This window comes from Mirounga angustirostris, unplaced genomic scaffold (genome assembly GCF_029215605.1).
Source record: "Mirounga angustirostris isolate CCGP_5_RB_7025 unplaced genomic scaffold, mMirAng1.0.hap1 SCAF_7, whole genome shotgun sequence".
NCBI lineage: Eukaryota > Metazoa > Chordata > Mammalia > Carnivora > Phocidae > Mirounga > Mirounga angustirostris.
The window spans coordinates 76,888,369-77,015,156 of record NW_026991715.1 but is presented as its reverse complement, the minus strand read 5'-3'; the positions used below and the strand labels follow the sequence as shown (position 1 = coordinate 77,015,156).

The following is a 126,788-nucleotide window of genomic DNA, read 5'->3' as shown; positions in this document are numbered from 1 at the left end:
GCAATGCACACTTTAAAAAATTATCCATCAGAGAGAACTCTTGAGTATACTTTCATTGGGGAAAAAAAGATTCTTTAAACAGTAGTGGTGGAAAAATATTTTGAGATTATCTAATTTGGTTGCTTTGATTTGTATTAGTCACCCCCCCTCCACAGTCCCATTCATACATGCTAAAAACTGTTAAGTTTCTAATGGGGCTTTGGATGTTCCATTAGTAAAAGGACATAGCTTATTTTTTCTCCCCAAATTCTTTATCTTGCTCAATGCTCTACTACTTTTTTTCTCTTATCTCACTTTAATCTTTCTTTTTTTCCCTCATACCAACCAATATAAACCAAAGATGGGAATAGAAAAGGGACAAGAAAGCACTTTTCAGTAAAATCGACTTAGCATTTGTCTGTTGACTTAAGAAACCTGATGATGCAATGTGTACTTGCACCATCTTCTGAATTTCCACTTAAATGTGATAGAACTTCAGCTTTTAAAATATTCAGCTAATATATACATCCAACTCTCCAGTTGTTAAGATCATACATAGTTTGCTTACTTTTGATGTTTCTAAATTTTTCCTTTTGCAATTTGGGGGAGTCATCTCAATTATCTAGTAACATATGAATCTGTTTTCTAGTATTTCTTGTTTTGGTTTTCCTGTGTATTTTGTTGAAATTCTTCTCTAGTTTCAGACTGACTCTCAATTTGACAATTCCTTTATGCACTTATAATGTTTGAGGATTATTATTATTGCTAATAAATTATACCTATTTTAAATATTAATAGTACTTATAATAAGATTGGTAAGAAATAGAATATTTATAAAATAATGCTAGGAGAAATGCTACTTTCTACATGTGATTAATAAAAATAGTTTATTTAGTTAAATATTATTGAAGTTCATGAAGACCTGTTTTGTTTGAGAGAATCATTGTTTAAATTGGGTAACAACATAAAAGGATCCAAGACCTAGTTCTATTTTTAAAAGGATGAGAATTTGCTGTGCTTTTTCCCTCTATACAAAGATGTAAGACCGCTGTCTTGAACCATCAACTCATATGACAGTTAAGGTAAAGAATTCTGGTAAATTGCAGATTTTAAAAATGAAACCTCTGGACACAGAGCTATTGAACAAAGAAAACAAACAAAAGAATATCAGAACATGAAAACTATTTCATTCTGTCAACTATGTGAGTCTAATTTTCTAGAGAAATCCTACAGTACTAAAGTATCCCTACATATGTATAAAATAAAGTAGGTAAATGAATGCATATTAAATTCATTTTATTTAATAAAAATTAAATAAAGTCAATATTCATGAACAAATACGATAAAAAATGGACCATAATCTCCTTGAAGTGCCAGGACAAAAGCCATTATTTTTTTGTCTGCTTGCTATTAGAAAATCTTTTGTCATGAACCTTTTAGCCACTCAGTACAGGGTAAAAGAGTAGAACATGAAACTGCAGGGACTGGCCTTTTCCCTATTGTATTTGTTGATTATTTCAATTGCAGTCATTATACACACACACAGACTATCTTTTCTAGATTTTATAAGTTTTACGAGGCAAAGTATATATCCACTCTTACATTACATTTGCTCTATAAAAAATAAACTTCCTGAAGTTGGAAAATTATCTTTTTAGAGAGGTAAATAACTGCAAAGTTATTCTTTTGTGAACCAGTTTAGACCTACTGTGGTAATTTATAGTTTCTTTTAGAGGCAAAATCTCTATCCAGACACTAACTTGTATACACAGTGGCAAGAACGGTATAAGAACATTACGGAATAAAAGAAAAAAAAAAAAGAAGAAAAAAAAAAAGGTAAAAAAAAACAAAGTAAAAAAAAAGAATATTATGGAATGGAATATACTACAATCCTTGAAATTCCATGAAATCTAAGATATATAGGAAATTGGCTACCCTCTATTCTAATAGTCAACATAACAATTAAGAATTTTAATTGCTGTGTTCTAATATAATAGATGATTATGTTTATACTTTATCAATGTTAAGAGAGAATTCCAAAAATATACATTTTAACTCAATTTAATAAATTGGAACAATAATGGGACCAAAAGAATCTGTTCAAATAATCACAAGTACAAAAATAGTAAGTCTTCTCTTCCTTCTCTTCTCATATTTTATCATCCCATCATTTCAAATTGTCCAAGCCATATAAAGAGGCTCAGGTAGTGTTTGTGCCAGAAGCAAAGCTAGACTCAAGCCCGAGAATGAATCCAGGGATGAAAACTGTATGTTTATCAGAAGCTTGAGTGAAATAAATCTGGCTGAATTCAGGAGTGGGGGTTGTTTCAAAAGAAGAGGATAGTTTAGGAGTAGGAAAGAATCCTCAGAGGTCAGGGTCTTGCTGTTGAGTAGTTAATGTGCTCTTCAGCTGTCCCAGTTGGGACTGTCCATCAACAAAGAATGTGAGGAATGGATGAGTGATGCAGGAATCTATGTGAACTAGATGAAGCTTCCCTTTCCCCTGCACTCTGGGGGTGGAGTCCGTGGGGGAGAGGAGATGCATGCCCCAGGACCCCCCCCCCTCCCCTGGTTAGCAATCAGCATCCGAGATACTTGCTCCTCCTTAAAGAAAGGATCTGATACTGACTAGATACAAATTCTTCTTTTTAATTCTTTTATTAAGCAACTGATTTTTGAGCATTCACTAATGAGCCTACCAATCTTCTAAGTCCTGGGGATACTGCTGTAAACAATTCAGACAAGGCCCTTAAGAATGTGCATTCTGGTGGTGGTGGAGAATAAAGAGATAAACAAGTTAACAAACAAAATAGCTTTAATAATGCTATAGAGTTTAAGGAATAGGGTGCTATGATAGAGAGTAAGAAGGCCGAGAAGAAGCCATCATTAATGGAAGGGACTTTCTGAGATACCACCCCTGTAATGAAGGCCTGTAATGAAAAGGGACAAAGGGTTCCAGGCAGAGATCAAAGTCTCAAGGTATGACCAATCTGGGAGTGTTCAAGGAACAGAAAAACCTATGACAGAAAGTACCTAAACCTGGGAGAATGTTTAGCAATTTAAGCAGAGTTCTTTAATTCCCAGTTGGCATTTGAATGAGGGAGACTTCTTCGTTGGTCCCAAACCTCAGGAAGATAAAAAATGAAGGCAGCATATATTTAATTGCGAGTAGGAGCAACACCTGGTATCTGACTCCCTGGAGATCTATCTGCACCCTTACAACCTCTCTGAAGCACAGATTATTGTTCTCAGTTTCTAGATGAGGGAATTTAAGTTAAAAGATTTAAAAACATGCCCAAATATACATAATAAGTGGTTGGTACAGGGTTTGAACTGAGTCTTTCTGATTCTAAGCTCCAGTTGTTTCCTTCAGACTTAATTGTTCTAGATTACTTACTGGACAGTCTTGTTAGAATGCACACAGATTCATCCTCAAGTTTTTGAGCCACTGACAAATAAAATCAGTGTAATTAATAGGTGAATTGAAAATGAACTGGTTGGAAAAAAACCCTTAAGACTTATTTTTAGAGGGGCACCTGGGTGGCTCAGTTGGTTAAGCATCTGACTCTTGGTTTGGGCTCAGGTCATGATTTCCCGATCGTGGGAGTGAGCCCCACATCCCGCTCTGAGCTCAGCATGTAGTCTGTTTCAGATTCTCTCTCCCTCTCCCTTCCTCCTGCTCACTCACTCTCTCTCTCAAATAAATAAATAAAAGCTTTCTTTTTAAATAATTATTTTTAGAAATTTTAAATAAAACCTGTGGTCCTCTTCTAGCCCACTCAAGAATCTCTCCTCAATGGTGCAGAGAGCTGAAGAGTCTCTAATTTCCCCAACTCACATTCTGCTACTCTTTACAGATCTTATCAAGACCTGAATGAACATTCTTGACTTGATTGAATGCCCGGTAGCCTAGGGCTTGATCTTGGCAGTACAGGTTTTGATACACACTCCTTCAACAGGTGGCCTGTAAGTTTCTAATGAATTCACAAACAGAATTATCTTATGGACATACTCTTACTGTTTCACAACTTAGCTTATGCCATTTCCTTATTATTTAGGGCTGTGTGACTATGATAATGCATAAGAAGTGTCCGTGGTGCCAGATACACAGTAATACTAGTGTTTCCTACCACATTCAGAGCCTGGAAAGAGAACTAGGGGTAATGATGTGGAAAAAGTCCAACAGAATCATAATGGAAAATAATCCAGGTCATCAGTGCATAGCTTCATTATTGTACTCGTTATTACTACAGAGAGATAGCTAGTATTGCAATTCCACTTACTCATTCAATCAGTCGAGTTAGTTATCTGGCCAATCAGTCTTTCAACAAATATTTATTGAACTACCTACTATGTACCAAAACTCCTCTGGGTACTACGGATATATCAATGAAAGAGAAGAGAGTTAGGAACTAAGAGATATATCAATGAATAAAACATAAAAATGCTTCTCCCTCCTAGAGAGAGAGAGACAATAAACACAAACATGAAGACATTCTAGAGTGTATTTAGAGGAGTAAAGTTCTCTGGAAACGTAGAACATGATAGTGGGGTGTGGAATCCTGGTTCGTATGCCCAATTTTTTAAAGGGTGGTTAAGGTGGGCTTCGCTGAGAAAGTGACACTTGAACAAATACTTGGAGGAGTTGACTGAATGACTTACGTATCTTATCTGAAGGAAGGGAGCTCAAGGCAGAGGCAATGGCCAGGGCAAAGATTCTGAGGCAGGAGCGTGCTTGGCATATTCAAGAAAGAGAAAAGAGGCCAGTTTTGTTTGCCAGAATGGAGTGAGCAGGGGAGAGTAGTAGGTTATGATGTCAGAGATATTATGGGGGCCTGGATTGCAGAGAACTTCTAGGCCACTGTAAGAATTCTGACTGAATTTAGGAACCTGTGGAAAACCTTTGAACATGACATGATCTAAATTTCACAAGTTTGCTCATGTTGTTTTGTTGAGAATATCCAATAGCCAGGCAAGGGTGGAAGCTGAGAGTCCAGTCGGATGGTTATTTCAATAATCTATGTAAGAGATGATAGTGGCTCAGATCAATGGTAGTGAAGAAGTTGTTCAGCAGTGGCTAGATTCTGGATATGGTTTGATGTTCAAATCAAAAGGATTTCTTGATAGATGAGATGGGGATGTTTGAGGGAAAGAGAGGAACCAGAGATGACCCTAAGGCTTGTGGCCTGAGCCACTATCAAGATGGACTACCATCAATTGAGCTAAGAGTTGGAACAGGTTTCTGGTGTGTGAAAAACAAAATGCACCAGACATTTAAGGAGATGATTTTATTCAGTCTGTTGCAATAGGGAGAAAGATCATTAATAACAAGGACCATCTCAAGAAGAAAGAAAGGAGCTTTGAGGGAGAGGCAGGTAGGCAAGGGAGTCATCAGGTTGTCTAATGGAAGTTATGAGAAGGATGGAGAGGGCTCTTACCTGAGTCCTTGAGGAAGGGTGGAGATTCCAAATATCTTGGAATATTTGAGTGCAGGGTGGTGCTTTGGGTTATCCATTTCTTTGAATGCAAAAGGGTGGGAGCAGAGGGCTCAGGTAAAGTTAAATTTTGTCTAGGGGGAAAAGCAAGAATTCAGTTTGGGATTTTCCTAGTGAAAATCTCTTCAATATTTTCTTGTCTGACATCAAGATATTTGCTGTATCTAGCCCTAAATTCTCACATTGCCTGTAAAAATATGTGATTGAATAATCAATTTTATTTCAGAAATCAGAGGAAGTCTCTGAATTATCTTTTTTCTTATGTAAGCATTTTCATCTTTAACAGCATTCATATTACTAAATGATCTATTTTAATGAAATTGGAGCCAAGTTTTCCTTCATCTGACACTTCAGATATTCCGGGTCTCAGTGACAGGATCCATGAATGACGAAGGACTGCTGGGAGCTCGTCAGGATTGATTTCATATTCACACCTCTCACATGTGTCATATGTTCTCTCCCCTGTGGGCACTTAGGAGTCCAGTGAATTAGAAAAAACCATACCTTTCTTTAGTAAGGTCTCCTAAAGATACATGAAAATCTTTTTGATGACTATACACAATAAAATACACAAAATGAAAAAAAAAATGAAAAAAAAAAGAAAAAAAAATACACAAAATGGCGCATTTGGTTATAGTGTTAGAGCTTACTTTCACCAAATATCTTAACCTCATGGAGTGCCTCACATTTTATATGAAATTCCGGGCAGCCAATATTTGATCAAAGTAGTTAGAGAAGTAACAAGAAACGTAGGCCTTTTGAGAAAGACACTAGAAATCGTAGACTTCAAATTATATGTATGAGGAATGAGAAGAGAGTGAGGATATAAAGGTTTTAGGTAGGAAAGAACACATTATGTTTAGAAATCTTAAAAGTTAAAAAGGATAAAAAGAGCAAGAGCAAACTATAGCCCAAACTTGTAGAATGTAGTAAAATATTTTAAATAAGCTTTGTTTGCAAGTTTGGGAATCTGATTTAGACCATTCCCTTTATTTTGGGTAAAAGACAACTTGGTTTTAAAATAATCCATAGTTGGGAGGTAGACTAGTATTTCCTGTTTTTCACTTTAGAAAAGCATTATTGTAACTAAATTCAATCTTTTTTAAAAAGAGATTTATGTATTTATTTATTTTAGAGAGAGAGAAAGAGGGAGCACAAGCAGGAGGGTCAGGGAGAGGGAGAGACAATCTCAAGCAGATTCTGCACTGTGCGTAGGGCCGGTTGTGGGGGTCGATCTCACAACCCTGAGATCATGACCTGAGCTGAAACCAAGAGTGGGATGCTTAAAGAACTGCACCACTTAGGTGCCCCCATAACTAAATTTTCTTAATTAACAAAGGCAATGAGACTCAGAAACCTGTGCAAGCTCTTACTAATCTATTTTCTCACTTATTCTCACAACAGACCTATAGACCTAGGTAGTATTATTTTCTGCATTCTACAGATCAAGAAATTGAGAAGGTGAGGTAACTTACCAAGTCATGCTCTTTTCTGTGAACAGTAGGAAGTTGAAGAGGTAGGATTCAAGCCCACGTCTCTCTCTCTCTGTCTATAAAGTCTCAACCATCACACCAAGTACTACTTTCCATGTATATATTATTCAAGAGTTCTATCATTTTCACTTTGCCTTTTTTTTTCTGGACTAACGAATTCCTGTAACCTTCATATTGAAGGTATTTCTTTCCTAACCTTCTACTAATTCTTCTCTTCTCTTCAAAATGTTACAGTCAGTGTCTCTTTTATTATATAATTCTCCTAGAATGAACTTCACTTGGTACTAAACAGAGCAATGCAAATAAAATTCACTCAATTGTGTTAAATACTATACTTAATGTAGGATAAATGTATTATAGAATTTTTGTGTTGGTAACACATTATTAGCATCTTTCATTTTTCTTATGCTCTTTTGTGTTCTGTTCTCATTAGCATTTTGTAGTACCCACTGTTTTCTGTGCGAACCACGTCACTGTTTTCCTTTATCGAATGAATCATTTTTCTTGTTTTTAACCTGTTTCTCCAACTTCTCAGGCTCATATTCCACTTTAATTCTAATTTGTAAAAACTGTGTAATTCTTCTAATCATTTATAAGCTTGATTACTATTAATATCTTCACTCCGAGCTCTTAATGAAAGTTTTAATTAATACTAGCTTCTAAAGGACTTTGCGAAACTCCAGGTAGTGTTTTCTCTCAATCAGGGTATTTTACATTTATAATTACTTTCTGGGCTTGTTTTTTTTCTGAAATGGCTTTTCTTTTTCTTTTTTAAGCAACGTTGTCTCCAGTAGTTCAATTTCAGTTTCTCCCATCTCTTGTCACAGAAGAAATTATACACCCTACATATTGGCTTGAATAGTAATTCATAGGTAGAGCTATTTTGGCTGCAGGGGCTTTTGGTCATTTTGCCTTAGCTGCCAAAATGCTAATAACCTCCAAGGTTTTCCTGGAAGGGCTAACTTTAGAAACATATCGGACTGTGTGCACCAGCAATACTCAGAACCTGCTGACTTCAACGATGCAGTTCTAGCCTGAATCCTGGAGCTGGTCAACACTGTGTAATCCATAAAATGAGTCAATAATGAAATCAGAAGCTGGTTGCACACTATAGCTCAAATTTATGAGAAGGAGATAATTCAAAATTTAGCATGTCATTGAATTCATCCCCCCAAATTTACCTTTTTAGCATTTATTACAAAGAATCTGAGCCTTGGTATATCCTTTGGTTCTTCTATACTTCTTTGCAAGGCACTCCATGTTAACTTACTGATTTTCTTAAACTGTTAAGACTGATGGCAAGCAAAATGTCAATCAAATGCCACTTTCTAATGTAAAACTTCTAGTTCATGTTTGGGTTTCTGCCAGAATAGATTTACTATGAGTAAGTCCTCAAGTCAATCTTTCTCTTCTCTTTTCTTAAAAATAATAAAATGCAATTTGAAGAGAACATTCCTTCCTTCCTTCCTTCATTCCTTCCTTCCTTCCTCCTTCCTTCCTTCCTTCTTTTGTGATTCTTCAGAGACTATTTCTTATCAGAAGCCTTAAAAAACAATTTGACATTTTATTTCTTTCTTTATTTTTAAAAAAGATTATATTTATTTATTTGAGAGAGAGAGAAAGCGCACAAGCAGGGGGAGAAGCAGACTCCTCACTAAGCAGGGGACTCCAGAATCATGACCTGAGCTGAAGGCAGACACTTAACCAACTGAGCCACCCAGGCGCCCCTGCTTTGACATTTTAAATAAAGTAGGAAAAGGACCTCTGTTAGGTACCTTTTATTACTGTCCTTTGTTCAGAAAATATCAGGTAGTTGATAGAACACTTAGAGATTTCCAATCATCTACCTTTCATGTCTGGTTTGACAATATGCAGTTTGCATCTTCATACTATAATTTAGAGCTGTAAGAATCCATGCTATTTTGAGATGAATTGTTCCATAATTGTTTTAGGGTTTTTTTATTTTTTATTTTTATTTTTTTAAATTTTATTTATTTATTAGAGAGAGAGAGAAAGAGAGAGAGTATGAGCAGGGGGAGGGGCAGAGGGAGAGGGAGAGGGAGAAACAGACTTCCGGCTGAGCAAGGAGCCTGATGTGGGACTCGATTCCAGGACGCTGAGATCATGATCTGAGCCGAAGGCAGATGCTTAACCAACTGAGCCATCCAGGTCCCCCTTTTTAGCGTTTTTTAATAAAAGACCTTGATTATATCATAACACTGAATTTTTAACTGATTCATAGAAGAGTGCTAAGCTTGGTAGTTTTTTTAAACATTATAGACAGTTAATCATCTATTATTTTGTAGTTCCTGGACATCACCAATGACTTTATTTATTGAGTAAATAAGTGTTAATATAGGGAAAAACAAACTTCCTGGTTTATTAAACATATTTTACAAATAAAACTATTTAAATAATCATTTTTAGGATGATAAACAGCAAAAGGAAATGAATGATGTCACATCAGAAATATATATATAACAGATGAAGTGTAATATATCTGTCAACTTTTTGGTATGCAGATGAGCCTGAAGGAAATATATTATTCAGAAAAATGCTTACTGAGAAACACTTGGTGCTGGAAGAGCAATTCACTTTACTTTCTATTTATGGTACTCAACTCTCTACTTTTTCTTTTTTTTTTTTTTAAAGATTTTATTTATTTATTTGAGACAGAGAGAATGAGAGAGACAGAGAGCACATGAGAGGGGATAGGGTCAGAGGACGAAGCAGACTCCCTGCCGAGCAGGGAGCCCGATGCGGGACTCGATCCAGGGACTCCAGGATCATGACCTGAGCCGAAGGCAGTCGCTTAAACCAACTGAGCCACCCAGGCGCCCAACTCTCTACTTTTTAGTAGCATATATTTTTATTAGCCTGTATTATGAAGCATGTTCACAAGCAAGAGACGCAAAGATGCACTGAAACCAAGCAGACAAGAAAGTGGATAGGCAGATATACAGTGAAAACAAAAGAATTCAGAATATTCGAGATCTTACTAGGTAGAGAGACTGGTTACATGCTGTAGCTAAAATCTATGAGAAGGAGATAATTCAAAATTTAACATAAACTTTTCTTAATGAAACTTATCGGGGCTGGCTTCAATGTTCCAGATTAATTTCCCTCTCATCAAAGCACATTTTCTGGCTTGTCATTGTCATATTTTTCCTTCCTGGAATAAGCTGCCTTTTAGCTAGCATTTTCCTGTTGAGACCATACGTAACCATGTGCCTAGATGGAATTCAGGGGAGAATGAAAAGAGATGAGAATTTTTCTGCATAAGGCAAGTCAAAACTAGAAAGTCTGTGCTCTCAAGAGCAGAACCCACAGTTCATGTGTTTCCTCCTTGCTAGATAGCAGAAATGGATCCAAAGTGTCATCCCTGAACAAGCAGCATCAGCATCGACAGGGAACTTGTTAAAAATGTAAATTCTCAGGTCTTACCATGGACTTACTGAATCAGAATCTCTGAGCATGGGGTCCAGCAACCCCTGTATTTTAACAAACCCTCCCAGGGATTCTGGTGCATGCTATGAGAACTTTTGGGCTACCTCTTGCTACTCACAGTGTGGTTCTTAACCCAGCAGCAAAGGTATACCTGGAAGCTATTAAGAAATACAGACCTCAGACCCACGAAATCAGAGTATACATTTTAACTAGATCTTCAGATGATTCCTCTGCTCATTAAAGTTTGGGAAGCCCAGGGCTAGCCATTCCGCTCCAGCGTTCAGCCTTGGGTACACAGTGAAACCACCTGGGGATGTTTAAGACTACCTTCAGAGATCCTGATTTAATTGGTCTGGGATGTTGTCTGGATACCAGGGATTTTCTTCAAAGCTGCCCAGGTAATTCTAATGGTCAGGCAAGGTTGAGAACTACTGCTTTGAGCCCTCAAACAGAGTTTATTTACTAATAAGCTTCTTAATATGATTTCCAACATTGTAGGAGATCTTAATCTTTAGCTAAATTAATAGAAGAAGATCCCCGGTAAGAGAGGTGATTATTTCAACTTATTCTGAATGATCAGATCACACTCAAAGCACTGCCTTCAGCTGTGGGCTCCCTTCTGGAGAAGAATGTAGAAAAACTAGAACATGTTTAGAGGGGTGGGACCAAGAGAAGCAGTGCAGATCATTCCTGTGAGAAATGGTTACAGGAATTTGTAAAGTTTAGGCAGTGAGAAGGTTCTTTTAATTATAAATCAGATGTTATTACACTCATGCCTGTCGCTTGCCATTGCATTTGGAAAGAAGTCTAAGCCTTTTACCAAGTCCCTACATGATCTGGTACATCCTACCTCTCCACCTTATCTCATAACCCCTGCTCCTCCCATTTCTCACTCTCTCCAGCCACAGTTGCTTCCTTTATATTCCTTGATCATTTTGAGAGTTTTCTTACTTAAGAGTGAATTCACATGCTGTTCCTTCCACTTACAGTGCTTTCTCCTTAGGTTTCCCCGTGGGTGGAGCTTCAACTTTCATTTCTACTCAGATATGGTGCCTTCCCTATGGACTCAGTCTCTTCCAGTACCTTCCTGTAACAGAAGCTTACTTCAGTTCTTCCTGATACCTATTGTGCTCTGTAATTATCTTGTTTACTTATTTATTTTCTTGTTTATTATCTTCCTCACTAAAATGTGAGTTTGATGAGGACAGAGACCTTCTTAATCTTATTTATTACTATATTACCAGTGTCTAGAGCAGTGCCCAGCACAAAGTAGGGGGTAAATAATGATTCATTGATTGAATGAAAAAATGAAGGAACAGAGAAGATTTTGGGTACTATGATAGTTATTTTTAAGTATTTTGAGAATTATAACTGGAAAGGTGTTTAGCTTTGTATGGCTTCAAGGGCTATCCCTAAAACCAAAATGTCAACATTGTAGGGGAACTAATAGAAAGAGATTTGCAAAACTGAAAGGAGCGATAAGCAGCCAGAGGGAGAAGTTGTCATAAGTGTGTAGGTACAAGTTTCAGCTGAATGGCATTTGATAGAGTTGTCATTGAGGTGACTTGAGCACCCGGAAGGTCATGGGTTTCAAGGATCCCTGACATCTTATTCAAGCTCATGATTCTAGGAGAATGAGAATGGAGGAGGGCTGCTATGGACAGAGGTACTGTCCATATTGAGAAGACAGAGCACATGCTGTACTGCAGTGGAGAAAGGCAGAAACATTTTAAAACTCAGGCACAAGACCTGAAAAGGACTAAAAGGCAGCCCGATTTTTGTGTGTGTGTGTTAGAGCAAACAGCTCTATGCTCATCACCACTGTGTCATTGTACAATATCACAATTAATATTTTCTTGGTAACATATTTTCCTTTTTAAAAAGTGTGACATGTTCCTTGTCATTTTTCACCTTGTAAAAATATTGTAAATGTTGTGTATTTTATTCACCATTTATCTGTACTATTTTGATGGGTTTTGACTATACATCTTATAAATAATTATTTATGAAACAAACCTTATATGAATATCCTTGTAGTAAAATTTAGGACTATGCCATAAAGACAAATTCCTAGTAATGCAAATGTTAACTTAAAGGGTATTCAAATATTCAAGACTTTAATAATTGTTATTTATCATGATAAACTTGAGTCAATATTCTTTGTATAAGGAGTCAGGCAAATAAGTGATTTATTTTGAAAAGAATTCCACCCAAGATAGTTAAAATAAAAGAGTTTGGGTATATAAAATTATGAAGTCAACTTTCACAAAAAACGTCAGCCATCTGGAAATTTCTATTCACCAAGGGTCCCAAACCCAAGATGCTACACTCTATGTCTAAATTTGTGTACCTGAATTTATATTATTATTTGAATATATTTATATTATTTGAATAGAAATGGTTAATGCTAGAGATGATCTACATAAAGTCTCATTGGCTTTATTGGCACTGTCCACCCTGTCAGTAGAAATGCATTGTCATAATTACACTTTGCTTTTTTCTAGTAATGAAAAAAAGATTAGTGGGCTAAGATATTTCACTCACTGATCTGTACAGTATGTATGTATCGAATACATGTTTTGATGTCTGCTTCATTCTGATATTTAGATTTTTTTCCCTGATACTTAGGTTTATTCCTGATATTTCCAGTCAGCAAATCTCATCAGAAAGGTTCAGTGGAAATTCCATAGGAAGGCCTGGGACCTTAAGTAATTAGTGAGACAATGATACCAACTAATTATTAAGGTAATTTCTAGAAGGTAGTTCTACCCTACATTGGATATTCAGTGTTTCTTTTTTGTTGGTACCATATGCTTTGTTATCATTAAGTTGTTTATCAATGAGCTCAATGCTTGCAACTAATTTGGGCAATTAATTACTGGAATAGCTGATGGTAGCCCTAACTGAGAATTAGAGTCTGGCTAATCAACGTGTTCACAGCAGTTAAATTATAGTTTACCATTGCTACTGCCAGTTACATTGTTAGAACTTTGGAGGAGGATTTCTTAACCAGCTGATAACATGCTCTTTGCTTTTTTTCTGCACCCTAATGAAATCATCGGTGGTCTCTCTGAGTCCCCCTATCTTCTAGGTTACATTTAATTATCTGTGTTCTTCACTCTATGTAGTCCTTTGCCAAAATATGTTTGTTTCTACTTTCTCTTCTAAATTTGGTCTTCTTTTTTTCCTGTAACTATAGTTCTCCATCATATTCTCTTTACCACTTGCTTGAATTATCAACTTATACAAAACTTATTGGGAATGAAATTGAAAAACTAATAATTATTGAGAATTTTCTGTAAGCTAAGCATCATAGGAACATGTTTCAAACATTTGCTTTTCAGCACAGTCATGAAAGTTGTACTATTATTCCTATTTTACATATGGGGAACCTGAGATGCCAAGATATTTTATACTGTGGTTAAGTAGCTAGTTGGAACCTAGTTGGACTTGCTTTACAGCTCTCTCCATAGCACCATACTCACTCTCTCTACAATTACTTTGAGTACCTACTATGTTCCAGAAATTAAACTGTGTGGGCTCTATGAATATGAAATGGATAAGACATAATCCCTTGCCTGGGAGAGCTCATATTTCAGAAGGGAAACGGGCCTGCACACAAATAAGACAATTCTGGGACATAAGTTCAAGTATTTGGAAAAAAGTAGAATGAGCAGACTCATAGAAAATAAGGAGGATGGTTGTGAGGACCAGGAATCATTCATAGATGAGGGAACCAAAGAGGAAGGGGTGTATCAGTAAGAACTGACAAGAGCAGAGAAAATTAAAGATTGTGTGTAATATGGGGGAAAAATCCTATGGTTCCCCTTCCTTTGCTGAAAGCTGTGTGTCAAAATAACACTGTGGGGCAGACACATAGTCCATCTGGATTCAGGGGTTCAACCAATGCCAGCCAGAGCTGGGGTTTCTCTTTCTCTCATGTCTGGATTGTTTTGGTTGACTTTGATCCTAAGAGGGCCTTCCCCTTGTGATCAGCAGCAGCTGTTAATCTTTTGTGGTCTGGTCTTCAAATCCCATATGCAAAAGAGTGAGTACCTCTAACCCCTGATTCTTAAAATTATTTTTGTCTCTAATTGGGTCAGGTGCCCATCACTGAACTAATTGTTATTGCCCAGGGTGATGTGCCATGCCAACCGGCTTCAGTCCCTGTTGCACACTATCCCTAAGCTATCTGTGGAGGCTCATCTGGAACCCATGTGCTGAGAGGGAGGGGAACTACATCAGGGCACTTACCAGGAGAAACATGAGTAGGCGCTGGAGGGTAAAAACAGCCCTTTACCAAAGACATTGTTCTCCATACATGTTGGCTTTTCTCATGTTCCCTTTTCATTTCAGATCCAGTTAAAGGCACCAATGCCTTCTTAATTCAATTCCATTTAACAATCAATCACTGAGTACCTGTTTTATGCCTGGCCTTGTGTTAGTCCCTGGAAAAACAGCTGAAAAAGACATGGATCCTACTTTCAAGCAGTTCAGAAGCAAGAAAACAATCTCTCTTATCTCTAAATAACTAATTTATATTTTCTTTATTTTGTTGACATAATTTAATCTTCTGGCCTCATCAGTATTGTCTGCCTTGGATAGCAGGGTTATGGAAGACAGGAACCTACTCTTTTTAGCTTGTTTTGTACTAGTTCTTGGCTTTCCAGACAACTGCTTTTCATTGAAGAGTATTTCAGTGGACATTACTTTCCCAAGGGCAAAGAGGACGTTGGGAATTCATGAAGTTTATCTCTTTAGCTTCAAGCAATGTCACACACATTGGTGACAGGTCAAAGTAATGGGAAGGAACTCAACAACCTTCATCATGAACTGCATTACTATTTTAACTACTTTGTTCCTAAAAGTATCTAAAAAAAATCTGTCATACAAATTTTCAGATTTTACATATTTTTGTGATGCAGATTATTTTGTCTTAAAAAAATTTTTAAAAAGCATAGATGCAGAAAAAGCATTTGACAAAGTACAGCATCCTTTTTTGATTAAAACTTTTTACAGTGTAGGGATCGAGGGAACATACCTCAATATCATAACAGCCACATATGAAAAGCCCATGGCGAATATTATTCTCAATGGGGAAATTCATGCAAACCAATGAAAATGAAAAACATATCGGTTCAGAATGTATGGGATACTGCAAAGGCGGTCCTTAAAGGGAAGTACATAGCCATTCAAGCCTCTCTCAAAAAATTAGAAAAATCTCAAATGCACAAGCTAACCTTACACCTAAAGGATCTGGAGAAAAAACAGCAAATAAAGCCTAAACCAAGCAGGAGAAGATAAATAATAAAGAGTAGAGCAGAAATCAATGAAATAGAAACTAGAAGAACAGTAGAACAGATCAACGAAACTAGAAGCTGTCTCTGAAAGAATTAATAAAATCAATAAACCTTTGGCCAGACTTATCCAAAAGAAAAGAGAAAGGACCCAAATTAATAAAATCATGAATGAAAGTGGAGAAATCATGACCAATACCAAGGAAATAGAGACAATTATTAGAACTTATTACCAGCAGCTATATGCCAACAAACTAGGCAATCTGGAAGAAAGAAACTATGCATTCCTGGACAGTTATAAACTACCAAGACTGAAACAGAAAGAAATAGACAATTTGAATAGACCAATAACCAGCAAGGAAATGGAAACAGTAATCAAAAACCTCCCAAAAAGTAAGAGTCCAGGGCTAGTTGGCTTCCCAGGGGAACTCTACCAAACATTTAAAGAAGAAATTATACCTATTCTACTGAAGCTGTTCCAAAAAAGTAGAAATGGAAGAGAAACTTCCAAACTTGTTCTATGAGTCCTGATCCCAAAACCAGACAAAGACCCCATCAAAAAGGAGAATTACAGACCAATATCCCTGATGAACATGGATGCCAAAATACTCAACAAGATACTAGCCAATAGGATCAAACAGTACATTAAAAGGATTATTCACCATGACCAGGTGGAGTTTATTCCTGGGATTCAAGGATGGTTCAACATTCACAAATCAATCAACATGATAGATCACATTAACAAAAGAAAAGACAAGAACCATATGATCCTCCCAATTGATGCAGAAAAAGCATTTGACAAAATACAGCATCCTTTCCTGATTAACACTCTTCAAAATATAGGGATAGAGGGAACATACCTCAATATCATAAAAGCCATCTATGAAAAGTCCATAGTGAATATCATTCTCAATGGGGAAAAACTAAGAGCTTTTCCCTTAAGGTCAGGAACACGACAGGGATGCCTACTCTCACCACTTTTGTTCAACATAGTACTAGAAGTCCTAGCCTCAGCAATCAGTCAACAAAAAGAAATAAAGGCATTCAAATTGGCAAAGAAATCAAGCTCTCTCTCTTCGCAGATGACATGATACTTTATGTGGAAAACCCAAAAGACTCCACCCCCAAATTACTAGAATTCATACAGCAATTCAGCAATGTGGCAGGATACAAAATCAATGCACAGAAGTCAGCTGCATTTCTATACACTAACAATGTGACTGAAGAAAGAGAAATTAAAGAATCGATTCCATTTACAATAGCATCAAAAACCATAAGATACCTAGGAATAAACCTAACCAAAGAGGTAAAGGATCTATACTCTAGAAACTACAGAACACTTATGAAAGAGATTGAGGAAGACACAAAAAGATGGAGAAACATTCCATGCTCATGGATTGGAAGAATAAACATTGTGAAAATGTCTATGTTGCCCAGAGCAATCTACACTTTCAATGTAATCCCTATCAAAATACCATTGACATTTTTCACAGAGCTGGAGCAAACAATCCTAAAATTTGTATGGAACCAGAAAAGACCCTGAATTGCCAGGGGAATGTTGAAAAAGAAAACCAAAGCTGGGGACATCACAATGCCTAACTTCAAGCTATATCACAAAGCTGTGATCATCAAGATAGCATGGTACTGGCACAAAAACAGACACAGATCAATGGAACAGAATAGAGACCTCAGAAATGGACCCTCAACTCTATGCTCAACTAATCTCTGACAAAGCAGGAAAGAATATCCAATGGAAAAAAGACAGTCTCTTTAACCAGTGGTGGGATAACTGGACAGCCACATGCAGAAGAATGAAACTGGACCATTATCTTACACAATACCAAATATAGACTCAAAATGGATGAAGGACCTCAATATAAGACAGGAATCCATCTAACTCCTAGAGGGGAATACAGGTAGTAACCTCTGTGACCTCAGCCACAGCAACTTCTTGCTAGACATGTCTAAAGGCAAGGGAAACAAAGGCAAAAATGAACTATTGAGACTTTATCAAGATAAAAAGCTTTTGCACAGCAAAGGAAACTGTCAATAAAACCAAAAGACAACTGACAGAATGGGAGAAATATTTGCAAATGACATATCAGATAAAGGGCTAATATCCAAAATCTATAAAGAACTTCTCAAACTCAAAACCCAAAGAACAAATAATCCAATCAAGAAATGGATGGAAGACATGAACAGAAATTTCTGCAAAGAAGACATCTAAATGGCCAACAGACATATGAAAAAAATGCTCCACATCACTCGGCATCAGGGAAACACAAATCCAAACCAAAATGAGATACCACCTCACACCAGTCAGAATGGCTAAAATTAACAAGTCAGGAAATGACAGATGTTGGCAAGGATGAGGAGAAAGGGGAACCCTCCTACACTGTCGGTGGGAATTCAAGCTGGTGCAGCCACTCTGGAAAACAGTATGGAGGTTCCTCAAAAAGTTGAAAATAGAGCTACCCTATGTCCCAACAATTGCACTACTAGTTATTAACCCTGAAGGTACAAATGTAGTGATCCAAAGGAGCATGAGCACCCCAATGTTTATAGCAGCAATGTCCACAACAGCCAAACTAAAGAAACAGTGCAGATGTCCATCAACAGATGAATGGATAAAGAAGATGTGGTATATATACAATGGAATATTACACATCCATCAAAAAATGAAATCTTGCCATTTGCAATGATGTGGATGGAACTAGAGGGTATTGTGCTAAGTGAAATAAGTCAATCAGAGAAAGACAATTATCATATGATCTCTCTCATATGTGGAATTATGAAACAAAACAGAGTATCATAGTGGAAGGGAAGGAAAAATAAAACAAGACAAAATCAGAGAGGGAGACAAACCATAAGAGACTCTTAATCATAGGAAATAAACTGAGGGTTGCTGGAGGGGAGAGGGATAGGGGGATGGGGTAACTGGGTGATGGACATTTAGGAGGGTTCATGATGTAATAAGCACTGGGTATTATAGAAACCTGATGAATTAAGAACTCTATCTCTGAAACTAATAAAACACTATATGTTAATTAATTGAATTTAAATAAAAAAAGCTGGAAAAACTAAAAACTAAAAAAAAAATACAAAAACAAAACCAACTAAAAAAAGCTTCCATCAAAGCAAATACCTTGTGACATGACCTCCTGATGAAATGCAATCATATATATATATATATTTGTTTTTTTTTTTTTTAAAGAGACTTCAGGAGACACTTTAGAGCCAATGACTTTGCTTTAATGTTGATAACCTGTTCACTTATGAAATAGTTAAGAATGTGACTTATTTACTATATGACTTAAATAATGCAAGTTCTCAAAGGAAATGTATTTTTTGTTTATCTTAATTATTATTTGTAGTTCCCTGGATCCAGATCTTTGAAATTAGTTCCTTCTTTCCTTCTCTCTCATGTTCATCATGACTTTTATAGTTCCTTATCTCCCCCCTCATTTATCCCCTGATTGATCCATTCCTTTTGTGTAGGCCTCTGTGCCTGATGATAACTGATTTTTTGTGGGGCATGTTTTGTTTCTCCTTTTTTCTTCTCATTTTGTGTCTGTTATTATCTATATGTATAAATATAAATACACACATGCATACTTACATATATGTATGTTAGTATATATTTGTCTATTAAGTTTTATCTAGTTAAAACAAAAGCATTGAGTTTAATAAGACAAGCATGAATACCACCATTTCACCAAGAGGGAACAGATTTTAACTGATTGATCTGTAGTCTCTTAATTAGTTCCCTGGGAAGCAGTAGAAAAAAGTTCTTGATGTATGTTCCTCTGGAAAACAGTATGGAGGTTCCTCAAAAAGTTGAAAATAGAGCTACTATATGATCCAGCAATTGCACTACTGGGTATTTACCCCAAAGATACAAAAGTAGGGATCCGAAAGGGTACGTGCACCCCGATGTTTATAGCAGCAATGTCCACAATAGCCAAACTGTGGAAAGAGCCAAGATGTCCATCAACAGATGAATGGATAAAGAAGATGTGGTATATATATACAATGGAATATTATGCAGCCATCAAAAGGAATGAGATCTTGCCATTTGCAACAACGTGGATGGAACTGGAGGGTATTATGCTGAGCGAAATAAGTCAGACAGAGAAAGACATGTATCATATGACCTCACTGATATGAGGAATTCTTGATCTCAGGAAACAAACTGAGGGTTGCTGGAGTGGGGGTGGGGGGGAGGGATGGGGTGACTGGGTGATGGACACTGGGGAGGGTATGTGCTCTGGTAAGCGCTGTGAATTGGCAAGACTGTTGAATCTCAGATCTGTACCTCTGAAACAAATAATGCAATATATGTTAAGAAAGAAAAAAAAAAAAGAAGAATGTAGCAGGAGGGGAAGAATGAAGGGGGGGAAATCAGAGGGGGAGACAAACCATGAGAGATGATGGACTCTGAAAAACAAACTGAGGGTTCTAGAGGGGAGGGAGGTGGGAGAATGGGTTGGCCTGGTGATGGGTATTAAAGAGGGCACGTTCTGCATGGAGCACTGGGTGTTATGCACAAACAATGAATCATGGAACACTACATCTAAAACTAATGATGTAATGTATGGGGATTAACATAACAATAAAAAATTAAAAAAAAATTTTTTTAATTAAAAAAAAAAAGTTTTTGTTGGGATCCCTGGGTGGCTCAGTTGGTTAAGCTGCTGCCTTTGGCTTAGGGCATGATCTCAGGTCCTGGGATCAAGTCCCTTATCTGGCTTCCTGCTCAGCAGGGAACCTGCTTCTCCCTCTCCCTCTGCCTGCCGCGACCCCTGCTTGTGCTCTCTCTCTCTCTCCCTCTCTCTCTGACAAATAAATGAATAAAATCTTAAAAAAAAATGTTTTTGCTTTTTATGTTTATACCTATGCTATTAGGTACATACAATTCATGAATATTATTTCTTCTTGGTGGATTATTTCTTCTATTATTGTATAGATTTCTTCCTCTTGGCTAACGACCTTTGACCTTATTTTGACTGATGATATTGTTACTCAAGCTTTTTACAAGACTAGTATTTTTTTTCAAAATTTTATTTAAATTCAAATTAGTTCACATGTAATGTAGTATTAGTTTCTGGGTAGAATTTAATGATTCATCAGGTGCATGTAACACCCAATTCTCATTACATCAAGCACCCTCCTTAATGCCCATCACCCAATTACCCATCACTCACCTACCTCCCCTCCAACAATCCTCAGTTTGTTCTTTATTTTAGTTTGGTTTTTTGAAAGCAGATTATAACTTGGAATTAAAAAACAATCAATTGATAATTGCTATAATTAGAAATATTGCAGTTTTTTTGGTGGCAATTCATGTATTGGGCTTATTTCTACTATCTTAACTTTGTGTTTTGTGGTTATTGTTCTTTTTCTTTTTACCTTCCTTGCTTTCTTTTAAATTGATGAAATTTTCTTTTTTTAATCATTCAAAAGCTATAACTTCTGTTTTTATTGTTTTAGTGTTACTCTTAAAATATAAAGATACATTTTTAATTATAACTTCTCCTAAACAGGGCTTTCATTATTCAGTATTTCTATTCTTTTCCTAAACATGAAAAGGTATTAATATGCTCTAAGTATGCATTGGGAATCCTTCTGCAATCTTATTACTATTTAGATTTTTATTTTTACCATTTTAATCCTACAGATTTTGTGTTTTTATTTTAATATTAAAATAGCTGACATTTTAGCAACTTCTGTGGTTTGTTTCTTTTGCTTATGTATATCCTTTAATAGTTCTTTTAGTGCAGGTGCATGGATGGTAAGCTTTCAGAGTCTTGAATGTCCAAAAAGTTTTTTTGTTACTTTCACTACTAAACGTTGGTTTAAACTATGTAAAAAATTCTAAATTGGTATTTTATTTTTTCTGTCCAGTTGGTATACCAACTTGCTATAGCAAGACTAAGAGGGGTATTAAAATTTCCAACTAAGATGGTGCAATTCTCTATTTCTCCTTTCCATTCTGTCAATTTTTGCTCTATATATTTTGAAGGACTGTTATTGTGTCTTTCTAATGAATTAAGCCCTTTATCATCACAAAATTTCCTTTCCTCTTTAGCTATTGTAATAGTCTTTTTCTTGTTTTCTCTTTTATCTGATACTATAGACACTTTAGCCTTCTTAGGCATACTGTTTGCATGGTACATCTTTTTCCATTCATTTACTTTCATTTTCCACTTTTACATCTTACTTTTTATCTTTATTTTTTAGTATAATGTGCATCCTTTTAGAGTGCCTATGATTTTTTAATCCATTCTGAAAATCCCTGCCGTTTTTTAGTACCTTAACAATTAATGAAATTACTGTTATGGTAGATTTAGGTTTGCCATTTTGTTACTTGTTTTTTGTTGGTTCCTTCTGCTTTTTTTGTTTGTTTCTCTGTTTCTCTGTCCCTCCTTTTCTGCCTTAAATGGGATCTTTTGAATATTTTTAGAATTCCATCTTAATTTATCTATTTTTCACATTTGTAATTTTGCATTGTTTCTTTTAATGGGTGCTCTATAATTACATCCTTAATTTTTCACAATCTCCTCAGAGTTAATATTATACCACTTCACATGAAATGAAGAAAGCTTTCAATACTATAGGTTTATTTACCCCTGTTGTTTATGCTATAGTTGTCATGTATATTTCATTATACTTTTGAAACCAACAAGACATTGCTGTAATTTTTGTTTTAAATAATCCTGAGTTTTAAAGATTTTAAAAGGAAATACTACTCTTACATTTACCCAGATATTTACCATTTCTTATATTCTTCATTCCTATCTGAAGATTTAAGTTTCTATCTGCTATCATTTCTCTTCTACCTGAAAAACTTCTTTTACTATTTATTGTAGTACAGGCCTGCTGGTAATATCTTTTTTGTTTTCTTTTCTTTTATGTAAAAATGTCCTTATTTTGCCTTCATATTTGGGGACATTTTCACTAGATATGGTATACTGAGTTGACAGTTATGTTTTCCCCTGCAGCTTTTAAAGATGTTGTTTCACCATCTTCTGGCTGTCAGAAGCTTTAGTAAGTTAATGACAGTTCTAATTTTTCTTGCCCTACATGTAATGTGTCAATTTCCTCTGGCTACTTTCAAGATTTACTTGTCATCTTTGGTTTTCAGCAGTTTGAGTATCATGTACTCATATATAGTTTTCTTCATAATAGCCCTGCTTGGGGATCTTTGAGACTTCTGAACCTATAATTTAAAATTTTTACCAAACTTGGTAAATTTTCAGTAATTTTTATTCAAATATTTTTTTTTTCTGTTTTATTTTCTTGTCTGTTGCTGTGACTGCACTTCTGTATATATGTGTGAGGCCTTTTCATATTGTCTGACAGGTCCCTGAAGTTCTATTTTTTTTTCAGTGTTGTGTTTTTGTTTATATTTTTTCAATTTTGTGTCTTTTGTTCTTCATATTGAATTATTTCTGTTGACCTAACTTCAAGTTCTTTGACTTGCTTCTGTCATCTTCATTCTGCTATTAAATCCATCCAAATGTATTTTTAAAAATTTTAGATATAGTATTTTTCAGTTCTAGAATTTCCTTTTAATATATTTCTCTGCTGAAATTTAATTATTATGTACATATTTTCTTTTATGTACTTGAGCATAGTTATAGTAGCTGCTTTAAAATCCTTGTCTGCTACTTCCAGTTTATGATCATCAAGGACGGGTCACTGTTTATTATACTTTTCTCTTGATAATGGATCATATTTTCCTGGTTGAGTAATTTTGGATTTTATCCTAGATATTGTGAAATGTTATGTTGTGGAAACTCTGTTATATTCCTCCAAAGAGTGTTGACTTTTGTATTTTAGCACACATTAATTTGATTGGATTCAAAATGCAAACTGACTACTGGGAAGCAGCTAAACTCTTATTTGGGTTCTTTAATCTTTAGTGGAGTCTGTGCAATGCATGCATGGTTCAGGAATTACACAGAGATTTGTGCAGAGTATATACAAAATTTGGGGATTTCCGGGGGGCAGAGCAAGATGGCGGAGGAGTAGGAGACCTGGATTGTGTCTCCTCTCAGGAATTCAGCTGGATAGGGATCAAACCATTCTGAACACCTACAAACTCAACAGGAGATCGAAGAAAAGAAGAGCAACAACTCTGAACAGAAAAGCGACCACTTTCTGGAATGTAGGACGTGCGGAGAAGTGAATCTGAGGCGATATTCAGGAGGATAGACGGCGGGGGAGGGGCCTCCATCCGCCGCTTCTGGCAAGTGATAGAGCCGCGGAGCACAAAATCGGAACTTTTAAAAGTCTGCTCGGCCGAAGGACGTCACTCTGGTGGCTAAGCAGGGGGTGGAACCCTCCAGGACAGTGTGGTCTCAGGACCCTCGGGGTCACAGAAAGACCGGGGGTGCCTGAGTGAGGCAGAGCTCCCAGGTAACAGAGCAGGGAAGCCGGCTGCAGAGGCGGAGCCCAGGCGCGGGCTCTCAGCTCGGGGTGGCCATAAACCGTGATCCGTGGCACAGTCGGGCCACTGCTCCTCCAGCAGGGACCCAACAAGCGGCAGATCCGGGGAGACTCACCTTCCACCCCTGGGAGGAGCCACACGGGAGTGCACCGCAGGGATCTGCTGGGTTTGGAGACTCCACCTGGGTCGGGTGCCAGAGATAGAAATGCGCGGTCACAGGCCAGGTGAGCACGGAGTGCGGCCGGAGACTGGGGAGACGGGAGTGACTGACGGCTTTTCTCTGGGGGCTCACTGAGGAGCGGGGCCCCGAGTTCTCGGCTCCTCCGGGGCGGAGATTGGGAGGCTGCCATTTTCACTCTCCGCCTCCAAAGCTGTACGGAAAGCTCTCAGGGAACAAAAGCCCCGGAGAGCAAACCTGAGCAGATTACTTAGGCGGGAGGGGGCAAGGGCGGGGCAATTCCTCCTCCGGCAGAGACATTTGGAAACCACGGCAACAGGCCCCTCCCCAGAAGATCAGCGAGAACAGCCAGCCAAGACCAAGTTTACCGATCAATGAGAACGGCAGAACTCCAGCGCTAGGGGAACTCTGCACATAGAATTCATGGCTTTTTTACCATGATTCTTTAGTCTTTCAAAGTTAATTTTTTTTTAACTGTCTTTTTTTCTTTTTTTTTCTTTTTGAATTTTTCTTTTTCCCTTTTTCAACCAACATCTTATCAATCCCTTTTTAAAAAAAAAAAATTTATTTTTCATTTTTAGAGTCATATTCTATCCCTTCATAATAGTTACCCGTATTTTTGGCTTATATATATAAGTTGTTCTCGCTTTAAAATTTTGAGATAGTTTCTTCTAACAGATTAAAATATACCCTAAATCTCTAGTATATGGTGTTTTCTATTCCCCTGCCTGATCACATCCTCTCCCCTTTTTTTTCTTTTCTTTTTTCTTTTTTTAAATCCTCTTTCTTTTTTTCAAACAACTCCTTATCAATTCCTTTTATAAAATTTTTTATAATTTCCATCTTTACAGTCATATTCCATCCCTTCATCATATCAACCCTTATTTTTGTACATATATAAGTTTTTCTTTCTTTAAAATTTTGGGAGGCACTTTCTTCTAAAAGACCAAAATACACCCCAAATCTAGTGTGTGGCACTGATCTATATACCAGCCTGATCATATTTGATCACATTCTGGTTTTTTTTTGTTGTTGTTGTTTTGTTTTGTTTGTTTTTGTTTTTATCTTTATCTTTTTCTTTTTTTTCTTTTTCTTTTTTCTCTCTTTACCTTTCTTTTCCCACTGCTTCAGGTCTTTTCTGATTTGTTTAGAGTATATTTTCTGGGGACATTGTTACTCTGCTAGCATTTTGTTCTCTCATTCATCTATTCTCCTCTGCACAAAATGACAAGACGGAAAAAATCACCTCAACAAAAAGAACAAGAGGTAGTACCGACTGCCAGGGACCTACTCAATACGGACATTAGTACGATGTCAGATCTAGAGTTCAGAATCATCACTTTAAAGATACTAGCTGGACTTGAAAAAAATATGGAAGTTATTAGAGAAACCCTTTCTGGAGAAGTAAAAGAGCTAAAATCCAACCAAGTAGAAATCAAAAAGGCTATTAATGAGGTGCAATCAAAAATGGGGGCGCTAACTGCTAGAATAAATGAGGCAGAAGAGAGAATCAGTAATATAGAAGATGAAATGATGGAAAATAAAGAAGCTGAGAAAAAGAGAGATAAACAACTACTGGATCACGAGGGCAGAATTCAAGAGATAAGCAATACCATAAGACGAAACAACATTAGAGTAATTGGGATCCCAGAAGAAGAAGAAAGAGAGAGAGGGGCAGAAGGTATAATGGAGCAAATTATAGCAGAGAACTTCCCTAATTTGGAGAAGGAAACAGGCATGAAAATCCAGGAAGCACAGAGAACCCCTCTCAAAATCAATAAAAATAGGTCAACACCCCGACATCTAATAGTAAAACTTATGAGTCTCATAGACAAAGAGAAAATCCTGAAAGCAGCTCGGGAGAAGAGATCTGTAACCTACAAGGGTAGAAACATTAGATTGGCAACAGACCTATCCACAGAGACCTGGCAGGCCAGAAAGGACTGGCAGGATATATTCAGAGCACTAAATGAGAAAAATATGCAGCCAAGAATACTCTATCCAGCTAGGCTGTCATTGAAAATTGAAGGAGAGATAAAAAGCTTCCAGGACAAACAAAAACTAAAGGAATTTGCAAACACAAAACCAGCCCTACAGGAAATCTTGAAAGGGGTCCTCTAAGCAAAGAGAGAGCCTAAAAGCAATATAGACCAGAAAGGAACACAGACAATATACGGTAACAGTCACCTTACAGGCAATACAATGGCACTAAATTCCTATCTTTCAATAGTTACCCTGAATGTAAATGGGCTAAATGCCCCAATCAAAAGACACAGGCTATCAGACTGGATTAAAAAACAAGACCCATCGATATGCTGTCTGCAAGAGACTCATTTTAGAACCAAAGACACCCCCAGATTGAAAGTGAGGGGGTGGAAAACCATTTACCATCCTAATGGACACCAAAAGAAAGCTGGGGTGGCAATCCTTATATCAGACAAATTAGATTTTAAACCAAAGACTGTAATAAGAGATGAGGAAGGACATTATATCCTACTTAAAGGATCTATCCAACAAGAAGATCTAACAATTGTAAATATCTATGCCCCTAACATGGGAGCAGCCAATTATATAAGGCAATTAATAACAAAAGCAAAGAAACACATCAACAACAATACAATAATAGTGGGGAACTTTAACACCCCCTCACTGAAATGGACAGATCGTCTAAGCAAAAGATCAACAAGGAAATAAAGACTTTAAATGACACACTGGACCAAATGGACTTCACAGACATATTCAGAACATTCCATCCCAAAGCAATGGAATACACATTCTTCTCTAGTCCCCATGGAACATTCTCCAGAATAGATCACATCCTAGGTCATAAATCAGGTCTCAACCGATACCAAAAGATTGGGATCATTCCCTGCCTATTTTCAGACCACAATGCTTTGAAACTAGAACTCAATCAAAGAGGAACGTCGGAAAGAACTCAAATACATGGAGGCTAAAGAGCATCCTACTGAAGAATGAATGGGTCAACCAGGAAATTAAAGAAGAATTAAAAAAATACATGGAAACCAATGAAAATGAAAACACAACTATTCAAAATCTTTGGGATGCAGCAAAGGCAGTCCTAAGAGGAAAGTATATAGCAATACAAGCCTTTCTCAAGAAACAAGAAAGGTCTCAAGTACACAACCTAACCCTACCCCTAAAGGAGCTGGAGAAAGAACAGCAAATAAAGCCTAAACCCAGCAGGAGAAGAGAAATAATAAAGATCAGAGCAGAAATCAATGAAATAGAAACTAAAAGAACAGTAGAACAGATCAACGAAACTAGGAGCTGGTTCTTTGAAAGAATTAACAAGATTGATAAACCCCTGGCCAGACTTATCAAAAAGAGAAGAGAAATGACTCAAATCAACAAAATCATGAATGAAAGAGGAGAGATCACAACCAACAGCAAAGAAATACAAACAATTATAAGAACATATTATGAGCAACTCTATGCCAGCAAATTAGATAACCTGGAAGAAATGGATGCATTCCTAGAGATGTATCAACTACCAAAACTGAACCAGGATGAAATAGAAAACCTGAACAGACCTATAACCACTAAGGAAATTGAACAGTCATCAAAAATCTCCCAAAAAACAAAAGCCCAGGGCCAGATGGCTTCCCAGGGGAATTCTACCAAACATTTCATGAAGAATTAATACCTATTCTTCTGAAACTGTTCCAAAAAATAGAAATGGAAGGAAAACTTCCAAACTCATTTTATGAGGCCAGCATTACCTTGATCCCAAAACCAGACAAAGACCCCATCAAAAAGGAGAATTACAGACCAATATCCCTGATGAACATGGATGCAAAAATTCTCACCAAAATACTAGCCAGTAGGATCCAACAGTACATTAAAAGGATTATTCACCACGACCAAGTGGGATTTATCCCTGGGCTGCAAGGTTGGTTCAACATCCGCAAATTAATCAATCTGATACAATACATTAACAAAAGAAAGAACAAGAATCATATGATCCTCTCAATAGATGCAGAAAAAGCTTTTGACAAAGTACAGCATCCTTTCTTGATCAAAACTCTTCAGAGTATAGGGATAGAGGGTACATACCTCAATATCATAAAAGCCATCTATGAAAAACCTACAGTGAATATCATTCTCAATGGGGAAAAACTGAGAGCTTTCCCCTTAAAGTCAGGAACGCGGCAGGGATGTCCACTATCACCACTGCTATTCAACATAGTATTGGAAGTCCTAGCCACAGCAATCAGACAACAAAAAGAAATCAAAGGCATCCAAATTGGCAAAGAAGAAGTCAAACTCTCACTCTTTGCAGATGATATGATACTTTATGTGGAAAACCCAAAAGACTCCACCCCAAAACTGCTAGAACTCATACAGGAATTCAGTAAAGTGGCAGGATATAAAATCAATGCACAGAAGTCAGTGGCATTCCTATACACCAACAATAAAACAGAAGAAAGAGAAATTAAGGAGTCGATCCCATTTACAATTGCACCCAAAACCATAAGATACCTAGGAATAAATCTAACCAAAGAGACAAAGGATCTGTACTCAGAAAACTATAAAATACTCATGAAAGAAATTGAGGAAGACACAAAGAAATGGAAAAACGTTCCATGCTCATGGATTGGAAGAACAAATATTGTGAAGATGTCAATGCTACCTAGAGCAATCTACACATTCAATGCAATCTCCATCAAAATACCATCCACTTTTTTCAAAGAAATGGAACAAATAATCCTAAAATTTGTATGGAACCAGAAAAGACCCCACATAGCCAGAGGAATGTTGAAAAAGAAAAGCAAAGCCGGTGGCATTACAATTCCGGACTTCCAGCTCTATTACAAAGCTGTCATCATCAAGACAGCATGGTACTGGCACAAAAACAGACACATAGATCAATGGAACAGAATAGAGAGCCCAGAAATGGACCCTCAACTCTATGGTCAACTCATCTTTGACAAAGCAGGAAAGAATCTCCAATGGAAAAAAGACAGTCTCTTCAACAAATGGTGTTGGGAAAATTGGATAGCCAATGCAGAAGAATGAAACTGGACCATTTCCTTACACCACACACAAAAATAGACTCCAAATGGTTGAAAGACCTCAATGTGAGACAGGAGTCCATCAAAATCCTAAAGGAGAACACAGGCAGCAACCTCTTCGACCTCAGCCGAAGCAACTTCTTCCTAGAAACATTGCCAAAGGCAAGGGAAGCAAGGGCAAAAATGAACTATTGGGACTTCATCAAGATAAAAAGCTTTTGCAAAGCAAAGGAAACAGTCAACAAAACCAAAAGACAACCGACAGAATGGGAGAAGATATTTGCAAATGACATATCAGATAGAGGGCTAGTATCCAAAATCTATAAAGAACTCATCAAACTCAACACCCAAAGAACAAATAATCCAATCAAGAAATGGGCAGAAGACATGAACAGATATTTTTCCAAAGAAGACATCCAAATGGCCAACAGACACATGAAAAAGTGCTCAATATCACTCGGCATCAGGGAAATCCAAATCAAAACCTCAATGAGATACCACCTCATACCAGTCAGAATGGCTAAAATTAACAAGTCAGGAAATGACAGATGTTGGTGGGGATGTGGAGAAAGGGGAACCCTCCTACACTGTTGGTGGGAATGCAAGCTGGTGCAGCCACTCTGGAAAACTGTATGGAGGTTCCTCAAAAAGTTGAAAATAGAGCTACCGTATGATCCAGCAATTGCACTACTGGGTATTTACCCCAAAGATACAAAAGTAGGGATCCGAAGGGGTACGTGCACCCCGATGTTTATAGCAGCAATGTCCACAATAGGCAAACTGTGGAAAGAGCCAAGATGTCCATCGACAGATGAATGGATAAAGAAGATGTGGTATATATGTATACAATGGAATATTATGCAGCCATCAAAAGGAATGAGATCTTGCCATTTGCAACAACGTGGATGGAACTGGAGGGTATTATGTTGAGTGAAATAAGTCAAACAGAGAAAGACATGTATCATATGATCTCACTGATATGAGGAATTCTTAATTGCAGGAATCAAACTGAGGGTTGCTGGAGTGGGGGGTGGGGTGGGAGGGATGGGGTGACTGGGTAATAGACACTGGGGAGGGTAGTGCTCTGGTAAGCGCTGTGAATTGTGCAAGACTGTTGAATCTTAGATCTGTACCTCTGAAACAAATAATGCAATATATGTTAAGAAAAAAAAAGAAGAAGAAGAAGGTAGCGGGAGGGGAAGAATGAAGCGGGGGAAATCGGAGGGGTAGATGAACCATGAGAGACCATGGACTCTGAAAAACAAACTGAGGGTTCTAGAGGGGAGGGGGGTGGGAGGATGGGTTAGCCTGGTGGTGGGTATTGAGGAGGGCACATTCTGCATGGAGCACTGGGTGTTATGCACAAACAATGAATCATGGAACACTTCATCTAAAACTAATGATGTAATGTATGGGGATTAACATAAGAATAAAAAAAAATTGGGGTATTTCCTTGTCTGGTTTCTTTTTCACAGACTTATCCTCCTCCCAACTCTCCACTGTTTGTGATTTCTTTGAACTCTATCCTTTGGTTCTTCAGTTGAAAAAGATTGTGTTTTTTCCTACTGGAATCTTAGCCACCTTGTACAGCATCAACTTCTACTTGCTTTTGGGCTAAAAATCGTTAAAAAATGGGTATCTCAAGACTTACTTTGGTTCTCTCTCTGGTGCCTTCAGATTGTTGCTTTTTGTATTTTATTCGGAGTTTATAGTCGTTATTTGCAAGAAAATAAGGTGTGGTAGGAGCTTACATACCCACATAATCGTTTTAAATATCAACTTGATCTTATATCCTTTCTGCCTATATTGGTTTCATGATGTCTTGTTATTTCTAAATGGATGTTGTACCTTCATCTCTTTTTGAAATCCTCCATACATAATGTCAAGCTCATTTTTATGTTTTATAAAATAAATTCCACCTCCAGGGTAATCTATTTTCCTCATGGTTTTTGTTGTTTTCAGCTTCTCTCTCTCTCTCTCGCTGTCTTTTAGAACTTGCAGGCTTATTTTGAAGGCTTTTGTTTGTTTTTTTGTTTTCTTTATCCCCCTGTACTATCGACTGTTTTATGGTTGCTTCCACTTAGTTCTCTGGGCCCCAGTCAAAAACTAGTAAACTACTCCACTGATATGTAGGAGTATGGAAGACCCAGTAAGCAGTTTAGCTTAGCTTCTAGCACCAAAGTTGCCTTTTTCCTTAGGCTCACTGTTACTGATAAAGCTAAAATCCCCATCAGCAAGTCTGCTTCCTTTTACATGTGAGAGACCTCACAAAAGGCCCTGATGTTAAGCAGTGACACTTCCATCTTGCATGAAACACTTTCAGCATCCCTTCCTCCACAGGAGTCAAATTTCTGGTGGCAATTGCTCCCTTCTGACATGGATGGCAAAACACTTGACACTTCAGACCCTATCTACTCTTTGGATAGTATGGATATTATCTTTTACATGAATTTGAATGCATTTTTTTTTTTTTGGTTTCTCTTAATATTTCAGCATTATTAGGGGCACCTGGGTGGCTTAGTTGGTTAAGCACCCGACTCTTGATTTTGGCTCAGGTCATGATCGAAGGTTTGTATGTTTGAGCCCCATGTTGGGTTCCATACTGGGCATGGAGCCTGCTTAAGATTCTCTCTCTCGGGCGCCTGGGTGGCTCAGTTGGTTGAGCGACTGCCTTCGGCTCAGGTCGTGATCCTGGAGTCCCGGGATCGAGTCCCGCATCGGGCTCCCTGCTCGGCAGGGAGTCTGCTTCTCCCTCTGACCCTCCCCCCTCTCATGCTCTATCTCATTCTCTCTGTCAAATAAATAAATAAAATCTTTTAAAAAAAAATTCTCTTTCTCCCTCTCCCTTTACCCCTCCCCACTCTTAAAAAATAGTTCACCCATTATTGCTATGTGTTTTGAGTAGATGGTGTTTACAAAGCATGATCCTACTGCACAAGTTTGACCCTGAAATCAATACAAGTTCTTCTATCCTCTCTACTACATACCACAAACCTCTATATATTCTTTTGCTTGTTCCTTTCTATGTCTATCAGAAAATACATTAAGTTTTCCTTTCCATTGTTTTGCTTATGCCAGATGATATAGTCTTGCTTGTATGAAGCCAGGCCTCCTAACATTAGAATTAAGATAAAGAAGGTGAAGTTAGTGAGTATTTACATGTAAGGTAGGATATCAAGGGGAAGAAGGGATAGTATTTGTGAAGAGGACACATTAGAATTTGGGGGTTAAGATAACAGTCTGTGGAGTCCAAGTGCATGGGCTACAATCCTGGCTCCACCGCATACTGGCTCTATGGTACTGAAAAGGTACTAACCTCTCTAAGTCTCATATTCAACAGCTGGCAACAGAATTCCTATTAGGGAGAGAACTTTTACTTTGGGTTCAGAAAAAGACCTTGGTAGGCCATTGGTATAGATGGTGAAACTCTTAAGGTATGGCTTCTATTGCTCCAGGACAAAAGAATGGGATAGTAAACTTCTCTATAGGAGACAATAAAATATATTTTTTTGCTCCTGAGGGGAAATAGATATGGAGTATGGTGTGACACTAAGGAATGATGGAGGAAGACGAAGCTCTGAAAGTTCTCCAGTGGTGTTATGGCTAAAGGATATCTCAAGAATAAGAAAGCATATGTCTTACTGAAAAGCTGCTTGTTTTCCTAAACTGTGATCCTGTCTTGTTCCACAGCTCCCAAACTTGAGCAATATCACTAACCTCATCAATGGCTTATATGAGATTTTTGTGTATTATAATTTTTAATGGAAATGGCCTGGTAAGGCAGTCCATAGACGGAATGGAATCCTCAGAACCAGTGGAATGAGCCCCAGGGGTGAACAAGAAAACATATACTTGGGTATTTATAGAAATCCCAGGGAGGCTTCAGATTTCAATTAGGAGACCCCAAGTCAACAAATGGTCAAAAAATGAGGTAGGGATAGAAGGTAAAGCTAGCAGAGCTCTTGGTTGAGTGGGAAGAGGTTAAAGATCAACTGAAGGCATCTTGTACCCATCATCTGATCATTCATGGACTAATTCTGACCACAAGTACTTACCGAAGATTCTCATTATTTGCAGTAGGGATGTTCTCTCAAGTTGCCACAAACACTGAATTAATGAATACTGAACAAAGGGACAACAAAGTTAGGTCCCTGTGAGCCTCTGATCACAACACTGATCAATGTTATGATTGACCAATACATACCTTCTTTTATGTGTGTTTCTGTTTAGAGACACCTTATTTAACATACATTGTTGATGCATTAACATTGAACTCATGGCCCACCAGCTCTATAACTCACTCCTTAAAGAAATTTATCTCACACATATACTTTCTGTGTGAATCATATCAAGTCTTCCTGTGCTTAGAAACACTAGACAGAACTGTATCACTTTACTTGGGGGCTATTTTAAACAGCAAAATGACCAACAGAAAGCACAAAAATGTGAAACACATATGGCACTAAATAGACCACAGAAAGAACACTTGTTTATAGTATGAGAGCTGAAACAAGAAGGCAGAGTGTCACCTTGTTCAACTTCAGTTAGGAATGTGGCCATCAGATGATTCAGTTTTTTGCTGCTCTGCACATGTCTCTGAGTGACCTCAACAGCACAGCAAGTCTTGATTTTGGGGTTACAAATAAATTTTAGTGACTAGGCAAATTAGCAAGTACAGATTCCATAAATAATGAAGATTGCCTGCATTTTAATTTTGACAGGTGTCAACATGTGCTTAGGACTTGGCAGTCACAGTAAAATCTTCAGTTGTATTCATAATATTCCAAATGAGAATAAAAAGATAGAACATGATCTTCAATTATATACTCCTATTTAAAATCCAGTTAGATAAAATAGGACCAGTTCAGCAACTCTGCTTCTTTCAGAGGTTTTGCTTTTGTGAAAAAATGTGCATCTCCTCCACAAAATTAATGAAATAACCTAAAAATTTAAAACTCTTAAATTTACAGATGTATGAGTTCTTTCTAAGTAAAAACTGTAGAAAAATTTGGAGTAATTCGATACATTAAAATTAGTTTTACTCTCTATTCCCAAAAGTCTCAATTGCTTTTTAAAATTGAGCACTTAAAGGGCGCCTGGGTGGCTCAGTTGGTTGGGCGACTGCCTTCGGCTCAGGTCATGATCCCGGAGTCCCGGGATCGAGTCCCGCATCGGGCTCCCTGCTCGGCGGGGAGTCTGCTTCTCCCTCTGCCCCTCCCCCCTCTCATGTGCTCTCTCTCTCTCATTCTCTCTGTCTCAAATGAATAAATAAAATCTTTTAAAATTGAGCACTTAAAAACATTTATGAAACTACAGTAATTACTAACAGTATCTATAAAAATCTTCAGTTGCTGAAGATTATTCCCTTGCACCCTCATTTTCATAGTAAGTCAAACAGTTATCTAATGTCACAATTCAGACCACATTGACTGGATCAGGAATATAACATTCAAATTAAAAAATAACAATTTAAAGACATTAGTGATAAAAATATAGTATTTGGTATCTGCCTTCAGAGAAAGAATTATATTTTTAAAACTTTGGCCACCAGAGTCTATCAACTGTTCTGGCACCTCTTTTTCTTCTTCCCTTTTATTATTCTTGGGCAGCCAAGATTCATCCAATATAAAAATTATTTGCAGCAATGGGGAACACTGTTGTTTTTTAAAAAGTATCTGTATGTGGTGTTCATTAGGGTAAGCTGTAAGGAAGGATATAATGAAGCCTCTGTTTAAATGATGTCAGCATAAGAGTAAGACAATTGAATAGGGTTAGAAATGAAGCTCCTAGGTCCTGCCACATGTTCTGTTATTAGAATGTGGCAGTAAATCAAAGAAATTTTAATCCGAATAATGCTTTAAAAGGCTCAGAATTATAGGCACCTAATTAGTGATCAGAATTTCTCTATCAGGTGTGCAGAGGGGGAGAACTTGATGGAATGATAGTTGGTAGATGACTTGTGTCTTTCCCTTAGAGGGTACTTGCTCACTTTCTGTAGGGTTTGCACCTTGATTCTTTTGTCTAATGGAGCCATAATCTCTTGCTTGGTTTTCCTTTTCTCCTAGAAAAGGATATCTTTAATTTTGTAGTGCCAGGATTTGGTAAGCACTCTGTGACCAGATAATAGGTTTATATTAACTGAACATTTGGGAGCTTGATTTTACAAGTGTGGTCCCACTAGCACCATGCGTAACCTGAATAAACTACATGTGCACCACCTAATATTTTTGTCTGCACATCGGAAGAAATGTAAGCAATAAGTGTTTGTTGATATTACGCAAACTAAAATGGACACAATATATAGATTAAAAACCCCAAACCTTGTTTATTTTTTAATTTATTTACCACTATTTGGATTATTAGATACTAGAGTAGGTGACCAATGAAGGGCATTAGCTATTTGAAGAGGTTAGATACTAATTGATTTAGGACTTTTCTGCCTATTGGGAGACAGAATCACACACTTCCTGGTGATGGGTATTAAAGAGGGCATGTTCTGCATGGAGCACTGGGTGTTATACACAAACAATGAATCATGGAACACTACATCAAAAACTAATGATGTAATGTATGGCGATTAACATAACAATAAATAAATAAATAAATAAATAAATAAATAAATAAATAAATAAATAAATAAAATGAATCTTTGGAGGCTCCTTTCAGCAATATGACTCTATGATCCCATTTTACAGATGGAGATGGAAATATATATATGGAGACACATGTGACATATCTGAGAAATGACGTATCTATGAGAAATGATACTACGTGACATATCATAATCAGAAATAGAAACTGATATAAAATATACAAAGACAAAAATTGTTAAATCCTTTACCTTATTATTTACCTAACTCCTCTGTTTCTAGCCTAGTGTTTTTTTTTTTTTTTTTTTTAAGGATTCTGGCTGGAGACTATCAAAACTAACTGACCCAAGCACCCTAGGATCTGTTAACCAATAGTAAAATACAAGCTCTGACTTGGTTAGAAATCTCTTAAAACATTAATCACACTCATATCACTCGACTAAATTGTCTACCTCCCTGTTTTATTTCAATCACCATGCAGTTGTCAATGAAGAGAAAGCATCTTGTGGTACAGTTTATTTTTTACTTGCCTGACTTAATGCATCCTGTTTTCTCTTTGAAAGATAAATGCAGAAATTTGCACTGATTTAAAGGAATAGAGAAACCTCCAGGCAAGATTCTACACTTCCTGGTGTGATGGAGAGAAAAGGCAAACCCATTAACGCAGGATTTGATTTCCTAGGAGAAGCACTGGTCTTATCAAAGCAGACGTTTGTAAGCAGTCCATTTACTCAGATAGTAGGCATCTCTCCTGCCTCAGGACCCTCACACGCAAATGGCAAGAATTGTTTCTTACTTGTGGTCCGATATGATCTATCTTTCCTGATCATGCTTAGCATTGACTCACAGTGACACTTGTCACAGAGAGATGAAGACCCTGGAAAGGGAGGGACCCAACATACTCTACTGAGTATCTACCATGTGATAGATCATATGTTAGAACAATCTACGCACATAATCACATTTGATCCTCCCAACAACCTATGGAAGTAAATACCATTCACATTTTATGGTGAATGGTTGAAACTCAATTTAATTATTTGTTGAAAATGATATGGTTAGTAAGTTGAGATGGTTGCTAAATTTGGGCACAAAATAAAGATAGAAGCTTGGTATAAAGAGCTCCGAGGAAGAAAGCAAAGGTTACCACACCTGTGAGGAATCAAATCTGCTTGGAGTCCTTTTTCAAAAGTTCAGTCACTCCTTTTGCAGAATCAGATGAGTAGCACTGTTATCTATGTCCTTGTTCTTTTTGACTAAATTCATCCCCCTCTCACAACAGGGGAAGTTTCTGTTTATTTAAAGGCCATGTTTTTAAAGCTATTGACCTAGAGTTGTCATCACATTCTTCCTACTTCAAATAGTTTGAGTATTAAGATAAATACATCTCCCTCATTTTACTGCTAAATAAACTGACCCTTCAAACATAAGAGCTAACTCATGAAAAATAATATATAATACTTGCCTCCATGAAGGAAACTCTTTCCCTAAAATATACATGGGTTAGAATATCACTACTCTGCGATAGAAGTAGCCCATATAAGAAAGGTGGGATTTTAGAAACATATATATATATGAAGTAAAGAAGTACATTGAATACAATGGATAAGTAGAAAAGGCATAAAGCAGCTGGGTTCAGGAGAGGGAAAGCAGTGGAGAGAAGTAGAAAATCCCTCTTTGGACATTTTCTTCAACACATGTTAGAAGAAAAGGAAATCAGCAGAGAGGGCTTCTCTAAATGTGGAGCTGTTTCTCCAACCAAGGTTGGTCTCCCTATTTCATGTTTCTCAGTGGTCAAGTTTCATGCTACAGGGCTCTAACTCCTTAGCACTTCTAGGTTGTGTGGTCTGCCCTGCAGTGACCACCTAGGAAGCCAGGCACTGAAGATTCAGTGTGGTTTCTCATGAAAAAGTAGAGAGGGTGACCTAGCGATAAGGAGTGTACTGGGCCATGGGATATATCTGAAGAACCCTCCAATGTACCTGATTGAGATTGTTGGCCTCATATGGTTATCCCTACCCCTTGAAAAATGTCCTTGGCTTCCAGATTCTGTTCTGCTAAGACTTCATTTCTGGCAGCTTTCATACATCGCTCTCTTTCCAGTTGTCTCTCTGCCTTGCTTCTTTTGTCTGTGGAGATGAAAATACAAGTAAATTTTAAGAATTCTTCCAGGTAATTCTGGTACTATTTAATTGCAACACAGTGGATGATCTTCACATGATTTTCTTTCATCAGGTTGATTAACATTTTAGTGCGTTCTTGATTTTTTCCTTTTCTGATTCAATTTTGATAAACATTGCAGTGGGTTCAATTATTTTTGTTAAGTCAGTACATGAGGCTTTCCTGCTTAATTTTAAGTGAGAGAAAAACAAATTGGTGATTTAGGGAGTTCGTTTGGCTTCTGATGTTATCATCTTTCTGTTGTGGGGAAAAGGTCTCAAATCTAGAAGGACATTTTATAACTTCTGCCTTGTCATGCTTTCGTCCTCACCAGAACACATCCTTCAAATTGGAGGGGGGTGGGCGGGATATTGGTGAGATTTTTTATATATTTGCGACTTTCTTCTTCTCAGTGCTGCTTGGGGGAATAGGAAAAGGAGATACATCATTCCTAAGAGCCTTTACTTTCTTAAATATAATAGGGGACCATCATTAAGATCAACATTTTTAGATTTACAACAGTACTTGTAAACAATTGACCCACATTTTATGATTGGGAAAAAGGCAAACTAAATCCAATAAAAATTTAATCATTTTCTTGTCCTTTTAAGGTTAGTAGATGTAAATAGCATCATTTAAGTCTAAAATTATTTAACTTGATGAATTAAAATTGCCACTCGACATAATAACATAGTGAAGACTATTCACAAAATTAAAATGTTCTTTTCAGAAAATGCAGTTTAAACATTTGCACATTAAAATAAAGAATACTCTTGTTGAGCTCTGGTGAATACAGCAGCTAAAAAACAAAACCAAACACCATTCCTTTTTTTTTTGAAATGTTCTCTTTGGTAAAGAAAATTAGATATTTAAGACTTTCTCCTCTTAGTTCTTTTAATAATGTATCATGGGAGAATATGGAAATTGTGTTCCTCAGAGGTTCTCTAAATAACGTGAGAGTAAAAGAGTGATTTATACAACTTTTAAGAAGAATGAGAGCAAGATGTTTGAGGAAGAGAGAACCAGTTGTGTCTGATTCTTTTTTTTTTTTTTAAGATTTTATTTATTTATTTGACACAGAGAGAGATGGTGAGAGAGGGAACACAAGCAGGGTGAGTGGGAGAGGGAGAAGCAGGCCTCCCGCTGAGTGGGGAGCCCGATGCGGGGCTCAATCCCAGGACCCTGGGATCATGATCTGAGCCAAAGGCAGAAGCTTAACGACTGAGCCACCCAGGCACCCCATGATTCTTAAACTCTCTATACTGTAATAGGCCCAGAGAACAGAGCCACTGTCTTTTATAACTTTTGGAGGCACCGTTGACATTGACATCATAGTTCACATGAACATCATCCTATGGAGTTGTACGGGATGGTGTGGTGGGGAGCCTAAGCCACATGGCTGCATGTGGATTCCCTGACTTAGAATCTCTTTCATATTACCTTTAGATAATAACAATAAAAACAACAATAACAGAAGAAAATGTCTTCTGATGTCCATTAAATTTTAGCTTCTCTTCACTGAAGCATAAAAAGTTAGGGAGGAAACCTCAAAAAAACTGCACCTCAGGTATGGCCCAAGAGCTGTCAGGAGGGCGGGTTGGCTTGAAAAATAACTGAGGGGAAGCAAATGAGATGTGTGGGCCTGGCAGGAGAGGAAACGATCCTTCCTGTGCCAAAATAATGGTGGCTGGCCTCCCTTGGGTTTTTGCTATGGATGAGAGTGCTCAGAATTGGGCAACTTCGCTCTTCCCAATTATGGGTGGCAGGTTTAATGGTCAGCTGCTGGTCATTCTGGACCAGATCCCCAATAGGTAGACACTGTTCACTCTTCATTTTTAGATCTTCTCTTTCCCCACTCCCCCCTCTCTCCACAATCCTGACATTTCATATTGAAACATGGACTAGAATAAATTAAGTTACCTATAGTTGGCCAGATAGGTTTTTCATCTTCAGCTTTTATGTTGGTAAGAGGATAAGGGAAGAAAAGGTTAAACAGACTTGCTTTGATGTTATGAAATGCTGGTGGTGTAAATTCAAAATGTAAAGTATCAACCTTGAATAAATAACTTAAGATTTAATATAATGTTTTCCATCTGCAAAATGTCCAAAACAAGCAGACTTCGGTTTATGAACATTTTGGTTGTCTTATTTTTCTTCTGTGGCTTAGACTAAGTTTCCTTGCTTATGGTTTAGTTTTTAAAAGTCTTTGCTACTGGAGTCTCTTCAGCAATGTCAATTCTAAAGGTCTCTCTCCCCTCATAAAATGTTCCCTCAAATCTCACTGAGGAAGAGGAGTTGGGAATACAGGAACAAGCTCACCTTTCATGTAGAGTGGGCTCATATTATTGCCAGTCTTAGCTATATTCCTTCATATGAAGTTTGTATCATAAAAAAAACTGTTTATTTTTGCCTGATGATATCAAGATGAAGCTTTTGGTTATGATAGATTTAAACAATGTCAACAAATATGTCTTTTGAGCTGCTTTCCCAGGGGAGATGATGCATTTTCCTAGAACAGATCACATTTATTCTTAGTGGTACTTCTCCATTCCCCCGTAGAATGTGTTTGTAAGATACCTGGGTCCATGTGAGTCTGGAATTCCTGGCTTTATTTGCAGTACCACTGCTTTTGGCAGGTGACCTTGACTCTCTTTGGTTTTACTACTTGCAGGATTTTAAATTTCATCTAACTGCCATTGTAGCTCAGTGGTTCTTCCGCTTAGAATTTAAGAACTCTGTAATACTTGGCTATTTGGATTCTTAATGGAATTATTTATCACAGTGCATCTCATAGTGATACAGTGTCCTGTGTCATTTTTTTTCTGTTCCTAGTCCTGGTCTTAGCCTGTGCTTAGATCTCTCTGTAAAAGATTTCCTGAAAAGAGAGGTAATGGTGTCCTCCTTAATTGAGATGTCCCTGCAGCTTCATATAAATGTTATAATGATGCAGACCATCCCCCTGCCCCCACTTCCCAACCCACTACTTCTTTTTTGTTACTTTTCTAGGTAGGAGGTGACACACAATATCCTATAAGAGATGAGCAAAAATATCATTAGAAGTGATCATTTAGAAAATAAATCAGTCAGGAACAGCTGGGCAACAGTGACTCGGGGATCCAGTAAAAATGTAGGAGAAACACATTTTAGTACAAAAGAAAATTAAATAATGGTCACTATAAATGAACAGGAACATTTTCTCTTCATTTGATGTTTTTACTATATGAAGTTCAAAATAATTTACAAGCATACATTAATAATTAGCTCTCTGCACACCCCCATTTTTGAATGCTTAAATTGAGGCAGATGGCTAATGATTGATTTATTCAAAGCACTCAGCATGTCAGTGGTTGAATTTTCTTGAGATCCCTTTCACTGTAGACCACACCACTTCTAATGACTTATGTATAATTCATCTCAGCTTCGTCCAAATTAGGAGCTGACATTTTTTGGTAACACAAATCACAGCTCCTTGTCAGTAAAAGAACCCCAGTGTGGGAAACTCAGACTGCTAGGAAGCTCAGTATGCTGCTAACTTTTTTGTTTTTGTACAGATTTGAGAGAATTTAATAGTTTGCCACCATTATGTTGGCACATGAGTGCATATGTTTATTGATGAAGTTGATTTTTCTTCAACCCAGGTATTTCCTGGGCAAGCAGGAAAGGAGATCATTGTGAGGATTTTCTCTCAGGTGGTTCAAAATGAATTAACAATAAGAATGCATTAAAAATGCTTTCGGTCCAGTAATTTTTCAGTACTGATCTTAGAATGATAACTATGAGCCTAAAAAACAGAATCAGGTGGTTTTATTTCAATTTCTTCAACATCTTTTTGGAATTTAAAAAAATTTTTCCCTCTGCACCTGTGTGACCCTTCTCTTTTAGTCTCTCCCTGTTGTGAGTGTGAATACTTGTGATCAAAGACCCAGTTTTGCTTCCTTGGTGTGCAGAAGTCCTTGATTTCAAGATCTTTTGAGATCAAGCTGAGCCATGCACATACGATGGGAAGAGAGCATGATCCCGAGAAGACCAAGTGATACTGGAAGACATATTTGAATGTTGATTCTAAATGTTTTTTTTTTTTTTTAAAGATTTTATTTATTTATTTGAGACAGAGAGAATGAGAGACAGAGAGCATGAGAGGGAGGAGGGTCAGAGGGAGAAGCAGACTCCCTGCCGAGCAGGGAGCCTGATGCGGAACTCGATCCAGGGACTCCAGGATCATGACCTGAGCCGAAGGCAGTCGCTTAACCAACTGAGCCACCCAGGCGCCCTTGATTCTAAATGTTAACCAGAGATTTTTCTTTATCTTTCTACAACATAAGAAATAAATTTATTAATTTCATCTTGACTTGGATAAAATTATGCCATACACTGAATACTAAAAATTGTAGCTAGAAATGCTCTAGATGATTGCCACATATACTTTGTAGCATAATATTTTCTAATAGATATACTCTCTTTGAAGAACTTGGCTGGTTCTATGGTTTTTTTCCAGAGAATAATTTTTTACTTGGGGCGCTTGGGTGGCTCAGTGGGTTAAGCATCTGACTTTGGCTTGGGTCATGATCTCGGGGTCATGGAATCAAGCTCCATGTCAGGCTCTGCGCTCAATGGGGAGTCTGCTTCTCCCTCCCTCTCTCTCTCTCTCTCTCTCTCTCCCTCTGGCCCTTACCCCACTTGGGCTCACTCTCTCTCTCTAATAAATAAATAAAATCTTAAAAAAATAAAAGCATAATTTTTTACTTTAATAGCCTGAGAAATATCCATGGTTAAATTCCACTTAAGTTTAGGAGTCTTTATAGATACTGCCTAATTAATTATAGTTGTTTTAACTTATTACAAAACTAAAAAAAATAGAACTAAAATAGTGCAGATTTAATCATACTTAGTTTTTTATAATAAGACACTGATTGGTTTTATCTAGCCAGAATTCTTTTTTTTTTAAATTTTATTATGTTATGTTAGTCACCATACAATACATCATTGGTTTTTGATGTGGTGATCCACGATTCATTGTTTTCATATAACACCCAGTGCTCCATGCAGTACGTGCCCTCCTTAATACCCATCACCAGGCTAACCAATCCCCCTCCCCCCTCCCCTCTAAAACCCTGTTTTTTTCTCAGAGTCCATAGTCTCTCATGGTTCATCTCTCCCTCCAATTCTCCCCCCCATTTTTCCCTTCCTTCTCCTAATGTCCTCCATGCTATTCCTTATGTTCCACAAATAAGTGAAACCATATGATAATTGACTTTCTCTGCTTGACTTATTTCACTTAGCATAATCTCCTCCAGTCCCATCTATGTTGATGTAAAAGTTGGATATTCATCCTTTCTGATGGCTGAGTAACATTCCATTGTATATATGGACCACATGTTTCTTTATCCATTCATCTGTTGAAGGGCATCTCGGCTCTTTCCACAGTTTGGCTATTGCAGACAATCCTGCTATGAACATTGGGGTGCATATGGCCCTTCTTTTCACTACATCTGTTTCTTTGGGGTAAATACCCAGTAGTGCAATTGCTGGGTCATAGGGTAGCTCTATTTTTAAATTTTTGAGGAACCTCCACACTGTTTTCCAAAATGGCTGTACCAACTTGCATTCCCACTAACAGTGTAAGAGGGTTCCCCTTTCTCCACAACCTCTCCAACATTTGTTGTTTCTTTCCCTGCCCATTTTTGCCATTCTAACTGGTGTAAGGTGGTATCTCAATGTGGTTTTGGTTTGGATTTTCCTGATGGCTAATGATGATAAACATTTTTTCATGTGTCTGTTAGCCATTTGTATGTCGTCTTCAGAGAAGTGTCTTTTCATATCTTCTGCCCACTTTTTGACTTGATTATTTGTTTTTTGGGTGTTGAGTTTGAGAAGTTCTTTATAGATCTTGGATACCAGCCCTTTATCTGTAGTGTCATTTGCAAATATCTTCTCCCATTCTGTGGGTTGCCTCTTTGTTTTGTTGCCTTTTTCCTTTGCTGTGCAGAAGCTTTTTATCTTGATGAAGTCCCAAAAGTTCATTTTTGCTTTGTTTCACTAGCTTTTAGAGATGTATCTTGAAAGAAGTTGCTGTGGTCGATGTCAAAGAAGTTACTGCTCATATTCTCCTCTAGGATTTTGATGGATTCCTGTCTCACATTAAGGTCTTTCATCCACTTTGAGTTTATCTTTGTGAATGGTGTTAGAGAGTTGTCGAGTTTCATTCTTCTGCATGTGGCTGTCCAATTTTCCCAACACCATTTATTGAAGAGACTGTCTTTTTTCCATTGCATGTTTTTTCCTGCTTTGTCAAAGATTATTTGACCATAGAGTTGAGGGTCCATATCTGGGTTCTCTATTCTGTTCCATTGGTCTATATGTCTGTTTTTGTGCCAGTACCATGCTGTCTTGGTGATCATTGATTTGTAATATAGCTTGAAATCGGGCAACGTGATGCCCCCAGCTTTGTTTTTCTTTTTCAACATTTCCTTTTATCTAGCCAGAATTCTTAATGAATGGGAGTTTAAAAGTGTAACTGTCTTTTCTGGGAAAGGATCAAATCAACAGAGCTGCTATTCAAAAACTAAATTTAAAAAATCAACCTAGAATGTATTGTGTCCAGTACTTTTATATGATCAGTATTTGTCTACATCTTTTATATATGTCATTCTCTATAAAGTCATTGATGTTGACAGAGATAACCCTGATGGCCTGGAACATACAAAATCAAAAGAAAGATTATATGATATTTATTACATACTATTGACTAAGGTAACATGAATGTTAATACAATTTTTTTTTAAGATTTTATTTATTTATTTGACAGAGAGAGACACAGCGAGAGAGGGAACACAAGCAGGGGGAGTGGGAGAGGGAGAAGCAGGCTCCCTGCTCAGCAGGGACTTGATCCCAGGACTCTGGGATCATGACCTGAGCCTAAGGCAGACGCTTAATGACTGAGCCACCCAGGTGACCCTCAAGTCAGTGTTTAAGTTGGTAAACATGTCTGAGACCATGCATCCCTGACTGCTAAGCACCATGGCGGACAGGGCTAGAAAGGTAACAGCTTTATTTTCAGCAGGGGGCAAAGACAAGGCAGCACTTTACAGCTACATTGTAACTAGATCCTGCATCATTAATACAATTTTTAAAGCCTTTAAATAAAAATGTTTGAAATAAGAAAAAGGGGGGGCTTAGGTTAAGACTAAGATAATTAGAAAATCATCCATGACCTTAAGAGTAAGAAAAAATGAATATCAGTGTTTGTCAGAATTTTTTATTATCTTTTAGCTCTCTAACTTAATATACCTGTGCTTATGACAAATAAGATGGGCTTGTCTATTTCTTATGTGTCATATAAATGGACTCCAAAATGGTCCCAGCCAAAAACAAGAAAAAAAATTAATCAATTCATTCAGGATCACCTGGTAAAATACTAATAGAATGGGAATTAACATTCAAAATCTATGTTCCTTATTAGAACTTTTTCCAAGAGATGTTAGGAATGCTACCATTTTAATATCTAAATATACTATTTAAATATAATATTATAAATATAATATTAAAAGTCATAAGCCAATATTTGGGAGTCAAAATCAAATACTAGCACAATGACTGCCACATGAAATTATACACAGTATTGTGCTGATATTTTACTATTGCTTAAAATAAGAAGGCTGGAGCTTAAAATATTTGTCGATAGTACAGAAATTATTGTTGAACTCACTAAAACTATGGGATCTAATTAATTACAAATAGAAGTTTAATGCCTCACATATTTTCAAAGATGAATGATACATAGATAATTTGTCCAAACATCCACCATTTCATCCATCTGTCCAGTACTGTCCAGTACTCTAATATTGATACACATATTCTAATATCAAGAGGATTATAAATGCTGAGATAAACATTAAATGTTATTTTATCAATTGTATTTTATGTGTACTCTGTGCTAGGCCCTGGGCTTAGAATTAGGTATATCATAATAAGCACATTAAAAAAAAAATTTCAAGGCAAAAATCTTCAAATTCATTTCATGAGAAACAGGGAACTGATGCAAGAGAATAGTTGCATTCGTACATGACATGACTAATTAATCCAAATATCTGTATAATTTTTCTATCATCTAAATAAAAGGATATATTGTTCCATTTTGTGCAGTTGAAGAGAAGTCCTCAGGAACCTCATGATTTAAATTTTTAAATCATATTTGTGGCCTTAATTAGCCAAGTAATTCTGGTAGTTGAGTAGATACATAGGAAATACTGCATAAATTGGCTGTGTCCATAATTTTATTAAACCCTCTACGGGGCAACAGGGATGAGGGTAGTAGACAGAGAGGACAGTATCAATTTTATCTCAAAATGCTTAACAAAGCAGCAGTTTTGCAGGATAATATTTGATGACTGTCTTTTTCAAGATGCTTTACATTTTTAAAATATAATTTAATTATTAACATTATATTACACAAGAAAACCTAAAGGAAAGTTCTGGCAATTAGTTTTTCCTTCTACTCATAATGAAAGATTTGTGAGTGACAAAGTAAAATATAAACGTCTTCACTGATAGGTCAGGTTGTCATTGCCTTCTGTATTTCACCACAAAAATGTACATTGATCATTTCATAAAATATTTAGAAGTTGAAAGATTCGGGGGCACCTGGGTGGCTCAGTTGGTTGAGCGACTGCCTTCGACTCAGGTCATGATCCTGGAGTCCCGGGATCGAGTCCCGCATCAGGCTTCCTGCTCAGCGGGGAGTCTGCTTCTCCCTCTGACCCTCCTCCCTCTCATGCTCTCTGTCTCTCATTCTCTCTCAAATAAATAAAATCTTTAAAAAAAAAAAAAAAGAAATTGAAAGATTCGAATAATTTTTATGTTGCCGCTGAACAAACATGATATCAACTGTGAAGATATAATGATTGCCTCAAGCTAAACAGGAAAATCAAATTAATGTATATTTATTGAAGACCTTCTACATATAAAGAATCTATATACACTGGGTACAAGTCAGTCCTGATTTTTTATGTTGACAGAGAGTTTTCAGATGACCGTGACTCTAAGATCAATACATTTTTGTTGTGTTAGGAGGCATTCTCTTTGCTATTTGTCTATGAGGTATAGCTACCAACAAAATGAAGAGATTCACTTGTGCTACATATAAAATAGCACATGCAAAACCAGTATGAAACCAAGTGTAGTGGAAAGAATGACGGACTCACTTAAACTTTGTACTAAATTACTTCTGCGATGATAGAATTGGCCATTTCTCAGTTTCTCCAATTATAAAATAAGGAGTTTGTAATACCCAAGGTGTCTTCGATAAACATTTTACAAACATGGCCTGAAGCCAGAAATATAACTATAATACCATAAGGTCTATCAAGATTTCCTTTATTTGGTCTTAACCCATGAAAAATGGATATTAAACTTCTTCTTCTTCTTTTTTTTTAAGATTTTATTTATTTATTTGACAGAGAGAGACGCAGCGAGAGAGGGAACACAAGTAGGGGGAGTGGGAGAGGGAGAAGCAGGCTTCCAGTTGAGCAGGGAGCCCGAGATGCGGGGCTCGATCCCACGACCCTGAGATCATGACCTGAGCTGAAGGCAGATGCTTAACAACTGAGCCACCCAGGCGCCCCTGGATATTAAACTTCTTGTCTAATATTTTCTGCAGACACTTTTATAGAAACGGGCAAAACGGATCACCTTATTACACTTCACTAAGAAATAGAAACATTTCTTAAAAGCGACTGGATGTGCATGTAGCATCTGTACTCAGTCTTAGTATTCCACAAATAAAAATTATACCTGATATTCCACAATTTTATTTGAATGCTTGGTGGTCATTGTATTGAATAAAATTGTGATTAAGCAGTAACAGCATAAAGTAGCAAGTAGAAGGGAAAATTGTGCCATTTATGATTAGTCCTGGTGCTACTTATCTTAATAGTTTTTTTCATCAAAAAAGTAATGCATGGGATATACTAGAAGTTCTCAAAAATTTTGAGAAGTGCTAATTTTTATTTTCATGAAGATATGAAATCTCTTTTCAGAGGAACAAGAAGGGAGGTGCTAGACAGCTTGGCAGGTGAGAAAGCAGGTAGTGAAATTTGTCAAATGATACCAAGAATGGTGCCTGACTGGAGATCAACCAGGTAAGTCTTCAAGATATATCTGCAGAGCCCGATTTACTTGTTGGAAACTTTTGTCCCATGCTATGTCATATTTTTGGCAATAATATTTTATTTCATATGCAATATCCTATGTATGAGATGAACTTTGTTGAACACATTTCATTAAATACATATTTAAAAGTATATAAATCTGGAAAACTCACCTTTCTTCCCTCTTTCCTTCCTTCCCTCCCACCTTCCCTCCTTTTCTTTCTTCCTCCCTCCCTTCCTTCCTCCCTCCCTCTTTCCTTTCCTTCCTTTCCTTCATTCGTTCGTTCATTCGTTCCTTCCTTCCTCCTCTCCTTTCCTTCCTTCCATTATCATTTATTGGGAACCTATTTTGTCCAAGAGGCACGAGCTCTAAAGCATTCAGAAATATTTAAAAGATCTAAAGGACAGGATTCATGTCTTGGGGGAAATGTAGTATGCAGATACCTGTAGCACAAAGTAGACCATCGTTATTATCACTGCATTAGCATGAAGCTCCACGAAGAGTCAGAGGTTAGAGGGTTCCTTTCCAACTTCAGTGGCCATGGATCAGTCATTTCTGCAAGGTGTCCTTTTCTTTCTTTCTTTCTTCCTTCCTTTCTTTCTTTCTTTCTTTCTTTCTTTCTTTCTTTCTTTCTTTCTTTCTTTCTTTCTCTCTCTCTCTCTCTCTTTCAAAATTTTATTTATTCATTTGACAGAGAGAGAGAGAGCATGCACAAGCAGGGGTGTGACAGACAGAGGGAGAAGCAGGCTCCCCGATTAGCAGGGAGCCCGAGGCGGGACTTGATCCCAGGACCCTGGGATCATGACCTGAGTTGAAGGCAGTTGCTTAACTGACTGAGCCACTCAGGCACCCCTCTGGAAGGTGTCTTTATTCCTTTTAATGCACCATGGTATTTAGAAACCAAGATCTGACATGGGATGCTGCTGCTTGTTCTTGATACCTTTCAGTGGACGGAGTTAGGGAATCTATGTATAAATATAAATATACAATGTGCAATAAGCCCATTTTTTAAAAAAAGATTTATTTATCTGAGAGAGAGAGATAGAGAGAGAGAAAGAGAGAGCTCTCGAGCAGTGGGAGGGGCAGAAGGAGAGGAAGAGAGAGAATCTTAAGCAGACTCCACGCTGAGCATGGAGCCGGACTCAGGGCTTGATCTCTTGACCCCAAGATCATGACTTGAGCCAAAATCAAGAGTCGGATTCTTAACCGACTGAGCCACCCAGGCACCCTGCAATAAGCACATTTTTATCTCTATTTAAAAATCTATATGTATATATTTAAAACCATAAGTTTATATTGATACCTCCAATTCCAATTCAAACTCTAGGCTTCTCTCTAGATTTCTTCTTTTTCTTATTGTAACTTTCTTCCCTAACACTGAGAAACTTGGCTCTCATTGTCATTGATATTATTAGATCAGTATTTCCTGTATATAATCAATCTTCCTTTGCAGCTCCTAGTCCTTCCCACATGCAGAGGCTTTCCTCAACCCACCCTTGCTCTGACATTCTGTAACCAGCCACCTTACCATGTGATACCCTACCCACCCTGGCCAGGCCACAATACCTTGCATCATCAGGTCAGCTGACATGTGGGTGGCTCAATAAAACTTTGATTAACGTCTCAATAGCACAATGTTTATGATTTTCATAGAGCAGCATATTGTCACAAGAAAGCAGCTTCCTGTACTACTAACAATTCTAGGCTTTATTTCTGTGTTAAAATTACATTGTGTTAGTGTCCAACAAATCTAGTTATTTCATTCCAGACAACAGAAAATGAAGTATGCAAATATATTTTGGATGATGAGGTTTGAAAAGGCTCAGGATCAATGAAGAGGAAGAAAAATTTTCTGTTGACATTTTAAACTGACTCATTTAGTAATTGAATTCTCCCTGGCTTGTAAAACAAACAAAACAAAACAAAACAAAACAAAACAAAACAAAACACCAAACATGAGGTGTTTGAAGATACAAATGTAAAAGAACACAAAGGATACAGAGAGGAAAGAAATTTTTTTAAAAAGCTATGGTTAATTCATGGTATTTCCTAGCCATAACTTCATATACAATTGGAAAGAGAAAAAAGTGAGAAAGAATTTATTCTTAATTACTCTTATAGTTTAAATATAGGAAAAAGTGCTCTGTTATGGAAAAAATAGTAGGAAATGAAGATCTATTAAAAATGTTTGTATTATATATATATATATTTTAAAGATTTTATTTATTTATTTGACAGAGAGAGACACAGCGAGAGAGGGAACACAAGCAGGGCGAGTGGGAGAGGGAGAAGCAGGCTTCCTGCTGAGCAGGGAGCCTGATGCGGGGCTCGATCCCAGGACCCTGGGATCATGACCTGAGCCGAAGGCAGATGCTTAACGACTGAGCCACCCAGTCGCCCCATGTATTATGTATTTTTAAACTGAATTATGACTTGGGAAACATAGGTTGTAATCATATACTAATAACAAATAATCAGCATCTGTAAACCACAGCAATATGGATCAGTGTATGTTATAAGTGAAATGTCGATGACTTGGCGATGGCCAGTAGATTGATGTCAATTCATTGAGGCAAAGGAGTCTATGATTGTTGATCTTTCAAGGATATCCCCATTGCCCTGTTCTTTGCCCTGACAGACTCAGTTTGCTTGGAGTATAATTATTAGTAGCACCCTTTTAACTTTAGGTAGAATTTGGAGAGAGAAAGCTGAGGGATCTCTCAGCAGTTCTTGTCACTTTGACCTACAGGAAATATGCAATTTTAAGGAAAGCCACATAGGCCTAGTTCCACTCTGGACTAAATAAGAATGCAAATTGGACCAATCAGCTGTATTTTATGCCAGCTGTAACTTCTGGGTGGTCTTCAAAGAAAACCCCATTTAGAGTGTGTTTCAGTGATGCAAAGGAAATTTCACAGACTGCTAAAATGAGGGTGGGAGGTCTGCAGTTGAAAGAGAGGGTTTCAATCACTATGTTATGGACAGTGGGAGAAAAGCTGTTCTGGCTACAGCTTCCACCTGAAACTTCGGCCGCTAGTTACTCACTAATATACATTGTTCACAGCATTCTACTATTTCCCCATAATATCTAGACGAATGCTGAACACTGTTATTCAAGGTGATGTCATGGATTAAAAATGTAATTTAGTACTTTTTGTCCACAGTATTCAATGTTGACAAAATATGCTGTCAATGCTGTCTTTTGTGTAATGAAGGGAAAACAAGCTTTAATAGGATTTCATACTTCAGTTGTGTGACTCAGTGCTAATAGAGTATGCTCAGGTGCAAAATTATTAGTAATATAATACTTTCACATTGAGTATTAAGATAGGAATGGGATTTCTGTCTGTCAAGATTAACTGAAAAATTCAAGACTTGATTGTGAAACATAATATAAAGTTTTAAAGACCACCTTGTTTGATCAAATCCACTGAAAAAATGCTATGTATACAAATAAGGAATATTTGCTGCAACGACACTTGATCGTAAAGATGCTATGAGAACTTTAATCCATTCTGGATGAAGTGAGGAAAATATAGATGAGGTGGTGTCAAGACATGAAGAATGAACAAATAAGTTCAAAAGATGAGAGGAATAAAAATAAATCAAAGCAAGGAAGAAAGAAAAGATAGTGGCTGAGAGTCTCCAAAGATGAAATAAAAAGGGAAACGAGCAAAAAATTTGAATCAACACCACCTTTACATCTAAAAAATACAGATTCTCGATGTGTGGGTATGTGGTCACAGCCTTTACTTATCCCAGGCAATCAACCTGCAACTTGCTTCATAAAAAGCAAATGATCAATGAGCTGGGGCAGACTCTGTATGGCCATTCCCCACTTCCAAAAAATAATTCAAAGGGAATGTCCCGTCTTGGGCCAGTGGTATTATCCTCATGAATAAAAGGACCGCTCATTAATCATTAATTGTCATGCTGCTGTGAATGCTGCAGAGTGGCTTCCAAAGAATAACCTATTCTCCCTCCCTGATCCTTGATCATATTATTCTTGCAGTAGAAGTTGCTTAGACCTCATTTCTGGGCATCAGTTAGCTCAGATATAGTAGCCGGGACAGGAAGGGTAGAGTGCAAGATAAGGAGATAAGAGGTGCTGAGTTTTAAGAAACAGGCTGTAGCAATGTCTTTTCTCTTGAACCTTCCCTCAATACCACTAATTCTTCTCCTGTAAAGAGGGAATCATGAGGAGTAAAGAAGTCTTGGCTCCAAGGACTGTAGTTCTGAGTCTTCCTATCCTGAGGAAGAATTTGACCGCTTTTAATCTATTTTAAAATGTTGACAGTGCAGATTGGAACAGAAGGTTTGAAGAACGGGACAAGGACCCTGGAATTTCTAAAAGCCCTTGTGTGATGGGGTGGGATCAAAGGATTATCAGGCTAGGTGGGGGGGAGTGGGGAAGATGGACAAAAAAAGGGTATGAAGCAGCAGAAGACAGGGGGAGTCCTGATGGTGGAATCCAGGAACATTATGCTTAAACTGAATGTAAAGATCGCAGTGTTCATGTCAGATGTCACACAAATAGGGTAAAAAATTTAAAAATCAGAATTTAAATTCAGGCAGGGTTGTATGGTTAAGATTGGATTGTCATGATTCTCACAGTTAGTTTGAATATAACCAGAGAAGACCACTGTCTTCCCTTTCACAGAAGAATGATGTATTTTTCGATTTCTTTGTGTCTCTCAAAATTTGTTGGGATGTTGGTCAATTCAATTCTTTTTCCTGAACTTTAATTAATGTTATATTTTTAAAATGACAACCAAGATCATCTCTTATCTCATAAATGAGATACAAATATGCATAAAATTGGTTTTCGCAAGTCTTTAAAATTTGTCATAGGTCCTCCTTTTAACTTATGTGGATTCAAATATGTCATGAGTCCATAATGTCCCCTAACACAACAACTTATAATCAAAGCCCATAATCACATCTTTAGCCTATTCTAGGCATGTTCATTCTATTTACCCCATACACTTCCAGCATTAATAAAATAATTTCATTTGCTTTCCGAATAAAATCTAAATCATTAAATAAAATAGAGATTAGGTAATATACAGGGTAAAGTATATAATGTATGTAATATATAATATATAATAGAAATTAAATAAAAACTGAAACATTAAGTAAAGAACAATACCCTTTAGGAAACTGTGCCATTTCTATTGATTTTACTCCATACAAGGCATAAAAAGACCCACTGTTCTCTTTGTCTCATTCATTCATTCATTCATTCATTCAATTCTAATTGAGGGCCTTCTGTGCTTAAAAAAAATGCCAGGAGGAATTACAAATGTTTTGGCAAAACCACTATTATTATTATTATTTTTAAAGTATTTTTTAAGATTTTATTTATTTATTTAACACAGAGAGAGAGAGAGAGAGCAGGTAGGGAGAGGAAGAAACAGGCTTTCTGCAGAGCAGGGAGCCCAGTGTGGGGCTAGATCCCAGGACCCTTGGGATCATGACCTGAGCCTAAGGCAGACACTTAGCCTGAGCCACCTGGCGCCCCTTGTCAAAACCACTATTAAATTATGCTCTGGCACATAGTAGGTGTTCAATAAAACTTAGTTGAATGAAATAATGAATTTTCAAGATTTTTTCTATATAAACTTACTCATAACTTGACTTCATCCCCCACCTATCTGTATTCCCAAATATCCAAGAAAGAACCAAGTACAAACAAAACACAATGATTAGTCTAACATCATATTTTACCTGTATCGGTCCATGCACTAGATAAATCATGAAAGATACTGATTTTTTTTTCCTAAATACAAAGGGATTTTGTATTCTTCTATGATCAGTTTTGCTTTAAAACTAATCAGGTTTACCAAACAACAAAGCAACATGAAAATATGTTTAAAACTCAGTTGCCCTAAATTTTCATTGCATTCTGTTTCTCTAAAGATAAACAGGTAATAAACTATAGAATCAACACTTTACCCCTTTTTTGCTGAGCATAAATTGGCCCTTAGCCTGTCTATGGGTAAGTTGTTTAATGTGCAGAGAGAAATAGTATTGGTAATTACACATGACAACCTGTAATAATAATAATAATAGTAATAATAAAAGTATAATTATAGAGTTCCCAATAATATATTACATATAAACCGGTTTAAATTTGATGATCATAATTCTTGAGACTTTTAGGGAGAAAGAAAACATCAGGAAATCATAATCTTTTAACAGTGTTTCAACAATTCATTAAATAGATTTTAACACTAAGATGCAAAGGCCCATGTTCAAGTATTCTCTAGATTTCATAGCAATTTGAAAAATGTATTGTGTTAAGTCATCTTAGAAGGGCAAACTTTTCATTAAGCATATTGAGAATTCTCTTAAAGATTACAATGGTGACTACTTTACTTCCCAAATAATGACTGATTTAAGAATAGATTTTAAAAGCCAGCATTGCTATTAGTAAAGGATTTCAATCTGTACTTCTTATCACTTATGAGTCAGATTGGGTCATTACTGCTTTTGGAGTTCTGACAACCCTGCAGGTGTCTTCTCAATTGTCGACTTCTCATAAAATCCAGAGGGATTGGACAAATTTCTCCAACCACAGCTGTGCTTAGAAAGAGTAAAGGCTCTCCAATTTCAAGGTTTGGAGGCTTTTTGGTTGAAGAAGCTGCAATTATAAGTTATTTTGAATTTACTTGGCACCTTGGTAGGTCCTCTTGCAGTTTACTCTTTTATTTTTCCATTTTCAAAATAACTGAAATAAAGAAGTACAGCTTAGGGAGAGCTCAAGCCATGGAAGTAAAAGGAAAATCTGTATTAAGTTCTCCAAAGACCTCTTGTTCAGGAAAGTGGGAAATCTTCTACCTTGGGGTGCAAATAATTGATGCCCTTGGGGGGTGATCAAACAAGAGAAGGGCAAGTGTACTTAATGGGAATTGACTCAAGGGTCTTGAATTTTCATCCACTGTGCACAATCCACAGTTCTTTTCTTCTGAGGTTCCTTGTGGCATGCTCTCAGAAAGTTCTGTGAGATTCTCTCAGGCGATCTTTTAACATCCTTTCATTGCCATGCTGAGTTTGCAGTGTTCCCATATAGAAACCTGTACAAACTCTCCAATGAATGATTGCTCAGCTTTATCAGCCTTGTGAGCCTCTCCAGGATGTGAGCAAACAACACTGAGGAAAGACATTTCACACCTTTCAGTTCCTAAGCCTCTATCTTTATACAAAGCCAACGTATTGTGTGCGCCTTGAGCTTTTGCGTGAACAATGCAAGTAGCCTGGCACCACCATATCAGCCTTTCCCCAAATCCTCGTCTAGGGAAACAGTTATCCCTTATCACAGGAACAAGAGTAAATTTATTTTTGCTGCTGAAAAGAAAAAAAAATCATTCAATTTAAAGGATTAACAGATATTAAAATAATATTTGTATAAGGTTAAGCCCACAGACTGGCAAACAGTGAGCTCTCTCGAACATTAATAATCTGGAGATAATACCTGTTTTACTTCAAAGACTTTAAAGGGAGCCTCTCAGTAGCATGTGAATTAATATGGATGATCAAGAATTCATTGTAGAGTCCCAATTTTTAGTTGAATGATCAGAGGCCTATATTCAATCACTATGTTTCATAGCAATTTGAAAATCTGTAATCCAAAAAATCCCTTAAAGAAAAACTTCTATTTAAGTTGCTCAGCTTGAACGAAGAGCATCTCATATTAAATGTCACAAAATTTGTCATCCAAAATAAAGAACTTTTTGTGTCACGTTTGATGTGTTACTGAAAGGTATGAGGGTCAAGTTCATTATATAATCATTACAAATCACACACTGCATTTTACATTTCAAAATATCTGCAAGCAATATTCTGAATAGTAAATGTGCAGAACTGGCAAAATAATCTATATAAGAAGGGGAATAGAGGAAATGTAGGGTCTGAGCTTGAGTCATTAGAAAGTAGAGCTAGAGAGAAGAGCTTGTTTATTTGGGGAGGTGATCTAGGGAGATAGGTGTGTAAGACAGGGGCGAACAAAACAGGGAAAGAGAGAAAACCAAAGGCAATTCAAAATGGTGTGTTCTTTAGCTGAACAATGCTGTGGTCAACTCTGCTTGATCCTCGGGGGAAGTTCTGAGGAGCTATATGGATTACATCACAGAACTTACCCCTTATTCCACCAGGGGCAGAAAATAGCAGATATCATTGACAATCTCTCTGACCTCACTGGAAAAGAGGTGTCCTATGAGGCATTAATTTCTTTGCATACAGATTGTACATATATGATTACTAATGGTCCTATATCAAAGATTCTATATCACAGAAGCCCTGGGGCAGAAAGCAAGAGATCTGTTGTATGGCTGAGGTGAGATGCTTTCAGGTGCTATGCAAAGCTCCTTGCTGCAGCAATGGCTGGAGTAAAAAAAAATGGCTGAGAGGATGTGAGACGGGGCACAAAATGTGTCTACCCTTTGATTGGTTCATATCTGCTCATGTTCTCCATTAAATCTAATTAGTCAGGAATCTTCAGTGGTAGGACAAGCTATGATCTCTATAAAAGACTTATGACATGGGGCGCCTGGGTGGCTCAGTAAGTTAAGTATCTGCCTTCAGGTCATGATCCCAGAGTCCTGGGATTGAGCCCCAGGTTGGCTCCCTGTCTGCAGGGAGCCTGCTACTCTCTCTTCCATTGCCCCTCCCCCCAGCTCGTGTTCTCTCTCTCAAGTAAATAAATAAAATCTTTAAAATAAAAAGACTTATGACAGGAGGTCATTTGTGTGGGAATGTGTATGTAAGACTATGATTCCTGTTAAAGTTTTCTGACTTTAGTTGGTATTCATTATTTTTCTCCTCCACTAATTGTTTTAGATTTCTGTCATTCACAACTAGCTCTTCAACTGGTCTAGGTTGTCTACCGAGTGGGAAAACACAGACCACACACTGCACATCCACAAGGCACTTGAGCCCTTATTTGCCTTACCTTCATTGGGCCAAAAGTTATAATTTCCCACCTACATTTATCACCAAGCACATAAGCACCAAGTACCACCCTGAATCCCCTTGGTTCCAGAAGTAGTTCATTCTCATTGTGTTACAGAAACTCCAGCTCTTCATGACAATCTTTATCTATTAACACTGACAATATATGTTCTTTGCATATTTTCCACTGGCACAGCCATATGAATAGGTGGTAGTTATGTCTTCAAGTCGGTGGAACTCTTATGGTGGAATTATTCCTAGTGGAAGCATTCTCCCTCTGGGAACCAGAACCTCTTATTTGTAGAGCCCATGTTGTAGGGGTGAGAAGCACAACTTGTGCAACTGGTTCACTGAGTATCGGTTTAAGGGGCTACCATATCTCCACTCCTTGGTCTCTGGGCTTATGCATTCTAGCTGCTGGGGATGCACTAATATATTTCAGTTGCTGATTCATTGTATATACTGTATTCTGAAGAATATGCCCCAAGTCTGAAGAATATGCCCCAAGTCTGAATATACATTGCTGTTTCAAGGGTGGCATGGTATGGTGGAGCAGGTGGATCCTTCTTGCACGTTTCTGGGGTCATAAAATGTTCCAAATTGGTTTGAGGCAACGTTGTGTAAGACTCCACACAAACCAGTTAGGCATTCTTTAAGTCTCCGGATGGTGGTGCTGGTGGGAATTCCTGTGCACAGGGAAGGTAAAGGCACGCATGGAGTAGGTATCATTTCTGTTAAGGATACATTTCTGTCCTCTCTAGGATGGAAAAGTCCAAGGTAATCAACCTTGTCAATCAGTAGGGCCCACAGCAGTTTCTTTTTATCATATCACCCTGTGTATTCCCTTTGAAACACTTTTTACATTCTGAAATTATATTATTTGTTTGTTAATCCCGATAAGGATGCAAACTTGTTGAGGTTAGAAGTGTCGCCTCTTTTATATAGTATTATATACTCAGGAGGCCTGGCACATAGTATGGACTGGGGAAATACTCCTCTTTGCACTCTGAATTAGTACTTATTCTTTACTTCCTTTGGGTGCCAGTCAGAAGGGAACTTGCATTTACTGAATTCTTTTTTATATGCCAGATAACTTATGTACATTATATATGATGTGGGTGCTGCAATTCTTCCCAATTTATATTTGAGGAATCAGTTGACAGTCAACTTGCTTAGAGTCATACCACTATCCAGATAGGTCTTTGGGTCCAAATTCAGGTGTACCTTGCTCTGGAACTACTGAATCAGGATCCCTTTTGGGGTGACAATTTGTCACCAATTCCTTATATCCCCTTTTGTGATGATGTGTCAAACTTCTAATAAATGTTCCAGACATGACCAAAACAGAATAGACTGTCTTTCCCAATGATCGTTTATTTCCCACTCAGGTAAATGGCAGCATTCTTCATTGGATAAATAAAGGTGATTTCTAACTTCTCCCTCTTTCTCGCCTCCCTCCAAAACTTTCTTTTAGTGACTATAACTGTAAAACAAAATGCCAGGCACACCTGCATTTTGTGATGAGGTTTCTCCTATTCACACAATTTCTATTCCTGACAGAAAATTCAAATGCCATACCATCTGGTACAAAACCCGTTATCCACAATCCTACTGGCCACTTGCCAAGTCCTATCAATTTGCTTCCTAAATATCTCCTAGTCCTGTTCTTTTCTTTAACTGACAATTCCCCAAATTAGTTCATGTCATTGTCAGTTTCCACCTAGCTGCTAAGCCGTAGTGGACATTTGCTGTTTCTGTCTATATAAAATCTCTTTTCACTTTCTGCATAGAGTCCCTCCACCTTCCTTTAGGTAAAATTTCCTTACCTACTACCTTTCCAGGTGTTTTGGGCTTGCCTGTCATAGTCCTTTGCCCCCATGGCCATGGAGATGAGCACCTAAGCCTGGCCAATTAGAATGCCCCATCCTCCCGACCACAATGCTTGGTGAAAAAAAGCACAAGATCCAGCCAGGCCATCTGCATCCAGAGTTTTCTGAATTGAAAATAGAGTGGGGTCTCTCTTTTTACCTATGTTTTCTGAGCTCAAAAAGCATGATCCTCACTGCACAGAGGAGTCTAAGAAGGTGAGTTCAACACATAGGCAGACGTAGATGGGATGAAATGAATTCTGATGACATGTTTTGACCCTGTTTATTCAATCTTGAGTAAATCTAGTTTCATCCTTGCCTTTCTAGTCATAACTGTCAATATTTGGTGTTTTTCTTTGTGGCTTAAAATGGGCTGATTTTAGTTTATTCAATTGCAAATTAAACATCCAATAATGGACTTGTTTTCTTGCCCAACCCTGGGCAAGGCCCACATACCCGCTTGTGGCATAACTCTTCTTATGGTTTTACCCCCTAATTCATTTTCCATGCTGCTTACAGAGTGAGCAGTCTAAAATAAAAATCTGTTCAAGTTAGTCCTTGTATAATGCTCCAGAAATTTCCTTCAACTTTCGGGGAGTAGACTTCAGTTCAAACTCCTTAATTTATCACACAAGACTAATCTTTCAACTTTCTCATCTCATGTCCTCCGCTCTCCATTCTCCTTCTCACTCTTCACAAGGTAGTTTCTCACAAGCACCAGCAGTCTCATACCTCTACACCACTGTGTATGTCGATACTACTGACTAGAGCACCAACTTCTTTTCATCCAGCTGCTTGATACTTCAAGTACCAAGGCACCCAGGACATCTTGAGTCCCAGCAATGATTATATTGCTTTGTAATTATTGCTTTTCTTGTCTGTTTTTTTCCAAGAGACACTGAACTTTAGGAAGGCATATGGGATGGTTTGTCTCTATATTTTCTGTGCCTGTCACAATGCCTGGCAAAAAATATGTGCCCAGTAAATGTTGGTAAATGAAGGAATAGAGTTACTGAGATACAGGACCTTTGATGGTATGCCTTGATTACAGAGCAATTAAAACATATAGGCCTTAACGACATTGGGACAGATTCTTAGACAATTCAGTTAAAGTAAGATATTAGCTTCCAAAAAGAGAATTCAAAATGAAAATCATTGTCAAACAAAGCATGGATACTTTCCTCCTTTTCTCTTTCAAAAATTGTTTCTTACTTTTTCAAAAGATGTATTTATTTATTTGAAAGAGAAAGGGAAGGAGAGAGAGAGAGAGAGGAGGGGCAGAAGGAGAGAGAGTCTCAGGAGACTCTATGCTGAGGGGTGCTCATTTCCATGACCCCGAGATCATGACCTGAGCCGAAACCAAGCATCGGTCACTTAACCGACTGTGCCACCCAGGCGCCCCTTGTTTCTTACTTTTTGAAAGACTAAGACACAAGAGGGTCCAAAGTCTATCTATGTCAGGAAATATTCATTCCTGAAATGAATTATTTGGTTTTGAAGTATAAAAATTATTGTAATGATGATGGCTCTATCTGTATATAATTAAGTCAGATGTGACAGCACACATTTATTGACAGGAGCCATAGTTGCTATAAAAGTTCTCATTCAGTTTTCCCATAAAGCTGACTCAATTTAGGAGAATGGAAAATTTGATGGGGAATGCAGAGACAAAAGAAATGATGAAGAAATTATTTCTTTTTAGTTTTTTTAGTTTCAAGTGATTAACCTTATTGAAGAGATGTATTTCTTCAAGAGTTGCTGATTCAAACAATATAATATTAAATATATTTTTCGACAAAGGTTAGCTAACATCCAGCCCATATCACATTTCATCTCTTTGATGAAAGGGCATGTCAAAGTCTTTCACTAAAGGGTAGCATCCAAAACCGATTTGGGTGACTGTTCCCTGTGTTCAAGTTTAGCTAAATTTCAATGTGTGTGTGTGTGTGTGTGTGTGTGTGTGTGTGTGAATGTGCATACATGCATGAGTACATATGTGCTGAAGGAGTAGGAATTTCTCTCCAAAGATAACATGTGTGCCCCAAGTCTTCATGTTGCAGCCCTTTAAACTGACTAGCTTCCTCCGGACATATCTAGTTTTTCCTAGGTCTCTAACTTCTTAACCATCTTGCACTCCAGATCACTATGGAACTTTCTTATAATTTCTTTATATCCTTCAGTAGTAAGAATCTTCTTTTTTCAAGGCACAATATCCGGTTTTATTTGCAATTCCTTTTCTAGGTATTTACTAAATTCTGATCTGCCAAAGTTTCTAAAAAAATATTACCCACATTGCCTTGTCTTTGTTTTTGGAATCCAGCATCAGATTCTACTATGATAGTCCCAGGTTGACTGTTCTCTTCAATTCTTTTTGTATTTTCCTTCAAATAGCTTTAAAATTGGATTAAACTATTCTCTCAAAGCTCCAAGTTTTTTTCTGCACTTCACTCTTCAGAACCCCTACCTTCATCTAGAATCATCTCTGAAAACTCTGCCCCTCCACTCTCATCTTGCCAATCCTTCAACTCCTAATATATTCATTCTCTCATAACTTCACTTAGTAGTCCTTTGTCTTCCTTTAAGATAGTCATCTATGAAAAAAACAAAACAAAACAAAACAAACAGGGGCGCCTGGGTGGCTCAGACAGTTGGGCGTCTGCCTTCGGCTTGGGTCATGATCCCAGGGTCCTGGGATCGAGCCCTGCGTCGGGCTCCCTGCTCAGCGGGTAGCCTGCTTCTCTCTCTCCCTCTGCCTGCCACTCCCCCTGCTTGTGCTCTCTCTCTGTCTAATAAAAAATTTAAAAAAATTTAAAAACAAACAAACAAACAAATAGTCATCTATGATTAACATCTCTACAACTAATGGTTTAATTTCTCTGTTTCAATGCAGACTGGAGAAGCCTTCCATATTTCTGGTTATATTTATCTCAGGAGAATAAAATCTACCAACATTGTTTAACATTGAAAATATGGAGTCAGTAACAGTTCTTTAAAAGACATTTTGAATTCATATATATTTTATGAAAGACAGTAGTTCATTATCCATGCCCTATAAAAGTAATCTGCATCTTGTACATGGAAAGCAAAGAATAAGAAAGACTTTCCTTTATCCCTGTGAATGTGTTTCCAGTGCTAATAAAGAAGCCTAGACTAACATGCAGAATGGAGCCTTCACTCTATTTGATGCTTTGTTGGCTTCTAAAAGCACAGCTTCTTCATCTAGCAGACAGTATCTATAGTTCATCACATGTAATCCTCTATTTAACTAGATCAGCTCTTTAAGCAAATTTCTTCCTAAATAGCACTCTCTCTTTGTATTTTAACGTCATAGATTGGGACAACTGTGCTCTTAGTTCTTCCTGCTGTCTAAAAGGACACTAAGAAGTTGTCCCTGTGGACTAGTTAGGATGGACAAAAACATCAACTCAAATCTATCAAAGCCCACACAAGATTCTGAAAATTGTATAGCAAACTAACTTTTCTAATTGATAATAAAAATAAAAATAAATTCAACAGACATGGATTAAAGTTATTAAATAACGGTTTCTTAGAAATTTTATAAGATATTATTTGTTGGTGGGGTTGTTATGAAAGTATAAAGTTCAAGAATTTTTCGGGGGAAGAGAGAATGGTTAATTTCAAGCCAAATTTAATTAGGAGCACTTTCATTAAAGAGTTGTAATCCCCTGTTTTTATATTTTTAGAATAGAAAGATAGCCATTAAGATTGGAATAGCATCTCCAGTAATTAGTGTTTATAAACATTCTGCATGTGAAACCTATTTTCCTTCTCGTATTTAATAACGTATACTATTAAGAAAACTGCTCATTAAGATCACTAGATATAAGATATTAGCTTATATAATGATGCCCAAAAGGTTATCCTTCTTCTTATTTTAGCCAATAGGTAGTTTGTCTGTCTACAGTAATTTGGTTTCCAAATTCAAAGATCATATCACTAATGGAAGAAAGTAAATAAAAGTACAGGACATTTTTTTCAGTGTGAATTTTCTCTTTACAATTTCCAGCACTCACTGGCATATAAATTTCAAGTAAATTTGCTAGTAAATTTTCTTAGTAAATTTAGGCAACTGATCAATGTTGCAGGCTTCAGTGCTGCTTGTCACAGGAAACACCTGGATCTTTTATCTGTCCGTAGTATGGAGATTTCACAGGTAATTTCCAACTTAAGTCTCTTTGGTTGCCCAGAGCCAGGTAAAACACATTGGATAGCTGGAGCAATAATTTTGACAATAAAACTTACTGTGTAAGGAAAACGAAGGTTCTAATTGGGCCCAGGTGTTCCAGTTTGATGTTCCTTCTTTGGAGGTCATGAAGAGTGATGAGTTCATTCAGCTTCATTCTGCCAGGCAAAATTGGGGACCTTAGGCTACAACTGCTTAAAAAAGAGTTTAGTCCATGGATTTCTCTCTACAACCAGCTTATTAATTTGTGTGGATCTTAATACTCAGGTGGGTTGGCTGGAAAATGTTTACTCTATAATTGAAAATAAAATTATTTGATTTAGTGGACTGAAGAGATCACTCCTCTCAGGAGGCCATATTTTGATGGTGTCAGGATTTTCCTCTTACAGTGACTTCTCCACAGAATGGCAGACTCTAGCAAACTTTCCGAAGGTAGTCCAGGTATGAGGATGTGCTGACCACGGTAGACAAAGCCTGCAGGTCCAGGCTGAACTGGTAAAGTTCGTTTCTGTTTCTAATTCTGCAAGACCATCTTCGAAGGCATGTGGGAGAGGCAGGTTTTTCAGCTGTCTTTCAAATCAATCCATATTTCCTGAGCTTCTGTGTTCTGGAGACCATATTGCTTTCAGCAAAGGAAAAGACTCCAGAGATCATTATTCAGACCCCCTCTCACCTCCTATTTTATAAATGGAATTGAGGTCTTGAAAGGGCAAATGAGTTGTCCAGACTACACAGTTATCCGATGGCTTTGCTGAGATGAGAGCCCCATGTTCTTGGTCCCAGTCCAGAGCTCTTTGCACTGTGCTATGCTGGGAAATTCTGTCTCTCTGCTCTGTTGTAATCACTGTTTTCCATAGACTCCCAAAATCTGAAATGTTTTTTTCCCATATGAATTCCTAAAATCTCAGGTTCCATTTTGGCTTTCAATTCTGGTTCATTATCCTGATTCCTCAAACCATTGCAATACAAGTCCTGTTCTAAAAGTCCCCATCCTGGTCCTCCCTTTCCCAGAAGCTTTTCTCTTCATTAGAATTTGCAAAGAGAGAAATAGCAGTTTGTCTTTCAAGACTGTGCTTTCTGATTCCACTTCAAACACTACTCAACTTTTCCTTTTCTGACCCTCTGCCACAATTGAACGATAACTGTTTCCACTAAAATGCTATGGAGATTTGTATCTTGTGGAATAATCGCTGCTGTGTACTTTTCTTATGTTCACTATTTGTGAGTTATATGAAGACAATGAGCATGTGTATAGTCTTCAGATTTTTTAAAACATGTTTTCTTCCTTCCTTCCTTCCTTCCTCCCTCCCTCCCTTCCTTTCTTCCTTCCTTTCTTTCTTTTTAGAGAGAGAGAGAGAGTGAGTGAGGTGGGGAGGGGCAGAGAGAGAAGGAGAGAGAGAGAATCTTAAGCAGGCTCCATGTCCAGCATGGAGCCCAACTGGGGGCTCGATCTCATGACCCTGAGATCATGACCTGAGCCAAAATCAAGAGTTGGATGCTTAACCGACTGAGCCACCCAGGCGCCCCTACAGACTTCAGATTGATTGATTGATTGATTGATTGATTGATTGATTGATTGATTTTTAAAGGTTTTATTTATTTGACAGAGAGAAAGACAGCCAGAGAGGGAACACAAGCAGGGGGAGTGGGAGAGGGAGAAGCAGGCTTCCCGCGGAGCAGGGAGCCTGATGTGGGGCTCGATCCCAGGACTCTGGGATCATGACCTGAGCCAAAGGCAGACGCTTAACGACTAAGCCACCCGGGCGCCCCTACAGACTTTAGATTTAAAGTGAAAGCTCATTATAAGTCATCATAGTTGGTAAAATATTAAAAGTGCTGTTTTGGGGCTGTATGTATGAATGTACTAGTTTTTCAAGGAGCATGCACTCTCCAGGACTAATCAAGGATTAGCACATTACCTCCTCTCTGCCCACTTGTCCAAAGCCAGGTTCTTGGTTTTTTTTTAGCTCCCCTGAGAAGTGAGATTTCTATATTCACATAGACCAGGTCATCAAGATTCAGACAAAGGGAGCTCAGAACTTTAGTTTGCCTGTGTACCCACTCCCTCAGATGCTATTCTTCTTGGGTTCCTATCTCTCCCCTGCACCTGAGATGTCTCCCCACTAACCAAGAGGCCTATTTGCATATGGACCCTTCCCTTTATTGTCTCTAGCCTTTGGCTTCTGAGTCCGGCAAAGTTTCTCACACAATGAATAGCAGATTCTTCCTTAAATGTGACACTTGCATTCCTAACACATTTTCACATGGTGTTGTCGGTCCAGATACCACCCTTTGGGACTTACTGGTCTAGAAAAACATTTGACTCTTCTTTTGTTTTAAGAACTACTTCTATTTTTAAAAAGTGTTTGTCTTGAAATGATTTCAAATTTACCAAAAGTTGTAGTAAAATACGGAGCTCCATTATACCCTTTACTCAGCTTCCCGATGGTTTATATTTCTGAACCATTTGAGCATAACATTTCTGTATCTAACCAGGTGCCAGTTGTACCTGCCTGATAGCAGAATGCTCAACTGTTACCAGCTCAGCTATTAACATCTTTTTTTTTTTAACTACTGTTTTATCTTTTGCTTTTAAAATGTGGGAGGTTATACAAAATGAATTTTCAATTTTGAAAATCCCCTTAAAATCTCCTTTTGAGGGAAAAGTTTTCTACTTCTATCCAATTTTTGAAGAACAGAGGGTCAAAGGTAGACTCTCTAGAAACCAGAACTGGTGAGTTTGAAGCCACTGGTGGAGCCACTCCTGCATTTGCATGAACGTGGTCCTTTCTACGAGCAAATAGCTTCATCTTCAGTTTTCTTGCTACTTATTTCAACAGCTACAGGAAATATATAAGAAGCTTGGATCTGTTAATTGAATTTCCTTTACAGAATCTTTCCTTTACAGAAAAAGTCTTTCTCCCATGTTGAGATGGATCTGACTTTCCTATCTTGAATCCAAGAGGTATCTCTAAATATTGTTTTACGGGACATAGATTAAAGAAAAAATTAGTTGTTAAGAAATTTTATTAACCTACAAATTGTCCACAGTCTTTCTCTCACTTAATAGCATCAGGGTCTGTCTGATTCCAGTGGATATCACACACTTTGAGAAGTCTAGTACAGTTGCTGAGGACAATAGTTTTAATTTTTATGAAACAACTGATCTTCTTGGGATGTGATTTATTTTAGGTATGGCCCAAATTCTTTCAAGCTTTAGACCCAAGTGTCTGTGATAATTTGGAAAACTTGGTGAGATACCTGGAATTCTCCACATGTCAATGTAGGATTACTGCTTCTAATTTTGCAGACAAAAAGCCAGGGGATATAATAAAGTGAAAGGTTGCACTATAAATTAGCAGAATAGCTAGAATAGACCTCAGTCATTTAACTCACTATCAAGTCAGAAAATCTCTCCCTTGTTAACTTCTTGTTCAGTCTGATTTCCCTCCCAATGCATGGATCTCTTCATCTATTGCATGCACGAAGCTTCATTTACTTCAAAGGCTCTCCTATACGGTGTTGAAAGAATGAACACCTGGCTTGATTAGTATTCTGCCTCCAGATTTGTAAGGATGTTGGTTGAAGACTAATACTGTGAGCTTGGTTAATGATGTGGACTCCATGAAGAGGACTCAAACCTTGACCTATTATTTAAAATTATATAAGCTACAAGACACAAACTTGATGGTTAAAACTGTTAGCAGTGAGAAACCATCTACGGGCTTTTAACCAACTGAGCCATCCAGGCGCCCAAGGCTTTTAAAGCCAACTAATCTTGCATGGTAATCTGCCCCCTACCGACGTGAGACTTTATGTTGAGGGGTATCTGCCATCTGATTTTAATAACTCCTCTTGTCCCCTAGTACTCTCCTAATCCACCTGATACGCTGATCAGTTAGTCTTCAGAGGCAAAAACCCATTTTAATGTTGATCCTGGTGACATATCATCCAAAAGATAAAACTACCATTCCTCCCTAATGCCTCCTCAAAGTATTTCAAAGAATTCAAAGTGAAATAAAAATGACATCTATTTTTATTTTCAGAAACCTATTTCTATCCCTGCTTCCCTCCATCATTGAAGATCACCCCATATTGGAGGTTGACTTTGGGTTTCTCTGTTTTCATGTTTTTCTTTTCCCTTTAGTGTGTTCTAAGTGAACTGTACTGATTCAGTACCACTCTTGCCGCCCCTCCCCTCCTTAGTGATTCATATGATAAGCATGAACTGATAAAGGAATAGGCTGGTATAAAATTTTGCACACCTATTTATTTATAAGGACAAAGATCAAAGATGTTGACTTGGAAGCAGATAAGAAAAAAAAGGATAATACTCCCTTTCTTTATGCCCAAGACCTCACACTGAGCACTCTCCTTGGGGGAAGCCACCTGAACACCACTCAGGCAAGAAGAATTCCCGTTGAAAAGGGACACATTCAACTTCTATACAGTAAGAAGATCTCCATTTGGAATGCCCTGTTATCCTCCCTTATTATCTCTCAGCTTTCCAAAGCAATGTGGATGAGCAATGATGCTGTGGTTGGTGGGACTCATAAAAGCACTGGGCGGTTGGGGCTCACCCAATAAAATCCAATTTAGTGCTCAGTTGAAGGGAGACTTGCAGAGTAAGATGGCAACTTGAGTTTTAGGATCCCCACACTAATTCCATCTGCCCTTCTACTGATTTGGCGGCTGCTGCCCTGTTGTGTTCTTGTTCAAGGCTGTGTGAATAGAGCTTTAGAGGAAATCATAAATACTTGATTTAATTAAGACCATCACCACCACCACTTCTAGCCTCCTTTCCAAGGTATACTTTTGAACAATGGGGATGTAATAAATACTAGGGACAAAATGCAGTTCCTCTTTTGTGGTCTGTAAAATATAGAGCATCACGACAAGCTGCTCTGTAGCAATTAAACATTTCTGGTTAGCAGTTTCCTTTGGAGTTGAGGTTTCCAGGACCAGAGGCTAGGTGGATACCGTCAAACCTTTTCACTTCAGTCAGAAAAGAAAAGGAAAAAAAAAAAAAAAAAGGCAGTCCTAGTTCAGCCATCTGATCCTAGGCTGAGGTATCCAGTGCTATTATTTTTAAAGCCACAAGCCACAGGGACTGTGCTATTTTCTGCTCCAGCTGGACAATTTTGACTTTCATGCAAATCTCTGCATTAATGCCAAGAAGAACCATGTTAATCCTGTTCATCCCCTGACCCTTATATTTAGTTTGAAGAATGCGTAATGTTTGGCCAGATGCTGTTACTAATATTGGGAATCACTGGATAGAGTGAATAAATTTTATCCACTTCTGGATCTTTCTTGGGGTGAAGTATATTCCTCCTTTTTCTTATAGGTAACTAGCTTATCCTGGTTTTCCTGGTTTTCAAACCGAAATTTCTCCACGCTGAGAACCTGCTTAGTCCAGGGCAAACCACACCTGTTGGTAACCCTAGTTATGAATGACTTTCAAATTCTACTATTTGATTCTTCCCTTTGGGAAATTTCCTTTTGCAAAATTGTTTAAATATAGCTAACTTTTATTGAGTGCTTTAATATATGCCAATCAAGTACTGTCTGAGTTCTTTAAATGAATTTGCTTTTTTGATTCCCTCAAATTCCAATGAAGAGAGTCAACTTATACAGTTGCACGAGATGTGTGTACACAACTCCAGAGGGCACCAATTATATAGATGAGTGGTCCTGCTGAAAAGGTAGATACTATCATTATCCCACTTGATGATAGATGAGAAAACAGTAGCACAGAGAGATCAAATAACTTGGCTAGGATCAAATAGCTAGGACATGGTAAATAGGTTTACCCTGGCAGTCTTGTTTGAATGCTCCCAGTGGGCCTATTTTTAATTACAGTTGCAACTGCAATCCTTATGTTGGAAATGCGTATTTACACATTTTATGTACCTGTTATTTTTCTGCCTTGATTTGCCCAAAGCTGTCCTGAAATTGTTGGCTAATCTAGTAAGTTTTCTCCAACTACATTGCTTAACTATGTCTTTTTAAATTTATTTATTGCTTTTCTGTTTCACCATAATGACTATTGGACAGAATGGCACCTAAAAATAAGCATATCCTTCCTGATTCTGTATGAAAATATAGTAACTTATAGAACCACACTGTCCAACAGAACTCTCTGTGATGATGGAAAAATCCTATCTCTACGCTGTCCAGTTATAGGAACAACTAACTGTGTGTGGCTATTGAGTACTTGAAGAGTAGCTAGTGTGGCTGAAGAATGAGATTTTTAAATTTTATTTAATTTTAATTAATTTTATATTAAATTTAAGTAGCTGCATTTGGCTAGCGGCTACCATATTGGGCAGCATAGGTCTTGAACCACTCACTAAGGTCATCTTAATATTTATTATGAAAATTGTACTCATTGCTTCATTAGTTATAAATATACTTGTCCACTAGCTCCTACATGACTAGATTTGAAGGAGAGATAAGGTATGGGACAGGAAGGAGAGAGAAACCACACCAGGGGGGAATCCATAGTCTTGATCGCCTGTGCTTCTTTTATCCAACAATGTTTCTACGGGTGCAAAGAGGATCACAAAGTAGATTATTTGGGAGACCATAAAACCCATACTTAGGCATTTTCACAGGCACTGGACACAGTAGGTCTTTGAGTCATCAAGATGAAGATAAACATAAAAACCATGCCTTTTTCTTTCTTTCTTTCTTTTTTCTTTTTAGAGAGGGAGGGAGAGAACTCGTGTGCACGCATACATGATGGTGGGGGTGGGGCAGGGTGGGAGAGGGGTGGAAGGGGCAGAGGGAGAGAGACAATTTTAAGCAGGCTCCTCACCCAGCATGAAGCCCGATGCGGGGTTTGATCCCACCACCCGGAGACCACAACCTGAGCTGAAATCAAGAGTCAGTTGCTTAACTGACGGAGATGCCCAACACCTCAAGAATTGTGGTTTTTAGGAAAATTGCAAAAATCATCTTTGAACTATCAGTTAGCCTTAGTCATTTCCTATCTCCTTCCACCATCTTTCTACATTCATCCACAATTTTATGTGTTACATGTGTAATATAAAGACAGTTTGTTTTCTACTATTTTAATACATTTTTAACACAAGATGTATCTGAGATTTGTGCTAAAAGACTCAGGAAATTTCTTCAAAACAAAGTTGACTTCAAGTCAGAAATGATTGCCCTTTGACCTTTGATTTCTTTGAATGATTGGGTAGAACAGACTCGTAAAAGAAGAGGAGGTGATTATGAAAACAAGCTGGATGGCTAATTTCTCCATTTAAGGTATTTTCCTGGCCTTGCTTGATTAATTTGGTTGCACATCATTAGTCTTGAACACTCGTAGGGAAACCACCTTATGGTGACAACGCATTTGGAGCAGATGCGTGCCCTTTATTGAGAGCCCCTGAGCATCGCTGAGGCCTTTGTCGTTGGCCACCGCTCTCTCTCCCCAGGGCTTGGCCTCTCTCCAGAGCCTAGCTTCATTTACCTTGCCAGCCAAATCTCCCTTTGCTTGCAGGAAGTAAGTATCTTTAAAGGCTTTGTGCACTACCTGACTTTTAGCTTGTAGTATCAGCTGCAGCCATTGATTCTCTCATCTGCTGCCTTGCTGGTCCACTTAGAGTGGTGTCATCTGGTAGATATGCCTGCTGAAACACGTAATGCTCAGTTATGCTTGGATTTCAGGTAAAGAATGAGTAAATTTTTAGTATAAGTATGTTTCAAATTTTGCGGGGAACATAATTTTTAAGTATATCTCAAATTTTGCATGGGACATACTTATACTAAAAAATTATTTGTTGTTTAATGGAAATTCAAGTTTAACTGAGAATCCTTTATTTTTATTTGCCAAATCTGGCCATTTTACATCAGGAGCATTTTCTTCAAATCTCAGCAGTGAGGAAAGGGCTAATGCAACTCAGACTTTGTGGGAAGAGATCATGAGTCATTTAAACAGTGTGCTTCATCTTTCAGAAATACCAAATATGCTCTTCTTGGAGTGACTAAGGCTTGGATAATGGGAATAATCACTGAATCTGGGTCTTAGCTATGACAAAAGAGTGTTGATGGGACAAATGACTTATTGATGGTGCTGGTTGAGTACCTCATGGAGCTTCATTTAATCACCACAGACCAGTAATTTAAACTACGGAAGGTCAATGACTAATTCAAAGTCTGGAACTCTTTTGTTTTGTTTTGTTTTGTTTTGTTTTGTTTTGTTTTCCCTTGGACGTGTGAAGAGCAGAACTAAAATGAAGTAGCTTTCATTCAGGAAATCGCTTGTGCTCAAGGATAAGGCACGCTACTGTTAATTTTCAGTAGTTTTTTTTGTCAGGTAGCTAAAGATACAGAACTTGTGGTGTTATACTTTAAACTATAAAAAAAAAAAACCCAACCATCCTGATGGTGATTTCTGATGCACAGTGCAGAGCTGAAAAAAGAGAAGAGAATGTGTCATAGTAACATTTGTATTAGGTAAACTCAATGATGTAGACATCCATGCCATTGTTCATCGTCCTGCTAATGATGGAGGGGATAGGGCCAAGAAAGCAGCATGACTTTGCAGCCCACCTAGCACCTTCTGGTTCTTTCGGAGGTAACCCTAAACTCTAGGCAAAGCCCACAATGCTCAGTCCCAAACAGAGCTCTTTGATAGCTGTCTGAATTTGTTTTATCTCCCTTTTATTCTTGGATTAGTGGCTTTCAAATGGAAATGCTGGATTCATTTCAGTTATTAGGCTGATGTAAGCATTATAACTCTCTCTCTTGAATTCTTAAACGTGTTGATTGTACTCTGGGAATTTTATGGTTCTTTTAAAAATACTGCAAGTGCTTTGCTCCATTTTTCTGATGTAATTGCTTGTACTATTTCATTCCCAACTCTATTATATTTGAACTTTTGCAGAGGAATTAAAGAAACACAAAAAGCATGCTAAATGAAAAATTTCCGTTTCTTCTTTCAAAATACAAATAAAACTAGCTTGTAAGAAATCGTAGGAAAGGGAAATTGCTTGAAGGTGGAACTTCTTCTGAGTCTGAAGTCTTGCCTTTTTTTCAAAGAAATACTCTGGTGACCAAAACAAATGGTGGTGAGTTGGTGACACAATAATAATTGGCAATCTCTGGTGACTCAAGCCATTTGCTTGAATTATTTATGTCTCAAAACTGACAGGAATTTCATAAAAGCAAATAAGGCAAGTCCAGCGGGTGTCGTTTACGTGATGCAATCACACATCTGGTCGACCGCCAGTCTCATCTGCCAGAGCTGATGCCTTAAAAACCCAGGGGAGGCGTTTATTTCAAGACAGTCCCATACCCATCAAGGTTTGATTAGTCTTCACCAGCTTGATTCCACTCATTGTCAAAAGCAGGTTGACAGAGAAGAACAATTCACCTACTGTTGTTTGCTTTAAAGTACCTCAGCCCCAAGTAGTGCGATTGGATTGTAGCCTTAGACTCTGAAATGACTGTTTCATCCCCTAAAAAATATGTGCAAAAATGATCAGGAATCCACTGATGTATGAGGGTTTGCTTTATAGTACCTGAGATGTGGCTATTCCAGTCTGGCAACCTCCTCGGGAGCTTTTTCCGCTCTGTGTTTGGGACTCAGCTGGTCCTGAATGTCTTCCCCCCCACTCCTCATTAACTTGTTTTTTTCTCCCACTGCCGTGCCCTTCTGGCAAGGTGGGGGGAGATGGACCTTGGTTCCATTGTCCTGGCCTTTGGAGTTGGAAAATAAGGGAGGAATATTAATTGCCCCAAGAAAACTTACATAGTCTTTGTTATATACGGATGAGTGGCTCATCCTACCCATTTTAATGCGGACTTTTGGAGAAATGCTCATGGAATTTATGGTCCTTAAAATTTAAGTTTATCTTGTACATTTTAAGAAAAAGTGTTTTCACGTTCAAAGTGAGCAACATATTTATAAATTTTCTTTGAAGTCTGTGTTTATTTTTGCCTTGGTCATTACAACAGACTTTGGGAATTAAATGAATGACTTACAATACTCTCCAGATTTTTGGTATTTTATAGAATACTTACTATTCCATATTTTGAGATACTTTGAATATGTATTTCATCAAAACTCTGTGAAAATAAATTGTTCAGAACATTATGGTCATTGTTCACAATTAAATTGCTGAAGTTATTTCTACATCAACGGATGCCAGTCACGTTATTTACTTTGAATCCTGCCTTTTGTGACAGCATGGATGAAACTTGAGGACAGTATGCTAAGTTAAGTGAGTCAGACAGAGAAAGACAAATACTGTATGATCTCACTTATATGTGGAATCTAAAAAAACCAAACTCAAAGAATCCAGAGAGTAGAATGCCAGTTGCCAGGGGCAGAGGGGTGGGGGAAACGGGGAGATGTTGGTCAAAGGGTACAAACTTCCAGTTACAAGATGAGTAAATTCTGAGGATCTAACGTACAACATGGTAACCACAGTTAGCAATACTGTATTGTACACCTGAAACTTGTTGAGACAGTAGATCTTAAAAGTTCTCACCACAAAAAATAAATGTTAATTAGGTGACATGATGAAGGTGTTAGGTAATGCAATACATAAGTGTTGCACTGAATGTGTCACATCGGACAACTGAGAGTGCCACCATGTTGTATGTCAATTACGTCTCAATAAAGCCCCATAAAAAAGAAAAAGTGCGGAGATAGATGGTAGTGATGGCTGCACACCAGTGTCCGTGCACTTAATGCATTAGCACCACCCACTTAAAAATGGCTAAAAGGGGTAAATTTTATGTTATATGGATAACATATATGTATTGTACAATAAAAAAAAAACATAAAAAAAGTTATTTTCTTGGACATCCATGATGTAAAATGAATTAGTGGTTGACAATTTATGATAAAGAGGATCTGCCTCCAAAGGTTTTCGGGCAAACCACTGCCCTATTCCTAAGTAGAAGTTCTGAGGAAACACATTCAACTTTTGCTCCTTGGTGGGGCTTGAGAGACTGGGGAACTGCGACGGGCTAAGGGGAGTGTGGGCTCATCCACGGGCCCATTTTAAGAGGAAAGGGTGTCTGAATCCTCCCTAAAAGAGAAATCTTTCATTTCAAAAATAGTCCACTGGGGGGAAAAAATGCCTATTTTTTATCCTAACCCATTTCTCTCTTCCTCCTAATTACCTTTTCCCAAGTCTGTGGTAGTTATTTCTTCTCTTTTATCCAAAGACAAATATAAAATGTCTTATTTTTATTCACCCAGGTGTTCCAGTGTGCAATTGCATCAGCAGGAAAAGAAAAGATTTCTTCTTCCAACAGGAGCCTTTTTAGTTTTTATTAAGCAAATTATCTTTTCAGTGGTACGTAGCTTTCCTGACCTTCCTAGAACGTCCCACACCCATCGCTTCAACGTGGTAGAGGGAACTGCTTCTCCTGCCACTTCATCTATTTAAATGTTTGTGGTCTTGGTGTGAGACAGGAAGCCTCTCCATAAATCACTCTGGGATGTGTTCAGATTTTCAGAGCTCCTCTGTTCCAGGCATATGTGAAAAGGTTTCAGTCATGCAAATATCACAAATAAATGAATTACATTCATCTCTAACCCCAGTGTTTACAAAGATGTGCTGGACACCTGGAAAAGCAGTCAAACCTCACTCAACACTTGACATTAAGTTTAACCTCCTCCTAAGGAAATAAGCACTTAAAATCTGCTGAATCATCCGACTCACACTTTTCATGGGAACCATACACTCGGAGGTTTCAGATATAGCTTTTCACTGGGTGTGCTCACAGTTGGAAAATATCTATTATTTTTTCACTGCTCAGCCTGGGTTTTTGGAACGTGGCTCCTTCTTGTAAGCATATTAAGATACTTTAAATTCTACGACTTTCCCTCTCTTAGCCATTCTGCCCTTCTAATCCTCTTCCCAAGGTCCTCTCATTTCTCTTATTCAGAGGACAGCAAGAGATGACATCCGGGTCACATTCAGGTCAGGAAAGGCAAGCCCATGACTATTCTTAAGAACAAGGTAAGTACTATTGCTCCGCAAAGCTGCAAGATATTTTACATCATTAGAATACGTATTAAGAAATACCTTTAATTGCATCGTGTTTAGTCAATCAGTGAGCATTGTCTTAGCACCGACAGATAATGAACGTGTTAGTGGATGAGGATCTAGGAGACTGGACATGGTCTCTGCCACCAATGAACTTACAGTAGGTGATCAGCATAATAAAGACCCAGTGAAAATATGTGCAAGTGAAAAAAATATAACTAGGAAACAGGAAGAACATCTACTGTTGAACCAGAGTGTTTGATGTTAGTAAGGAAAATCTTCCGAACAGCGTTACTGCTAGAGTGAATATTAATTCGTTTCAATATGATAGGAGCTGGTTCTGAATATTCAGAATGTATCCATTTCTGAACTGTAGCCATTACAGAACTGACAACTGCATAGCTGGCTCACATTTTGTGTATGTGAGGTACATTGGAGAAATTAATAGTTTTTACTATAGAGAAAACACACATCTTCTCCTCCAGAGGAGTTGTGGTACATTTTCCTAATTTGTTCTGTTTCTTTTGGCAGCCCTAATAGTATCTGCAGTAGTTTGCACGGGAGAGTGCCCGGAGAGAAGAGAAATACCCCCTCTTTTTTCCTCTTACTACTAGATAGTGGCTCATTCAGGAAATGTGAAAAAATGGTATAGCTGAATTGTAGACAGCTTTTAGCATAAATACCTGTTATCAGCAGAGAGTAAAGAAAGTTGGTTGAGAGAGAATTTTCTAATTAGCTTGGTGGAGGTATTAATGTGTATTCTGCTAACTGAAGACGATATTCAGCTCCTCACTTTTTTTTTTCTTTAGGGGATAAAGTGTAGTTAAATTAATATCAGAAGAATATAATTGAAGATTACAGGGAGGAAAAAATCCAGATGCCCTGAAGGGTGATACATTTCTTTAAGCTACTATGGATTTATGAATTGCAGTCACTTCCTCATGCCATATTTTATTGTAAAATGTTACAGGAGATATGACTGATTTAAACTTTAATTGTATATTATTTCAAAATATTAGGTTAAGTCACAAGTAAAAAGGGAGTAATAATAATAACAATAAAAATAATTTGCTTTAATTTCCCTGTCCTAAATTCCTGAGATTTCATTTGGAACTTTAAAAGTAAGTAGTTATTGTGCCTGGGTGGCTCAGTTGGTTAAGCGTCTGCCTTAGGCTCAGGTCATGATCTTGGGGTCCTGGTGTAAAGCCCCGCCCCGCAAGGTCAGGCTTCCTGCTCAGTGGGGAGTCTGCTTCTCCTTCTCCTTCTGCACTCCCCCCCGCCACCACTTAGGGGTATGCTCTCTCTCTCCCAAATAAATAAATAAAATCTTTAAAAAAAATAAGTAATTTCTTCCCCCCGCCCCAAAGATTTTATTTATTTGACAGAGAGAGAGAGGAGAGAGAGAGCAAGAGAGAACAGCAGGGGGAGCGGCAGACTGAGGGAGAGGGAGAAGCAGGCTTCCCACGGAGCAGGGAGCCCAATGCAGGGCTTGATCCCAGGACCCTGGGATCACGACCTGAGCTGAAGGCAGACGCTTAACTGACTGAGCCACCCAGGCGCCTCATAAAAAAATAAGTAATTTCTAAAGCCACCTTCTATGAACAAGCCGTGGATAATACTAAAAGATAATGGTGAAAGAGAGTGCTCGCTTCAATTGGTCAGTAAGATGGCATATTCAGTGCCCAGTATTCAATGTAGTCCTAACTTAAGATCTGCTATAGATGGGATGCTTATATTCTCCCTAAATTCATATGTTGAAGTCCTAACCTTTACTATGGTGGTTTTGGGAGGTGAGGGTTTGGGGAGGTAATTAGGTCCTAAGAGCAGAGACCTCATGAATGGTATTAGTACCCTTATAAAAGAGACCCCAGAGACTTCCCTTATCTCTCCTGCTATGTGAGGTTATAGAGAGAAGACAGCTGTCTATGACCCAGGAAATGAGTTCTCAAACACTGAATCTGCCAGGGCCTTGATCTTGGACTTCCCAGTGTCCAGAACTGTGAGAAAAAAAATTTCTGTTGATAGTTCTAAACTGCCCACTCTATGGTATTTTGTTAAAGCAGCAGAACAGACTAAGATAGTCTCTTTTTCTAGTTGGATTTCACATGGAGTAGCTACAAGTTGATATAAATAATTTTGTGTCAATAAGCAGAAAGATTCCGAGATTGAGACAAGCAAAAATATTTTTCTGAGTAGCATATAGCCAATTCAGGTAGAATTAGTTTTGTTCATATCAGCCATATAAATAAAAATAGGTAATACTATTTTCTTTGAAATATATAGACATTTCCAAAGTACTTCCTATCCAGTTTTCACATAAGTTATTTCACCATGTACAATATTCTGAGGAAGAAGGGATATCAATGTCACTATTTACTAAATAGGAAAAGTTATGGCTCTAGATTAATTCACTAATAAAACTATTTTCCTAAAACCAATTTGCTGAAAGCTACTTTTCCACAAGCCAATTCACTAAATGATAATTCAATAATGACAATTTGAATATAAGAAGAAGAATAATATGTTTATAACCATTAAATGCATTTTAAAAATGTTCCTTAAAACATATTTGGTAAATTAGTGAATTTGATGAATTTGTTATTTGGCAAATTGATTCTTCAGTAAATTGACTTGCTTTCAAACAGACAGATTCACTCATTCAATACTAAAATAATGCATTTAATGAGCACATACTATATGTCAGGGATTGGATGTTGGATACTGAAAGAGGCAGCACTGAAGAAATTACAGTTAGTGGAAGAGAGAGTCAAGAACATCATCACAGAACAGAAAGTGCCACAGTAGTAATGTTATGGGAACACAGAGGAAGACCAGAGGGGAGAAATAGCTATTTCATCCGGCTATTGGTCACAAGAGGCTTCTAAGAGGAGGTGATACTTGAGCTGACATTTGGAGGCTGGAAGCAATTTCCCTAAGGGAGTGAGCAAGTGATCAGAATGTAGGGCAAGGGATCAGGATGTGCTAAGGCGGTGGTTTTCAAACACTGGTGACAATGTTCATGAAATAAATGTGAAATAAAAATAAAATCAAAATTGACATTTAAAAAGTAAAATAGAATAGAACAAACAATACCAGAAGGAACTGGATGGGATAAGGTAAGTATTGTTTTGGGCAAATCTGTTTTAAAGATGTATTTGTCATATGTGTATCATATTATCAAATATATTTCTTACTGTCCATCACAGTCAATAGATAAGGCACAGAAGAAAGCGAGAATATGCTTGTAAGTGTACTACATGTAGACTGCTAAGGTAGGGAGGAAAAATTCAGTGTGAGAGACTTTGGGCAGAGAAGCCTGGAGAAATAGAGACCAGATTATGGAGGCACCAAGAGGCATTCCAAGAAGTTTGGACTTTATCCTGAAGATAAAAGGAGTCACTAAAATGATTCATGGCTTAAATAAACCAATTTTCTTTTACTCAGGAAGTTTGAAAAATTCAAATGGTATAGAAGAATGAGTATAAGAAAGGGAATTATTTTTTCCAACGCTACCACTTACCCTTCAACCCAAGCTTTTATTTCTTAGAAGCTCTAGCTGCTATCAGTGTCTGTTTTGGTACAAATGTGCACAATACATTCTATTTCGTGATTTTCCACTTTGGACAAGGTCATTTAATTTCTTATTAAAAAAGATGAAGAATCTAGCATAACTACACTACTTTCTCTTTTCCTTCTACCATATGAATTGTGTTAGATGTTTTTTCTTTTTCTTTTTTGGGGGTGGTTGCCTTTATAATTTGAGGCATATATACTTAATTAAGTCTTGATATTTCAGTTACATTGCATGTCTATCGACTCTTTATTACAGAAATATGGAAATTAATATTGTAAATACTTGATACAAAACTATAGATTGAACCCATCTGTTACTCCTAGAAATTTCCAATTTAGATGATAGAAAAGATATTTCTCTCAATCTCTCTCTCATCTAGAATATCCTTAAAAATCCAGAAGGTGACAGACATGGGAAGAGAGAAAGCAAATGTAATCATACTGGTAAAGTCATCAAAACAGAGAATCAGTCCTGGGCATTCTATAAATCCTGACCTGATTCCCTGCTTCCATCTGAGCAGCTCGATTCCTTCTTTAAGTCTGTGACTTTATTACACCCATTCCATGTTGGTTTCCTTGGGACGAGAGATCTGTATCTTTTCCTTCTTTTCCTTACCTCCATTTTGAGTACTGAATGCTTTTGAACTGAAAACATTAATAATCGCTTCTAAAGGCATTAACGTAAGTTGGCAACTACACGTTCTTGAATTTACAAAGCGCTTCCACACATGTTGCCGATTAAATCATGACAGTAAGCCTGGAAGATAGGAGGCCAGACATTATTATTGTTCAAGTTCTATAGGTAAGGCCCAGAAAATACTATGTTCCTTGTCCAGAGGAACCTGGATGGCATGTGGTGGCCCAATGGTACAACTGTAATGACAGTGAACATTATTTGGAAGCTTACTAAATTGCCAGGCACCGCTCTATTATTACAGTGTTTGCCATTGCTAACAATATGCCTTGGAAAACTCAACCTCTCCAAGTTTTAAGTTCCTTACTTACAAAATGGGGAGAATAATAATGATCTACCTCGTAGGTTATTCTGAAGGATAAGGATGTCATGCAGAGAAAGTGCTTAGCACAATGCCTAGAATATGGATAGCTCTCAATAAATGTTAGCAATTATTGTTGGCCTCTCATTACATCCACCACTTTCTAGCTGTTTAACCTTGACTATGTCACTTAGCCTGTGTGGGCTTCAAAGCCTCCTTATTAACAAAATGGAGCAACTGGGGCTTAGGGACTTTAAAGACTTAACCGCAAGTCACACAGATAGGAAATGATATATTTAGGCCTTGAACTCAGCTCCTAGGTTTGGTTTAGTCTTCCTGTGTGTCAGTTAATGAGAGTTGCTTAGAATGTTAGAGATATTGCCATCTACTAGACATTCTATTTCAGTTACAACAAATCTGTTATGAATCTATGCATATCCCATCATTGAGAATGCCTAAGTTGAATGAAGAGTAGAAGGTAAGTTCTAGTACAGATTCTGGGTGTTTCTCAATTTCCTTTGAGTGTTTTAGTCAAATAATCAAGCCAAAGATTGCCTATTAATGGTTCCCACAGTGGGGTATCTTTGAGTTCAAAATTTTCTTTGAGTTTTTGGGGGAATGATCTTTGTGTAAGAGAGGTGATAGAAAAGTGGGAAGATTTTGTTGTTGTTATTTTGTTTTTATACTTCAGAAAGCAAAACAATACAATCATGAATAAAGTATATAGTATATAAGGATTCTATATGAGCCACCTCTTTTATCTGGTAGCATTAGGAAATAAAATCTAGGGCGCCTGGGTGGCTCAGTTGGTTAAGCGACTGCCTTCGGCTCAGGTCATGATCCTGGAGTCCCTGGATCGAGTCCCGCATCGGGCTCCCTGCTTGGCAGGGGGTCTGCTTCTCCCTCTGACCCTCCCCCCTCTCATGTGCTCTCTCTCTCTCATTCTCTCTTTCTCAAATAAATAAAATCTTAAAAAAAGAAAAAAGGAAATAAAATCTACATACATGACTTTTTCCAGATATGTCCATCTTATTCCTTTATTATTTTTTTAAGATTTTACTTATTTATTTGAGAGAGAGCAAAAGTAGGGGGAGCAGCAGAGGACGAAGGATTAGCCGACCCGCCCCCACCCCGTAGGAGCAGGGAGCTGGACTTGGGGCTCAGTCCCAGGACCCTGAGATCATGACCTGAGCTGAAGGCAGAGGCTTAACTGACTGAGCCACCCAGGCTCCCCCATCTTATTCCTTTAAACAATAGCAATAAAAAATCTCTTAGTTCAATTACTTTTAAAAAATGGATTAAGAACCATCTAACTTCACCATTTTAAAATCTCACCACATTTCTTTGTTTTCATGACGTGGAGAAGATGCTACTAATTAAGGTATGAGCTTAGCTTTCTTTAATCTGTAAAATGAGGGGGAGTTTGTGATAATGATGTCTGTCCCGCTTACCTCTCAGGGATCTTCTAAAGCACTCTGCAATGTTATGATATAATTATTATTATGATCCAGACTCTTCAGTTTAAGTGCACATACATAATTATCATAGCTAACCTTTCCATACAGCATATGATACGCTAGGCACCGTTCAAAGCATATTACGTGTATTAAGTCATAGAACTATTACAACAATCTTCTGAGGTTGATCCTACTATGATCCCCCTTTTACGTCTGAGAAAACTGAGTCCTGAGGCACCAGAGGACAAACCCAGGCTGTATGTCCCAGAGTCTATACACTTAATCACAATGCTATCCTGCATTCTGGGAGACTTGTCAGGATTTTTGTGTCATGTAGATTTTTTCTATCTACATCAGACACTTAAATACAATGAAGAGACCATACGCTTTTGGAGTTCTTGATAATTCTAATACCCTTCCCATATCACTCTGTGATGGGTCACTTCTCTCTATCCATGGGCCTGCTTCTATGAATCTTTCTTTCTATGCCCATTTTTGTGGCTTCTAATAATTACTGAGGGGCCTGAGGCTCAGTTTAAGTAGATCCTCAGCTCTGTTTCTTACACAAAACACTTCTGACACCAACTGTGTGGGTTTGCTTTTTTCTTTTTTTCCCCACACCAACCAATTCTCCAACTCTCCAGACACTAACTGTGTCCTACAATTCAGTTCACTTTTTTTTTTTTTAAAGATTTTATTTATTTATTTGACAGACACAGCAAGAGAGGGAACACAAGCAGGGGGAGTGGGAGAGGGAGAAGCAGGCTTCCCGTGGAGCAGGGAGCCCCATGTGGGGCTCGATCCGAGGACCCTGGGATCATGACCTGAGCCGAAGGCAGACACTTAACGACTGAGCCACCCAGGCGTCCCCAATTCAGTTCACTTCTGACATGAACTTTTCAGGGGTCAGTGCAAACCACAGTCATATAAGACTGTCTCCACGTCAGACACCAGGTGCAGGTGTGGGCCACCAGTACTTCTGACCAACTGCCTATAATATATTAATTATATTATAAACTATTCATTATAGCAAAAGTTTCCCCTATTACTCAGGAAATTAACAAGGGTTTTAGAAGCTCTAGGCCAGGAATAGGGGACAAAGACCAAATATTTATTTCTTATATCACTAAATCCCATTAGGCTGTTAGAATTAGGTCTAAAATCATTGAAATGATCATGGAAGGAGCCTGAGGAATATTCTGTAAGTACTAGAGTTTTCTTACATGGACTTGATGGTATCCTGATTTATTGTGCTGTTTTTCTTTGACTTTGTTGTGGGTAGCCTGATTTAGCAGCTATCTAAGGTGATCATAATGCCTGGATTTCAAGCAGTTGGCCTCATAGTTAGAAATAATATCAGTCCATATGTTTCAGTTTTGGCCAAAAGCTTCTGTTCCTATACAAATAAGGGACTTCCAGGGAAGAGAAACATTACTGAATTTCATTAGATCAACAAGAAAATCAGGCTTCTAGATTGCAAATCATATAGGTTTTTCTGTAGTTACTCGTAGCCTTCAGTTTAATAATACAAAGAACACATGTCCAGAAAGAATCCAGGAATTGGAGAAGAAAAGGCCCATTTGGTTGGTGTTGTTCAGCCCCTTTTCTGATGGTGCCAGTGTCCCCCAGAGCCAGGTGCAGTCTGGTTTTAAATGAGTCAATCGGCAAAATTTTTTAGGCTTTCCTTTCAGGAGAGCCCAGAGCCTAATGACTATCACATCCAGGAATGTTTTCCTGACTTTTAGCACAGACATCTCTCTGGAAAACACTCCTGGCTCTGGTAATGCTAACTCAGGACCGCAATATTTCTTCATGTTTATGGGTTCTCATCCATCAGATGAAGTGCTTGATAATTATGTAAATACCTTGGATGGATTCCAGACTGAAAGTCTTCAAAAAGCACACAGATTAATCATACACTAAAACAAGGCACAGGACCCACTTGTACTCTTATTGGATAAACAGGCCATCCCCGAACAACATCTTCTGAAAGAAATGCCCAAGCAGGAGAAAAATAAGTGAAGCTTGCAGGGCAGTCCAAAAGTTTCTGTTTTCTCCAGATTCTAGATGTTCCTCTTTCCCCCATCCAGTCTTCCTTCCCCAATTCAATCAATCACCGATAATCTTGTTCACCTACACACATGTATACTTTAAGCATACATTCATTCCAACCACTGTACTTCTGCACTCAGTTCTTAAATATTCCCATGAGTTCTGTGCTTTTGTCTATATTCAAAGCATTTCTGGTCCTATAGTTTATTTTTGATGCTATACAAACTGGGCTAAGAAAAACATCCAGAAAGTGTCTTGAGTATTCTTGTGGATTTTTATATCCATTAGGAGAGACACTGGCTAGAGAGAGCTCCTTTTGCGTCTCCATTAAGAAAATTTTTCTTCCAGGAATACTCAAGGTGTCATAATTCCTAACACCTGTAAAATTTGAATTAATCAAAACAGATTAGCAAATAAACAGAACTTAAAAAATCTTTATAACACCAAGGGGCGCCTGGGTGGCTCAGTTGTTAAACGTCTGCCTTCGGCTCAGGTCATGGTCCCAGTGGGATCGAGCCCCTCCCTCGTTGGGCTCCCTGCTCCGCGGGAAGCCTGCTTCTCCCTCTCCCACTCCCCCTGCTTGTGTTCCTTCTTTCACTTTGTCTCTCTCTGTCAAATAAATAAATAAAATCTTTAAAAAGAAATCTTTATAACATCAAGAAGAAGAAACAAACAACAAATAACCCTTCCAACTTGAATAAAAACCTACAAAATGTAGTCTTCTTAATTAGGTTAATTAACTACTTCCTAATATATATTTTTAAGAGATTTTATTTATTTATCTGAGAGAAGAGTGAGAGAGAGAGCACGAGGGGGGTGGTTGGTAAGGCAGAGGGAGAGGGAGAGAGAGAAGCAGACTCTCTGCTGAGCAGGGAGCCCGATGTGGGGCTCAATCCCAGGACCTTGAGATCATGACCTGAGCTGAAGGCAGATGCTTAACCAACTGAGCCACCCAGGCACCCCTAACTACTTTCTAAGATGTTTAATCTTTAGTTTTTCAGGGCCTGGTTGTAATGTTCAAGAGTTTTAAATTCCAGGTATGGTTGTATGGTTCTGTTAGCATCTCTATCATATCTCCTGATTATTTAATCTTTGGAGTCAAAGAAGTGTTTCAAGATCACTCTGACTGCAATATCTCTGTTCTTGGTCTATTAGCAGATTATCAAGAAGGTTTAGAGATGATACAAAGTAAAATATGGAGCACTTTTTACTCTTGGTCTTAATTAGGACTTAGTGGGAGAAAAAAAAAAAATCTGGTATGAGAATCCCTGGCATTATTCTGCCTTTTTCAGCAAGCAACGAGAACCTAAATATGCCATAAAAAGATCTACATGTACTTCTCTTTGAAGGTAAAGACACTAGCACCCAGAAGTTACCTGCCTCTGAAATGAAAAAAGGAAACAAAAAACAAAAAACACAGGGGTGGGGTGGGCAAAATGGGGCTTCTACTCATTCACTTTTCTGCAAATGACCAAGACATATGCTCCATGAATGCAGCTAAAACAAAAGAATCAACTTTCTGATGTCATTTTAGCTCAAGATCTCATTTTTGAAACTAAACAGAAAATTGTAAGGAGGCTCAGGGGTGCCTGGTTGAGCAGGTTTCTGCTCAGGTCATGATCTCAGGGTCAATCGATGCTCAGTTTGGAGTCGACTTGAGATTCTCTCTCTCCCTCTGCTCTCTCTTTCTCAAATAAATAAATCTTTTTTAAAAAAGAGAAAATTGTAAGGAGGCTCAATTAATATGCAAATCAGTACCATCATCAAGGGGAGATGGGAACCTACTCAGCTTCTCATTACATACAACAGGACTATTGATTAATCTTAGTCATATCAACAATAATGATAAAAATAGCAAACATTAAATATTTATTATGTGCTAGTCATAATAAATGCATTAAGTGCATCATCTCATATATTACTCACAAAAACTCTATGAAGTGATACCATTTATCCCAACTTTTTATTATTTATTTATTTCTAAAAATCAATTTTAGTGAGGTATAACTTAAGTGTAATAAATTCAATGAGTTTTGAGAGGTATATATTCTTGTGAAGCCACAATCATAATCTAGATAGAGAACAATTCTGTCACTTGTAAAAGTATTTGTGTGCCCCTTCACTGTTCATTCTTCCTTTTGTCCCTAGCCCAAGGCAACCACTGTTACTATAGACTGGTTTGCATTTTCTAGAATTTTATATAAATTTTTACATAGGTGGAATCATACTGTATGGGTCTGGCTTCTTTCACTCATGATTTTGAGATTTATACATACAGTTGTCTGTATCAGGAGTTAATCAATCAGTTAGTTATTGATGGTTACAAATGTCATATTTTGTTTATTCATTCACTTGCTGATGGTCGTTTTTTTTTCCCCATTGTTTGGCTTTTGCTCAGTTTTTACTGGGCCATTTGTCTTCTTATAGAGTTGTACGTGTTCTTTATATGTTCTGGATAAAAATCCTTTGTCATACAGATGTATTGCAAATATTTTCTTTCAATCTCTCTTGAATTTTGATTCTTTTAGCAGTATTTTTCAGAGAACAAACATTTTTAATTTTGCCGACGTCCAATTTATCAATTTTCTATCAATTTTTTGTGTGTAGTATTTAACATATCTTTGCCTATTTTAAAGTTACAAAGATTTTCTGTTACAGTTTGTTTTAGAAGTTTTATAGTTTTTGGCTTGACATTTAAGTCTATGATTCATTTCTGGTTAATTTTTGGTAGGGTGCAATGTCTATTTTTTCCCTCATAGATACCCAGTTGTTCCAGTACCAGTTTGTTGAAAAGAGTTTCTCTTTGTCATTGAATTGCCCTGGTACCCTCGTCAAAATCAATTGATCATGTGAGTCTATTTCTGAATTCTCTTCTGTTCCACTGATTTATAGGTCTACTCTTTCACTGATACCACTGTGTCTTGATTATTATAGTTTTATAGAAAGAATTGAAATCAGGTAGAAGGAGTCCTCCAACATTACTCTTTTTAAAAAATGACTGGCTATTTCAGATCCTTTGCATTTCCATAGAAATTTTAGAAACAACTTGACAATTTCTACAAAAAGCCTGCTGGGATTTTTGATTGGGATGGCATAGAATTAATGGATCATTTTAAGGGAGAATTGATACCTTAACAATATTGAGTCTTTTAATCCATGAACTAAAATAATTTTACATTTATTTAGGTTTTAATTTCTCTTAGAGATGTTTTCTATTTTTTAGTGTAGAGGTCTTGTGTTAGATTTATTAAAAAAAATTTGTTAATTTTTTTACAAATTTTTGTAATATTTATTCCTTAAATATGTTACATTTTTTGAGGTTGGTACATAGAAATATTTTTTATCTTATATCCTAATTGCTGATGCTATGTAAAAATATAATTGATTTTTGTATATTAACCTTGTATCTTGGGGCTCCTGGGTGTCTCAGTTGGCTAAGTGTCTGCCTTTGGCTCAGGTCATGATCCCGGGGTCCTGAGTTCAAGCCCTGCCTCAGGCTCTCTGCTCAGCGGGGAGTCTGCTTCTCCCTCTGTCTGCCTATCCCCCTGCTTGTGCTCTCTCTCTCCCTCTTTCTCTCTGTCAAATAAATAAATAAAATGTAAAAATAAAATAAAATAAAACATCTTTCTTTAAAAGAAAAAATCTTTTATCTGTGACTTTGACAAATTCACTTACTAGTTCTGTTAGTAGTTTCGTAGATTCCTTTGGGTTTTCTATGGAAAGCAATAAAAATCAGACACTTACCATATGCTAGTCATTTATTTAAAATTTCACTTTTCTCCAACATCTCTAAAGCCTTCAAGTAGCTGTCCTTTGTATTTTTTCCAGTGTTTATAGGTATTATCAGTACAGAAACTGGAATTCTTTAATATTATTCCAATTTTATAATGAGGAAATTGAGACCAAGGGAAATTAATAAACTTGCCCAATGTTGCACAGTAGCAAGTGGGAACCATATTTTAATTCCAGGTCGGTCTTAATTCAGAGCTTTTAATATATATGCATCTATAAAATTTGCCACAGTGCCAAATGAGTGCCCACTAAATATTAATCAATAAATTCAAAATGACGTTTTCCTGTTTACTATTGATTACCGAATTCTGATGTTTCAGGGAGAATGGGAAAGTACTATCTGATTGAATGCCATTTGTTTTTGTTTTGCTTTATTTGTTTGTTTTTGTTCATTTTGTCCTTCACCTGGTAAGGACATGGTCAAGAGATAGTAATCATGTCTTTGCCTCACTCTTACTCAGTGCCATTTGCTGAAATAGAGAAAAGCATTTCACTTCACTAAGTAAAAAGAGAAAAATAATTTATCACTTAAAAAGTGGATTTTTTCCAGGAAGCAATTTTCAAAGACATATTTAACATAAAGATGAAAGATATGCATCCAAATAAATGTTCAGAAATTTTTACTTTTTCAGGCTTAGGATGTGACAAAAGCATAAGTAACATGAACATCTTTTGAGTCTAGGAGGGTATTGGGGGCATGCAGATCTTTTTTCCCTTTTTTCTAGAAGAAGGAATGTATTAAAAACAGTGGACACCCATTTTGTTCTTTGCTTTAATCATTAAATGAGCTTGATTAGACTTAATTATACTTTATTTAGGTTATTGGTCTTTTCAAAGCACTAGCTTTATTTAGAGTCTTGATTTTTGCTACTAATTTAGGACTTTCATTGGTGGTGTCTACATTTCTGTTTTCTTTTTTATTAATTTTTTAAAATATTTTATTTTTAAGTAATCTCTATACCCAATGTGGGACTCGAACTCACAACCCCAAGATCAAGAGTCACATGCTGTATGGATTGAGCCAGCCAGGTGCCCCTCTTTTTTTTTTTAATTAAATTTTGCTTTTATCTTTAGTAATTTCTTTTTTGGCACTTTCTTTGGGTCTGCTTAGTTGTTCCTTCTCTAGCTTTTTGAAATAAAATCTTAGTTAATTTATTTTCATTTTCTCTTGATATCTCACATATGTACTTGGCTGTAGATTTTCTTCTAAGTTCTTTTTTGGCCATCTCCCACCATTTTTTGGGGTATAGTGTTCTTATTTATGTTCATTTCTAAAGAGATGCGAATTGCAGTTTTGATTTACGTTTTAGTCTGGGTTTCCTCGAAAGCAGTGCCTAAGACAAAAGCTTGTGTGTGGGTAGTTTGGGAATGTGACTCTAGGCATCAGGTGTGTGGGACAGTGAGAATGAACAGGGAAGAAAGAAATGCCAAGACCAGGGTACGTCATCAAGACAGGCAAAGGTGTTCAATCTCATGGGACCTTTTGAGGAGCCTTTTGAAATATGTCTTAGAATTGTCCACCTGGAAAAAAAATGGGGATATGCTGATCCATCAGCTCACAATAGCTCAAGGGTAATTCTATGGGTCTTAAGTCCTTTGCACTTCAAGACTGAACATACCCAAGTATAGAACAGGCTCCTATGGGCATCCCATGTGAAAATATCTGAGAAGTCCCAGGGCAAGAAGAGAAATGAGTGGTTTGTGACCCCAGGTCATGGTGCCCTCAGGTGCTTCTGCATAAATATACCCAAAGCTTGTGTGACACACGTTACCACAGGTATGGCTGGAGTCAGAGAGGGTGCCTGGAGACTAGGGGAGTACACAAGGTGTCTGGTACAATTTCTCCTGTAACTAAAGAGCCGTTCAGGGGTATATTTGTAAAAAAATGCTCATAGAATAAGTTTTTACTCTGCTTTGCTGTCAGTTTTACATTCTGTCCATCAGTTTTTTTAGGGCAAATTCCATACATTTTGTGGATTGCATCTCTTCTAAAAGTCTAATCACTCTTAACATGGAAGAGATTTCTTTTTGAGGAGCAAGTCTTCTTCACCAGAAGGAAATATAGAGCCAAACTGATTTATCCTAAGAACTAAAACTGATAATACCCAGAATATTTCTCAAAATCCCCCCAATCTTACCTAATAAACCAGTATTTATAGTACATTGTGACCAATACTACAGAGAAATGTACAAGGGGCAATGGGAGGAGACGGGAGTGAAAAAATAAAACTAGACTGTGTAGTTCAGAAAGGAGTCAGAGGTGATGTGACTTTTGAGTGTGGTCTTTATGAGCAGGTAAAATTTTCCTGGCATAGGGTATAGTATGCACAGAGGCACAGATATTTGAATGAACTCTGTGTTCACAAAGAATGTATGGTGCCTACTTTAGTAGAGAATCAGCTTATCTTGTCTGTTCACTCTGGGCCTCAGAATTTTTCCCATAATTTCCATGTGAGGTCTACCTCGTCTAATTGCCTACCTAAAACAATAACTAAAATAATTTTATTATATGAAGTTTATGAATGCAACAGAAGATTAATTAAGTGTTCCTAAAAATACTGTGGAATGAGAACTATATGAAGTTTATTATATAATCCAACTATATATAGTACATATATGTAAATAATACATACGTTGTGCATATATACATATGCAGTACATATGAAGCTGGAATTAACTTTTAGTTTATTTTGCTAGAGAATTGGCAAAAACTTTACCTAGGTCTGATCAAGGAAAATGTCTCTTTTCTGCTCTAATTTTTATACGACTGGTTTTAAACACTGTGATTTTTGGCTATACTGAAGGTTCCAGGGTGGTGTATACTCTGAAACAATTGCTTATTTGTACTGGTGTCTTTTATAGAACTTGAGGTTGCATAAATCTGATTTTGCTAAGAACCGTTTTTATTGACTATATTTCCAGGGAGGTTTTACTAGCCCCCAACATAATTAACAAATATCTGCCTCAAGTTGCTTATTACCCAGGAAAGAGCTTCCCTTTATACATAGTTCTATATGTCTGTCCATTCAATTAGAGCACCCTAGTATTTCCATTCTTACGAACCAAGTCAGAGGAAAAGGGGATTGACAGCTATTTTTGCTTTTTGGAAAGTCAGAAAACTACCAAACATAGTCCAATTTGAAAAATAAAACTAATTTGGAAAAATATGAACTCGGTAATTCTCTCTGTATCATAAGGATATATAACTTCTAACTACAGCAGCCTGTGATTTAATTAAATTAATTATTATTGGGGCACCTGGGTGGCTCAGTCATTAGGCGTCTGCCTTCGGCTCGGGTCATGATCCCAGGGTCCTGGGATCGAGCCCTGCGTTGGGCTCCCTGCTCAGCGGGAAGCCTGCTTCTCCCTCTTCCACTCTCCCTGCTTGTGTTCCCTCTCCTGCTGTCTCTCTCTGTCAAAAAAATAAATAAAATATTAAAAAAATAAATTATTATTATTATTTACAATTTCATACCTATAGACACATAGATGATATCTTGTTATAGAGACACTATGGTTTTTAGAGAATTGTCATACTATATTTGTAGTTTTAGAGGATTAGTCTGATGGTAGTATAAAGGAGGGTATGGAGAGAGCCTAGTCAAGTGAGAGATGAGGAGGGGATAGAATATACTAAGATATAGAGTACTAAGATATTCTAAGACAAGATAGTGAGGATGGAACATATTCAAGAGATATCCAGAACATGGATTGACCTGGACCTAGTACCAGATTAGATTTGGAAGATGAGAGAGACAGAGGAGACATGGATAACTCCAAGATTAAAAATAGGAGGTAATTTTCTATTATTTGAAAAAAGGTAATTCACCTGCAGAGGCTGTTAATTGTTCAAGTTACAAAGTAGAGTACTTCAGCTTCACACTTTAAAATGGGGGGAAGGGGCACCTGGGTGGCTCAGTCAGTTAAGCCGCTGCCTTTGGCTCAGGTCATGATCCCAGGGTCCTGGGATTGAGCCCCACATCGGGCTCCCTGCTCAGCGGGGAGCCTGCTTCTTCCTCTCCCTCTGCCTGCCTCTCTGCTTACTTGTTCTCTCCCTCTCTCTGTCAAATAAATAAATAAAATCTTAAAAAAAAATAAAAAAATAAAATGGGGGGAAAAAATCTCAGTGATATGCGTAACAAAGTACCACATTTCAGAAACATAATTCAGCAAATCAAAGGGCTCTGTATGAGCCCTCCTGTATTTCTTTACTTAAGGAGAGCTGTGGGGAGGCTTATCTAGAGAGAAATAGACTCAGAGTCAGCTCAAAGGTAGGAAATATTACAAGGAGACTACATCTCTGGCAGGACTGTAGTATCTACTGAAAGAGATTATACAGAACAATTGACTCTGCTTAGTGAAGAAACAAAAACAAAACCAAAACACAACTAATTCTTTCTTATGCTTTTTAAAACCAGGCTTTTTTCCAAAACCAGAAAAAGTTGTTTCTTCTTGTCAGGAAAAAAAAAAAAAAACGTTGAGACAATATCATTTGTTCTTTGGATCTTTTAGTGAAGGATCCCTGGGAAGTTATGAATTAATGTATCTTTCACCCTTACAGTATAATTTCATTTCATGACAACACTAGTGTATACTACTGTTTCTGTCCTCTATGCCTCTTTTTACTTTCTTTCCCTGCACCATTTTTTCTTCACAACAAATGCCCATAGGGACAAATTGGACGAGGTGTATTAATAAATGTTTCATAGACAGAAAACAATGGGGTGAATTGTTCACAAAAGATCTCCTCTTCATCATGAAGATTCTCTTAGAGACTGAATATTTATTCTGATAGAGTGATGAGATTTCCTTGGAAAAAAGACTTCATATACCATGAAATATTGGTGTGTGTGTGTGTTTGTGTGTGTGTGTGTGTATGTGCGCTTTGGAAAGAGATGTATTTGTTCTGGCTGAAAATCAGATGCAAGTCCTTATAGCTAACCATGGGAACATCTTTACACAGCTGACCAACAAAATTCCATAATTCTTGTACTTTTCATTCCCAATTAAAAGAAACCATTAACATTATTTGTATTCTCTATCCTGGAATTAAATGCATGGACTATGCTTACAGGCAATGCATGTATAATACTACTTTATCTTTTTCTGATACTGGTTTTTAGAAATCTTGTATATCCATAATTTTGGGTTGGTAGAAAATATTTGTATTGAAAATTGTCAGAGTCTGTATTAAGGGATAATTACTTATAATAAATTAGGGAAGACATTCTGGTGGGTAAAGGACATTTTATAATATGAGGATTAAAACAATTATCTGGCTACTCTACTGAAAAATAATCCTTTCTTCTGTCCATATCTGGATAATTTGAATTTTTTTGTTTTAAAGTCTCCAAATAGTTTCTTCACTCTTCTACTGCATTTTATCTGTGTGAATATACCACTTTAATGATCCTAGTGTTAGTAGATAAAAAGAGTCCTCCTTGCATTATTAAATCATCCTTTTAGGAAATATTTAGTTTAATGTGTAATTTGTTAAAAAGTGAGATATATCAAATAATGTTGTATAACTTCTACATACACTTTTCTCAATTAGGGTAAAAGAACTATTCATTCTGTAAGTAGAACCTAGCCTTTCTGTCATCAGATCTGCCACAAATATCCTCACTGCACCACTGACCTTCATCCCTACCAGGAAAGCTGGAAAGTGATTTTAGAAAGTGACAGTGGCTCTTCCCTTCCCTTTTCCCTTTCCTTTTCTGTTCTCTTCTTTTTTCTCTTAAACAACTGGTCTAAAAGCCCTTTAGGAGCAGAGCAAGGTAGGGGTCTAGCTGGGGGGGCAGGGAGAGGTGCTAGGAGGAAACAAGGGGGGAGGGTGTCAGTGGCTGGGAGCAAGCAAAGCTTGGGAGTCTGAGGACTTCTGTACGTGTAGAGGGGGTCAGAGCCTGAGTGTGGCAAGGAGTGCATGTATGCTCGGCGTCAGTTTCACATGGTGTTTGGGGCTGACCACAAGTAGGAGGACATCTGTACGGGAGGGCAACCCAGAGCAGGTCGTGAAACCCAAAAGGGTGAGGTGAGCTCCCATGCTCCTCCCAAGGGAGGAGGAGGTGGTGGTGATGAGCAACTGGGTAATTATGGGGGAGTTGATCAAACAAATAGGTATGTTAAAGATAACACAAACCAAGTTTCTCGCTGTTAGAGAAGAGAGTTACAAATATGCAAAGGGAGGAAACTAGAGCGAACCTTAAGGCAGTAGATTGGAATTGGTGTAAAAAACCATTTAGTACATGGGTTTCAGCATGTAGACAGATAATAGAAACAAACATCACTGTAAATGAGTGTGCGCGCACGCGCACACACACACACACACACACATCTTCCCGAGATTTGTCCACAAAGTGGATTTGGGAGCAGCAACTCTCCAATGGACAGTGGCACATCTGATGTCCAGACCTTGATTTCTAAATACAATTTATTTAAAGGAATGACATTAAAGGAAGGAATGGCTAATTTCAGGGCTTGGATTGGGGGATTACAAGATGATGCTGGAACATCATGTGCATAAACTAAGGGAGTGCTCAACGGATGACAGGGACATCTCAGAAGGATGTCGGATCCAACCGAAAGAGGTTGCCACTAACTAAATTTGGGATAAACTAAACATCTATATAGATAATAGTAATAATGGGTGTAAGTCATTTAATAAAATTAGAATGCATGAGTCTATTCTGATGTAAATAAATGAATACATTGACAATATGATGAGAAATGAAATTCTTACATAGTTTAAGTTTCTCACAAAATTAATTACTAATTACAAAGAGAAAAGTAGTTACAGCCTCATTTCTGTGGTATTCCTGCCAAAGATGCATAATCTAACTTAATCATGAGGAGAAAACTTCAAAATTTTCCAACTAAGGGACTTTTTGTAAAATAACTGGCTTGTATCTTCAAAACTGTCAAGATCATGAGACCAAGGAATGGTCCCAGACTGAAGGACATTGAAATGACATAAATAAATGTGATGTGTGTTTCTTTTAATATAATAGATACTGAGACAATGGGAAAAACATGACTAGGATGTGAGGATGAGATGGCAGTAATACATCAGCGTAATCTCCTGAGCCTGCTGATTATATTGCGATTATCTAGTGGAAGAACATCCTTCCTTGTGGGCACCACCCACTGAAGTATCTGAGAGTGAATGGGCACCAAATCAACATCTTACTCTTCAATGGTTCTGGAAAAAAAGTTCTTAGTAATTATTTGTAGCTTTTATGTAAGCCTGAGAATATTTCAAGATAAACATCCTAAAAAAAGTAACTCAAATCACAATATTGTTCAAGGTTCATTACTGGCTTTGCCCAACTATTTTAGGAGAAAATACATCAGTATTCTGAAGTTGACTTTTCTTTCACCCTTGAGCTTTGACTCAGCTTTTCAAATGTCATTTTATCATGATAAACAATGTCATTAAGAGGTTTTTTTCCTCATACCTTATTAGCAGTTAATATTGTCCAAATCAGATTATTGCCAACTAGCTAAAATAGTTCAAAAAGGCTTGCAAAGATATCTTACTTTCAGGTTTTTGCCGATTAAGTTATGAAGGAGAGCTTTCTCTCAGGCCCTACGCTTCGTGAAATTTTAAGAAGTCCTTTTGTGTCAAGCTTCAACTAATTTTTAAGGCACTTTTTTTATCTCAGAATCTTGAACTGCAGCTAATTAATGCCAGTCATCTATTTGGTGCTGAACCTGAACAAGAACTTGTGGACATCTGTGCACTTGACCTGTTTGTTTCTCCCTGATATTTGAAAATCTTCCATGAGTGAATGTTCCAAGGAAGAAGAACACTGAAAACTACAAAGACAAATTTACTTAACTCACCGTAGTTCCCTAGAAAGATGGTAGCTGGAAGTCATTTTGGTAAGTTTTTCTCATTAAAACTCCTGAACCAAGATCTGTTGGAGTATGAAATGGCTCACATTTTTTAGAACCTACTATGGAAAACACTGCTTCATCACATGTAGATAAACTTAATTTGTGTGGGTGAATTGTTTTCAGAATTTTGGTCCCCATGGTACAAAATTGTTATTACTAAAATTAACAAAACATTTCCAAAAATATTTGCTGGAGTAGGCATACCTATATGCTCCAATTTGTGATGATACACATGTGGAACAAGTCCTACCGATTTGCAGAATAATTAACAACATATATGTATATCTGCCTTACCTGAAAATATTTACATCCTTAATTTTACATTGTAAGATGTTAAACCATTTCCTTACTTATTACATCATATTTATTGAATACTGATTGTGTACAAGAACTGTCTTGTCTGACCAGATGATATATGTATTTTTATGCTTATTGGGAGTATTTTATTCAGTTTGTAGGCAAAAAAAAAAAAAATGCATGTTCATTTTACTTGTTCATTAAAAAATTAATTAAAATATAAATCAATTGGGTGAAATAATTAAATCTGTGAAATTTTCATTCTTCTCATAGGCAAAGATCAGTGATAATCAATGATTAATTAAAAATTGTGAAGTGACAGTTGGGCGTTAACCATATCTGTTTTTCTTATTATATCCTAAAAGCCAGAGGAGTTAGGGCCTTTGGGAAGCAGTGGGTTCTTATTTATCCTCTTTTGTTGTTTTAGTTGAGGAAGAGAAGAAAATATTGATCCAGAAGAAGATGGTTGCTTTATTTGACTAGAATGGGAATTCATATTGGTATAGATTTTGTTATATCTTCCCCACTTTCTTCCATGTTTTGATAAGAAAATTTATGTTTCTTTTTTTCTAATTCCTTTCTCACATTCTTATCCATCATTGGTTTTGAAATACCAACCATGGGTGCATTTGCACAGGATTGTTGGAGATTTTGAGACTGTTGATTAGTAGAGTTTACTCTCCCCACATCAGGGAAGACAAAGGGTCCAGAAACATAGATAAGGCAAAGAAAGACTGGGCTGCTATGGAAACTGTATGTATAATTTCTATGTCTCTATTGGAGTTTGGTAGTCCAATAACAAATGAAAAATCTGACCTTATTTCAAAGCTGGGTAGTGACAGTTGCCAATGTTTTCAACATAACTCAAATTGCTGTTAACATTCTCATAGCTGAAGTGAAGATTCATAAACTCTTTCATTTACTCAACACTTCCGGTATACATTGTGATCATGCTATGAAAAATGACAGAAATAAAGGGGGAAAGACAGAGGTGGCTGTAACTCAGAAGAAATAAGCAAAGAGAATAACTTTTTAAGGATGGGCTGTGAAGGAATGGTACTGAGTGTAGGGAGTGTTTCCTTGGGCATACAGATAGATACGACCTCCGGACAGGTAGGTGGGACCAGGTTCACTGTACGGGAACAGAGGTTACAAACAGGAGAGGGGGAATGTGGCAGTGAGGATAAGCTTTGTCCTCTTGTATTTTGATGGAAGAGTGCAAGAGTTTTTGAAGAAGTTTGGACTCTACTTGAACATGTAAAAATGTCCAAAGAGCTTCTGTTCAAAAACTGTCCTATAGTTCCCTCTGACACTTGAATATGTTGCAACTTTCTTACCATGGCATTTGAGACTCTGAATCAGGCCCCCAACTATTATTTCTTTAATTTCCTCTTGTGTCTATCTCTTCCTGCCTATACTTAAGAAACATTAGGCACTGTATACTTTCCTAAGGATGCCAAGCTCTTTCCTGCTGCAGGCTATTTGCACATGCCATGTCTCCAACCTAAAACCTCTTCCACCCTTTCTTCACATGGCTGTCTTCTTAGCATCTTTATACTTCTGTTAAATAGCACATGCTCTGGGAGCCTGTCCTAATCATGCTGAGCAAAGCAGAGCCTTCCCTGCCCTCCACAGCTTCCTTTCTATTATAGCTTCCGTAGCTTTATTCCATGATACCTTTATAACTTGTAATGATTTTATTTTTCCTTTTTTTAAAATGATGTATTTATTTATTTTAGAAAGAGAGACTGTGCGAGAGCGTGGGGAGGGGTTGGGGGAGAGAATCTCCAAGCAGACTCCCAGCTGAGGGCCAAGCCCGACCAGGGCCTCCATCTCACAACCTCTAAGATCATGAGCCTAAACCAAGAGTCCAACACTTAACCGACTGAGCCACCCCGGTGCCCCTATTTTTTCTGTGTACTATTTGTTTTTTGTTCAGTGGAACATAAGGTTGGGAAGCCAGGGTCCTTCTTGTTCACCAGGCAGTGTTTGTCATGTAGACCTCGATTAATCAACAGGTAAGAAGTAAATGAATGCAAGGAGCCAAACGACTCTCTGAGCTGGGTTGCTGCTCCGTAATTGAAGCGCTGGGCACTATCATGCTGGTAAGCTTTTTGGCATAAAGTGAATCTCATATACATAAAAGCCTAGATGATCATAATCAAATGCATCTACTATTATTTTATAGTAGATAGAACTTTACAAGTCACATTTTGACAAGTTTCAGGTAACTCATCAATATTTTGACCTGAGCGAGTTTATCTATATGAAGCCTTTGTTAGACTGTGGTTTAAAACAAAAACCCGAAGATCTGTTCATCGGCCTGAGGTCTTTCTATTTTAGTGGGAAGAAGTGAATTCGATATTAGGAGAATATGGTAGCAATTATCAGTGAGAGAAAGATGTGTTCAGAGGGGCAGAAGTAGGCATGTTCCCTGCAGGAGATTTGCAGCACCTGAAATCCACAGGATGGCAGGGTGATCATTGTCAGGTATCATTTATCCTCAACATGTCCGTATTTCCACAGTGAAATCTAACTAATCTAAACAACGGATTGTTTATGCCATGATAGCTTTTTGCTCTTCCTGTGCATTGTCACTGAAAATGTTTCCGGTTACCTTTTCCCCTTACTAATACACGGCATCCTTTATTAGATTCTCTCATTTAAGGTTAGCTCCCATAAAGGATTCTGCTGTTAACTTGCCTTCCCTTTGAACTGCATCTGAAATAAAGCTCTCTGAAATAGCTTGATACTCTAGCTGGTTGGATTCTGAAGGAAAAATAGAAAATGTCCTGTGTTGGGAGGGAATGATTTTTTAAAAATTTTATGGTCAGTATAAAGAGAGCCAGATATTCAAAATTTGTATTTTTGCTTCCAGACTTGGACTTGATAGTTCATCACTAAAATGAATTATCTGTTGTAAGTGAGTCACTCTATAATTGAGTCACTCTATAGAAGAATTCTATTTCATCGGCATATAACCACCATTCTGTTATCTATGTTCTTCTACTAACAATATTTTAAGTGCCATACAATTTGTGACTAATATATTTAAATAAAATGTGGCCTCTTAAAACATCAATGCTGACATCATGTAAGATTTATTTATTTATGCCAATAGAAACTAAACAGTAGGAGATATATAAATGGGTGGAAGGAGAGTTGTTGATAGGTTTAAGTAGCTTTTCTGAGGTTGTCATGATTTCCGCCTTAACTTCTATCCAAATAAGAGGTGCTTCTGGCAAGGTTCAATGGTTGTGTCACAGACTTCTTTCACGCATGTCTTTAATATTTTCCTTATACTTAAATTATTATGCCAAACATGTATATATATGAACGAACATACATCCCTACATGGTGGTTTTCAAAATTTAGTATGGTGCGGTAGTACTTTGTAAAATTGCCGATGTCCAATCCCAAATTGCAGAGTCAGAGGGAGTAGCCGGAGGGTCAGGCTTCTAAAAATAAGCACTCTGGGTGATTCTTTTTTTTTTTTTTTTTTTTAAGATTTTATTTATTTATTTGACAGAGACACAGCGAGAGAGGGAACACAAGCAGGGGGAGTGGGAGAGGGAGAAGCAGGCTCCCCACGGAGCAGGGAGCCCGATGCAGGGCTCGATCCCACGACCCTGGGATCATGACCTGAGCCGAAGGCAGATGCTTAACAACTGAGCCACCCAGGCACCCCGCACTCTGGGTGATTCTGAGGCCAGTGACTCATACTTCATTTTGAGAAATCCTGTGCTGTAGTGTTACTTTTGGAAGCAAGGAAAGGGATCCTAACATTTTGATGATACAATATAGGGTCCCTGGGAATTGGACCCAGGAAGTTAGAAAAGCGGCTTTCAGAGAACTCTGTGCTCCCAAGTGTGACTTTGTTTCAGACACTCTCCCTCTCCAGAAATTGTCTCCAGGCTTAAAGGAAGGCTGCAGCTTTCTATATATTGTCAAGGCCTTAGCTGCCAATTGGCTTTTGGAGAGCTTATTGAAGAGCCTGACTTAGAGGTTCCAAAAAGATTACAATATCCTCTCATATTTAATATAAAAGAGTTCAGTTTTCCAGATGTCATGAAAAACTATATACATGCTGCAATTAAAATAGCTTCTTAAAGATACTCTGATTGCAAGAATTAGAATTGTAAGTAGATTCATCAGGGCAGAAATGTTTGCTTTCTTTGTTTCTGTCTCTGTGTCCAGTGCCCCATTGTTGCGGGAGCCCTGAGCGTCTGCTGACCCTGCCTAGAGACTTATTTAGCCCTCTCCTGATTGGTCATCCCATGTGTTCAGAAGCTCTACCTATCATTCAATAAGAATATTTATGGTGTAGGCATTAGAGTCACAGATGGCAACAGAGCAGGGGAAAGTCAGAGTGTATGACCTAGAGAGGTGCTGCTCAGTTCGGCTGGGGTGAAGTTTGGGATGGTTGCTGCATGAAGCCAGTCTGGGGACTCAGGCTCCCTATTTACCACTTTTATCTGAGAGTAAAACAATGAAAGTGAAGAATAGGAGTGTCTATTATCTCTATTTCTTTTGCCTTTTCCTTTGAGAAATTTAAATTTAATTTTTTAATATTAGAAAGAAATTTAATTTTTCAATATTAGAAGCAATATTAGAAAGCAATTTTCAATATTCGGGGGGGGGGCCTGGCTGGCTCAGTCGGTAGAGCATAGGACTCTTGATCTGGGGGTTGTGAGTTCGAGCCCCATGCTGGGTGTGGAGATGGCTTAAAAATAAAATATTAAAAAAAAAAAAAAAGAAAGCAGTTGGGAAGAGAAAAGTGAGCACTGGAAGAATAAAAGGGCCCCACAAAAGAAATGTTTTACCAAACTGTTGCAAGTGTATCTGATAGCCTTCTGGAAAAAAGAGAAACCATAACCCAGTTCTCTTTTTGGATTCTGTTCACCATTTGTCTTACGGTTAAATTTTAATAGGTATATATATATTTTTTGCCTTTTACTGCAAAGGTATATATTCACTATTCCTGTAGGATTTTTGAAGGTAAGCAAAGTGTTAAATGAGGTGTTGAAACTAAAAGAACACAGGCTTTTCAGTTTTCATTTAAAACCTACCCCATTGAAGCACAGACTCTTCTACATTTGCTACAACATAAAGGACAGGAACGAACTATTTCATTTGTCTGGCAATACTGGCTAGGAAGTTAGAGTTTTAAAGAAAAGGAAGTAATAGGCTTTCAGCTGAATTTTTACTGCTAGAGGATGGCCCAATAGAGTGCTTCCTCTTTCTTTTAAGCACAAAGACTTAGGATTTAATTGCATTATAAACCATTTCATCAACATATCCTTGAAATAACAAGCACCCACATGCTTTGTTCTCTTCTTACCATAATATGTCAGAGAGTCAGCTAAAATTAAAAGGAAAAAAAAGGGTTTTGAGATGAAGAGGCAACCAGCAAGTTAATATTCCTAGAGACACAGAAAGAGACAATCATAAATAGGATCAGGGCTTTCTCTCTTTTGTCCTTTTCTCATAGGGAGGAACTTGTTACAAAAATGAGATTGGTTCTTTTGTGGGATCTTCAACAGGCTTTAAAAGGATAAACGGAGCACTGGGTACTAATGCCGCCCTACCTCAATTTAAATCCAGTGTATTAGAGAGAAAATGGAAGAAAATCTAGATGGACAGGAGTTTGGAGTTGGACCTGACTTAGAAGGGAGAAATTGAGGCCTGCGTCTCTTTCTCATTCACCTCAAGAGCAATCTGGGACAAATGTACCATGTCCATTCCCTTCCTCCCTGACCCCCCAGAAGGAAGTCTCTTTGGAGGAATGTGTTCATTTATGTTGTTACCACAGCAGAAATAGATCTAGTTCTTCCTACAGGCTTTTAACTCCTAATATAAAATATGCTCCAAGAGTAGTGTCTTCTTCTTTTTCATGTTCAAAGTCTTATCTCTGTTCTTTGTGGATCTTCATTGTTTAGCTGGAAAAATACAGTGGTTAAACCTCAGGTCGTTCAGCAAGAAAGTTCAGTTGTCAGAGCTTCTTCCTGATCATGCCACCCGGCGTCTGTGCACTTGAGTTCTGTTAATGACATCCTGGATTGTTGCACCCTTGGCTCCAGGCTTGGCCATGTAATGTGTAACATTGCTAAGATGCCCACGATTCCTTCAGGGGCAGGCTTTGACCCAATCACAATGAAAGGATTTAATGAGATTCTTCCTAGGCCTGCTGGGCTACAGACAGTAGTGATTTCCTGCAGGTCTTGGGTAAGCCTGGCTATGAGGCCAGATCTGCTGGAGACCTTCTGACAACAGGAGGGGATGTTTGAGAATGGAGCCAACGCAGAGGCAACTGGGAAAGGATGAATAGAGGGAAACTGTATGCTGATGTCATGGTGTAAGTTATTTATTATGTTCCTTCTGGAGTTAGCCCCTGTCCAGCTCTTGGACATTTTAGTTATGGAAACTCATAAAGACCCTTTTTCTTTAAACTGGTTGTGTTTGGGTTTTCTGTCATTTGACAAAGTATGAAGCCAAGTGATACAGGTGAATTCTAATCCCAGCTCCATCACTTTCTACTCGGTCACTTTGGACAAGTAACTTATCTTCTGTCAGTATTACTTCTATTACTAGAAAAAAGAGCACACTAAAATTACCCACTTGATAGGTTTTTTTTTTTTTTGAAGTTTAAGTGAGGTTGTGCTTGTCAAGTGCCTGCCTATAGTAAATGCTCAATAAATATTAACTATTGTTACATGCAAAAATTAAATTGTACCACAACTCTAATATCCAGGACCCCCCCAAAAAAATCCCCAAAGAACTTTAAAATTCGAGGGTCCTTCTTTTGCTAATATTACACAATTTCTTATAGTGCTGAAGGGTCATTCTATTTCAAATTTAATTCTTTCTTTCTCCTTATATTTGATGGAAAGAGTTAAATTCCCTAAGCCCAATAACTGCTACTTCCTAACTTATCAGCTCACCCCCATATGTGATAGTGACTTAATTGAGGTTTGTGGTAACAGAGAAATGTGTTAATAGAGAATATCTTGAGAGACATGAGATTTTCAAGATGATAGTATTAGAGGTTGACCAGTAAGGAAATGATGATAGCAAATATCAAAGTTCACTGATCATGGTACGTCCAGAAAAGGTGAATTTCAACCTTGGTCGTTCTCATATGACCTCAACTAATGAAGGAGAATCAAGTGGTAGAGGTGTTCTCTACTCAGAGTTCTCTCTTCCACCATCTTTTCTTTGACTCATCTTTCTCAGCTCTTACTTTATGCAGATGATTCCCAGGTATATCTCCCTAAGCTTTACCAAATTCCCAGGTCCAGTCTGTCACATCTCCAAGTCGCCTCCAAATCTCTGCTGGCTCTTACCCACCTTTCTGTACAGGAAGCCAAGTGGCTCAGACTCTTGGACAATAATATAATCTTCACTTGTACTTTTACACAATTGTCAATCCTGTAGATCCTATCCCTTGCAACCATTGCTTTCTTTCAATTCTCTATGTCAGTGTTCTGGATTAGGTCCTTACTGCCTTTTTTTTTTTTTTAATTTTATTTATTTATGTGAGAGAGAGAGAGCACAAGTCAGGGGAGGGGCAGAGGAGGAGGGAGAAGCAGACTCTCCACCGAGCAGGACCCCAATTCAGGGCTGGATCCCAGGACCCTGGGATCATGACCTGAGCCAAAGGCAGACACTTAACCAACTGAGCCACCCAGGCACCCTGGTCCTCATTGCTTCTTGCCCTAGATTTCTAACTAGCTTCCTTGTATCCTTACACTATCTAATTTATTGTTGTCCCTCCTTCCTTTTTTCCCTTTTTCCTTTATTTTTCTCTTTTCATGTTATTACTTTCACAGTTGTGTCTCCTAGAGAACAATATCCATCCCATTATCTCCCTTCCTAGGATCCACATTACCTTTGGAAGTAGCCCCCAGATTTTGGATCACATGGACCAAGTAAAATAAAAATATACTCGGGATCCCAAAACAGTGTTGCCAATTTTTATTTTGAAACAGCAATTGTATTTGATTCCAGATATAGGAAAGATACAATCCCATGTTAAAGGAAAGACCTTTGATTTGAGCGCACTTCGTTTCATAAAAAGAACCTTACAGATTGTATTTATTTTTCTCATTTCTCCCCAGTCTGGTGAAAGCTTAGATTTAAACCATCACTGGTCCATGGCCAGCTTTTAGAAATTACTGGCCTACAGAATAAAGTAAGAATTCTGAGCATAGTATTTGCAACCCAATCCTATAGGAAGCTTTGGTTTGTGTAGGCAAAATACGGTCTTCATTGTTTCACAATTGCATTTTGAAAATTCCCTCTTCCATGCCTTGCCCATTCTCTTTTGTCTAAATTACAAGCTTCTTAATTATTGCCCACTCCCCTCAATTCTCAAGGCATCCTTACTGAGAACTGGCTCACATGCTATCTTTCTCCCCTTAGTGGTAATTCTCCCATTCATAATTAATCTCTCCTTTTGTTCTGTGCTCCATTACATTTGGAACTTTTTTACCTTTCATATTCCACTTGCTATGTGTTATAGTGTTATTACTTATGCACAGTTTTTTTCTATGGGCAGGAACTACATCTTACATCCATTAATATGCTGCAGAGTAACTATCTGTGGAATTTGGGTAGAATCTGGGAATCTTATTTTTATAGGAAATGTAGTTTTTAGAAGATAGAAAAATAATATTGTTCATAGTGTCTCATTCAGTATCAGTGGTCTAATGATGGAAAATATTCCTCGGCCAAGGGAGCAAGATACTCAAGAAGCCAGCCATCTGATCCCAAAGAGCCAATAGAAAGGGGTGGGGAGAGGGAGAATGACCCTTCCAAAGGAAGGGCAAGTTTAGAATCCTGTGGTTATTTGTCTGGTTGGCACTGGATAATGTGAGCTGATGGTTGGTGAGAAAGTCCTAACAGGGAGGCAGGTGGCCAGGTTTACCTAAATTTAACTTGTAGACAAACATTCCTATGTAGTCCTGCTCGCTGATTAGGAGAAATGCCAAGGTAAGTGTAGAAGGCTGATAGAAAGACAAACAAAAGTCAAGCCATGTGCAATGAAATTAAAACAAACAAAGCACAACACCTTTTTCTGGCGATTCATTTGATCCCAACATATTTATTCCAAAGAGAAATGTGCTTTGTCTGTCTGATTGGGAAAGAATTAGCAGCTTAGAAGTGTGTGAATGATTTTCCTCCTCTAAATATGATATTTCTTGACTCTGCTCTGGTTCATAAGGAACACTGAAGTGGGACACAGAGGTAGGGAGAAAGAAAAAAAAAATGTGTGAATCCAAAAGGAAATAAAATCAGAGTTAAGCCCATTTTCCCAATGACACACACACACAATGCTAGCTTTTCCAGTTGTCATTGCATTGGAAGTCTGGTGGACTAATAAGAAGGTCTGTCTATCCACCCATGTATCAACTACCTTTCATCTGTCTATTTAATTACATGCTTGGTAAATGACTTGTGCTTTCAGTCAACTTGCTATTCCTCACACTGAAATTCTATGAGATCGGGAAGCTGCCACTATATTCATCTGGACAAAATGTTTCTTGTGGAATACTCTAATTTGGCACCTGCTAATAGATATTGTGGCTGTCTGGAAGGTCCTAAATTTGTTGCATAGATGCTTAGAGATGTCTCTGCCTGACCAGCCTGCTACTGTATAAAGTGGAAAGAATAGATTTGAGAAAATCCATAGCATTTATCTTGATTCACCATTGTGGGAGCAGAAGGCTGTGTAACAGTAACGTTTGCAGGCTATGGTTTCAAATACTGTGGCATGCTTCATTGTGCTGGTGAAAAATATCGACCATGAACATCGTAATGAGTTGAGTAGGATCTGAACCATGTCAGACAATTGAAATTCTAACAGAGTGCATGTTTTTACAGAGGCTGCAGAGCTTTGTTTCTAGATATCTTCCTTTTTATTGAATCAACAACTGTATACAACATACATACTTAGTCTTGTTTTTCCATATAAATCACTCAATGACTAGGCTTAATTAAAAAAGAAATACAAACTATGTTTCTAGAAAACGCCATGACTGATCATTTCTTACTTTGTTATTTGGAATTTGTATGCTAATCTCTAGGTGCATAAATATACATGTGCCTGGATTATAACATGTGATTAGATTAACACATTTTTTTCTCTCATAATAAGTGAAAACAGCATAGCCCAGGAAGAAAATTATCCACTAACACTATTGGCTGATGAAATCATCTAGAGTCTGATCTGAGCCATCTTCCCAATGACTCAGGCAAGGTGTCATTGTTTTGCTTGAATTTTTGCTTTAGTTCTCTGATACAGTCCCCTCTCAGGGGTCACCTCTCGTCATCCTGTTAGCTAAGACAATGAGAACAATGAAGAATTTCACTTCTTCAATCTATTTGTCCAGATGAGGTCTGCAATACACGTGATATTGCAGAGTTTTTTAAAGGGTGAAATTTGGGAGTTGAGAAGTTCCTATTTGTTAGCATTTTAATGAACTTGGAATAGTTTTCTTTTGGAAAGACACCAAGTTTCTGTTACTAAGGGCTGAATGTTTATGTGTCTCCCCCACCCAACAAAGTCATATGTTGAAGCTCTACCCTCCAATGTGACTGTGTTTGGAGAGGGGACCTCTAAGGAAGTAATTTAGTTAAATGAGATCATAGTGGGGGGTGGGGGGGCTAGGGGGTGGGGTCCTGATCTGATAGGTTTAGATAAAATCAGTGTCTTTATAAGAAGAGACACTAGAACTCTCTCTCTTTCCCTCTGTGTGTGTGTGTGTGTGTGTAAATGCAGAACGAAGAGGTCATGTGAGCACACAGCAAGATGGCAACCACCTATAGGCCAAGAGAAAAGGCCAAGAAGAAAACCTACCTTGCTGGCACTTTGATTTTGGATTTCACAGCCTCCAGAGCTGTGAAAAATAAATTTCTGTTGTTTAAGCTTCTCAGTCTATGATATTCTGTTATGGTGCCCCAGGCAGACTAATATACCTGTAAACTTGCATGAAATGTAAGAAAATATGAAATTTAGGGACAAGAGTGGCTATGGCACATTTTCAGTGTGGCAATTAAGATCTCAGAAACTAGAGTCATTCAGAACACCTTACACATTTTCCTTGTTTTGTCACCTCACCACACTTTAGTTTCTTCATTTGCATAATTGGAACAGTAATGGATTCTACTTAATGAGATTGATCATATGCATAATAGAGTCAGGGCAGGCTTTAAGTGCTCAGTTAATATTAGCTATTATTACTATTATTATGGCATGAAAATAGACAAAACATTGTGTCAATTTCATGTACTGAAAATGAACAAATGTGTTTATTATCTTTTACAAACTAAAATCACAAAGGCTATACTCATAAAAGATGTGGTACAGTTCTGATTTAATAGTACAAAAATGAAACCTAATTTTTCTTTTTGTTTTGGGATTGTATTGGTGGTAGAAATCCTTTATTTTTCTGAAAATTTTAAATAGCATACTAAAATAATTTTTTTTTTCAGTATAGGTCCTATAGTGTGTTAAAAACTTAACGTATTCCTTATTCTGAAGAATAATTAACCTGTTTTGATAGCAGGATATTCACAAACTCATTGAATAACTTCTCGGAAGTGACACTGAAGTCACACAGTAGGTTTGTGAACCTCGAGTCATGTGGAGAACACCTGTATTCTAGTCAAAGGTATTGGAACATTGATGTTGCGTTAAAGAAAAATGGGCAGAACTGGGGAGGAAGGGTCACTCCAGCCAGTCTAGCCCCACTGGAAAGATAAATCTGCAGAGGTTCAGAATGTGGTACATAAACTATATGGCGACCAATCTAGACTTTTGAAGGAATGCAGCTAACAAACCTTCTGGGAATCTGTATTCCTGGAAATTCAGTTTCTTACTTCACAACTTGGCAAAATCCTATTTATTGTTAATAGAATTACGTGCAAAAGCCAGTAAAAGAGAAAAAAAAAAAAAAACCCAGAAAGCCCATCTTTTCCAGACTTGTGGAAGATTTGTGGTTGATGGTTAATCTAACACCACAAGAAACAGTTTTTGATATGGGTCAGGGGCAGGAGTCCCGCCTTGGAGTTGTGGAGTGTTTCCACACAATTTTGTTAGAGAATGCCCTTTCCGGAGAAACAAATTCATTAAGGAAAGACCAGACAAATAAAATGCTATCCTCGAGAACAGGCAATACTGCAGTAAATGGCGTTCCTTAAGTGAGGGTCGGCACAGCATGAAGACTAATGAATTACTTCATCTCTTTCACTCTGGAGACGTGTATTTTGATTAGTGTCTGGGGCTGTTTGCAAAGGGACTCACAGTTTATGGCTTCATCCCTTTCTGAGCTTTGTAAGAGGTAAGACACATTGGTCAGTATTTCTCACAAACCAAGTCTATCTCCTCCAATTATCTCAACTACAGTTGACACCAAGCAATTTAGAGGAGAAACTAATTTAACCCTCAAGCATTCTAAGGTGCTTTTTAAATGGCTTAATGTAGATCTCGGTATCACAATGATGGACAAAGTATTACCAGTGTCACCATGGGAACCAGAAGTGTTTTACATAGTCCTAAAAGGATCTGACACATTTTTCAAAGGACAGACCCCACTGTTACCACCTGCTGCTAAGAGGTTTCAGTTCTTTGGTGTCTCTTATCTCTAGCAGTCCTTGATCTTCATATCTTAAGGTTTGTTTCACTGGTGAGAGAAAGAAAAGCCCTTTTCTATTCAATAGTTTCATTGTTTCTCCCAGCCTTACAAATGACAGTTGAGGTGACTGCCTCTCCCATTTGGTTTCTGGTATGGCTCTAGTTCATGACCCCTTTAATTCTAGCGGGCTAGCTAGAATGCTGCCAGGGAGCCCGGGGCACTTCGCATAGATCTGGCACTGCAGGGCAGATTCGCACTGGAAGCCAGAGTCCCATTGTCAACACAGACGCTCCCTTTATGCCGAACTCTGGGCGGCTGGGACTTGTACAACCGCGGGTACCTTTCCCCCAACCTTGAGAGCAGCATCTTGAGGGCAGAAAGCAAAGGGCCTCTACTTCCTGGAGGCCGTGATGTAGGATTCCAAAATGTATGTTTCTTCTCCCCTATACGTCCCACCACCAAATGTGCAGGGTCAGCTGTGCTCTCCCGTGAATTCAAAGAATCTTGTTACAAAAAGCAAATATTTTTCTTAGGGTGAGTAAATAAACATAACAAATCTGAGCAAATACCAGTTCATAATTCCTTTGGCGCTAAATTCCATGTGCTCTAAAGCTCTTTCTTGAGTTCCGGTAGAGAGGTTTACATTTTTGTCTGGGCAATTTTTTTTTTTTTTTTGTATGTGAATTAAGGCAATAAAATTAACTAGACTGAGGTTGGATGAGGCTCACTAATTAGCCTACAGCCATTCTACAGCCTGATTTAGGCTGTTTTGACTAACACTGCTAATCTGCCTCATTTGGTGACCGGTGTGGGCAAACATCCCCCTGATGGGAACAGTGACTCTGAAGTCAGAATTATTCAGACTCTGTTGTCCAGTGACACCAGCCTCTCTCTTTTGTGTTGCCCAATCTTTGTTTTGAAAACTTCCAACCCTGAAGAAGTGTTGAAAGAATAGCACAGTGAACACTCACATACCCTTCATTTAAATTCACAAATGGTTAAACTTTCTAACATTTGTGTGCTCTTTACTTGTTATCATCTATCTATCTATCTATCTATCTATCTATCTATCTATCTATCTATCTAATCTATATCTATCATCTATCTATCCATCTAAATATATATCTTTTCCAATTTCCTTTTTTTCTTGGAGCCATTTGAAAATAAAGTACAACCTCATGTTACTCCTCCTCTAAATATCTCAGGATTTATCACCTAAGGATAAAGACATTTTCCCACATTATCACAATGCCATGTTCACTTCCAAGAATTTAAAAAGTGGTGTAATATACAATAACATCTAATATAGAGTACAGATTAAAAATTTTTAATTGTCTTTTAAATGTCCTTTATAGCTTTTTAAAAAATCCAATCAAGGTTCATGTATTACATTTAGTTGTGATATATTTTCAGCCTTCCTTCATTTGGAACCACTTAAAAAAAAAGATTTTATTTATTTATTTAGAGAGAGAACAGGGGGAGGAGGTGCAGAGGGAGAGGGAGAGAGAGAATCTCAAGCAGACCCCCCGCTGAACGCGGAGCCTGATGCAGGGCTTGATCCCAGGATCTTGAGATCATGACCTGAGCCTAAATCAAGAGTCGGATGCTCAACTAACTGAGCCACCCAGGTGCCCCTGGGGCTACTTTTTGTCTTTTATGACAGAAACATGTTGAAGAGTATAGTCCAGTTGTCTTTGACTAGCTTACAGTTCCGATTTTACTGATTATTTCCTCATGATTAGATTCTAGAAATTTTGACAATATGACATAGGTGGCATTGTATACTTGCCATTTCATCATCTCTGGAGGCACATGATACAAAACTTAATCACTTGGTTAAAGTAGTTTATGAAAGTTCTCTCTTTCACAAAGGTACCATTTCTCCTTTATAAATTAACTAACCTATGAGGTAATTCTTTGTCATCATATAAATAATATGAATATTCTGTTTTCCAGCAAACTTTCACCGAATGATTTTAGCATCAGTGGCTCCTTCCAGAATGGGCCCCCAGATAATGATAAGGATGGAAATATATATATATATTTAATGAAAAACTCATTTTTCTACTTACATGAGGGGATGAATAAATGAAGACTGAAAAGAAGAGAATACACTCCCTTACCTGCTTGCACTTATGACTTCTCCAGAATCACCTTCCATCCATTTCTCACTAGGCACCAAGTCTGTAAAAATTACATAGATTAACCAGATAAAGGGGCAATTTCATTAATATAAATTTATTTTATAATTTCAAATTTATAGCATTTATTTTTTATTAATCTTATTTGTGAGATCCATGAGACTGTTTTAATGAACATAATAACTTGATATTGGGGTCTCTGGATGCTATTTTCGGTCATGTCGGTTTCAACACCCAACTTACAGTTGAATTTTGTTTGGTTATCCAGTAAGAAAAAGATACTAATTTTGTAAAAGATAGCAGTTTATTGCGAAGTCTCAAGATGTTATTAATTAACCACTTTGGAAGCCTGAAAGGGATGTAAATGACAATTTTTATTTTGAGTTGCATGGAATAACAATATTTAAAAAATAGTTTGCATTCCTTATCAATAAATATGTTAGATTAGAAGTAATCTAAACCTAAAATGATGGTTAGAGCTAATTACAATTTAATGTTTTCAATATGTTATGAATTTGCTTGTTGTGGGAAAAGTAAGCAGATATACCTAAGTCTTGCTTGGCATGTAATTTAATGTAAACCACATGTGTTGCCATAAAAATATATAGTTTTTTTTTAAGATTTTATTTATTTATTTGAAAGAGTGAGAGAGAGAGAGACCACAAGCCAGGAGGAGAGGCAGAGGAAGAGGGAGAGGCAGACTCCTTGCTGAACAGGGAGCCCGACATGGGGCTCGAACCCAGAACCCTAAGATCATGACCTGAGCCGAATGCAGACACTTAACCTGCTGACCACCCAGGTGTCCCGAAAATATATAGTTTTTGTTTGAATGGACTGCTACAGGCCTGATTTTGAACAAGATTAGTATAGAAATAAACATTCTTGTTCAGTACCATATTCAAATGTATATGAAGAGAATACAGGTGAGTTTCACGTAAAAGTACTGGACCACATAGCACTGATGAAGGGGTTAAAGCTTTCTAAAGTGTTAAAGCCAGAGACCTCTATTCTTTCCCTAGCCTCTTCTCTTTCTATTGTCTTCTTGATTCAGCCCACCAGGCATAGTCCATCCTGTCTTAGGGCCTTTGCATCTGCTATTCCTCTGGCTCTCTCCCCACTTCCTTCACGTCTTTATTAAACCACGTCTTTTCAGACAGATGTACTCTAATCTTCTGATAGATTTTGTAGCCTCTGCTTAATTTTCCTGTTACTCCTATAAAATTTTCATTTTATATATTTTTCTTTCTTTCTTTCTTTCTTTTTTCTTTCTTTCTCTCTCTCTTTCTTTTCTTTCTTTCTTTCTTTCTTTCTTTCTTTCTTTCTTTCTTTCTTTCTTTCTTTCCTTTCTTTCTTTCTTTCTTTCTTTCTTTCTTTCTTTCTTTCTTTCTTTCTTTCTTTCTTTCTTTCTTCCTTCCTTCCTTCCTTCCTTCCTTCCTTCCTTCCTTCCTTCCTTCCTTCCTTCCTTCTTTTCTTCCTTCCTTCCTTTCTTTTTCTTTTTTCCTTCCTTCCTACTACTACTGGAATATAAATTTAATGGAGGGCAGGGATTTTTGTCTGTTTCTGTATATTCCTGAATTCTGAGACCTGAGGACTGTTCAACATATAATATGCATTCTGTGAATATTTGTTAAATAAGTAAATACTATACTTTAAAATAAAGATATACATGTTTTATATATATATTAAAAAGGGAAATTCATATCAAATGTTTGTAAACTCTCTGAAAGGCTATGTAGAACTCTAGGGTTTTACAAGCCCAGTTTGAAACCAATTGCTCAAGACTTCCCCTTATTTCTAGAAATGGAGGGTTGTGTAGGAAGCCCTTATTTCTTCCCCTTATTTCTAGAAATGGAGGGTTATGTAGGAAGCCCAGGAGTGAGGGGGGAAAAAACAAACTTCGGGCATCCTTCCAAACTGTTTCTTTCAACAAAAGGTATCACAAAATATATCACCGCTACATATTAGTGTTCTCACCTAACTGCTTGATTCCATTCTAAATGTAAATAAAAATTTGAAAACCACCTTATTTCTCCCTCTACTACAACTTAAAGCTGCATCATTAAGAAATTAATAGAATAGTTCCCTTCCTAAGCTTTATATAGATTATTAGAACTGAAATGGCTTTTAGGCATCATCAAATACAAATACCTCATTTCCAGGTGAGCCAACAGGCCTCAAGAATCATCTAGTTGATGAGCAGAAACTAAGCAAGTTTAAAACCAGCTCTTCTGCAGCACAGTTGAGTTCTCTCTTCAATATGTACATGAAATGACATGCTCTGTTTTTATACAATATGGAGCCATTTACAAATAGAACAATAGCTCAATAACGCATCCTTTCATAAAAAGGGGTGGCTTAGAGAAAGGATCGCACTAAAAGGACACGCTCAGGAGTCCTCCTGTACCAAAAGGCCAGTCTTCTAGCCAGTCTGTTCAGATGAGGAGTCCAAGAACCCACTCAAACACTATTTTCATTACCATTGCATTCAGGTTCACATAAGAACTTGGCATTCTTTATTTATTTATTTATTTATTTTTTTAAGATTTTTATTTATTTATTGAGAGAGAGAGAAAGAGAGAGAGCATGAGTAGGGAAGAGGGTCAGAAAGAGAAGCAGACTCCCTGCTGAGTAGGGAGCCCGATGTGGGACTCGATCCCAGGTCTCCAAGATCATGACCTGAGCCAAAGGCAGTCGCTTAACCAACTGAGCCACCCAGGCGCCCCCTAACTTGGCATTCTTTAAAAGAAAATTTTTGCCAAGGAAGAGAGAGAAGTACACAAAACTTGTAATAAGAATTGGACTTAAAAAGGAGAATATCATGCAATTTTCTTTTTGTTGCACCAACGAAAGCTATACTGACAAGATTGAATTAACACCATGCCAGCTGATAAGTTCTCCAATATCGTCCAATAAAATCTTTGTGCCATGGAAGAGAGCTTCAAAGCAGGTAAAAATGTGGGGGAGAGCTGAATATAATTATGTTTAAGTGCATTTTTGAAGATGAAATACTGTCTGGCTTCCAGAGTCTCATTAGTTTCATTTTTCAAAATATGTAGGAAAAGAAATATGACTGTGGTTTTTCATCAGTGGAAAATCACTATGAAATTGTATTGGGAAGAAAATCATTTTTTTTTTAAACAAACATTCAGATCCAGATAATTATTCAATGTTATAAAACCCATACTTAAATATCCAAATAATTTGTAGAAAACCTAAAATAAAAAACTTCAAATGAAGTATAAGTTTGTGAAGATGTGTCTTCTTCATACATTATTTTGCCACAAGCCTCTCTTGGGTGTGAAGGAAAGCCTCAGACTATGAGGGCAGTGGAAGGATGCAATTATATCCAGTTTTGTGGAGTACATACCTGCACTTGGTCTTTTTCTGTGTCATTAGCCAAGATCCTGTGAAGTAAAAATAAAAATGCATCTTTGCTCATGTACACTTAAGTAATTTTAATGTTTTCAAGTTCATTCATTTAAAATACTATTTTTATTTTACCCTTCTTTTTTCCCAATTCTTTTCCTAGGAATTAAAAATGACACACTAGAATATACTAGGGATATGAGGAATGTAACAATATGGAAGAATATGGAGTAAACCAAATACATACTTCTGGATCCTGCTTTCTGTCCAGCCCCACCCCTGTCTTCAAACCTCTTCGTTTTCACTTCATGCTCAGAAGCAAATCTCTGTAATGGTTTTGTTTTTTCTTCCAGTGGTTGAATTTTGAAATGGAAGGGAGAATGGAGAAATATAAAAACAGACTATCAGAAGTCTAGATTCACATAGATGCTTAGTATTCCCACTAGAACTATTGCCCTGTCATTGCAAGTACAAAATCATAAAACGATTTTGGAAAGTCATATAGTATAATTTATTGAAGTTGACTTAGTCATATCTTATAAAACTTTTGGGATTAGAAATGAGACAAGAATTCTTGCACTCACCACTTCCATTCAACTTTATACTATAGTTCTAGCCAGAGCAATAAGGTTTAAAAAAGGAAGTATGATTGAAAAATAATAAATAAAATTGTCATTATTAGTGGATGATACATTTCTTTATGTAGAAAATCCCAAGAGTCTACAGATATGGTCATATAAAAACAATCAGTTTTATTTCTAACCAACAAAGACTATAATATTTAACAAAATAAAAAACAATTTAAATGCCCTTTATAAATAGCATCAAAAGTATCAAGTACTTAGGCAAATCCTCAAAAAAGAAAACGAGAAAACATTATTGGACAATCATAGACTTAAATAAATGAAGGGATGTTCACTGATGAAAAGAGTCAACATTTTAAAGACATCAACTCCCCTAAATGGATCTATAGACTCATTTCATTTCCACTCAAAAATCTCAGCATTTTTTTTTTTTGGTGGAAATTAAAATGCTGATTCTAGAATTTATATAGTGAATCAGAGGGCCCAAAAGATCTGATTTTTTTTTTTTTTTGCTTGAGGGAAATTTAATGAAAGCAAGAAAAAAATGTGGTGCAAGAACAATGCAGAAGGGTTCTGTTCCAGGCAGTTCTGCCTTGTACAAGTAGAGTGAAGTCATCAGGTCAGAGTTTTAACTGGCATTATTTCAGGCATTATTCCAACCCCTTAGTTTTACAGTAATAAATCTGAAGCCTAGAGGTTAAATGACTTGGTGTTCAAGGTCATACCACTGAAGCAAAGCTGCAGCTAGAACGCTGTTGTCCAAAGTCCCAGGCCAAATCTCCCTCTACTACATTACACTAACATTGCGAGGTTTAAAAAAGAAAGGGGGAATAAGAAGGGTGATTTTTCCATAAATTAAATCAACTTTAAAAGCCAGGCATATGTGGAGAATTGGAGGCCACTAACATTGTTAGAAAGAAGTTTAAAAGCTGGTTAAATCTGAGTAATAAAAAATACCGATATGTACAATACTGTAAAAAAGATGGCATTCATGATTACTGGGCTGGCAGGGCAGGGGCTAGTTGCATGCTGGGGGTGGGCTGCATGGGCTGCCAGCTTTCCTGGGTTTGGAGGATGTGGTACAGCTGCTTCAGTTGAGCAACGATGTTATCTTTGATGTCTGGAGTTGAGATCTGCAGGCAGACACTGCCACTGTCAAAGGACTGTGTAAAATCACCAGAAAACATCTCGTAGATCATCCGAGCTACCACTGGAATGACCTGAACCATGATGAGTTTCCTTTCCAGGGGTTTCCCATTTGGCCATTCTTCCCCAAAGCATAAGTAGATCTCAAATGGTGGCTGCTTCTCTATCTGTCCTTTCTGGTGGGCAATGAGATCACTAAGGAACGTTTCCAGGCAAAACAGTTTGACCTTCTTTTGTCTCTCAATCAGGTTGGGGGCAACAAGTGATGGGGCACATGGCCCAGACCAGTACATGCCAGCGGTCATGGCATAAATGGCATGACCGCTGACCCCCAGGATCAGTCCTCTGTCCAGGACGTCTAGCAGCTTACTGGGGAACAGCTTCTGCTTCTCATTGGTGATATGCTCTGGACCTGGGAACTTGACCTGTTCCACACTGACAGGACCAAAGAGCTCCTCTTGGTCAGGCATGGGACCCAGGTCCCCATAGAAGAGCTGGCAGCCCAGGGGGTTGCTCACGGTCATGGTCTGCCCCTATTCCTTCCCACGGTACTGAAACTTGATGTCCAGGTCAGTCATGGGAAAGAGCTGATCCACAGCTCTGGAGAGCTCTAGAAGGGCTGTATAGGTGCCTGGGGTACATCTATTTCCAGAGCTTCAGTTTTGGGCCACACTGCTTCAGGGCTGCAGTTGCCCACACTGGCTGCTGCCCTGGGAGAACCACTGATGTTCAGGAAGGAGAAGGTGTCCTGGATGGGAACATGGTGCTGTGACTGATCAAGCTCATCTTCCTCATCTTCTTCATCTACATCATTATCCTTCTCATCCCAAGGAGCAGATCCAGTAGATCCTGGGTTAATGATTGATCCCTGAGGCTGCGGGATGTCACACACTTGATATATCTTCACTGGGTTCATGGGTACTTCCTTGGTGCCATCGTACATCAGGTTGAATTCCCTGCTCTTGTTGAGAGCACCGCAGAGCTGGGCCTTCCATTTAGCTGGGTCAGGGTCATCTACCCCTTCCTGGTACTTCCCTGTCTCCACAGCCCAGACCTTGAAAATGGTATTTTCCTCCTCTTGTTGGGGGCTATGCAGGGTAGCATGTTTCCAGGGAATCTGAAAGCGTTTGGAGTCCCTGTGTATCCAGATGAGCCCGGGGTACAGGCCACTATCCACCTGGGCCACCAGCCAGGTCTTCAGCCGAACTCTACGGGGGTGGAGGGCCATGATAGAGATGAGCAGGCAGTGTATCCACGGGGATCCAAAGAGCTGGGCCTCAAGTCAGCTCTCCTTGCTCTGGGCCAGCCAAAGACTCTTTTCTCAATCCAGCGACCAGAAGCGGATGTCCCTCCGAACCACGTCCCCAGTTAAGATCACCCATTGAAAATAATGCAATATATGTTAAGAAAAAAAAAAAAAAAGAAGAAGAAGAAGAAGGTAGCGGGAGGGGAAGAATGAAGCGGGGGAAATCGGAGGGGTAGACGAACCATGAGAGACGATGGACTGTGAAAAACAAACAGGGTTCTGGAGGGGAGGGGGGTGGGAGGATGGGTTAGCCTGGTGGTGGGTATTGAGGAGGGCACATTCTGCATGGAGCACTGGGTGTTATGCACAAACAATGAATCATGGAACACTTCATCTAAAACTAATGATGTAATGTATGGGGATTAACATAAGAATAAAAAAAAAAAGATCACCCGTTGATCTTAAGTTGAGAGATACAAACTATTGAAAATCAAGGCTTAATATGAAGTTAGGACAATTAAAACATTGACATTGTACAAAGTAAAAATGAAAACTCAATTTAAATAAGTTGAAAACCCAGACAGACAAAGACTCACATATGGATGGTATGTGACAGAGCCAGCACTGCAAAGCAGTGGGGAAAGAACAGTTCTTTCAATGAATGGTGCTGGGTATATTCAATATCTGTCACAGTGGGGTGGGGGCAGGAACTTGACAAGCTCGCCTCCTCTCAGCCTACACAGCACACAAAGCAATTCCAGGTGAATTGTAATTATACATGTAGAAGGCTAAGAAAGATGGCATTTGCTAGATAACATATAGGAGTATCTTTTTGACCTTAGGATGATGAAAGATTTCTTAAACACAGTTGCAAAAATCACTACCCATAAAGGGTAAGATTGATAAATTAAAATATATTGAAACTAGAATCATCTATCAAAACATCCTTTTAATAGACTGAACAGGTAAGCCATTGTCTAGGTTTTAAAAAATCAAGATCTGCGAATGTTTTTTTTTCCATAAACATCTCTTCTGTTTATATTTTTAGATAGGATCACCCCTTACATTTATTTGCAAATGTTAATTATGTTAATTTTTAAATGATTTCTATTTTTTCATGGATTTTCATTTTTCTGTTTGCAGAGTTTCTTCCTTTCACTGTGTTTGGGTTTTGCAAATGTTATGATTATTGCTTGTTCATTTCACACTGGCATTTAAACTTCCTGATTTCCCATTTGTGAATGAAGTTTCTCATTAGAGCAACTTCCCTCCCGTTATTGTGAAAGAGGGTTAATTTGTGCCCCTGGGGTGGGAAGTGAAGGCCTTGTGTCTTTTCAGTTTGTGAGTTCATTCTGCTCTTGGTAAATACCTCTGCAACCCCATTTCCTGCATTCAATGCTTTAGTCCAGAAGTGTCTGTTACTCTTACTTCTCAACTATTATTCAGCATAAGCCAAAATGGAAGGAGGTGCTGACCTACCATGTTGCTACATGTGTCTTCCCCAGTTCGCCTCGTGATCACCACCGAGCCCTATCGATTCTTTGGATCCACTTATTCTTCATTTGGAGCATGCTTAAAATTTCATAGACTTCTTCTCCTTTCCGTGTTTCAGCCTATGCTTTTTCCAATCTTCATGGCTGGTCTCAGGGCATGTGACCTGTGCAGTCCCACAGGGCCTGGCACTCAGAAGGGCCCTGCGCTTGGTTTAATGTTACCATCTTGAAATTCTTAATGATTTTTAAACAATAGTGCTGGATTTTCATTTTGCACTGGGACTCCCCAAACATGTAGCTGGGCCTGTCTAATCTGGCTTTCACTGCAACCTTGATTTCTTAATTGCTTTTAGGATTCCTCAAACATTTTCTTCTGCTATAGTAATTTTTTCCTGTATCCATTGCAATTATATTTTTTATTTTGTAAGCTTCATGGAGGTATAAAATTCACTTATTTTAAGTGTACAGTACAACAATTATTACTCATTTACAGTTATGCCAGCAACCATCACAACAATCAAGTTCCAAAACATTTTCAGCACTCCGAACAGATTCCATGTGCCCATTTCTAGTTACCTCCTGTTTTCATCACCATCTCTGCACTTTTTATATTTTCAAGGAATTTTTAAAAAAAATATAAATTCTTAGGGGGGCTGTGTGTGTGTGTGTGCGCGCGCTTGTGCACGCATGTGTCTGGATGCCAAATTTCTCCTTCAGGGAAGTTGAAGAAGAATCTTGAAGGAAATGATCGTCTCCAAAAAAGCAGTGTGTGAAACTATTAATTTGAGCAGCCAGTCACTTTTCTTCTCTTTTTCTCTCTAATAGGTAGTTAGTGAGAGGCCATTTTGTGTGAACTCAAGTCTGGTGACGAGATAGTGAATATGATCTGTTTAGAATTAGGAACTTCTACCTAAAGAAAACCTGTTTGTTTGTTTTCTTTTGGATTAAAAAAAATATTTGAAAATAATATAACATACTACTTAGAGTCATAAACGGGTCATTGGTAAACTCAGTAAAACAATAATTAGAGATATAGTATACGAAGTATACTTTTACTCATTCTTCTTTTGATTTTAATTTGTATAAAATATTTACTTTTTCTGATTATAAAACTCCTGAGTGATTATATTTATAGATGTGCACAATATGGAATGATATATGGAGAAAAACAAAATTTCCGATTATTCTAATACTGTATCACATTTTCTCATATTTCTTTGCATATGTGTTTAATGAGTTTTCTTGTTTGTTTCAATGTGGGATCATAACTCATATACAATTTTCTCCTTGTTGTTTCCTATGTATGTGATCATTTATGCATCTTCATAAATACTCTTCAAAAACATAATTTATGTTTTTGTGTGAGTAGCAGCTGACCTTGGACAAAAAAAGAGTCTAGGAGCAGGGTGTTAAATACCGTTCTGAATGTGAGAGTCATTAGCACCTATTTGTGATTCAGATCTTTCTAGATGGCTCTGTAGCAAGGAGACTGATTCAAGGTGATAAAAATTCTTTTGTAAGCCACCGCCTTAACAGAACTCTGCTAATGAAGCCGTCTAGAGAAGGTAGAAGACCCTTTTAACTAATTTACTTAGGCAACCTCCATTTCTTAAATATGATTCCTTTCTATGTATTTCTTTCTTTCTCTCTCTCTCTCTTTGATATAATTCCATTTATTTGAAATGTCCATAATAGGCAAATCCATAGAGACAGAAAGTAGATTAGTGGCTTCCAAGGGCAGGGGGATGGAGAGTGACTGCTAATAGGTAAAGGGTTTCTTTTGGGGGATGATGTCAATGTTCTAGAATTAGATGGTTACACATTGTAAATAAACTTAAAAATCACGGAGTTGTACATTTTTAAAAGGTGAGTTTAGTAGAATTTGAACTATATATATTTTTTAACATATTTACATTGTAGTATTTATTTGTATGTTTCTGCTCCCAAGAAATTTTTATTCCATAAAGGTGAGACCTACACTCAATGCAATTCCAAACACATATTAGGTGTTCAATAAAAGTTTACCAGTAAAAGAATGAGGGAGAGATGAAAACAAAGTACTGTTTTTGGTCTTACTCACTATTTTGGCCACTGAATAAGCCTGCTAATCTCCCTGAATGCAGAAAGCAGAAAGATATATAATTTAATTAGATAAGTCCTATAAAGACATATAACATCACTTGGCAAGGTAATAATAAGCACTCTATAATCAGGCTGGCACATAATAAGCACTCTATAAATCAGGCTATTATTATTAATAAAAATAATCTGTCTCCATATAGTCAGAAGCCTGAGCTCCCAGCCCTGGAGGCCAGGAACAAGTCATAGTTACAAATGGGTAGCAAATGTGGCCCCCACACCCAGGGATGGGCACAGGCACAGGCCTTCTCTAGTCTGGTTTGTCCAATCGGAAGCTTGCTTGGAGTAGCCCTCAGGCCACCCTTCTTTTCATCTGCAGATATATTATTGAACATTGTAGCTCAGTCCTGTCAGTCTAAATTACATTAGGAGGATTAGGAGACGCTCTGCCAGGAGAAAACAGGATTTGGCAATTTGATTTCAGGAAGACTTGAAAGGTCAGAAATGGAAGGCCAAGGTGGAGTAAAAAGGGCTTTGAGCTTCTGCAGTGAGAACCACCAACTGGAGCAAGAATGGCAATTACGGAAATGTAGGAGCAATGTCTTCTGTGAGAATCATCAACAGGATAGAATTTTGTCTGAGGAGGTGGGAGATACACTGAAGTGTCTAAAAGGAACATTTTTGTTAATTTTGTTGTTGTCATAGGATTTCTAATTAAAATAGTACTTTTGGCTCATCAAAACAATTTTCCTTATTTAGTAATACTAAAAAGTTATTTTAACTTCCCCTTAGTGTTTTTCATTATGTTTTTGTTAAATTTTATCCAAAGCCACTTTTAAAAACAGTGCTATAATTTTTATGCTTTAAATAAAATCTGTTTCCTTCTTATGAGCGATTGGCAATTATATAAGAAGTTAACGAAATGCTTATACGTGTGGGAGGTTTTCTAGAATATTTTTACACATAGTCGCTTGTTTGTTTTACAACTAGTTTCATGTCATGTTTTGTTGGTTGTTTGCAGATGAAAGGTTTAAAAAAACAAAACAAAACAAATATAGTTCTAAATAAATAGATAAGAGCCTGAAGTAAAACCCTGTATTCTTAGAGTTCGTGGTTATTATTATGTGTTTGGTGTCTGACCCTGGATGGGTTACCCAACATTCCGAGCTGTAATTTCCTATAAAATCTGTAAAGTGAGGACACCTGGGTGGCTCAGTTGGTTAAGCGACTGCCTTCAGCTCAGGTCATGATCCTGGAGTCCAAGGATCGAGTCCCACATCGGGCTCCCTGCTCTGCGGGGAGTCTGCTTCTCCCTCTGACCCTCCCCCCTCTCATGCTCTCTCTCTCTCTCTCATTCTCTCTCTCTCAAATAAATAAAATCTTTAAAAAAATCTGTAAAGTGAAAATAATAGTATTCTGTTCACAGAGTTCCTGTGAGGATTGAATGAGAAAATGAACATAAACGTTAAGCATAGGACTGGGGGTGTAGTAAATGCTCAATAAATAGTTGAAAAAAGTTGAGTGTGCAAATGTGAGAAACAGTCCAGCAGGCTTTGTTTTCCTGGCAGATTATGTTCATATGACTGTGCAGGAAGATTGTAAACATCTGTGCCTTGGTTGCCATTCTCCTGATTTATTTAACCATGTGGATTTCGTCAACTATTTTCAATTAATCAGACACAGGCAATGCCATGGACGCCACACAGATAGATGGTTTCTTCAATCCATCAGCGATGCCTGGGTGTGGCAATGCTGAGACCGGGCACATTAAAAGTTAGAGGCAAGGGAATTTGAGCTTTCAAATCTTGAGACTCCTGGAATGTTTTTAAGCTCCTGTATGCTTCACCTCTGATACTGGAAAAGTTGATCTTTCTGAATATATATATTTTAACAGAGTCAGCATCATCATGGCTGCCTGACTCATTAGGGAATGTTCTGAGTCTGTGATAGGAAGGAAGCAAGTGAGAAAGGTTGAGAGAGTTAAAAAACACAATTTAATGTCTGCTTCACTGCTCGTTTTTATTACTATAACATTAAGAAAATGTAGAGGTGGGGCGCCTGGGTGGCTCAGTGGGTTAAGCCTCTGCCTTCAGCTCAGGCCTGCTTCTCCCTCAGCCTCTGCCCCCACTCCTCTTGTGTGCTCTCTCTCTCTCTGGTGGATAATAAATAAAATCTTTAAAAAAAGAGAGAAAATGTAGAGATAAGAGCAGAATTTTTTTGACAGAGTCTACCTACAGAAGTGTTATAGTCCCATTGTAGACAAATCAGAAAACACAGAGACTAGGAAAAAAATTTCTTATAATCCTTCCACTCAAAGATAACTACCCTTGACATTTTGATTACATCCTTCATTATGATTATTTATGTACAATATACCTGTGTATTTGCAAAAAATGGAATCAAACTGGAAAGTATTTTGTCACTTGCTTTTCCCACTTCGTGAGATAGTCCTAAAATTCTTTCACATCGTTTGAATGTTCTTCTTCATGATTCTTTTAAATAGATGTAAATAATCCACCACAGAAATGAAATGTTACTTCCTTAATCTCCTAAGTTTTGAGAGTTAGTTTTCAATCTTACTGCTATTGTTAAACAATGACTATTAAACCATTTTTAGCCAAAAGAGAAAATTTTGGAAAGCATTAAGTGAGTAGCATAGAAAGCTTTCTATCTAGCAAGGTTATCCCATAAAATTATTGTATTTGAAATCACTTACTAGCATTAGAGAAGAACACAGGGGAATAAAAACAGGTTTCTAAGACAAAATGCATAAAAAACAGGAGCTACAAGCTCCATGGAATAGAGAGAGTAGATAATACGGATGCATGCTGAGTTTCTCTGTACAGGCAATTCTCACTTTGCACAGGAGTGCAGGGCTGTGAAAACAACCATGCAGACTGAAACCATGCAAAGTAATACAGTGAGAAAATGTAAGATTGTTCCATGACCTTTAAACATTTCTGTCAAATATTGAAAGTTCTCTATTGGTTATAAAAGTATGGTACAGTGAAACAAAAAAGAATAGCAAAACTAATGCTTATTTTCATTGTAATGTAAAATAGTACAAATATTGAGAATTCAATGTTTTATTTCTTTGTAAAAAAACTTATCAAAAGTTGAACAGCGATTGCCATATTCTTGTAAATAAATTACGATGTATTCAATGCATCTCTTCTATGCCTTGGCAAATTCTGATCAGCTTCTGACATTTAATCTTTGGCTCTTTCAATGTCATGGAGTATCTCTGAGAGTGCCTTTGACATGAAGTCTTCTGCCAACATCAGGCATTTCCTCTGGGACACCTGCCTCCTCTTTGTCACAACCATTTCTCTCATTTATGTCCATAAGTTGGCCTTCCCTAGACTCCTCTAACTGCACGTCCAGGGTGTCTCCCACGGTGGTAATATCAAGATTACCACCTTCAGCCATTTCTCCGATAACTCCATGAATGTTAGACTCCAATTTCATTTCCAGCATTATCACTTTTCATTTCTTTGCTGTACTTTCATCTTTGTTGGCCAATTCCCTCTCTCAATTATCCATCTTTCTAAAATTTCATGGGGATTTATCACTGAGAGACAAAGAGGCAAAACTACCTGTTTTGCTGCCTGTACCTGATTGAGTAACACAGGCAGTGACCAATCACTGATGAACTTTGAAAGAAATGACATGATTAGCCACTGATCAGGATAAGCCTCTGCTATTCATGTCGTGATTTATGGACGAAAAAATTAGCAGCCAAATTTATACTTTATACAATTATTCACAGTTAATGTACTGTGGAAATAGAAATGTGGATCAGGTTGTCAGGGATCAGTGCAATTTAACTAAACCGTGGTAACTGAATGGTGCATATTGGGACTGTGCAAAGCGAGGACTGCCTGTATATTTTTATAAATAATGATTGAGGGGGATGGCTTTCCAAACTGGTTTTGATAGGCTGTGAATGGCAGTACTCCATTCTCCCTGTCTCAAGCTATCTGGGGGGCAACGTTGGTTTTATGGAGACTGAAGGATATGTTGCACTTAGGTTTTGAACTATAGCATCCCACGTAAAGGGGGGAATCATGCTGATGAGGTGACTTGCTGCAATGAGCAGAATGTAAAAACTGTAATTCTTCCTTCTCTCATGTAACAGCACAGCAGAGCTCAGTGAGATTTCAGTCCAACATGGGGAGCTGATTGTTTCCTATGATTCTTATTCCCCGACAGTGCCCCCACACACCTCATGGATAGTGACAAAAAAAGCCTTGAGTTATAGGGCCAAGTCTCTGTGATAGTTCCAATAGGATACATCTTTGAAGTCAAGGTCAGGTCAATGGTGTTAAACATGAGGGTGGGGGGAGTGGAGGGACAAGGAACCAAGAAAGTTGAGGAATTTACAGCCAAGTCTGTAAACAAAGAAGATTGATGGTAGCTGAAGACAAACAGAGGATTCACTGGAAAGAAGATGAAATGTTCTTACGAAGTTAGGGTTGGGGACCCTGCAGAGATTCCCCACAGGGTCTTGATATGTCGTCCCAATTATCTTTTCACTACAGTGTCTGTCATGTAAAAAGACCTTACAGATGTTTGTTAAATGAAGTAGGAATTATGGTTGGGAATCCACCACAAAGACAAGCATTTTTTTAATGTCAATTTTGGAGAAATATTTTAATAAAACCTAGAATAAATTTGACTAACTGCACAGGGCACACAAATAATAGAATGGACTAAAGATGGAAGTTAAGCACAAGGGTATTCAATGGGAAATTCATTTTTTCTCTCTGTTTGATGGTTTCTGCTCCTTTGCACTGTCCCCCAGGCAGTCAGAGTGATCTTTTAGAAATGTAATTCATATTACATAGTCTCTTGCTTAAAACTTTCCAATGGCATCCCTTGCACAAAGAATAAAATCTGAAGTGTTTATCATGGCTCACAAAGCCTCTGTAATCTGATCCTTAACAAATTCTCTGATCCTACTTCTTATCTCTCTCCTCCCTTTCCCCTATGCTCTATTCTTTTGTTACATTAGCCTTTTTTTCTATTCCACAAACAGGGAAGTTCATTGTGATCTTAGGATCTTTGCTCTTGCAGTTACCTCTGTTTGGCAAGTTCTATCTGTAGATTTTCACACGGAAAATTTTTTTTTTTTAAAGATTTTATTTATTTATTTGACACAGAGAGAGACAGCGAGAGAGGGAACACAAGCAGGGGGAGTGGGAGAGGGAGAAGCAGGCTTCCCGCCGAGCAGGGAGCCCGATGCGGGGCTCGATCCCAGGACCCTGGGATCATGACCTGAGCTGAAGGCAGATGCTTAACAACTGAGCCACCTAGGCGCCCCTGAAAAGGTTTTTTTTTTTTTTTTTTTAAAGATTTTATTTATTTATTAGAGAGAGAGATCGAGAGCTCGTAAGCGGGGGGCGAGACAGTAAACAGAAGACTTTTAACATGGTTTTTGAAGTAAAGGATATGTGATCACAACACTCCCTATAGGAACAATGATGGAAGGTGAATCATCTGCATCAGTCAGGATAAATTGGTTGTGCGTCAGTAGCAAATAGTCCTCCACATCTAAGCGGCTTAAAACAACAAAGGTGTATTTTTTGCTCATGCTACATGGCCATTGTGGTTGGCAACAAGTTTCTACTCTTTGCTGAGATGCTAACATTTTATGATACCACCAACTCAATGTAAGGTTTCCAGGTCTGCCATATCAGAAGAAGATGAGATAGTAGAGCGTTGTCAGTTAAGTGGTTTATCCCAGAAGTGACACAAATCATTGCTCAGATTTTATTGACTGTAAGTCTGGATCTGCCGTTTCCTATCTGAATTCTCATCTTTTTATCAGGCATTGTTGACAGGGACTAAATTTTCTTATTGGGATTTTCAAGATAATTTGAAGTACTTTTAACAATTTAGATTCCTGGGTCCCACCTTTCAAGATCTGATTTAGTTTGTGTGGGATGGGGAGTGGTCATCACTTAGTTACTTCCAGTAACTAAGCTGCAGGTGATGTGGAGACCACACTTGGAGAAACACACATCTAGAGGCTAGAACAATGGTTGGTCTATTGGAAGTGCTCAATAAATATTTTTTTGACTATACACTTAGGGTTCCTTTATAAATAAAGACTTAAAGGAATGAATCAGTGATTTAAATGAGAAGAATCTGTGAATACCAAGTTACATTAGGAGAAAGAGAAAAGCCCAGAATTCTATTCATCCACCCTTAAATAACTTCCGACTTCAGGAGGAGGTAATACTGGGACTTTCTTTCACAATGGGCATGTCATTAGGTTGATCCACACAGCATCCCAGCTATGTCATATATCTTGTTCAGGAAAAAGGCACAAGTCTAATGACATAAAAAAAAAAAGAGTGGATGAATTCTTTGACTCATTCCATTTGAAATGAACTATGGAAAAAGCAAATCCAATCTCTTATGTAATTAGAAGTTACTTTAATTACATGAAGTACAGCCTACATTTCTTTGACAATGATAGATAATAACCTCCTTTTTATGTTGTATTAAAAATCTAATGGCCAATAACTTTATGACCTTAACTAACTGAGACTGAACTCTCTTGTCACTTATTTCTGTGTTATTTTCACATTCTGATCACAGAATAAGAGTACTAGGAGTAAAGATCATAATGATGTCATAAACAGAGAACCATAAATGTATACTTTTTAAGTGAAGCTAAGTGTTCCACTATGATAGATTACCCATCCCCTTGAAAAGCTCAA

General features: G+C 37.7%; 1 long non-coding RNA gene, 1 other non-coding gene and 1 pseudogene across 2 annotated transcripts; all 3 read right to left on the bottom strand.

Moving 5' to 3' along the window:
• Positions 1 to 37,945: 37,945 nt before the first annotated feature.
• LOC135365262 (uncharacterized) lies at positions 37,946 to 113,555 on the bottom strand. Its single transcript, XR_010412901.1, has 3 exons — positions 113,514 to 113,555; positions 110,129 to 110,189; positions 37,946 to 38,093 (listed from the first exon to the last, which is right to left on the bottom strand). It is a non-coding gene; the product is annotated as an uncharacterized LOC135365262 (long non-coding RNA).
• LOC123836706 (small nucleolar RNA SNORA63) lies at positions 45,106 to 45,236 on the bottom strand. The gene has a single exon (XR_006789037.1). It is a non-coding gene; the product is annotated as a small nucleolar RNA SNORA63 (small nucleolar RNA).
• A 1,536-nt stretch (positions 113,556 to 115,091) lies between the features above and the next one.
• LOC123852828 (interferon regulatory factor 6-like) lies at positions 115,092 to 116,584 on the bottom strand (annotated as a pseudogene).
• Positions 116,585 to 126,788: the final 10,204 nt, after the last annotated feature.